The sequence below is a fragment of the Rana temporaria genome, chromosome 8 (genome assembly GCF_905171775.1).
Source record: "Rana temporaria chromosome 8, aRanTem1.1, whole genome shotgun sequence".
Classification (NCBI taxonomy): domain Eukaryota; kingdom Metazoa; phylum Chordata; class Amphibia; order Anura; family Ranidae; genus Rana; species Rana temporaria.
This window is the reverse complement of record NC_053496.1, coordinates 35,965,237-36,109,359: the sequence shown is the minus strand read 5'-3', so window position 1 is coordinate 36,109,359 and position 144,123 is coordinate 35,965,237. Positions and strand designations below refer to the sequence as shown.

The following is a 144,123-nucleotide window of genomic DNA, read 5'->3' as shown; positions in this document are numbered from 1 at the left end:
GGAATCGGCTATTTGTTTTAAAATATGATCCGTACTTACCCGTTTTCGAGATGCATCCTCTCCGTCGCTTCTGGGTATGGGTCTTCGGGAGCGGGCGTTCCTTCTTGATTGACAGTCTTCCGAGAGGCTTCCGACGGTCGCATCCATCGCGTCACTAGTAGCCGAAAGAAGCCAAACATCGGTGCGGCTCTATACTGCGCCTGCGCACCGACGTTCGGCTTCTTTTCGGAAAATCGTGACGCGATGGATGCGACCGTCGGAAGCCTCTCGGAAGACTGTCAATCAAGAAGGAACGCCCATTCCCGCAGCCCATACCCGGAAGCGGCGGAGAAGATGCATCTCGTAAACGGTAAGTACAGATCATATTTTAAAACAAATAGCCGATTCCCCTAGACAAAACGAGCAGGAATCTAAGGGGAAAATGTGTAAGGTATGGGTGAACCTCCGCTTTAACTATTGTTTTCTAAAAATTGTATTTATTTAATAATATTTTCTAACCAATATTTTTTATTTATTTTTTGCTCATTTTACTTATTATTTATTTTAGAGTCACATCAACAAAATTAGGAGAAAAAAAATTGAATGTATTTGTAAATAATGCTGCAATGCTCAGGGCTGGATTAACCACTTGCCTACTGGGCACTTTTACGCCCTTCCTTTTCAGCTTTCAGTGCTGTTGAACTTTGAATGACAATTGCGCTGTCATACAATACTGTACTAAAACAAAATTTGTATGATTTTTTCAAACAAATATAGTTTTATTTTGCTGATATTTAATCACCACTGGGTTTTCTATTTATGCTTGTTAGCATGAAACACACGAGTGTCTTCCCTGATTTTACCCAGATATGGAATATAGATATATTTTTTTTAAAGGCTGAGATTGCGGGGCAGATCCACATGTCCCTATGTACAAGGGACACAGATCGGTCTCCTCTCTCCCTGACAGGATGTGGATCTGTGTGTTTACACACACAGATCCACATCCTTGTCTCTGTAACCGCCGATCGCGGGTGCCTGGTGGACATCGCGGCCGCCAGGCACGAGCATCGGCATCTCAGTGATGCGGCGGGCACGCGCGCGCTGCCGTCAGCGGCGCTCGCGCGCCCCCAGTGGCTGGAGGCCGTTGGCCGTATATATTGACAGTCTTCCGAGAGGCTTCCGACGGTCGCATCCATCGCGTCACTAGTAGCCGAAAGAAGCCGAACATCGGTGCGGCTCTATACTGCGCCTGCGCACCGACGTTCGGCTTCTTTTCGGAAAATCGTGACGCGATGGATGCGACCGTCGGAAGCCTCTCGGAGATTAAGAACCACACTGCTGCCAGAAAAAATCGTACGGCTGTCAGGAAGTGGTTAATGTCATCATAAACTCTCCTGGAAGGTTCTTCAGGCTGAATAATCCCGGATAAAATAAGTCTTAGCTGACCCCCCGGGATCAGACTGGAGACATGCTCAGCGTATGAAGTCACTTTGTACTTTCTGCCACAAGATGTGATTGTGTTATCACCGGCTGAGCCTGGAGCTGTGACTCGGGACACCGTGATGTCACCGGAGGAGAATAGAGCAGGGATGGTGATCTCGGAATGTCACTTCCCAACTATCCGGTGACAGACAGATAATATACCATGTATACATTGTGTGCCCAAGTCTCCGGAATGCCCTATGAATTGTGAAAATCTTCGTTATTCGTCTATTTCTAGCAAATTTTTTCCTTTCTTTTTTTTGGAAAAATCATGAATTAAAAAATAACAAAACAGTAAAGTTAGCCCAATTTTTTTGTAAAATGTGAATGATGATGTTACGCTGAGTAAATAGATACCTACCGTATTTATCGCGGTATAACGCGCTCCCGCGTTTACGGCGCACCCCTAAAGTGGCCCCCAATCCTGTGGAAAAAAAGTTTTTTTGTTTTTTTGTACTTACAGTTTTGGTGTCTTGCGCGGCGTCCATCGGCGGCCTCGTCGGGTCCGGCGTCCTTCTGCGGCTTCGGGTGTCCTCTTCGGCGGGTCCGGCGTCCGTCTTCAGCGGGTCGGGTGTCCTCTTCGGCGGGTCCGGCGTCCTTGCGTCCTCCCCGCTCGTTTCCCGCCACGAGTTTGAATACTGCGGCGGCATATACCGAGCGCAGTACACTCGTGTGTCTTCGGGCAGGCTCGGCAACTGTCGCGCTGACGTCCTGTACGCTCAGGACGTCAGTGCGAGAGGCGCCGAGACTGCCCGAAGATACACGAGTGTACTGCGCTAGGTATATGGCGGCGCAGTATTCAAACTGGTGGCGGGAAAGCGGGTATCGACGTATATCGCGCACCCACGATTTTGCCCTGATTTTCAGGGCAAAATAGTGCGCGGTATACGCCGATAAATACTAACTCGTCACGCTTTAAAATTGCGCAAACTCATGGAATGGCGCCAAACGTTGGTATTTAAAAATCTCCATAGGCGACGCTTAATTTTTTTTTTTTACAGGTTACCAGTTTAGAGTTACAGAGGAGATCTAGTGCTAGAATTATTGCTCTCGCTCTAACACACGCGGAGATACCTCACATGTGTGGTTTGAATGGCGTTTACATATGTGGGCGGACTTACGTGTGCGTTCGCTTCAGAGCATGATCTACTGGGTACGGGGTGTTTTAAAAAATGTTTTATTATTTTTTTATTTAACTTAATTTTTTAATGTAAACATCCCTTGTAATAGGAATAGTGTGTGACAGGCAATGGCGTAGCGTGGGTTGTCAGCGCCTGGGGTGCGGCAAGTAATTTGCGCCCCCCTAACTCATGGACTTGCCTATTTTCAGCTAGCTCCAGTCTGGTCACATGATCTACTGTGTGAGACAGCAGTGGCTGTAGGGAAGAGGAGATTGTGCTTGACAATGACTGGTAAAGCCTGGAGTGGTGACATCATGCATATGTTCCTATGTCCCACCTCCTCTCCACACTCGTAACAGCGCCCCTCAAACTTTGCACCCCCCACGCTACGCCACTGGTGACAGGTCCTCTTTTTTGGAGAGATGTGGGGTCAATAAGACCCCACATCTCTCCTCCAGGCTGGAAAGCATGAGATTGTGAAAAAAAATTCACTGATCTCATGCTTTCTGCTGCGATTGTGGCTTTGTTTACTTCTGGGTACCCGGGCGTGACGTCATAACGTCGCAACCCGGGCCTCCGATGGTCATAGAGATGAACGGTGACCATCTGGTCCCCGGAAATCTCTATCCTCCTCATCCGGCAGCGGTCAATTTGCTCTCTGGGTCTCCGATGGCACGGGAGAGCCCGGAGAAGCACGTGGTGGCGGGGGGAGGGGGGGACGTCCCCCCTCCCGCCGCCTATAATAACGATCAAGTGGCGGAAGCACCACTATGATCATTATTATGGTGCGCAGAATCACCACCTGAAAAGAAGGATATCTGAATGATGCCTGTAGCTGCCCCCATCATTCAGATATCCCCCCTAAAGTACAGGACGTCATATGATGTCCTACGGTGGGGAAGTGGTTAATTCCTTTTTTTTAACCACTTTAGAACCGCCCCATAGCAGATAGAGTGGCCCTCCTATGCAGAATCACACAATACTGCACTTCCGCCTAGTGGGCCGATCATAAGGTGCCGGACAATGGATTGCCGATTGGTGGGCAGAGACACAGAACAGAGCTCTGCCATGTACATAAGGCAGAGCTCCGTCCTAACGGGGGGGGGGGGGGAGGGGGTAATGGATTTTCTTTCCTTGCAAAGCAGGGAATAAAATCCATTACTTCCCCTAGTAAAAGCACCTCACAGAACACAACACACAAAAACACAGGCTAGGCACGCGCCTAACCCTTTAACCGCCATAGATGTTTAACTCCATCCCTGCCAGTGTCATCAGTACAGTGACAGTGCATATTTTTATAGCACTGATCACTCTATTGGTTCCCAAAAGAGTGTGAAAGTATCAGTTAGGTGTCCAATTTGTCTGCTACAATGTCACAGTCCCACTATACTGTAAGTCACTGATCGCTGCCATTTCTAGTAAAAAAATAAAAAATATCTAAAAATTCCATAAATATATCCCACGACGCTATAACTTTTGCACAAACCAATCAATATACGTTTATTAGAATTTTTGTTTTTACCAAAAATATATAGCAGAATACATATTGGTCTAAATTGATGAAGAAATTCTATTTTTTTTCCTTTGATATGTTTTTTAGCAGAAAGTAAAAAAATATATATATTTTTTTTTTCAACATTTTTTTTTTTTGTCTATAGCGGAAAAAAAAAAAAAAACACAGAGGTGATCAAATACCACCAAAAGAAAACTCTATTTGTAGGGGGGAAAAAAGGACATAAATTGTATTTGGGTGCAGGTCCGCCCAATCAAGCAATTATCAGTTAACCACTTGGCACATAAACCCCCTTCGTGCCCAGGCGAAATTTCAGCTTCCGGCACTGCGTCGATTTAACTGACATTTGCGCGGTCGTGCGACGTGGCTCCCAAACAAAATTGACGTCGTTTTTTACCCACAAATAGAGCTTTCTTTTGGTGGTATTTGATCACCTCTGCGGTTTTTATTTTTTTGCGCTATAAACAAAAAAAGAGCGACAATTTAAAAAATATATATATTTTTTTTACTTGTTGCTATAATAAATATCCCATTTTTTTAAAAAAAAAAACGATTTTTTTTCTCAGTTAAGGCTGATACGTATTTTTCGACGTATTTTTGTAAAAAAAAAAAAAAAAAACGCAATAAGCGACTGGTTTGCACAAAAGTTTTAGCGCCTACAAAATGGGGGATAGATTTATGATTTTTTTTTTTTTTACTTGTAATGGCGGCGATTTGCGATTTTTTTTGTCAGGGCTGCGATATTGCGGCGGACGTATCGGACACTTTTGACACAATTTTGGGACCATTCACATTTATACAGCGATCAGTGCTATAAAAATGCACTAATTACTGTATAAATGTGACTGGCAGGGAAGGGGTTAACACTAGGGGGTGAGGAAGGGGTTAAATGTGTATCCTGGGTGTGTTCTAACTGTGTTGGGGGAGGGGGTGACTGGGGGAGGTGACCGATGCTGTGTCCCTATGTACAAGAGACACAGCATCGGTCTCCTCTCCTCTGACAGCACGTGGAGCTCTGTGTTTACACACAGAGCTCCACGTCCTGCTGTGTCACCGGCGATCGCGTGTACCCGGCGGACATCGCGGCTGCCAGGCACTCGCATCGGCTCCCGAACGATGCGCCGGGCACGTTGTTTCCCCGATGCGCGCCTCCAGTGGCGCGCACAGGGAACAACAACAACAGGACGTCCACCCGGCACTTGAGAGCCGCGCTGTGGACGTCTTTCGACCATATCGCGGATCTCAAGTGGTTAAAGTAACGCACTGCCATAATTATGAATTATTGGGGGGGAACCCCAAAGAACCCCACATTTTTTTTACCTATTTAACAAGGGGGCTGCCAGATCCCCCCCCCCCCCAACATGTGAATGGGTATCGGGGACATCGGTAATAACCACAAGAAACTGTTTTTGACAAGTCCTTTATTAAAACATAAAAAAATTGAAATAGCGTCCCTCAATGTAAATCCATCGTCAATCACGAAACCTGCTGGACCCGGAAAAAAGAAAATGCTCCACCTTCCCGTAAGGCCTCCCGTCATCTGCCTGCTCTGCGCTTTGACAGTTACAGTATATGGGCAAGGGGCAGGGCCACTGATCATCAGTGCCAGGAATAACAGTGCAGCCCCATCAGTGCATCATATCAATGCCCATCAGTGCAGCATGTCAGTGCCCATCAGTGGTAATTAGTGCAGCCTCATCAGTGCCCACCAGTGCAGGATATCAGTGCCTATCAGTGCAACATATCAGTTCAGCCTCATCAGTGCAGCCTAATCAGTGCCCATCAGTGCAGCCTCATCAGTGCAGTGGCAGCCTAATCAGTGCCAGTCAGTGCAGCCTCATCAGTGCAACCTAATCAGTGCCCATAAATGCAATCTCCTCAGTGCCTATCAGTGCAGCCAATCAGTGCAGCATATTAGTGCCCGTCAGTGCAGCCTCATCAGTGCCCATCAGTTCAACTTATCAGTGGGCATCAGTGGTAGGGTTGCCACCTCATCCCTTTAAACCCGAACACATATTAATTACACAGGTTCTGTGGCTGATTAAGGTGGTAATTAAACTCACTTCCTGCATTAAATTAGCCTCAGAACTTGTGTAATTCATATGTGTTCGGGTTTAAAGGGATGAGGTGGCAACCCTATTCAGTGGTGCCTCATCAGTGCCCATCAATGCAACCTCATCAGTGCCCATCAGTGCAGCCTCATCAGTGCTCTTTAATGAAGCCTATCAGTGCAGCCTCATCATTGCCAACAGTGCAGCCTCATCAGTGCCCATCAATGCAGCCTATCAGTGCACAGGGATGAATCGGGAGGAGAGCCGGCTGGATTACACAGAGAGGGGATCTCCCACTGTGACACCGCTTGGAGCTGAAACACTGGGCTGGATTCAGTTAGATTTGCGCTTTACTGCGCTGCCCTTGATTCACGGAGCAGTAGCTCCGTAAATTGCGTGGGCGCGCCGGCAAAATGCCCGGCGTAAGCGCGCGCAATTTAAATGATCCCGTAGGGGGCGGGAATCATTTAAATTAGGCGCGTTCCCGCGCCGATCGTAGAGCGCATGCTCCGTCGGGAAACATTTTTCTGACGTGCATTGCGGCAAATGACGTCGCAAGGACGTCATTTGCTTCAAAGTGAACGTGAATGGCGTCCAGCGCCATTCACGAATCACTTACGCAAACTACGTACATTTGAAATTTCGCGACGCGGGAACGACGGGTATACGTAACATTGGCTGCCCCTGCTGATAGCAGGGGCTAGCCTTACGCGAAAACCGCCGTACGGAAGCGACGTAAACTGCGTACGCAGGGCTCGCGTAATGTTGTGAATCGGCGTTAGTATGCAATTTGCATACTATACGCTGAGCACAACGGGAACGCCACCTAGCGGCCATCGCAAGAATGCAGCCTAAGATATGCGGGCGTAACGAGGTTCCTGAATCAGGAGCATTCGTTACGCCGGGGCAAGTAAGCAATTGCGCTGTGTAACTATGCTTCTTGAATCCAGCCCACTGACTGCTGTCAAAGTCCCACATCCTGGACCGGCTCCTATGATAAACAGCACACTGGTCCAATGCTGTGAAATTGAACAAGATGTGCACAGAGAAACTCATGGTTGCAGGGTCCCATTAGAAGGAGTCTAAAACTGCTGGTACTTGTAGTTCCACATCAGCAGATTGCTGCTATCTGGACACTTGGATTGCTGGGACTTTTAGTTCTGTATTGGCTGTGTGTTATCTGGACACTGGGACTTGTAGTTCTGTATTGGCTGTGTGTTATCTGGACACTTGGATTGCTGGGACTTGTAGTTCTGTATTGGCTGTGTGTTATCTGGACACTTGGATTGCTGGGACTTGTAGTTCTGTATTGGCTGTGTGCTATCTGGACACTTGGATTGCTGGGACTTGTAGTTCTGTATTGGCTGTGTGCTATCTGGACACTTGGATTGCTGGGACTTGTAGTTCTGTATTGGCTGTGTGCTATCTGGACACTTGGATTGCTGGGACTTGTAGTTCTGTATTGGCTGTGTGCTATCGGGACAATTGGATTGCTGGGACTTGTAGTTCTGTATTGGCTGTGTGCTATCGGGACAATTGGATTGCTGGGACTTGTAGTTCTGTATTGGCTGTGTGCTATCTGGACACTTGGATTGCTGGGACTTGTAGTTCTGTATTGGCTGTGTGCTATCTGGACACTTGGATTGCTGGGACTTGTAGTTCTGTATTGGCTGTGTGCTATCTGGACACTGGGACTTGTAGTTCTAGGTTTGCTGTGTACTGCTATCTGGACACTGTGGGGGAGATTGACTAAAACTGGAGCCCTCAGGATCTGGTGCAGCTGTGCATTGTAGCCAATCAGCTTCTATCTTCAGTTTGTGCAATTAAGCTTTGACAATAAAAGCTGGAAGGAAGCTGATTGGCTTCCATGTGGAGGTGCACTAGATTTTGCATGTTCCAGCTTTAGTAAATGTGCCTGCAAGACATGTAATTCTATATTGGCTGAGTGCTGCTATCTAGACACTGGGATTGCTGGGTCTTGTAGTCAAGTTGGCTGTGTGCTGTTAGTTGGGCACTGGGACTTGTACTGCAGTTTCATATTGACTGTGTGCTGCTATCTGTACACCAGGTCTTATAGTTCAGTGTTGGCTGTGTGCTGCTATCTGTACACTAGTGTTGAGCAGAATATGCCATATTCGATTTCGCGATATATCTCGAATATATATTCGAATATTCGAGATATATTCGCTAAATTCGAATATTCGTGATATTTTATCGAAATTAATTGAATGCGATTTTTCGCTATTGCGAATGCGAAAATAATTGCGATTTTTTAATAACTGCGGTAGGAGCGCTCTGATTGGCTTAGAATATTCGTGATATTTTATCGAAATATCGCAACATGCGAATGCGATATTTATTGCGCAATTTCGAGATATGCTGGAGGAGCGCTCTGATTGGCTCAGAATATTCGTGATATTTTATCGAAATATCGCAACATGCGAATGCGATATTTATTGCGCAATTTCGAGATATGCTGGAGGAGCGCTCTGATTGGCTCAGAATATTCGTGATATTTTATCGAAATATCGCAACATGCGAATGCGATATTTATTGCGCAATTTCGAGATATGCTGGAGGAGCGCTCTGATTGGCTCAGAATATTCCTGATATTTTATCGAAATATCGCAACATGCGAATGCGAAATTTATTGCAGATATTTCGAAAACTGCTGTAGCAGCACTCTGAAATCGAATATGTATGATATTTTAACCAAAATACATATTGCGATTGCGATTTTTCGATCGCGCATGCGCAATTGCGCGAACAACACGCGACCATTTCCTGGAGCCTTGCCAGTTTCCCAATATTACAGCAACATGGTGGGAAGCAATTTCTCAAAGTCTGAGGAAAAGTTGCTGATTTGTGTAAGTATTTTGACCACTGTTATTTCATCATCTTCAACTGCATTTAAGTCTAGTTTAAAAGTTAGTATATATGATCAGATATTAGTATTTAACCAAAAATGTGTCTCCTGCTTTTACAAAACTACAAGTCCCAGCATGCCTGGACAGCTGCAGACACCCTGGTTGGCAAATGTGTATTTAGGCACTTTTCCTTGTTATTTAGCATAATGAATTTAAAATTTTTTTGGACATAGGACGTATGCGAACGTCCTGACTTCAGTGTCCTCAAGGCCCAAGGACGTTCGAATACATATTGCCCTTTAGATGTTGCAGAACTACAACTTCCAGCATGCCTGGGAATGCTGGCACTTCTAGTATTGTAAGTTCTGCAGGCCCACATTTTTCAGGCCTTTATGCACGGGTCTCTAAACTGTGGCACCCTAGATGCAGCAAAAGTAAAATTCTTAGCATGCACTGAAAGACCGTGGCTGATGGGAGTAGTAGTTTTGCAACAGCTGGAGGTGGACTGGTCTTGAAACCCAGAGTTAGGTAACAAACCCGTAGTGTTTTGCAACCATTCTGCCTCCAGCTGGTTATTTTCTGTTGAAAAGCCTGTGGCGTGCAAAACACAACCCAAAAACTCCACCCGGTGCAAGGAAAAATTTGCACACACCTAAAGAGTGACATCACAAAAAACTGCGACGGTTGCATACGTCAGTGGTCCTCCGAAAAGGTCCCGTCTCTGACCCCCCGGGGCGTTAGGCTCCTGACAGGGAAAAGAGTTACTGTGGTCCATACAGCCGAAGCCATATGGACCCATCTCGGTCCAAGCAGCGCAATCAACACGCGAACAACACGCGACCATTTCCTGGACCCTTGCCAGTTTCCAACTTTATGATCGCAACGCAATCGCAGAGCAAGATGGTTGGAAGTAATTTCACTGTATCTGAGGAAAAGTTGCTGATTTGTGTAAGTATTTTGACCACTGTTATTTCATTATCTTCAACTGCATTTTAGTCTAGTTTAAAAGTTAGTATATATTCATAATTATGCAAATGATAATGGCTGCTATATTTATGTAAAAAAGGTGGCGACGGAAATGGCAGTATATAAAATCTGTCATGTTACCCCTGTCATTGATTAATAAGGCGAGAATGCTTCCAATTGTTGAATAGCATACATTTATGTCATATATCCATAAGGCTGTCAACAAAAGTATTACAATATACTTTGTTCTTCATCTTGCAGAAGTTCCTGGAAACAGGATACGATGAGCTGCGGAGGCAGCAAGAAAAACAGGGAGTTATAAGCTCCCTGATTGAGGAACTAGGCGAAGAACACACTCGCATGGCGATCCTCAAAAAGTGGTCCGACCTGAAGAGGCGCCAGATGAACCGGGTCAGGCGTATCCGGAATAAATATCATCCTGGTAAGTTATTGGTCACAGTTATGTTTTTTTTTCCCTAAAGTGTATTTTGTGCGTGTACTCGAGAGAGGAGCCGGACTGCAGGAGTTGGGAGTAGGCAGGCCTCCCCCAGAGGTAATCTGCCACCTTTCTCCATGCCCCGGGTGGCAATGGCGGGTGTGAGGGGGTCCTCCCACACAGACCGTCCTACCTGCTCCGCTTCGAAGCCCCACGGGGCAGAGGGACTCCCTATAAGGGAGTGAGAGGATTTGCCCGCTCAACCAGCCCCGTTAGTCCTTCGCCTCTCTTTTTAGAGACCGCATGGTCAGAGTGCGTGCATGTTAACCCAATTGCGAGTGCGTGTGTAAGTGTGGTGGTTTTTGTGGGAGGGAGGTGGGCATACTAAGCGCAGGCTTACCTCGCATAGCACACCCACCGGGGGCCGAGCTGAGACCACCAAACTCAATTCACATGTAGCCGAGAGCGGGATCCGAACCCCTAGCTGCAGAGGTGAATGGCTTGTCAGCGCAGTGGCAATCGCGTTGAGCCAGCCCGGGTCCCTTGGGGACAGTTATGGAAGGTCATATGTAATTAATGTAAGGTCAGATGTTGTTAACCAAGACGCCATGTTGTTGTAACATATATCACCACCAGCCAAGGTATTCATAGTACTGTTGGAAAAAAACATGGGACAGCAGACAGGAACACAGAAGTTATGTGGGAACATACTTTTCCCATTGCTTTGCATGGGACTTTAAACAAAAAGCCCGACCCTCACCAATGGGGTTAGTTAAGGGATAAATTAACGATCCTATACTTTAAGTGGACGTATAGATAACATGTGACCAAGTGTTATCGAAATATCTACAGCTGTTATGAAATAACATGTATTTCCCATAGAGTTGAATGGGACTTTAAAGAAAAACCCTGACCAAGGCAAATGGGGGTGGGTATGGGTTAAACCACCAATCCTATATTTGTGGCTGACATATAAGTAACCTGTGTGCCAAGTTTCATGTAAATATCTTTAGCCGTTTGGACGTGATGGTGGAACATACATACATACATGCACACACACGTTGAGTTTTATATATATAGATTCCCACTAAATTCCTGTGTTAGGCGTGGGGTTGTTATAGTAATCCTGTGTACTCCATCAAGTACTTTTTTTTAACATGAGATCGTCTGAACAAAACAAAGGAGACAAAAACAGCTCATTTTACCATGGTGGCAGCCCAGCTCACGCTCAGTCCCCTGTAGTGCCCACAAGACCCTTTAATATAACATTGTCCCATTGGTTAACTGTCTATATAAATTAATTTGTATTCATATACAATACAGTAGAGTACACAGAATTTGCATACGTCATTAGAAAACATTTTTATAATATATGAACATTGTGTTATTATAGGAGCTCCGCTACCAACTGTGCGCCCCAAGCGCACAAGGCGACAGGCCGCAGAGGAGGAGCAGGAGGAGGATGTGGAAGAGGAGGAGAGGGATGAGGAGGAGCAGCCAGGGCCATCCACATCACCACCCCCAGTTCCTGTGGAGGAGCAAGAGGAGGAGCTGCACCCCCCCCCCGAAACTTCTGGTGGAGTAGTGGGTGACGAGGAAGAGGAGCAGGATGAGACGGTTAATTATACCGTCAATCAGGAGGGTAAATATGTGCACATATATTAATAAAATTTCAACAATAAAATGTAGCTCTAAAAATGGACAGCATTTAAAGCAGGGCTGTGGAGTCGGTAGATAAATTTTTCGACTCCGACTCCTCAGTTTTATGTACTTCAGACTCCGACTCCCCGACTCCCCGACTCCGACTCCTCTGTATTAATATGCAAATGTATTTTATAGATTCCTTGAGGGAAAGAAACGCAAACTACCACAGGACTACTGGCTGGGAAGCCAACAGTCTACTGTATTGCACAGTTTAAGCAAAAGACAAACACAATGAAAACAATCAAGTGACTGGATAGTAGCAGCAGGCTTAAACATCAGGAACATGATCTTTAACAGTTCAAAAATACAGACCACATTATTTGGCTGTTTTAGAACCAAAACAAAGCTTATCTATAATGAACCCAAAAAAAAAAATATGAAAAACCTAGAAATGGTTTATATTAATCTTGAAATGTAGTTCTAGGCTTAGCAAATGCAAATAAATGCAATGTAGAGTTCTAAGGAAGAGAATTGCCTCTGCCAGATCCTCTTTCATAGAGTCTCTTAAGTCAGACTTTATTATTTTTATGGCTGAAAATAATCTTTCGTAACGGTCTTTGAAATCCAAATGTTTTTTTCTTATATCCTAACAGTTCTAAAAAAGCTAGAGGTGAAGCAAGCTGCCATGAAAAACCTCACGAAGAGAGTAATGGCAAATGAGCAGCAGATACTGTTTTTGATGCGCCAAAATCAACAACTGGTGCAACAACTGGCGAAAAACATGGATGAGGTGACAGAGCTTCAGAAGTTAATGTCCTAATTTTTTTTTTTTTTTTTTAATAAAAAATGTTATATTTTGCAAAGGTTTCATTTCTTATTGAAATTGTTAGTTTTTTAAACACATCTAACTTCACATCTAACTTCACATCTAACACATCAACATCAACATCAACACATCTAGCTTAATAATAACCGAAAACATTTTATACTATTACTAGCTGAATACCCGGCGTTGCCCGGTCTTCCTATCTTAACCTTTTGGGGAGGAAAATCATAGTAATATAAATATACCCATCTTTTATATAAGGGTGTTGGTAAGGGTTAATTTAACTGTTATATATTTTTATTTGGCATATAAGTAATATGTATAGCGGGTATTATTGAAATATCTCCAGGCGTACAGAAGTTATGTGGGAACATACATTTTCCATTGATTTGCATGGGACTTTAAAGGAAAACCCCGACCCTCACAAATGGGGGTAGTTAAGGGATAAATTAACTATCAGTGGTATCAGTGAACAGCAGTGGTAATAGGAGTATATATAGAGTGGGAATTAACTTTTTACATAGGTGTCTTGACAGAGCAGCAGCAGCAGCAGTAGTAGTAGTAGTAGTAGATACAGAGTCATATCACTTGGGCAGGAGGTGCCATGATGAACAGCAGTGGTAATAGGAGTATATAGAGTGGGAAATTACTTTTGACATAGTTGTCTTGACTGAGCAGCAGCAGCAGCAGCAGCAGCAGTAGTAGTATTAGCAGTAGTAGTTGATACAGAGTCATATCACTTGGGCAGGAGTTGCCATGATGAACAGCAGTAGGAATAAGAGTATATAGAGTGTGAAACAACTGCTGACATAGGTGTATTGACTGGGCGGCAGCAGCAACAGCAGAAGCAGCAGTAGTAGTATTAACAGTAGTAGTTGATACAGAGTCATATCACATGGGCAGGAGTTGCCATGATGTACAGCAGTCTTAATAAGAGTATATAGAGTGTGAAATAACTGCTGACATAGGTGTATTGACTGGGCGGCAGCAGCAGCAGAAGCATCAGTAGTAGTATTAACAGTAGTAGTTGATACAGAGTCATATCACATGGGCAGGAGTTGCCATGATGTACAGCAGTCTTAATAAGAGTATATAGAGTGTGAAATAACTGCTGACATAGGTGTATTGACTGGGCGGCAGCAGCAGCAGAAGCATCAGTAGTAGTATTAACAGTAGTAGTTGATACAGAGTCATATCACATGGGCAGGAGTTGCCATGATGTACAGCAGTCTTAATAAGAGTATATAGAGTGTGAAATAACTGCTGACATAGGTGTATTGACTGGGCGGCAGCAGCAGCAGAAGCAGCAGTAGTAGTATTAACAGTAGTAGTTGATACAGAGTCATATCACATGGGCAGGAGTTGCCATGATGTACAGCAGTCTTAATAAGAGTATATAGAGTGTGAAATAACTGCTGACATAGGTGTATTGACTGGGCGGCAGCAGCAGCAGAAGCATCAGTAGTAGTATTAACAGTAGTAGTTGATACAGAGTCATATCACATGGGCAGGAGTTGCCATGATGTACAGCAGTCTTAATAAGAGTATATAGAGTGTGAAATAACTGCTGACATAGGTGTATTGACTGGGCGGCAGCAGCAGCAGCAGAAGCAGCAGTAGTAGTATTAACAGTAGTAGTTGATACAGAGTCATATCACATGGGCAGGAGTTGCCATGATGTACAGCAGTCTTAATAAGAGTATATAGAGTGTGAAATAACTGCTGACATAGGTGTATTGACTGGGCGGCAGCAGCAGCAGAAGCAGCAGTAGTAGTATTAACAGTAGTAGTTGATACAGAGTCATATCACATGGGCAGGAGTTGCCATGATGTACAGCAGTCTTAATAAGAGTATATAGAGTGTGAAATAACTGCTGACATAGGTGTATTGACTGGGCGGCAGCAGCAGCAGAAGCATCAGTAGTAGTATTAACAGTAGTAGTTGATACAGAGTCATATCACATGGGCAGGAGTTGCCATGATGTACAGCAGTCTTAATAAGAGTATATAGGGTGTGAAATAACTGCTGACATAATTGTCTTGACTGATCCAAAGGAGTCATGGGAGAAAATCATGTGGTCAGATGAGACTATAATATAATTTTTTGATCATAATTTCACTAACCGTGTTCGGAGGAAGAATAATGATGAGTACCATGCCAAGAACGCCATCCCTAATGTGAAGCATGGGGGTGGTAGCATCATGCTTTGGTGGTGTTTTTCTGCACATGGGACAGGGTGACTGCACTGTATTAAGGAGAGGATGACCGGGGCCATGTATTGCAAGATTTTGGGCAACAACCTCCTTCCCTGAGTTAGAGCTTTGAAGATGGGTCGAGGCTGGGTCTTCCAACATGAGAATGACCCAAAGCACACAGCCAGGATAACCAAGGATTGGCTCTGTAAGGAGCATATCAAGGTTCTGGCGTGGCCTAGCCAGTCTCCAGACCTAAACCCAATAGAGAATCTTTGGAGGGAGCTCAAACTCCGTGTTTCTCAGCGATAGCCCAGAAACATGACTGATGTAGAGAAGATCTGTGTGGAGGAGTGGGCCAAAATCCCTCCTCCAGTGTGTGCAAAGCTGGTGTAAAACTACAAGAAATTTTTGACCGCTGTAATTGCAAAGAAAGCCTACTGTACCAAATATTAACATTGATTTTCTCTGATGTTGAAATAGTTATATTCAGCACTGTAAATACATCAGGTCCGGGGCTTCATCAGGGAATGCATGGCAAGGGACCCTTCAGCGCCCTGAACCGACGACGGGTGCCAGAAAGTCACCGCCGATCCAGGACTCATTCATCTTTATGAATGTGAGTCTGTCCACGGACTCTGTGGACAGACGGGTCCTCTTGTCCGTGACCACCCCACCTGCCGCGCTGAATGTCCGCTCAGATAGTACGCTGGAGGGGGGGCAAGACAATAACTCCAGCGCATACTGAGCGAGCTCGCGGCAGGTGTCCAATCTGGCAACCCAGTACTCCATGGGGTCGTCGGTGCTCATACTGTCAGAAGCACCGACGGACGCCATGTAGTCTGCCACCATGTGGGCCAGCCGCTGGTGGTGACTGCTGCTGCTGCTGCTGGTGGTGGTACTGGGTCGCTCGGTTTGGAAGAACATCCTCATCTCTTCCATTAGGTCCCCTGCTCGGCTGCAGCTGGGTGCAGCCACCTGCTGGGTGAGATGAGGGGGGACAACTGGAGGCCGGGGAGTTGCCTGCTCCAACCGTCTGACAATGGCTGCCTGCAGTTCCTCCATCCGGTGCTGCCTCCGGCTGGCTGGGATGAACTGCTCCAGTTTCCCCTTGCACCTGGGATCCAAAAGGGTGGCCATCCAGAAATCATCCCTCGTCTTGATGGTCTTAACCCGGGGGTCCCTCCTGAGGCATCTGAGCATGTGGGCAGCCATGGGGAAGAGCACAGCCCGCTGTGACTCCTCAATGCTGGCCAGGTGAATGAGGTGCGACTCTTCTTCCCTGAGGCGCTGCTGGTCAAACTCAGACATGCCCAACCCCCGGACTATCGGTGCCCCCAACACCGGCTCTCCCTCCTGACCAGGCCCTGACTCCGGGACGACACCAGCAACCACCTCCTCCTCCTCTTCATCATCATCCTCCTCCTCCTCCTCCTCCTCCTGGTCCTGGCCCTGGTCTCGGTGGAGCATTGCTGACTCCTCCTGCTCCACCAAGGCACTCTCCCCAGCCTCGAGCAGGCGATCTAGTGTCCTCTCCAGCATGAACAGTATTGGCAGCACGCTATTGAGGCCAATTTGCTCACTGCTGACCATCTTGGTCGCCTGCTCGAAGGAGGACAACACTTGGCAGACCTGGTTTATCTGCCCCCACTCCGCACAGGCGATGAAAGGGAGTTGTGGTGAAGCCCTCTGAGTGCCTAGTTCCATCAGGTACTCCCTCACCGCCCTTTGCTGCTCCCACAACCTCTTCAGCATGTGGAGGGTGGAGTTCCACCGCGTCACACTGTCCACAATCAGCCTGTGAAGGGGCAGATTGTACTTCCGCTGCAATTTGGACAGGGACGCGGTAGCGGTTGGGGAGCGCCTGAAGTGGCTGGCAATCCTACGCGCCTTTGCCACAATGTCACTCAACCCTGGATAAGTGCGCAGGAACTTCTGCACCACCAGGTTGAGGACATGTGCCAGACAGGGCACGTGCGTCAGACTGCCAGCATGGAGGGCGGCGAGTAGGTTGCTGCCGTTATCGCAGACAACCATACCTGGCTGGAGCCTTCGGGGTGTCAGCCACTTCTGGACCTGAGCTTGAAGTGCTTTCAGCACTTCTTCTGCAGTGTGTCTCCGGTCCCCTAAACTAACAAGCTGGAGCACGGCCTGACAGCGCACGTGCCCCACACTTGAGTAGCTACGGGGGCGCTTGCTGGGAGGCTCAGCAGCTGCGGAGACAGTGGCTTGAGGGAGACCAGCAGTTCTCCCCTGGACACCCCGGGGCGGCACCACAAGATCGGTTGCCGACGATCCCTCACCGACGCCTCGGAGGGAAACCCAATGGGCCGTGAAGCTGATGTAGCGTCCCTGCCCATGCCTGCTGGTCCAGCCATCCATTGTCAGATGAACCCTGTCGCTGACAGCGTGATCCAGCGACAGGGTTACATTCTGAACAATGTGCTGGTGTAGGGCAGGGACACCAGTCCTGGCAAAGAAATGGCGGCTGGGGACACGCCATTGGGGTTGGGCCTGCTCCAACATCTGCCTGAAGGGGTTGCTGTCAACTATGTTGAAGGGCAGCAGATGTTGGGCAATAACCCTTGCCAGGAGCCCATTGAGGGAACGCACACGTCGGTCTCCAGGGGGGAAGGGAGTGGTGCGGTCAAAGGCGTCTGAAATCGACGCCTGGCGCCGGACGGCAGTGCGGGACACAGACGTGGAGGGTGCTGTGGAAGTAGAGGTCTGGCTGCCGGTACCAGTACCTCTACTAGAGGGAGCGGGGGGGCATGACCTGCTGGAAACAGATGAAGATGTGGCAGGGGCTGCTGTACCCTGCTCACTTGTGGTGGTGGCGCTGCTACCACCACCACGCTTCATCTCCTCATACAACGCCCAGTGGTTTATCCTGAGGTGCTGGTTCAGGGCTGTGGTACCCACCCGAGCCAAACACTTCCCTCTCTTCACCCTCACTTTACAAATCCGGCAGATGGCCACGGTAGGGTTGTCTGCCACCAGGGTAAAGAAATTCCAGACAGGTGACTTCAGCACCGCCCTCCTGTCAGATGGGGTGACGCTTACTTGCACCTGCTGGGATTCGGTGCGCACAGGTGGAGCTGCCTGCTGCTGCTGCTGCTGCTGCTGCTCCTCCTCCTGACACCTCCTGCTGCCATCACCAGTGGAGACCCTGACGATGGTCTCCCTGGTGGTGACCTGGCGCACCGTTTCACCAGGGTGCCTACCTTCCCCGTCGTCACTGACGTAGTGAGCCGACGCGTCAGATGGCAACCATGATGGGTCACCCTCTTCGCCCCCAGAGATGTCAGACCAAGGGCTGAGATGTGTTGGTCTGAGGGAACCACGTGACATGGAGCCTCTAGCCTGGCTCCGCTGTCCCCTCACCCACGCCTGGGTCTGACTAGGTGCTGCTGTTTCCTGCACCAAAACAGCAGCACCAGTTTGAAGGGATGTCTCTGGGATACTGCCAGCAGGTATCCCATCCTCCTCATCCATCCCTTCAAAAAGGTCCTGACCATCAGGACAGAGCTGGAGGTCTGCCTGATGCATGGCCTCCCCCAAGAGATCCCTATCACTGTCGCTGTCGAACAGTAAGATGCTGGACTCTTGGGGGCTGGGGGGGGGTAGTACAGGCAACGGTGTAATGGTGGTACTACTGTGAGTCGGGACCGACGACTCAGTGGCACTGCTGTGCCCCATGTAGTCCACCACTACTTGAGCCTGAGATGGCAATATCGGGCGGCTGCCCGATGGGAAGAACTCCCGGATCAGGCGTACTCCCCTTGCACCCGATCCTCTACCACTAGTAGGGGCACGAGAGGTACCCCGTGCTGGCAGCGATCCAGCACTGGGAGTAACTCCCCTACCCCTACTGCCACGGCCACGGATGCCGCTCATAATTGCTGATATGTGTGTGGGGGGGTTAAACTTTATTGGGGGGGAAAATGTGAACAAAATGTGTTTTTGTGTTTTTTTTACAAGACAGGCACGCAGACAAAGACGTACACAGACAGCTACTAAACTATAAGAAAAGTAGTACACCAGACAAGGACTACAAAATTAAAGAAAAAAAAAAAAAGCACTAAACAAACACTAACTTTTTTTTTTTTTTTTTTTTTTAAACACAAAACACAGACACTAAACACACACTAAGCTAAGCTAGATGAAATAAATGTACACTAACAGTGTGTACACTTACTACACAAAATTTAACTAAACTGAACACAAAACTTAGCTTTTATAAAAGCTCTTTAGGGAAAACTAAACAAAATTTGAACTGAGATGCCTATCAAATATCACTGAACAGTGAACCTGCAAGATCTGACAGTAACACAAGATGAACAAAACTTAGCTTTTAGAAAAGCTCTTTTATAAAGCTCAGATCAATATGTGTTCTGAAATCTCTTGCAAATATAACTGAACAGGGAGGATTGCAGGATCAAACAGTAACACAAATGAAAAAAACAGCACAAAACAGCACAAAACGTAGCTTTGAAAAAAGCTCTTGGGTCTATTGCTTTGAAAAAAGCAGTTGATATACTGGAAAAGATCCACTGGAATCACTAAATAGCAATGCTGGTGATGATCTAAATCAATCAAGAACAAAGACACAGGAAACCAGGAAACCAGGAACACAGAAACAGCCTCCACACTCTATAGCAAGCTTCTGAATCTGCAATGAAATGGTGCTGGGAGTGAGCTTATATAATGTCCATGCAGGCAGGTTCCTATTGGTTGCTAACCTGTGACGAGTGTGGAAGGAGAACTCTGATTGGCTCTGATGCAAAAGGGCGGAGCAAATAATCGCGCAATATTCCTATTGCCGAATATTCGCATTGCGAATATTCGGCAATATAAAATGATCGCTTCAGCTACTCGGCCCAATGGCTCTAATCATACCAGCAATGCTTTCAGACGTCTATGGAGATCACTAGGATGTGATCTGTTTTAAAAATGAAACTGTAAAAATCGCTCTGATGCGGAAGATCGGGGCGAGGAAAATAATCGCGCGATATTGCGTTTGCCGAATAATCGCATTGCGATCTTTCTGGAAAATTCAATGAACGCTTCAGCTACTCGGCCCAGGGTCTCTAATGATACCAGCAATGCTTTTAGACGTCGATGGAGATATCTAGGATGTGATCTGATTCAAAAAAAAAATTGTAAAAAATCGAATATTCGGAATTGCGAATATTCACCGCGAATTTCGAAATATAGCGCGATTTCTCGAATATGCTATATTCGAGTCGAATATTCGCAATGCGAATATTCGTGAGCAACACTACTGTACACCAGGTCTTATAGTTCAGTGTTGGCTGTGTGCTGCTATCTGTACACCAGGTCTTATAGTTCCATGTTGGCTGTGTGCTGCTATCTGGACACTGGGACTTGTAGTTCCATATTGGCTGTGTGCTGCTCTCTGGACACTGGGACTTGTAGTTCCATATTGGCTGTGTGCTGCTATCTGGACACTGGGACCTGTAGTTTCATATCTGCTCTGTGTGGCTCTCTGGACACTGGGACTGCTAGAACTTGTAGTTCCATGTTGGCTGTGTGCTGCTCTCTGGATACTGGGTCTGGCAGCTCTGAATTGTCTGTGTGCTGCTATCTGGATACTGGGACTGCTGGTACTTGTAGTTCTGAATTGGCTTTGGGCTGCTATCTTTACACTGGGACTTGTAGTTCCATATTGACTATGTGCTGCTATCTGGACACTGGGACCTGGCAGTAGCTCCGTAATTTGCGTGGGCGCTCGTCAAAAATGCCCTGCGTAAGGGTGCCTAATGTAAATGATCCCGTAGGGGGCGGGAATCATTTAAATTTGGCGCGTTCCCGCGCCGAGCGTAGAGCGCATGCTCCGTCGGGAAACTTTCCCGACGTGCATTGCGGTAAATGACGTCGCAAGGACGTCATTTGCTTCAAAGTGAACGTGAATGGCGTCCAGCGCCATTCACGCTTCACTTACGCAAACGACGTAAAATTTAAACCTCGCGACGCGGGAACGACGGATATCCTTAGCATTGGCTGCCCCTGCTTTTAGCATGTGCAGCCTTACGCGAAACCCGACGTACGCAAACTGCGTTGTGAATCGGCGTTAGTATGCAATTTGCATACTATACGCTGACCACGACGGGAACGCCACCTAGCGGCCTGCGTAAGAATGCAGTCTAAGATATGAGGGCATAAGAGCCTTATGCCACGCATATCTTAGGCTGCAGTCGGCGTAACGAGCTCTCTGAATCAGGAGAAGTCGTTACGCCGGCGCAAGTAAGCAATTGCGCTCCGTAACTATGGTTACGCAGACGCAATTGCTTCTTGAATCTGGGCCCAGGAATTTTAGTTCCATGTTAGCTGTGTGCTGCTATCTGGACACCGGGACTTGTAGTTCCATGTTGGCTGTGTGCTGCTATCTGGACACCGGGACTTGTAGTTCCATGTTGGCTGTGTGCTGCTATCTGGACACCGGGACTTGTAGTTCCATATTGGCTGTGTGCTGCTATCTGGAGACTGGGACTTGTAGTTCCATGTTGGCTGTGTGCTGCTATCTGGACACTGGGACTTGTAGTTCCATGTTGGCTGTGTGCTGCTATCTGGACACCGGGACTTGTAGTTCCATATTGGCTGTATGCTGCTATCTGGACACTGGGACTTGTAGTTCCATGTTGGCTGTGTGCTGCTTGCTATCTGGACGCTGGGACTTGTAGTTCCATGTTGGCTGTGTGCTGCTATCTGGACACTGGGACTTGTAGTTCCATGTTGGCTGTGTGCTGCTATCTGGACACTGGGACTTGTAGTTCCATGTTGGCTGTGTGCTGCTATCTGGACACTGGGACTTGTAGTTCCATGTTGGCTGTGTGCTGCTATCTGGACACTGGGATTTGTAGTTCCGTGTTGGCTGTGTGCTGTTATCTGGACGCTGGGACTTGTAGTTCCATGTTGGCTGTGTGCTGCTATCTGGACACTGGGACTTGTAGTTCCATGTTGGCTGTGTGCTGCTATCTGGACACCGGGACTTGTAGTTCCATATTGGCTGTATGCTGCTATCTGGACGCTGGGACTTGTAGTTCCATGTTGGCTGTGTGCTGCTATCTGGACACTGGGACTTGTAGTTCCATGTTGGCTGTGTGCTGCTATCTGGACACCGGGACTTGTAGTTCCATATTGGCTGTATGCTGCTATCTGGACACTGGGACTTGTAGTTCCATGTTGGCTGTGTGCTGCTATCTGGACACTGGGATTTGTAGTTCCGTGTTGGCTGTGTGCTGTTATCTGGACACTGGGACTTGTAGCTGTGTGCTGCTATCTGGACACTAGTTCATGTTGTTTAATCCACTGAAAATCTTGCAGGGCTTCGCTCTGATTGGTCGCCTCTCTCCACATTCTACAATGTTTCCTCTTTGTATCATGTTTAGCACAACACAACTAAGTACTTTTTATTTATTTGCACTAACATCCACATTTCCAGGACAAGCTGTTGTCCCGCCCCTCCCTCCTTCCTCTGTAGGAGGTCTATAGACAAAGCCCGGGCTCTTCTCTGTCACAAGAGGGGGGGGGAGGGGGAGGAAGTCACAAACTCTATAAAACTTCCTACATGGGCGGAGCCTCCAAAATGAAACTTGGACAAGTGTGACAGAAAGGCGAGGAATTGGAAGCTGCGATCCGAGGGAAGGTAATACACGCAGAAATCACATCGTTATTAACCGATCTTGTCTGACGATCGAATAGCTGGAGCCTATCATTAACCCTTCCTGTGCTGTGCTTCTTCTCCCAGGACTTGCGCTAACTGCCCCGTCTTGGGTGTTTGTAGATCTGTCCTGGGGGTGGAGGGTGTGCGCTGGGGGGGTCGCCAGGTCGGTTCCTCGGGTCGGTCTATAACTAAAAGTACCTTTGTCTCAGGTTCACACTGGGCTGCGGGAATGAAGCTGTGCGAGTTCAGCGATTTTGGCCGCGATTACAGAGACATCTGTGCGGCTTTCTGTGCGTCCCGAAATCGCAAGAAAGTAGTACAGAAACTACTGCGGTGTCGCACCGATTAAGATGGTGACATTGCCGGTGATTTGCCGATATGGTTTCCCTCCCCCCCTTGACTGCGCAGGCGCAATCCAAGCCAACGGAAATCGCCGAACCTGATCAGCTGTAGCGACAGGTCCAGGGCGACGTGGAATTCGCTGAAAGTGGCCAGTCGGCAGGGCCGGCCTTAGGTGTTCAGGCGCTCTGTGCGAACGAATCTCCTGTGGCGCCCCCCATCTTCACCCCTTGCCCCCTGGTCACCTAAACTGACTTACCTTCCGGTGGACGGTGCGGCTTTGCATTTAAAAGTGGCGCCGCCCGGCGCATAGACGCCACTGCGCATGTGCCGTCTGCCCGAGAATAGCCAAGCGTTTTCTGGCTTTCCCGTGCAGCGGCGGCGCATGCGCAGTGTGCCTGTCGGGGGGCCGGTAGCAGCCATTTTTTTTCAGGTGCCGCAACCGATGCATTCCTCTTCACCCAGTCCCAGGGCAGGGGCCCCTGGCAGCGCGCAGGGAGACCTGGCAGCGCCTGCTGCTGTGACTCATAGGAGTCGGACTCCTGTGATGATCATGTGAGTAACTGACTGCGACTCACATTCTGCAAGCTGTGATGGCCGCACGGCGCCCCTGTTGCCCATGGCGCCCTGTGCGGCCGCACAACTCGCACACCCCAAAGGCCGGCCCTGCCAGTCGGCCTCTCGTGCTCGCTTCGCCCGTACAACTCGCTGCGCTCGCTCGCCCTCCTGGCTATTTTTTTAACATCCTCCAAGTCCACAGGGATGATAAGGAATGAGCGTGGATGGCGCGCATGCGCTGTGTACAGCTGATCAGGTTCGGAGATTTCCGTGGGCTTCGTCTGTCAAGCAGGGAACCATATCGATAGGGGAACTCGTTTGACAAGACACCGGCAAATGCCGCCGATGCGACATGCGATTTGACAAATCGCACCAGTGTGAACAAGGGCTAAATATACCATTTCTAATATTCAGCAAAGGAAGGGTGATCTCCAGATACGCCGTCGTATCTCTGAGTCCGGCCGGTCGTATCTATGCGCCTGATTCATAGAATCAGTTACGCATAGATTTCTATTAGATCCGACCGTCTCTTACGCCGTCGGAAAGTAACTGCATATTTACGCTGGCCGCTAGGGGCGTGTACGCTGATTTACGCGTCAAAATATGTAAATCAGCTAGATACGTAAATTCACGAACGTACGCCCGGCTGACGCAGTACAGATACGCCGTTTACGTTAGGCTTTTCCCGGCGTAAAGTTACCCCTGCTATATGGTGGCGTCATGGCGGCGTACCAATGTTAAGTATGGACGTCGTTCCCGCAACGAAATTTGAATTTTTTTTTTACGTCGTTTGCGTAACTCGTCCGTGAATGGAGCTGGACATAATTTACGTTCACGTCAAAACCAATACGTCCTTGCGGCGTATTAGGAGCTATGCACACTGGGAAATTTCCACGGACGGCGAATGCGCCGTTCGTGAAAAAAGACAATCATGTCGGGTCACAGAACATTTACATAAAACGCCCCCCTGTTAAAAATTTGAATTAGGCGGGCTTACGCCGGCCGATTTACGCTACGCCGCCGCAACTTACGGAGCAAGTGCTTTGAGAATACAGCACTTGCCCGTCTAAGTTGCGGAGGCATAACGTAAATAGGTTACGTTACGCCCGCACAAAGTTACGAGAATCTGGTCCTAAGATTCCTCTCGGTTTCCCCCATCCACACTAAATAGCTTTGAAATCGCGTGACTTGAAAACATGTCATTGCGACTTTGAGTGTGACTTGAGACATCTGTGCTGCTTCATGCACCGAAAATCGCCAAGTGTAGTGCAGGAACTACTTTCTTTTTGGCGCCGCAACGTTGGTGTTGCACCGATTTGAACCTGGGCATTGCCGGCAATAGGCTGCGACTTGACAAATCGCAGGACAAGTCGCTCCAATGTGAACGGAGGCTAAAGGATATTATTATTATACAGGATTTATATAGCGCCAACAGTTTGCGCAGCGCTTTACAACATGAGGGATATGGGGGAGGGTGCCGACTTGTTACTCAAAATTCTGATTTGTTCTGTTTAAGGCCAGAGTTTTCCTTTCCATTGTCATCAGAACCGGTGTCCCCATTGGCTGAATTCTCCTCTCTTCCTGCTACGGTGACAACTGTAACATTTTGGATTGTTTCCCCCTTATGTGGTCTCAGTGACAATAGACACAGGATGAATGGAGAGAGAAAATCACCCCAATGTGGAGACTGTGCTGGATAGGACTTGCTGTGGAACTACAGAACCCAGCCAGCCAAGCCCTGTAGCTACTAGATGTCTATCACGACCTTATGAATCAGCAGTCACTTTGCCGCTTTTTCTGTCCTTTTCTTTCTAGTAAAATAAAAGTGAAAATGATACAATGTGAAAGAATTTTTATAATGGGGGGGGGGGAGAGATCTGAAATGGCTGCAACATACCACAGTCTGCTGCATAAGTCGCCCTGCCCCACCCCCATTATTGATTAGCAATCAAATGATCTTTTAATGTAAATCCAATCACTAAAATTGCATTGAAGTTTTAACACGTTAATGTCATTTTCAAAGGTTTTACATTTACGGCTTTTAGGCTCCAATCACATCTCACAGGCAGAATCTGCCCGTGATCTTAAATCATGTGGCAATCGCAGCACAATGCCGCAGCTCCCAACTGTCCCTGATTTGGAGGGACTGTCCCTGATTTCTAAGAATGTCCCTCTTTTCTCCTCATTTTGGTCAGATTTTTATAGTTGTATATAAAATGCACTTTTTATCCTTGAAAATCTGTTTCCCGATGCTAAAAAAAAGTTCTTGTCAGTTTAACCATAGTTTTATTTTTTGTACAATTCTCCTCCTTTTAAGAGGGTGTGTCCTATGCCTACATCATTTTGCTAATAGGTGTCCCTCATTCAGGGGTCGACAAAATCCGGGCGCCAGGTCGCAATTGCGCCAAATTGTTACCTGGCGGCCAGTAACTAAGGCCGCAGCTTTGTGGCCTACAAGGCCGCAAAGCTGCGGCCTCAATTGCCGGCCACCGCGATCGCGCGGTGGGGGAGGTGGGAGCGCACGGAGGCACAAGATCCTGTGTCTCCGTGCGCCCCCATCTCCCCCGCCACACGATCGCGGGTAATTGAGGCCGTGTCTTTGCGGCCTTGTGAAGTCCCAAGCTCTTCCTTCTGTGAGCTGGCGCCATCTGGTGGTGGCACTTGGCATTACAGGTTAAACAGCAATTCTAATGTAATCTTTCAAGCGGTGGTTCCCCCTTAAAAACAACTTTTTCTTAATCCACTGCCCCCCCCCCACATTCCATCACGATTAAGGCTCTTATTATTTTTTCCTGCTGTACATACCTTAGTACAGCATATTCACCCGTGCATCCGGGTTGCGAGTCCCGCGGGAGTGGGCGTTCCTTACATGCTGTTGATTGACGGTTTGCCCAAAAACGAGCTCACCCCCCGTTGCGTAAGCCGCGTCACAATTGGCGAAAGGAGCCGAACGGCGATGCGCATGCGCAGTATAGCGCCGACTCGCCGTTCGGCTCCTTTCGCCAACCGTGACGCGGCTTACGCGACAGGGGGGAGCTCGTTTTTGGGCAAAATGTCAATCAACAGCATGTGAGGAACGCCCACTCCCGCGGGACTCGCAACCCGGATGCACGGGTGAAGATGCTGTACTAAGGTATGTACAGCAGGAAAAAAATAATAAGAGCCTTAATCGTGATGGAATGTGGGGGGGCAGTGGATTAAGAAAAAGTTGTTTTTAAGGGGGAACCACCGCTTTTACTATTTTCACTGCCATCTCCTTCCCTCTAATTGGAACCCCCAAACATTATATATATTTTTTTATTCTAACACCCTAGAGAATAAAATGGCGATCGTTGCAATACTTTCTGTCACGCGTTATTTGCGCAGCGGTCTTACAAGCACACTTTTTTTGGGGAAAAAAATACACTTTTTTTATTTAAAAAATAAGACAACAGTAAAGTTATCCCAAGTTTTTTTTATATTGTGAAAGATATTGTTACGCTGAATAAATTGATACCCAACATGCCACGCTTCAAAATGGGGGGGGTGTGAAAAAGCCCACAATGCTGCAGCTGACGGCTCTCCCATCACAGATTAGATCAGTCTGGAGAAGTACCTGCTACATAAGGAACTAGCTATTACAGCGTGCCGCAGCAGGGGGCATGATCACGGAAGGACGCCATGACACCCTCCCAGAACTGGCCAGCCGTGCTGCAAGATACTCGCCTCCACCTTCCAGTGATGCAGCAGTTACATCCCTCCTCTTCTCCAGGTGTTAGGTTTTCGGTCTCTTGATTGGCCAGTGTAGGATGACGCGATCTCGCACATGTGCATGGGAATCAAGCTGGTCATAGTTGGCCCCAAAATTTGACTGGTTCATCAGGGACTGGCTAAGTTTCGATCCATGAATGGTCTCTGTGGCAGGACAGAAGTCGCTCTACTGATTGACTTCTTCTGTTCAACCGCCCTGTTAGAAAACTGACAGGCAAGTGTGTGTGTGTGTGTGTGTGTTTTTATGTCTCTTCTGCAATTAAGAGCAGCCTGCTCATAGTTTTTTTTTTTTTTTGGTTTAGTTTCCCTTTAAAGAGGAACTTTACTCATAACAACTTGATAAAAAATAATGTTCTTTAGCAAGGAAGGAACATACAGGCCTGGATTCAGATACAATAGAGGCGGGCGTAGCGTATCTCCTATACGCTACGCCGCCGTAACTTTGAGAGGCGAGTATGGTATTCGGAAAGATTATGCGCCCGAAGTTACGGCGGCGTAGGGTATAAGGGCCGGCGTAAGCCCGCCTAATTCAAATATGGAAGATGTGGGCGTGTTTTATGTAAATTGAGTGTGACCCCACGTAAATGACGTTTCTAACTAACGGCGCATGCTCCGTCCGTGAACGTATCCCAGTGCGCATGCTCCTAATTACGCCGCAAATAGTCAATGCTTTCGACGTGAACGTAACTTACGCAAAGCCCTTTTCGCGAACGACTTACGTAAACGACGCAAAATTCGCCGCTGGCCCGACGTCCATACTTAACATTGGCTACGCCTCATATAGCAGGGGTAACTTTATGCCGGAAAAAGCCTTACGTAAACAACGTAAAAACGTAACTTACGTGAACGTGTAAACGTAACTGGACGTGAACGTAACTTACGCAAAGCCCTATTCGCGAACGACTTGCGTAAACGACGCAAAATTCGACGCTGGCCCGACGTCCATACTTAACATTGGCTACGCCTCATATAGCAGGGGTAACTTTACGCCGGAAAAAGCCTTACGTAAACGACGTAAAAAAAAATGCGCCGGGCGGACGTACGTTTCTGAATCGGCGTATCTACCTAATTTACATATTCTACGCGTAAATCTCGGGAAGCGCCACCTAACGCCCAGCATAAATATGCAACTAAGATACGACGGCGTAAGAGACTTACGTCAGTCGTATCTTAGCCAAATTTCGGCGTATCTTGCTTTCTGAATACAGAAAGAAGATACGCCGGCGCATCCTAGAGTTTACGCGGCGTATCAATAGATACGCCGACGTAAACGCTTTCTGAATCCGGGCCACAGTCTACATTTAGTAATTATGCCACCAAAATTAGTGTGTGCTGTAAATCGCCTCCAGAATTGCTCCTGTTTCTTCTTGCTGGAGGCACCGTTTTGCTGAATTTTCAGAGCCCCTGAACAGCAGTAAATCATAAAGCGGAACTAAAACTATTGATTTAACAATTTCAAAATGGTTACATTCCTGGAATGCCTGGATTACTAACTGTCACATTTGCTTGTATTCTCAACCAAACTGTCAAACCATCAAATTTTGGGAACTCGCTGCAGCCAGATGGCATGGTCCCTTAGCACCTAGCAATACGGTGCAGGCAAATGCCCTGCGTTTGGGGTGTCCTTACGACTGCACTGACACCCACTGCAGATGGCAAGGGCAGTGTGGCTTGAATGTGGGGTGGAAAAAACATGACTTTCCACACTGCATTCTAGTGTGGACCAAGGCTTATTGATGCATGGCATAAAGCAGTAGTCTCCAAACTGCGGCCCGGGGGCCAGATGCGGCCCTTTGCTTGATTTTATCCGGCCCTTGGGGTGCTTTTTTATTCATTGGCACCAATGATGGGGCAGTATTCCTCCCAATGATGGGGCAGGATACCTCCCAATGACACCAATGATGGGGCAGTATTTCTCCCAATGACCCCCAATGATGGGGCAGAATTCCTCCCAATGGCACCAATGATGGGGCAGAATTCCTCCCAATGACACCAATGATGGGGAAGTATTCCTCCCAATGATGGGGCAGAATTCCTCCCAATGGCACCAATGATGGGGCAAAATCCTCCCAATGATGGGGAAGAATTCCTCCCAATGACATCAATGATGGGGCAGAATTCCTCCCAATGACATCAATGATGGGGCAGAATTCCTCCCAATGACAACAATGATGGGGCAGAATTCCTCCCAATGACACCAATGATGGGGCAGAATTCCTCCCAATGACACCAATGATGGGGCAGTATTCCTTCCAATGATGGGGCAGAATTCCTCCCAATGGCACCAATGATGGGGCAGATTTCCTCCCAATGATGGGGCAAAATTCCTCCCAATGACACCAATGATGGGGCAGAATTCCTCCCAATGACAACAATGATAGGGCAGAATTCCTCCCAGTGATGGGGCAGAATTCCTCCCAGTGATGGGGCAGAATTCCTCCCAGTGATGGGGCAGAATTCCTCCCAATGCACCAATGATGGGGCAACATCCTCCCAATGATGGGGCAGAATTCCTCCCAATGACATCAATGATGGGGCAGAATTCCTCCCAATGACAACAATGATAGGGCAGAATTCCTCCCAATGACACCAATGATGGGGCAGAATTCCTCCCAATGATCGCGCATAATTCCTCCCAATGATCGCGCAGAATTCCTCCCAATGACAACAATGATAGGGCAGAATTCCTCCCAGTGATGGGGCAGAATTCCTCCCAGTGATGGGGCAGAATTCCTCCCAGTGATGGGGCAGAATTCCTCCCAGTGATGGGGCAGAATTTCTCCCAATGACACCAATGATGGGGTCCAATGATACCAATGATGGGGAATTTTGTACTCCTGATGGCCACAGTCCGGCCCCCTTAAAGTCTGGAGGACAGTAATCCGGCCCTTTGTTTAGAAAGTTTGGAGATCCCTGGCATAAAGCGTGCCAACCCTTGTGTACAGTGTGAATGGGCCCTGGTGTGTATATATGTACTTTCATACAGATCAGATACAATGGACAGAAGTTCACATTACACATCACTACCAGATGAAATGTGCAGGAGATGCAAACATTTGAAGCTTTGTTTACAAACAAAGAAATATTTCGCTGGATACAAAATAAGGACCTAACAAACTAAAGCAAACAAGTCCGGCTCCGTTCACATCTCGGCGTTCTAAATGACACAAGTGGAATCGCTGCGGTTCCGTCCACGATTCGAAATAGAGGCAAATCGCAGGGCGCCTGTGTATTCCCTGTCACTTCCAATGGCACCCCGATCATGGTGCCGCGATTCTTCGGGCAACAATCGCGATAAAATCATGCAAACGGAATCGTGAGACGACTGTCGCCCCAAAAGAAGTACAAGTGCTTTTTTTGGGCGACAGGAGTCCCACGATTCTGTTTGCGCAATTTTCCCGCGATTGTCGCCCGACGAATCGTGGCAAAATTGTGTCCCGTGATCGGGTTGCCATTGGAAGTGACAGGGAATGCACAGGCGTCCCACAATTTGCTGCTATTTGGAATCGTGGGCGGAATTGTGGCGATTCAGAACGCCAAGGTGTGTACAGGGTTAGCCTAGCTTCCCATTTATGCAGGTGAGGGACTGCGTGTAAATCACATCCGTTCCCTCCCTGGCAGGAAAAACGCGCCGGTGTTCAGCGACTAATTCGCCTGACAAGTCGCCCACGGTGTGAATCGAATTATGATCGAATTTCAAATGATAGATCGCTAAATGGACATACCGTAAGTTAATCCGCTTCTCATTTGTTCTTTTGCGTCTGGGTCACATATGCGTGCGCAGTACCAACAGTTCAATTTTTAACGGGCGAGAAACAAATTAACCTTTCAATTAATCATCTGTTTGGCAGAAGTTTTTCAAACTTTTTTTTTTTTGGTCTAAAAATAACAGATTTTCGATTTGTGCCCATTAAGGCCCCTTTCAGACTGGGGCGGAAGCCGCGGTGGCAGTATATCGCCGCTAAAAATAGCGGCGCTATACCGCCAGGTTTGCCGTGGGATTCGGCTGCTCCTCTCACCGCTCCAAAGACAGGAGATTTTTTTTCTCTCCCGCCAGCGCATCGCCTCAGTGTGAAAGCCCTCTGGCTTTCACATTGAGTAGGCAGTAAAGGAGTTTTTTTAGGCGGTATAGCAGCGCTATTTTTAGCGCTGTACCGCCTGAAAAACTCCTCAGTGTGAAAGGGGCCTCGATTCACACCTATGCATGTTGCTTTTGAGCGTTTTTTGCAGTGCTTGCTGCGTTTTTTGACGTGCGTTTTTACTATAAACAGGTTAAAAAAACGCAAATCACGGTAAAAACGCGTTTTTTTTGTGGGGAAAAAAGTCCCCAGATCCTTTCCAAAAACACAGAGGCACAAAAAAGCATTGATGTGAACATGTTCCATAGGAACCCATGTTAAAAATATTCCCTGCTTTTCTGCAAAATGCAAAATGCACCAAAAAACACATTAGTGTGAATGGAGCCTTACTGGATGAAAAAAAGACTGTCCAATGACAGATTTTCGAACGATTTTATCTGGGCCCTATTAGAAAACGGTGGCAACCCATGCATTGTGGGCACACGGGCGCTGCCCCCCCCCCCCCCCCAATCCCTGTCTCATCCTCCCTATTCATGCGCCCGGCCCCTTTCAGGACGCCAGACACATGGATTCCTATAGCAGGGGTGTTTTTTTTATGGAAACACCTGATTAGAGCCTGAGACTCTAATAGGCTTCAAAAAAAGGGTGGGCTCATGGCCAATCTCACCCAATTGTTTGACCATAGCAAATTAAATTTTGCTATTTTTCACTCTACAGTGCCTCCCAACCAATCAGGAGTCAGGTCGGTGAGACCTGTTTCCTGATTGGCCAAAGCGTGCCGGATCAAAATGGCCAAAGCGTCCGCGTTGGACCTCCCGTGGGGGGCGGGGTGACGTCAGTATATAACAGCAGAGACGCAAAATTTGGTGGAATGCATTTCAAGCTGGTTAATATGAGGTGATCCACAGGTCATTGTATATTACCAGGATGTGTTATGTGGGGGAGGGGTGGATTTCTCACTTTTTATACTGTGGATCACCTCATATTATGATAAACATAACATATGATAAACATGTCCAAGCTAGATATGTAAATAACCTGTCACTCAAAGTAAGGAGAGAGGCTTTCAGACTTTTAATTTAGACAGGGTTTTATCTGGAAGTCTGTTAATTTTCACTAAACAATAAAGGAGGATTGCTCAGAGCTGGATTAACTCTGTGTGGCAAGACTGGGCACAGATGATAGGAAATCGCATACTCTACATTGTGACATCACTACATCCACTTTAAAGTTTACAAGAACCTGGCCTCCTATATTAGAATGAATGACATGCGCACAAAGTATACTGAATCCTTATGGAAAATCCTCTAATGAATGGATACCAATATATTCTCCTATGTGCGCCAGTAATGTTTACACATGTGAGATAAAACGATCTCTCCCAAAACAAAGGAATGCTCACTTTACAGTAATTCTATGATTTGTTACAATATAATGAGGAAGATTACAGCCACAGAATCCCTGAAGCAATCAGGCCATCCCTGACAACTTGCTTACACGTGTATCAGTGCAGAAGTTTTAGTCTTTCCCGAAAGGAAGCTTAAATGTAAACTTCTAATTTACTGGAAAACGTATAGTTAATACAGATTCCAAATTCCTTGGGGATCCAGTAGAGAGGAATGTCGGGGTGCGCCGTAAAGAATGGTGGGTGTGGCTTATACGGTAATAAAGGTGGGGGGGCTTAAAGGGGAATTTTAAAATGAGTTTACTCACACTAGACATGTCACACATATGACTCAATGCTAGAACCCTTTCAAATATTTCTTAATTTCCATGTCACAAGTAAGAGTCTCACAGACACAAGTAAATCTGAGCACAACCATAATAAACAAAAAGCCAGCAATTGCATACGCTTTATCATACACAGAATTTAGACAGAGAGCTAACACTTTGTCTGAGCCTACCTAAGGAACTACATTAAAATTGTCATGGACTACTCGGCTCTGAGACCATATCCATGGGCCCTATACAGCTATGTGTAATGCTGGGCCCCTATACAGCTATGTTACGCTGGGCCCCTATACAGCTATGTGTAATGCTGGGCCCCTATACAGCTATGTGTAATGCTGGGCCCCTATACAGCTATGTGTAATGCTGGGCCCCTATACAGCTATGTGTAATGCTGGGCCCCTATACAGCTATGTGTAATGCTGGACCCCTATACAGCTATGTGTAATGCTGGACCCCTATACAGCTATGTGTAATGCTGGGCCCCTATACGGCTATGTGTAATGCTGGGCCCCTATACGGCTATGTGTAATGCTGGGCCCCTATACGGCTATGTGTAATGCTGGGCCCCTATACGGCTATGTGTAATGCTGGGCCCCTATACGGCTATGTGTAATGCTGGGCCCCTATACGGCTATGTGTAATGCTGGGCCCCTATACAGCTATGTGTAATGCTGGGCCCCTATACGGCTATGTGTAATGCTGGGCCCCTATACAGCTATGTGTAATGCTGGGCCCCTATACAGCTATGTGTAATGCTGGGCCCCTATACAGCTATGTGTAATGCTGGGCCCCTATACAGCTATGTGTAATGCTGGGCCCCTATACAGCTATGTGTAATGCTGGGCCCCTATACAGCTATGTGTAATGCTGGGCCCCTATACAGCTATGTGTAATGCTGGGCCCCTATACAGCTATGTGTAATGCTGGACCCCTATACAGCTATGTTACGCTGGGTCCCTTCACAGCTATGTGTAATGCTGGACCCCTATACAGCTATGTGTAATGCTGGACCCCTATACAGATATCCCCCCCCCCCCCAGCTCTTTTAGCTTCCCTCCTCGCTTGCCAGCTGCTCTGGGGGTTCTATCAAGATGGAGAGCAGGGAAGGGGCCGGTAAATGTGTCATTTACTGACCTGTTCCTTGTCTGTCTCTACTCCACTCCATCCCCCTATATGCAATGGATCGATTCATGCATAGTATGAATTTATCCATGGCCGCCGCGGCCACCCCCTTTTTATGCGTCTGGGCTTTTTTTTTTTTTTTCTAAGCACCTGATTAGAACCAGAGGCTCTAATAGGCTTCAAAATAGGGAGGGCTCGGGTCGCAGAGGATGCATCCGGAGCCCACCCCGGTGAATGAATATTCGCTGTTACAACACTGATCTTCCATCTCAGCCAATTGGGAAGTGGGTCTGTGACCCATCACCCAATCTGCTGAAAGGACATGCGATCCTATTGGACGCCTAGGAGGAGGGGAGGAGACACACAGTGAAAGCGAGGAGGAGAAGAGCAGCTTGCTGATGCCCGATCCCCGCTGCTGCTCCTCTGATGCCGATACCCACTACCTATATGGGGTAAGTGCCGGAGGACTGACCGGCAGACAGCGTAGGGGGAAGGGGGGTTCGGTTGTTTCCCTCCCCCCCCCCCGAAACAAAAAACACCAGCTGCAACTGGTCTACACTCAACCAATCCATCCACACATCAAATCTCAGCCAGGACAATCTCTGCGTGGAGTTTTTCTCTCTGTGCCTGCTTGGGTTTTCCCCGGGTACACCGGTTTCCTCCTACACACCAAAGACATGCTGGTAGGTTAATTGGCTCCTGTCTGAATTGGCCCTACTATATGCGTGTATGTCAGAGGGGGACATTGGATGGTAAACTCCCTGACTATACAATATGTAAAGTGCTGTGTAAATTGTCGGCTCTACATACAGTAACTATGTATGATGAAGACGGGAATGTCCCTAAATAGGAGGGGAGGAAGTGTATGGAGGGGCGCCTCCCGCCACGTCTCAAAGGAACGAGCAACCTGACTAACCTGTTTGATAGACCTTTCACCTCTCAATGGCTGCCGGGGAGAGATAAGTTACATTGATATAAAAATACAATATAACGACATAAAACAGTGATAAAGAGAACCTGTCACAGAACAATATATATGAAGACTCAACAATACGAATCCAGTGAGGTTGGAGAATGCACCTGTGGAGGGATTACCTGTTCCAACCTCGCCTCTCCAAGATCCCATTTACATCTACTGATCTGAATGGGATCTACTGATTATCCACTTCCATACCAGGCACTTACGCACCTTCCTGCCCAAGCCAATTTTCAGCTTTCAGCACTGTCGCAATTTGAATGACAATTGCGCTGTCATGCTACACTGTACCCAAATGACATTTTTCTCATTTTGTTCCCACAAATAGAGCTTTCTTTTGGTGGTATTTGATCACCTCTGCGATTTAATTTTTTTGCGCAACAACTAAAAAAAGACCGAAATTTTTGAAAAAAAAGATGTTTTTATATTTTTCTGTTAATTTTTTTTTTGTAAATAAGTTTTCTTCTTCAATTATGGGCACCGATGGGCATCGATGAGGTGGCACTGATAGGCGGCGCTGGTATGCGGCACTGATGGGCACTCATAGGCGGCACTGATGGTCACTACTAGGCGGCACTGGGCACTCTTTGGCGGCACTGATGGGCACTCATGGGCGGCACTGATGGGTGGCACTGATGGGTACTTATGGGTGGCACAGATGGGCACTGATATGTGGGCACAGGGAATAGATGGGCATTAAGAGGTGGCACTGATGGACACTGGGTGGCACTGATGGACACTGAGGGGTGGCACTGGCATTGCTGGGCATTACAGCCAGTGCCCATGTTGCCAGTCAGTGCCCATTTGTGGGCACTGATTGGCATCAATTGTGTGTTTTTATTTTTTTTATTTTTTTTATTGGTGTTTGTTTTTTTTTTTTTGCTCTATTGAGCACCGGGGGGCACTCCCTGGTGGTCCAGTGTTGGCATCAAGGGGGGGGCGCTGATAAACAATCGGCACGAACCCCCCCCTGTCAGGAGAGCCGCCGATCGGCTCTCCTCTACTCGCGTCTGTCAGACGCAAGTGAAGAAGAGCCGATCAACGGCTCTTCCTGTTTACATCGTGATGAGCCGTGGTTGGACACGGCTGATCACGTGGCCAGAGGCTCTTTACCAAGATCGGAGATGCAGGGTGTCAGACTGACACCCCGCATCACCGATCGCCGCGCTGCGCGCCCCCATGAAATCCTGCAGGACCTCAATAGACCTCCAGTCAGGGTTTCACAACCACTTCACGGACGATAATTGTCCATTGACCGGGCGGGAAGTGGTTAAACAGCATGTGTGTTTATTTGCCATTCATTTTTAATGGCGCCAAAACCTGGTGTGGCTTTACCGCAATTATGACAAGAAGGTTGTCGCCCCAAAAAGGAGCAGGAGTTACTTTTGGGGCGACCAGCTTCACATGATGTGGTTTTCTGCTATTGCGGCGCAATAGGTCATGTGACAATCATGGCAAAACCGTGCTGCGTTTTGATGCCATTAAAGATGAATGGAACACGAACGCGCAAATAGAAGAAAATTGAAATGTAATGTTTACATGAAAATCGCAGCCCCCAATGAGTAGCTGCTATACGGTTCTGCTGTTATTAATGATATTTAAGTGTCTTTTAGCGCAGTTTCTTTTCTCCATTTTCCACACGAACGCGCATACCATGTTTTGCTAGCGTTGCAGTGCGCTTTGATATCACAGGAAGAATCGTGGCGATTCCACCCACGATCCTAAAATGCTAGATGTGGGCGGGGCCTAAGGCCTCATTCACACAGGTGGCAACGGGGCATTATAAATAGGCAGCTGATCTGAATTACACTTGGTTGCAGGGTGGTTGTGGAGTATGATCATTACCTTGAATGGTTTGCATGGGCATACAAAAGTTTGCGTTCTGTCCAGAGGATAGAGAAAGAGGTCTAAGCCTGGGAGCCAGGGGAGTACTGCTACAAAGTGACAGCCAGGAGGGTGAAGTTGTTGCATCCTTGGAAGTGCTACACTATAACTAATTCCCTACACCATACAACAGCAATGTCATGTCTCCTTCATCCTTTGTCTGTCCTTCATAGATGGAAGGAATTGATGAGGACAATCTGGTTCCTGAGTCCGAAATCAGAGAGAAAGAGGAAGAGGAAGAGGAAGCGGATGCTGCTGATGATGTGGATGCAAAACCCGACCGGAGCCAACGGTTCCCTTTTTCCTTCAGGTCAGTCATGTAATCAGATGCAGGACACCAGACAATTGGATTTCTCTTTCCTGGAAGTTATTTCAGTCCTGCTGAAAAACCTCAACTATCAAATATTCTGTATTTTAGTTAAAAGTCCATTTCATTCCATTCTTGGACGCTGTCTGTAGATACGCATTCTTAAGCACATGGCCAAGGGATTACATTATACCCGAACCCAAGATCAAAAATGTAATAGATTGCAGCTTTGAAGTCTGTGAACTACAGAACACTTCCATCCTATGTTGTGGAGATGAGACATGGAGGAGGTGGTGGTAGTCCAAACCAGGAGGAGGTGGTGGTAGTCCAAACCAGGAGGAGGTGGTGGTAGTCCAAACCAGGAGGAGGAGGTGGTGGTAGTCCAAACCAGGAGGAGGAGGTGGTGGTAGTCCAAACCAGGAGGAGGAGGTGGTGGTAGTCCAAACCAGGAGGAGGTGGTGGTAGTCCAAACCAGGAGGAGGTGGTGGTAGTCAAAACCAGGAGGAGGAGGTGGTGGTAGTCCAAACCAGGAGGAGGAGGTGGTGGTAGTCCAAACCAGGAGGAGGAGGTGGTGGTAGTCCAAACCAGGAGGAGGTGGTGGTAGTCCAAACCAGGAGGAGGGGGAGGTGGTAGTCCAAACCAGGAGGAGGAGGTGGTGGTAGTCCAAACCAGGAGGAGGAGGTGGTGGTAGTCCAAACCAGGAGGAGGAGGTGGTGGTAGTCCAAACCAGGAGGAGGAGGTGGTGGTAGTCCAAACCAGGAGGAGGAGGTGGTGGTAGTCCAAACCAGGAGGAGGAGGAGGAGGTGGTGGTAGTCCAAACCAGGAGGAGGAGGTGGTGGTAGTCCAAACCAGGAGGAGGAGGTGGTGGTAGTCCAAACCAGGAGGAGGGGGAGGTGGTAGTCCAAACCAGGAGGAGGAGGTGGTGGTAGTCCAAACCAGGAGGAGGAGGTGGTGGTAGTCCAAACCAGGAGGAGGAGGTGGTGGTAGTCCAAACCAGGAGGAGGAGGTGGTGGTAGTCCAAACCAGGAGGAGGAGGAGGAGGTGGTGGTAGTCCAAACCAGGAGGAGGTGGTGGTAGTCCAAACCAGGAGGAGGAGGTGGTAGTCCAAACCAGGAGGAGGAGGTGGTGGTAGTCCAAACCAGGAGGAGGTGGTGGTAGTCCAAACCAGGAGGAGGGGCTGGTGGTAGTCCAAACCAGGAGGAGGAGGTGGTGGTAGTCCAAACCAGGAGGAGGAGGTGGTGGTAGTCCAAACCAGGAGGAGGAGGTGGTGGTAGTCCAAACCAGGAGGAGGAGGTGGTGGTAGTCCAAACCAGGAGGAGGAGGAGGAGGTGGTGGTAGTCCAAACCAGGAGGAGGTGGTGGTAGTCCAAACCAGGAGGAGGAGGTGGTAGTCCAAACCAGGAGGAGGAGGTGGTGGTAGTCCAAACCAGGAGGAGGTGGTGGTAGTCCAAACCAGGAGGAGGAGGTGGTGGTAGACCAAACCAGGAGGAGGTGGTGGTAGTCCAAACCAGGAGGAGGGGCTGGTGGTAGTCCAAACCAGGAGAAGGGGGTGGTGGTAGTCCAAACCAGGAGGAGGAGGTGGTGGTAGTCCAAACCATGAGAATAGCCGAGGGTGACAAGACTGTCCCTCCCTCCAAATATACAGTACGGTAAGTTAGTTGTCACCATAGGACAGGAAGTGTGTTACTAGCAAATCAGCAGGTAAAGGAAAAATATATACAGTGGAACCTTGGTTTATGAGTAACGCGGTTAACGAGTGTTTTTAAAATCCTGACTGGGTTTGTGAGTGTTGTCTCACAAAATGAGCAGAATTCAAGCTAATGGGGTGAGCAGTACCGCATTTGGCCAGAAGTGCGGGGGCCCCGGTGACACTCGGAACGGTTCGTAGCCGTTCGGAAATACTCGGAATCACTCGGATATACTCAGAAATACTCTGTTCCCGAGTGTTTCCAAGGGTTTCCGAGATCAGCCGAGCTGTTCCAGAGTATCTCTGAGGCTCTCCGGCGCCCCCCACCTCTGGCCACTATTGACTTCTATGGGGAAACTCGCTTTGATATGCGAGTGCTTTGAATTACACGCATTCTCCTGGAACTAATTATGCGCGTAATCCAAGATTCCACTGTAAAATGAAAACAGAAAACGGATGAAGCTGCAACATATTACATTTATGTTGGATTGGATTTACATATGCATTTAATCTGTGTTTCATCAAAGAACTAGGAACCTGCATAGGTGACGGCACTGACAGTTCTTAATTAACAGGAGTGTTCCCAATCATGGGGACCTTCCAAGGCAATTACACTGTTCACTTTGCAAGGGAAGATTTTGAATGTTGCTGAGTTTAGTGAATGAGGTGAAACTTCCATAGTGCAATCATGTGCATGTTTTTTTTTTATCTCTTATTTATTTTTATTTTCCTTGCACCTGTTTCTATTCTTTGCGATGTGAAATTTTATCAAATTCACAAAGTACATCCTCTTTGTAAATTTAATCCTAGTATGCTATATTTTTATTATGAAAACAATGGCTGTGCTATGATTTATCACCAATAGATGGCGATAAAATTCCATAATACAAGTTCTAAGAATCCTTACTGATAACACTCTGGGCCAGATTCACATAGGTTAGCGGATCTTTAGATCTGCGTAACCTATGTGATTTAAGATCCGCCGCCGCAAGTTTTTGAGGCAAGTGGGTAATTCACAAAACACTCACCTCTAAACTTGCGGCGGCGTATCGTAAATCCCCCGGCGAAATTCAAATTCCGCGGCTAGGGGGAGTGTACTACTCAAATCAGGCGCGTTCCCGCGCCGATCGAATAGCGCATGTGCCATCCGGAAATGTTCCCAGCGTGCATTGCTCCAAATGACGTCGCAAGGACGTCATTGGTTTCGACGTTTACGTAAATTGCGTCCATCCGTATGCGCGAACGACTTACGCAAACGACGTAAAAAATTAAAATTTTGTCGCGGGAACGACGCCCATACTTAACATTGGCTGCGCCTCATAGAAGCAGGGGTAACTATACGCCGGGAAAAGCCGAACACAAACGACGTAAAAAAAAAAAACGCCGGGCAGTCGTTCGTTTTGGAATCGGCGTATCTCCTCATTTGCATAATCGTTGCGTAAATAAAGCGAAACGCCACCTAGCGGCCGGCCTGGAATTGCAGCCTAAGATCCGATGGTGTAACACAGTTACACCTGTCGGATCTTAGGCCTAGTACACACGAGAGGATTTATCCGCGGATACGGTCCACCGGACCGTTTCCGCGGATAAATCCTCTCGAGGATTTCCGCGGATTTGGATCCGATGGAGTGTACTCACCATCGGATCGAAATCCGTGCTGAAATCCCATTGCGATGACGTGTCGCGCCGCTGTCATATAAGGAATTCCACGCATGCGTCGAATCATTACGACGCATGCGGGGGATCCATTCGGACGGATTGATCCGGTGAGTCTGTACAGACCAGCGGATCAATCCGTTGGGATGGATTCAAGCGGATAGATTTTAAAGCATGTCTTCAAATTTTTATCCGCTTGAAATCCATCCCAGGGGATAAATATCCGCGGAAACAGATCCGCTGGATTGTACACACCATAGGATCTATCCGCTGGAGCCGGTCCGCGGATCAATTCCAGCGGATGGATCCTCTCGTGTGTATGGGGCCTAAGGCATATCAATGCGTAACTGATTCTATGAATCAGTCGCGTAGATACGACCGGCAGAACTCAGAGATACGACGGAGTATCAGTAGATACACCGTCGTATCTCTGTGAATCCGGCCCTCTGAGTCCATGGGTTTGAATCACTGAAGGCAAATAGTGTTCACTTTGCAAAATAAGTTGTACTTTGCAGGGGAATTTTGCCCAGAGCTTAGTGAATATATTGAAGCTCTGTTGACTTTCATCTTCCAGCCATATGCAAGCAAAAAAACTTTTTTTTTTATTATTTTATAATACAGGATTTATATAGCGCCAAGAGTTTGAGCAGTATATAAAGGGAGATTGTACATTCACAATACAATAAAACACAAGAGGATTAACAGGGCCCTGCTCATAAGCGCTCATTTTCTTCTATATAAGACTTGTTGATTGGATATTCTTTCACCACATTTACTAAGCACTGGAGAAAATTCCCTTGCAATGTGTAACGTCCCTTGCAAAGTGAAAAACCTCTTTGCCTTTAGTAAGTCAAAACTAGTAGGACCATATTTTTATCATGAAAACAATGCTTGTGTAATGAATTATCACCACTAGATGGCAATGAAGTGCCATAGTATAAGTTATAGGATTTCACAATAAGCCAATGGGCAAGCAAAAATGCTGTTTTTTTTCTTGTTATTTCTTTCCCCTTGCACCTGGTTGGGTATTCTTTGAAGAGTGAAATGTCACTGCATTCACCAAGCGCAGCCTCTTTATCTCTGCCACTAAGTACTCTAAGACTGTTTGTAAAACCATCCAAGTATGTCATCTTTTTATTATGAAAACAATGTATGTGTTATGATTGATCACCACTAGATGGTGATGAAACACTGTTGAACTTTGCAGTTTTTGAATTATTTTTATAATACAGGATTGATACCAGCAGTGCTTTAAATATAAAGGGAGAAAGTACAGTTACAATACTACTATACCATAGGTGTCACACACAAGGCCGAATCCGGCCCGCCAGGCCTTGCTAAGTGGCCTCCGGCCAACACCTGTTCGTTTCTCCCTGTACCCTGCACTCTTTACATAGCGCACCCCTGTACCCTGCACTCTTTACATAGCGCACCCCTGTAGCCTGCACTCTTTACGTAGCGCACCCCTGTAGCCTGCACTCTGTACGTAGCGCACCCCTGTAGCCTGCACTCTGTACGTAGCGCACCCCTGTAGCCTGCACTCTGTACGTAGCGCACCCCTGTAGCCTGCACTCTGTACGTAGCGCACCCCTGTAGCCTGCACTCTGTACGTAGCGCACCCCTGTAGCCTGCACTCTGTACGTAGCGCACCCCTGTAGCCTGCACTCTGTACGTAGCGCACCCCTGTAGCCTGCATTCTGTACGTAGCGCACCCCTGTAGCCTGCATTCTGTACGTAGCGCACCCCTGTAGCCTGCATTCTGTACGTAGCGCACCCCTGTAGCCTGCATTCTGTACGTAGCGCACCCCTGTAGCCTGCATTCTGTACGTAGCGCACCCCTGTAGCCTGCATTCTGTATGTAGCGCACCCCTGTAGCCTGCATTCTGTACTTAGCGTACCCCTCTATCCTGCATTCTGTACTTAGCGCACCCTTGTAGCCTGCATTCTGTATGTAGCGCACCCTTGTAGCCTGCACTCTGTACGTAGCGCACCCCTGTAGCCTGCACTCTGTACGTAGCGCACCCCTGTAGCCTGCACTCTGTATGTAGCGCACCCCTGTAGCCTGCACTCTGTACGTAGCGCACCCCTGTAGCCTGCACTCTGTACGTAGCGCACCCCTGTAGCCTGCACTCTGTACGTAGCGCACCCCTGTAGCCTGCACTCTGTACGTAGCACACCCCCTGTACATAGCACACCCTGTACGTAGCGCACCCCCTGTACATGGCACTCTGTACGTAGCGCACCCCTGTACCTTGAACTCTGTACGTAGCGCACCCACTGTACATAGTGCCCACCCTGTACATAGCGCACCCCTGTACATAGCGCACCCATGTACCCTGCACTCTGTACGTAGCACACCCGTAGAGTGGATTCATAGTCCTACAGATACAACCCGCCCTTTGAGGGCAACCATACAGCTAATGTGGCCCCCGATGAATTTGAGTTTGACACCCCTGCTCATGAGAGCTTACAATCTAATAGGGTTTTTTTTTTCTTTGCACATGTTTTGGTATTTTTTCACCAAAGTGAATTTGCTAAATGCTGGAGAAATTTCCCTTGTAATGTGTAACTTTCCTTGCAAAGTAAACAGCCCCCTTTCCTTTAGTAAATAAATCCCAGTATGCTCGTGTTATGAATTCTCACCACTAGATGGCAGTGAAATGCCATAGTACAAGTTATAGGACTCAATTATAAGCCATATGTCAAATATGTAAAAAGATATTTATTGTCAGTTGAAGTGTATTAAAGCCAAAACCTTTGTGTTTCTTACTTTTGAATAGTGCTGGGAAGGTTTACAACCCCTATAAGGTTTTTATTGCTGTATTTGTCCCTGCTGGGGAGATGTACCCTCTATTATGACCTGGTGACCATTGTCACTGGGACAGGAAGTGATGTCAAATTTTGGGTTTCACATATGTTACCAGAACTGGAGGTGTGGTGTAGGGTGACCAGACATCCCCGGTTTCAGGGGACATTCCCCGGATTGGGGACGCTGTCCCCGGACCAAGTCTCTGGTTTTGTCCCCGAATTGGATTTGAACAGGGGCTGGGGCAATTTCAAACACGGTCAGTGCAGAATTTAGCTTAGGGGGTGTATTTTTTTCCATTATCTGTGCCCCTTTCTGATGATCATGTGCTGGTCGGAGCGGAGGGAATAGTTCTTTAGTTTTGGGCGCACGCCCATTCACCTCCACTCACGTTCTTCTGCCTTGGCTCAAGTCCCGGGCCAGCCGCCTGCCTGCTTATCTCCTTGCCTTCCCTGGCGGAGTGATCTTCCTCCGCTCCCCACCCAGTAGGAGCCAGGGGGGCCCGCAGAGTTGGGCCCTGTACACACGGTCGGACCAAACCGATGAGACCGGACCGTTTTCATCGGTTCACCTCTGAAGTGGCCGTACGGCCTGATATGCGTACACACCATCAGTCCAAAATCCGATCGGGTCACAACGCGGTGACGTCAAACGCACGACGTGCTGAATAAAACTAAGTTCAATGCTTCCAAGCATGCGTCGACTTGATTCTGAGCATGCGCAGGTTTTGTATAAGGATGCCGGCGCCTGCACCCGGAGCCGATGGATGGGTTTGCTTCGGGTGCCGACATTGCGGGCTCCCAGGACAGGTAAGTGGCCTTATACTAAAAGTCAGCAGCTACAGTATTTGTATTTTCTTCACCCAGGTGGAACTCTGCTTTAACCACTAGGGGCCCACGCTATAGTCGAATGACGGCTACAGCGCGGACCCCAATTGCCGGGAGGTCTTTGCACGCACCCCCTGCAGGGCGTGCGCGGCGCGCGCTGTGATCACGGAGTCACTGAGACTCGGGTGATCACGGATCCGAGTAAGGGGGCGGTCCTGGCCCCTTACCACGTGATCAGCTGTCAGCCAATGACAGCTGATCACGTGATCTAAACAAAGCTCGGTAATTGTTTTTTTTTTTCTACTCGCGCAGACAGCGTGAGGAGAAAAAAAAAGCCAATCACCGGCTGCTATGTAAGGGAAAGAGGCAATTCTGCCTCATTAGTGCCCACAGTGACCACCAGTGCCACCTGTCAGTGCCAATCAGTACCACCTATCAATGCCCAAAACTGCCACCTATCAATGCCCACCAGTAATGCCAGTCAGTGCCTCATCCATGCCATCTAGCAGCACTGCTATCAATGTCACCTACCAGTGCTGATCAGTGGCCATCACTGCCACCTATCAATGCCACCTACTAGTGCCAATTCTTAGTGCCCACCAGTGCCACCTATCAATGCCCATTAGTGTCACCTCTGTGTCACCTCTCAGTGCCCACCAATGCCACCTCTAAGTGCCTATCAGTGCAGCCTATCGGTGCCCATCAGTGCCGCCTCATTAGCTTGCATCAATGAAGGAGAAAAATTTGCCGTCTGCCAAATTTTATAACAAAATATAAAACCCTTTTGATAATATAGTATATTTGTGGATTGCACACAGTATTTTGGTTGTCTAACACTTTATGTGTGAACTCCGAGATGTGTTTTATACACACACCTGGTGGATTTATGATTGTCTTTAGTTTTCACTGTGTGCATTTGTTGGTAATATTTACAGTTTTTTTTCACCATTTATTTTTATATCATTTGATTTATTAAAGAGGAACTGCCGTCTGCTCACATCATTTGTAATAAAAACATCTTTGCCATTCTGAAGCTTCCCTCCAACCACTTTGCATATTATTCTATATATACTGGGATTCTGTACTTGCCAAATAGGCTGCAGAAATCTCTCTCCACGGCGTCTGGCTGCAGCCATGTTAACTGTGGGCAGCTGAAGCTGCTGCCTGTTCACTTCCTGGATGTCAACTTCCAGCTCTGCAGCTCTCATTGGCCCTCTTAGGACTGATCGCCCTCCCTTCCTGGCAAACTCTCACGTGAGAGAGTGAGCGCTGTGTGTGATGTCATAAGCCTAGGCTAATGACCAGACAAACAGGAAGTGGGCTGTATAAGGTATTTACTGGCAGAAAAAAAAATGTTTTACTATCCAAAGTAAAACAAAAAAAAAAAACAAGGGCAGAAGATTTAATAGATGGAAAGGTGAAAAAAAAGTAAAGATTTAAGGGTGTTTTTTTGTTTTTTGTTTTTTTTTTTCAGTTAATTAATATTAGTGAGGGCAGCACTTCACTACATATGTTGTTATTGATACAAAATGTGTAGTAATTGTATCAGTTTTTGTCACATTTCAGAAGTCTTCTCTAACCTTGGGCAGTCTATTCGTGGTTTGCAACATGGCAAGATGTCTCTCTCCTGAGTCTTGCAAACAGTTTTTAACAATCTCTTGTAACATGGAAGCGATGTCCCTGACCGTCTCCAGTATTTATTGGGGAATTCAGCTCCATTGAATTCAGCTCTACTTAGAAAACCAATCAGCTTCCAGGTTATTTTGTCAAAGCTTAATTGAACAAGCTGAAGTTAGAAGCTGATTGGCTACCATGCACCAGATTTTGCACTCTCCAGATTTAGTAAATCAACCCCATAGACTCCTTAGCACCTTGCCGACCACTGCAGGACTATATACGTTGGCAGAATGGCACTGCTGGGCATATGGACGTATGGGTACATCCCCTTTTAAGACTGGGCCCTGTGGGCGCGCAATGTCCTCCGGGAGATCCCGCGATCGTCTCGCGAAGAGGAAGAACGGGGAAATGCTGATGTAAACAAGTCATTTCCCCATTCTGCCTAGTGACAGGACACTGATCACAGCTCCCTGTGATCGGAAGCAGCGATCTGTGTCGTGTCACACATAGCCCATCCCCACCACAGTTAGAACACATCCCTAGGATACACTTAAAGGGGAGTTCCAGACAATATTTATGTTTATTAAAAGTCAGCAGCTACAAAAAGTGTAGCTGCTGGCTTTTAATAAACAGACACTTAACTGCTCCACGGTTCCAGCGACGCGCCGGCCGGGGCTCCGCTCCTCTCCCCCCCTCACCGGCCGGCGTCTTCATTGTCACTGTGGGCACCCGGCCGTGACAGCTTTCGGCTTCACGGCCGGACACCCACTGCGCATGCGCGAGCGGCACTGCGCATGCGCAAGTGGCGCGGCGCTGTCCGATTGGACAGGCGCTTGCCTACAGGGAGGGGCTGTGAAAAGGCGATTAAGCTAATCGCCTTTCCAGCCCCTCGGTGGAAGGAGGAAGTGGGACAGGAAGTCCCCTTCTCCTGAAGCCCCCATTTCCCCCCCCCCCCAAAAAAAATTACATGCCAAATGTGGCATGTAAGGGGGTGAGTGGGATAAGCGGAAGTTCCATTTTTGGGTGGAACTCCGCTTTAACTCCTTCAGCTCCCCTTACTGGTTAACCCCTTCACTGCCAGTCATATTTACACAGTAATCAGTGCATTTTTATAGCACTGTTCGCTGTATAAATGTGAATGGTCCCAAAATAGCGCCAAAAGTGTCCGATGTGTCCGCCATAATGTCACAATAAAAATCGCTGATTACTGCCATTGCTAGTAAAATAAAATGCAAAATTAATAAAAATGCCATAAAACTATCCTCCATTTTGTAGACGCTATAACTTTTGCGCAAACCAATAAATTTTTTTTTTTTTTACCAAAAATATGTAGAAGAATACTTATCGGCCTAAACTGAGGAAATTTTTTTTTATATATTTTTGGGGATATTTATTATAGCAAAAAGTTTTTTCAAAAATGTTGCTCTTTTTTTTTTGTTTATTGCGCAAAAAATAAAAACCACAGAGGTGATCAAATACCACCAAAAGAAAGCTGTATTTGTGGGGAAAAAAGGACCTCAATTTTGTTTGGGAGCCGTATCGCACGACCGCACAATTGTCAGTTAAAGTGACGCAGTGCCGAATCGCAAAAAAAGCTCTGGTCTTTGGGCAGCCAAATGGTCCGGGGCTGAAGTGGTTAGTTGGCCGCTATGTTAATCAGTGGTTCATGCATTGGTTTTACTCTGGATTAAGCCCTGTACATACCATCCGAAAATCGGACAACAGATCGTTGTTTTTTTTTTTTTTTTTCATGCTACTCGTAGATCGAACCTGAAGAGTTTACTAAAGTAACGAAAATTCTCGTACGACAAAATAAAAATATCGGAAGTGATGTCATTGGTTGTGGTGTATTTCTGTTGTATTTTTAGATGTCAACTGTACTGATTAAACGATCTGGAGAAATTTTTTGCGTTTGTCCGATCGGATGAACTATCGTGATCGGCTCTCGAAAGCTCTGACTAACGATCCGTTTATGGTAATTATCGCATCAAAAGCAGCATTTTTTTTGTTTGTTTTTCGTGTATACGGGCCATTTGTCATGTTTGCTGGGGAGTGGAGCGGCACGAGGAACCAAGGAAGGTGAACCCGTTATTTCCCAGAAAACCTTGAAGTTGTGTGTCTGCAAAACCCTCGTTCTTGTATCTCAGAGGTCATCTCTGAACTTGTTTCTTCCTTGAGAAATAACGAGAACCATGCGGTGCATACAATATCTGTGTGTACATGGCTGAGGTTACTTCAGCTGTTCGCATTGCATGCCACCCGCAGGCACCAAACATAACTGGTTTCCCGAAAGCTTAGAGGAACTAAACCTGCTTAACCCTTAGAGTCCAACGCTGCTTTGCTTGAAGCACAAGTACTCTTTGCTGCTCTTCTCCAATGCCTCCATCTTTAGGCTCCATGCACACTGCCTTAAAAAAAATCACTGCTTCTGGAGGGGTTTAGCGTTTGGCCTGTAGAAGCAGCTCAGTGTTATCCTATGCAGGGCCGATCCTAGGCAGGGTGCGCAGGGTGCTTTGTACCCAGGCGCCTGCAGAGGTGGGGGCGCCGATGTGTATACACACACGAAAGTGCCTTAAAGAAGCTACTTGCAGGACATTTTTGGACGTCCTGCAAGCGCACTGCTCCAGTGTGAAAGCACCCGGGCTCTCACACTGGGATTGCAGATGAGGCTTTTTTTCAGGCGCTATTTTTAACGCTAAAGCGCCTGAAAAACCCATCCAGTGTGAAAGGGGTCTAATGGACCATCTTCTATACCAGGGGTGCCCAACCTTTTGAAGAGCAAGGGCCACTTAAGCAACTTGGTAACTGGTCACGGGCCACAATCAGCAGAGCGGGTGGACGGGATGTTCGTGTCCACTCTGCATATGCAGAGCGGACATGGACACAGCCCACTATACTCCTTCTTCCTTTTTTTTTTTTAAACGTATTACGGATTGGAGGTAGAACAGAAGTTGGTTTATGTCTGCCACTCCTTAGAGGTGCATGGAGGGTCAAATTGGGTCTGCCTGACCGTGTGAAAAGGGCTCAAGGCTGCTTTCACACTGATGTGCTGCGTATTCTTCTGCAGGCAAAAAAAAAAAATATATATATATATATATATACCGTATTTATCGCGGTATAACGCGCTCCCGCGTATACCGCGCACCCCTAAAGTGGCCCCCAATCCTGTGGAAAAAAAGTTTTTTTGTACTTACAGTTTTGGTGTCTTGCGCGGCGTCCATCGGCGGCCTCGTCGGGTCCGGCGTCCTTCTGCGACTTCGGGTGTCCTCTTCGGTGGGTCCGGCGTCCGTCTTCGTCGGGTGTCCTCCTCGGCGGGTCGGGGGTCCTCTTCGGCGGGTGCGGCGTCCTCCCCGCTCGTTTCCCGCCACGAGTTTGAATACTGCGCTGGCATATACCGAGCGCAGTACACTCGTGAATCTTCGGGCAGGCTCGGCAACTGTCACGCTGTCGTCCTGTACGCTCAGGACGTCAGTGCGAGAGGCGCCGAGACTGCCCGAAGATTCACGAGTGTACTGCGCTCGGTATATGCCGGCGCAGTATTCAAACTCGTGGCGGGTATCGGCGTATATCGCGCACCCACGATTTTGCCCTGATTTTCAGGGCAAAATAGTGCGTGGTGTGTATATATATAATATATATATATATGTGTGTGTGTGTGTGTGTGTGTGTGTGTGTGTGTATATATATATATATATATATATATATATATATATAATATTATTATTTAATTTAAAATGTTGTGAGTGTCTGTCTTCCTTGAGGTGTATCTGACCTAAAAAAACAAAAATGTAATATATTGCAACTCACTGGTTCTTATGTGGCTACAATATTAGTAATATATTCTTTTTACTTTTGAAATATTTTTAATATTTTGCTTTTCAGTTGTTGTGGTGGAGGAGGGGGTCTTTTGTTTTCTTTTTCTTTTTTTTTCGTCTTTCTTGAGATGTATCTGACCTAAAAAAAATGTAATATGTTGCAACACATTAGTTATTGTGCAGTTGCATTATTATTATTATTATTATTACAGTGGAACCAGTGATCCTGTCAATGACTTCCTCTCCTAGGGTGACCACGCTCACTTACCCTCCTTTCAGGACAGCCAACAGAACCGGACTACAGAACACCTCCTTCTCTAATGTTCACATGAGGAGGGGTGTTCTGTAGTCCTCAGAGTAAGCTGGGAACAATGTAACTGATAAGAGTGCCGAGCTGCATACAGCGGTTTTAGGCTTTTTGGCTATCATCAGTGCAGTGTATGGAAACAATGGCTTGAAGTTTGGCTTGGCACCCAACAGACAATATGAGCATTCAGGATATAAGAAGGAACCAAAAAATTGTCAAAACTAATCGGTGCATTAGGTTGTAAAAACAATGAATTATATGCACTGAAATGGAGAGGAGGAGGCTGGTGACCTGCAATCTGTGTGTTCGGCGTGAGTTTATTTTGCGCTCGGTGTTGACACAGGGCGATGAACCGTAGTACGATTTCACATCTCCTCCCTGATTTGCATGAGATGGTAAAATCCCAGAAAAATGTCAAATGTTTGTCCGGTGGACCTTCCTTGTTCCTGTGCTGTGCACAGCTGGAGGAGAACCTGTCTATGGGCGACCTATATCAAATTGCAGTAGAAGCGGGCGCTGGTGGGAAATGTGGCCATAGTATACCATACATCCCAACCTTTTCAGATGGGAACGAGGGACACCTATTAGCGAAAGTATGTAGGCATAGGACACACCCCCTTAAAGGCGAATTCTGTATAAAAATAATTGAAACATTAAATAGTGTGTTTTATATACAACTATATGGATCAGACCAAAATGAGAGATCAATAAGGAGGAAAGAGGGACAGAGGGACATTGTTCCAAATCAGGGACAGTCCCTTGAAATCAGGGACAGTTGGGAGCTATGGTATACTATAAGCTAACATCCAGGGACCGGTCACCTATAGGGGGAGATTTACCAAAACTGGTTCACTCAGTATTTGGTGTAGCTGTGCGATGTAGCCAATCCGCTTCTGACTTAAGCTTGTTCAATTAGGTTTGGACAATAAAACCTGGAAGCTGATTGGTTACTAATGCACGGCTGCACCAGATTCTGTGTGTATTAGAGATTCACACCTATGCAGTTCTAGTGCTTTTTGCAAAGCTACAAAATGCAAAAAGCACAAAAAAATGCATCGGTGTGAATCCAGCCTTAGAGTGTATACCAATCTGCACACTGTGTATATTTCTGCATTTCAGAGGGGAACTCCTGCTAAATATTAACATCATATTTTTTTTTAATAATCCCTTTTTTTTTTTTTTGTTTCTTCTTTTTATTAAAGGGTTTGTAAAGGACATTTTTTTTTTTTTTTTTTTAAATAACAAACATGTCATTCTCACCTCCACTGTGCAGTTCGTTTTGCACAGAGTGGCCCCGATCCTCGTCTTCTGGGGTCCCTCGGCGGCTGTCACTGGTCCTCCCCGCAATTAGTCACCACAGTCATGCGAGAGCTCGCATGGTGGTCACTAATTGCGGGCGCGCTCCTGTGATACAGCGAGCGGCCATAGCCGCTCGCTGTATCACTCGGCCCAGCCCCTTGGCGCGCCTCACTGGATGTGATGGACAGCATCGCCAGCCAATGGCTGCGCTGCTCTCAATCCATCCGCGCTAGCCAACCAGCGGCCAGGCCGCTGGACTTTCAAGGGGTCAGGTAAGTATAACGGGGTTCGGGGGGGGGCGGCAACATCAGATGTTTTTTCACCTTAATGCATAGGTTGCATTAAAGTGAAAAAGCATTTTCCTTTACAACTCCTTTAAGACAAATTCCAACATACAGCATAAAAATGCACACTACACAAAATATCTATACAAATCCCTTCCCCCTTCTCTCCACTACACTTTCCAGGGGGGAGAACGAAGGCGGAAAAAAAAAAACTTCCCCTCACCAGACGCATCCCACAGGCTATCTGATCCAAAACGCAGCACTACCCCCTGTCACCACCAGCTATTGCCGCCATCACCTCCTACCACCACCAGCTTCTTCTGCCACCACCAGCTCCTCTTACCCCCACCACCAGCTCCTACTGCCACCACCACCAGCTCCTCCTGCAACCTACTGATGCCACCAGCTCCTCCTGCCACCACCTGCTCCTGCCACCACCACCAGCTCCTCCTGCCACCTCCGGATACCACCAGCTCCTCTTGCCGCCAGGTCCTGCCACCTCCTGCCCCCGCCAGCTCCTGCCACCTTCTGCCCCCGCCAGCTCCTGCCACCTTCTGCCCCCACCAGGCACCAGCTCCTCTTGCCACCATCACCTCCTTACCTTAGAGCAAAGAAATCTAAGAATGCAGGCTTGCCCTGAGCTGGTCCATTGTGCTGTGTGTGGATGCCTGGGCAGCTGCTGGGCTGTCACTGAATTGCCTGGGCAGACCACGGCTACCGCCGGCACCACAAAGGCAAAACTGCTCCATTCGGCCTGCCCAGCTCGGAGCTTCTGGTGACTACAATATTTTTAACGCCTGGCGCACCTGGCTGAATGCGCCATGACATCACTCGCATCGCCGGTGCGCAAACCAGTAGCACGCCACACAGTGAGCCAGCCTCTGTTAAATCCGCCCCCTGGGCCCGGGCGGAATGCAGGATCAGAATTGGATCCATTCAGCGCCTATTTTTTGTGTGCACTTTTGTCCTATAACGGACAATTACGTACAGGAAAAAAGTGCCTTTTTTTTATGGATTGTCCGTAAAAAAACATACGGTTGGCAACACTGGGTTTAATCATTCTTCGTTGCATAAGTGTTCTATGTGATAAATCTGGAAACAAAGCTATTTGCACCCTCAAAGTCAACCGTAGATTAATTGCGTACTGCTTTTCATAATGGCTTCTTTTACTGGATATCTGTGCATTTTACAAATTGCATCTCTTGTTCTCTCTGCATTTTGGGGGATTGGGAGAAGGGCACAGTGCACTCTGTCTATTTCAATCTTCTTCGGTGCAAATGTCCTTCGAATGAACTGGAATAGACTGGTCGCTTTTGGAAGCAGTTCAGTATGTTGTTTTATTTCAGGCAAACCCCTTATATGTATATTCTGCCTCTATATTTTCATGATTATCCATTTTTTTTTTTTTTTGGGGTGAACCCCCGCTTTAAGACAGAGAGCTGACTTGGAGGCAACTTCCATTGAAATCTATGGGTACAAGTTGCCTTGAAGTAGTACAGGAACCTTTTCTGAAGTCGGAGCGACTTCAGTAGTGTACATTAAGACGGCTCCCATTCGCTTCAATGGAATTTCTTATGTCCAGCGACTTGGGGCAACTTGAGGTCTGACAAGTTGGATCCCAAGTCGCTGTAGTGTGAACCGGCACTTAGGGGTTAATTTATTGTTACATAGTATTTATTTATCATTATTTTTATTTATTTGTGTATTTATTTTACATTCATGTAGTATTAGTAGTCTCCCCTAACCTAGCCTTAACTCTAATCCCTTACCGTAAATTAATATTAATAAAAGCTGATGAAAAACCAAGCAACAGATGATAGTTTTCTCTATTGGCTAATAAAAAAAGCTCAAAAACTCTGTATAAAAATGCAACAAAATCGTGTATGAAAATACACGAAAAAACGCTACACTCAAGTGTGATTGCAGCCTTACAGTGGATCTGAACCGCATTGTATGCCGGTGTCTGCATTGCCTTGGAATGGAATGTTTGCTCCTTTGATCAGATTGCCCCAGCTTACATCATACAGTTTACCTTTGCATTCCTTAACATTAATAACCTTTAATGGCCTCTGTCTGTTTTTGGCTTCCAGGGGATTTTTGGTGCTCTATAAAAAATAAAAAAAATTAATTAATATAAAAAAATTGATTGTGACCTTCATACATGAGCCCCTCCATGGGAGATGTTTATCAGCCCCGCCCACATGGCTGTCATACATCGAATGAGATGGATTTACTATAGGAAGAGTTCAATATATATTTTACACTGGACTCTTCATCTTGGAGTCTGTGCGCTTTGCATTATCAAAAACTGCAGTGAACTTCCAGCAAGTTATACATTTACAGTATGTTGGATCTTTGCATTGACTAAGGGGAGCCTTCAAGGCCTCAGAATTGTGTGTTTTGGAAATCATGAAGGTTAACTATAACGGTACTTGCATGTATGAACATTTAAATAAATTTACTATTGCGTTTTTTCACTGAGTTTCGGTTCCGGACCAGAAGTGATGTCACCCAGCTTTGACTGACGCGTTTCGTCACTTTTAACGTGTCTTCTTCAGGTGAATGCTTTCAGTAAGCTATGTACAGCCCCCTGTGGGCAGAAGATTCCTGCATAAAAAGGATGGACTATATAGTAAATGTAAGTTGCTTAAAAATTCTTCTAGCTTTTGCTTAGGGTGTGTCTTGCACGCTTATGTGCGTATTTGAGTAAAAAAAAATGTCCAGAAATGCAGATTAAAATCGTGCAATTAGTTTCGGTCTAAAAATAAATTTGGACACATTTTTGGATATTCGAAGATTCAGATGTACCGGAATCTCCGAATTGAAAAGTAACAAATTGTATTCTGTGTGAAGAATAGCTGGTTGTTGAGAACTGATGACTCATCAGCTGTGAGTGGGCTTCCCCGCTGAAACATGAATGTAAACAGAATTGCCAGCAAATAAAAATTCAAAAAAGAAAACCGCATGGGATCACACCCACAGTCCATACCAGGCCACCAAAATCCATAGCGGGGGAAGCCCGCTGACAGCTGATGAGTCATCGGTTGCAAGGATGTGACAGCCGACTCCCCAGCCCGCTCCTTAACCCACTGTTCTTCACACAAAGAATTTTGAATCTGATAATTTTTCAACCCGAATTCAAGTTGTTCGGAAAATTTAGAATTCGTTAGATACTAATGAACATAAAGAAACAAAATAAATTTAATCAAAAATGTGTTACTATTTAATTCAAAGATAAGGGTCTGGTATGGATTTTGGGGGGACCCCAACGCATTTAAAACAAAAAGTTTGGCGTGGGTTGTTTTGGCGTGGGAGTTTATTTAAAAAACAGAATTTGTTTTGTTTACATTCTGCTGTTAGTGAGGAATCCCGCTGACAGCCGATGAGTCGTTAAGAACAGCAGATTTTATGGGGATCCCCCCCAAAGCCCCTTGTCCCCATGCTGATGAGGACAATGGCCTCTTCCCCACAACCATGGCACGGGGTGTGACTTATCGGCATTAGGAAGCCCCCTTGTGAATGAGTATGGGGTACATAGTACACCTATTCATTCCTGCTGTCTGACTGCTCAGCCCCCTGACAGTTCTTAAATAACTAAGGGGTGGGACCAGCTGATGATGTCACCCAGTGACGTTATCAGGTGGCTCCACCCCTTAGTTATTTAAGAACTGTCAGGGGGCGGAGCTGTTAAAAGGTAGGAACCCTCGTCGGGTGCAGAGCTCTTTTATTTTTCTTGGGTCGGCGTTAGTGGCGGTGGTGGGCATCGCGATTGACGTTGGATCTACTATGGGGGGACATTTATTTTTGGGGATTTTTGTTTTTTAATAAAGGAAACTGGTGTTGTGTTTTTATTAACTTACACTTTTTTTTGGTAAATGAGTAGGGGTATGTGCCCCTACTCATTAATATTGGGGGGGGGGGCATGATCTGGGGGGCCCCTTTGTTAAAGGATCTTCAAGAATCTGATAAGTCACCCCCCCTGCACCCTCACAACCACCATGGCTATGTTCATTCTCCATTGCCCCACTGTATGTAGGAACCACATGGATGCCACTCTCTCTTGCTCGTTCCCAAGATGGACTATAGGCTATGGGACGTGTACTGTACATAAAGCAGTGCACATGACTGCAACTAACATTCAGTGCTCATTCCAAACGGAGGAAAAGGAGCTCACAGAAGACATTGCAAGTAGACAGAAAACACATTACGTGCTAGGAGGGCTGATTTGATTTTTTTTTTTTGGGGGGGGGGGGGCATGAGGGGGAAACTATTTGTGGGATTTCAGCAGTGGTGTGGGTTTCTACTGGAAGGATGCGAATATTATGCTTAAGGGGTAAGCATTCAGATTAGTGCTCGGGTTTACTTCTTTTTTTAGGGGGGGGGGGGGGGGGGGTGACACATAATGCTCATACATCTTGGAGAGGGGAGGAGGTGCAGACTAGTTGACCTTGTCCCGGCATTGCCATGCACTTGGGCACGGCGTGCTTTTTCGAAAAGTGTCTACTTTCTGGATTTCTTCAAATAAAATGGGCTGCCCTACACGCGGCACGCAGGAAACACGCACACGCTCGGTCGCCCCTGTAGGTGTGAACCTGTCCCAAGTTGCAGGTGTTGCAAATCCTTTTGCATGTGAGATCAGTGGGATTTTCCACGTTGAGTTTTTCCTTTTGTTCTCTATAAGCTTCCATTCATCTGGTATGTAAGGAATAGTTTCTGGAAAGCATGGCAGATGGTGCCCTGGCTAGGCGTGCGTCCTGTAGGATATTCTCATGTCGCTGGGTGAATTGTGTGTCCTGTGTATGTGGGTTTGTGTACAGCTCATGTGTGAAGTGCACTGTGTGTCCTTTTCTGCTCGGCTCTGTAAATGGCTTTTTTTTACTCTGGTCAGCAGTGAGGGCAGAGCTGTCAATAGAGGTTAACACGGCGGTGTCACAGAGGTGGGGGGGGGGGGGGGGGGGGTTTCAATGGCCCCCATAGAAAAGTCCAGTCTCTCCCTGCTGACTCAGGCACAAGCGAAGGGCCTGCTATACCCTGCAGGCCGCACAGTTCAGTCTCTGCAGCAGCTTCGAGCATGGTGGCCTTCCCGACAGACCTGGGGACGACAAATCACGCTGCCGAGACGCCGCAGGAACAACTTTTCCGATGCAGAGTGGAGTGCTGCCTAATGAGGAGCCCAGGTAGTGGCGGCTGGGGGGGGGGGGGGTTGGGGGTGCTTGAGTGTCGTCTTTAGCGTTGTCCAGCCAAAACTTTAATTATGTTTTTTAGATGGAACCTTTGTTGGAATTTACTGCAATCCGGGCCCCATTCACATAAGCGTGAGCATCTTCAATTTAGATGCGTGTTTTTTTTGGGGGGTGCTCTGACTAAAGCTTATTGAGCCCCAACAGGTGACTCAACGCTTAACAGTTGGGTCCCTTTCACACTTGTGCGACCTGGCCACGATTTTTCCACGACTTTTACGTGATATGAAGCAATGCCTGTGTAATCTTGAGGTCTTTTGAAGTCGCTGCAACTTGAAGTTGCACAGATATGAATGGTACTCCTTGAAAATAATGGGGTACCACTTGTCATGTGATTTTTTTTTTTTTTTTCCCAGTCCCAAGTCGCAGGACAAGTCTCACAAGTGTGAAAGGGACCTAAACAGGCTTTTTAGGAATAATGAGATTCATTCATCTTGAGCATTGTCATGCTCTCGCAATCACTCAAAAAGAACACTCATGCCACGTACACACGATCATTTTTCGGGTTGTAAAAAACAAAGGGCCAGATCCACAAAAACGGGCATATATTTAGGCGGGCGTAGCGCATCTTGTATGCGCTACGCCGCCGTAAATCAGAGTGGCTCCTAGGGTATCCACAAAGAACTTGCTCCCATATGCGGGCCGGCGTAACGTAAATCTGCCGGCGTAAGCCCACGTAATTCAAAGTAGGCTTGGAGTGGGCGTGTTGCATGGTAATCTGGTTTGACTCCACGTAATTGACGCTTTTTACGAATGGCGCATGCGACGTCCGTGGACGTATCCCAGTGCGCATGCGCGAAATCGCTTTGCAAATAGTCAATGCTTTCGACGTGAACGTAACTTGCGCAAAGCCCTATTCGCGAACGATTTACGCAAACGACGGAAAATTCTACGCTGTCCCGACGTCCATACCTAACATTGCGTACACCTCAGAGGCAGGGGTAACGTTGCGCCGAAAAAAGCCTTACATAAACGACATAAAAAAATGCCCCGGGTGGACGTACGTTTGAGAATCAGCATATCTAGCTAATTTGCATACTCTACACGGAAATCAACAGAAGCGCCACCTAACGGCCAGCGTAAATATGCATCTATGATCCGACGGCGTACTAAGACGTACGTCAGTCGGATCTAGCCCACATTCAGTCGTATCTTTGTTTTGTGGATACAAAACAAAGATACGACGGCGCATCGTAGAACTTACGTGGCGTATCAATAGATACGCCGCCGTAAGTTCTTTGTGGATCTGGCCCAAAGTTTTTCAGGCTCTAGAAAAAACGTTTTTTTTCAACTTGATCATTAAAACGGCCATGCATACACACAATCGTGAAAAAAAAATGCTCTAGCAAAGCGCGGTGATGTATAACACGTACGACGGCACTATAAAGGGGAAGTTTTATTCGGATAATGTCACCCTTTAGCTGATTTTGTGTTAGTAAAAGACGATTCACGCTTTTCTGTCTGTTACAGCGTGATGAATGTGCTTACTCCATTACGAAAGGTAGTTTTACCAGAACGAGCGCTCCCGTCTCATAACTTTCTTCTGAGCATGCGCGGATTTTTCACGTCGTTAAAACCCACACACAACTATTTTTTACAACCCGAAAAAAGGACAACGTTAAAAACGTTGTGAAAAAATAGAGCATGTTCGAAAAAAAATTTGGCCATTTTATAGAACCCGAAAAATCCTCTCAAGCTCACACACGATCGTTTTTAATGACGGTAAAAAAAAAAACGTAATTTTTTAGAACCCGAAAAACGGTTGTGTGTATGCAGCATCAGGTGTTAATGGGGGCTGATGGCTGGTTCACACTGCGTGTTTTGGCACTGGATAAATGCAGGTCACCACTAGGGCACATAGAAAACAATTGTATTCTACGTGGCCCATTCACACTACAACACTGGAGTGATGTGCATTGCAGTGCGCACGAATCAGAGTGGATACAAATTAATGATTTAAAAAATAAAAAAAAATCTGATTTTTTTTTATTTTATTTTAAATCAGAGTTTTTTGATTTATATACATTTTTAATAAAATAGATTTTTACTCCAAAAAGTATCTAAAGGTAGTTTTCTATTTAACCACTTGCTTACTGGGCACATATACCCTTTTCCTGCCCAGGCAAAATTTTGGCTTTCAGCACTGTCACGCTTTTATTGACAATTGCGCGTGTGACGTGGCTCCCAAACAAAATTGACGTCCTTTTTTTTTTCTTTTTTTTTTTTTTAACAAATAGAGCTTTCTTTTGGTGGTATTTGATCATCTCTGTGTTTTTTTTTTTTTTTGCACTATAAACAAAAAAGGAGCGACAATTTTGAAAAAAACACAATGGGCCAGATTCTCAAAAGAGATACGACGGCGTATCTCCAGATACCCTGTTGTATCTCTGAGTCTGGGCGGTCGTATCTATGCGCCTGATTCTTAGAATCAGTTACGCATAGATTTCTATTTAGATTCGACCGGCGTAAGTCTGTTGCACTGTTGGATCTTAACTGCATATTTACGCTGGCTGCTAGGGGCGTGTACGCTGATTTACGCCTAGAAATATGTAAATCAGCTATATACGCAAATTCACGAACGTACGCCCGGCCGACGCAGTACAGATACGCCGTTTACGTTAGGCTTTTCCTGGCGTAAAGTTACCCCTGCTATATGGTGGCGTACATGCGGCGTACCAATGTTAAGTATGGACGTCGTTCCTGCGTCGAATTTTGAATATTTTACGTCGTTTGCGTAAGTCGTCCGTGAATGGGGCTGGATGTCATTTACGCTCACGTTGAAACCAATACGTCCTTGCGGCGTACTTTGGAGCAATGCACACTGGGATATTCCACGAACGGCGCATGCGTCAATCACGTCGGGTCACAAGTTATTAACAGAAACACGCCCCCCATTCCAAATTTGAATTTGGCGGGCTTACGCCGGCCTATTTAAGCTACGCCCCAGCAACTTACGGAGCAAGTGCTTTGAGAATACAGCACTTGCCTGTCTAAGTTGCGGAGGCGTAACGTAAATCGGATACGTTACGCCGATCTACGAGAATCTGGCCCAATATCTTTTACTTTTTGCTATAATGAATATCCCATTGAAAAAAAAAAAATTCTCAGTTTAGGCCGATACATATTCTTCTACATATTTTTGGTAAAAAACATTCACATTTATACAGCGAACAATGCTATAAATATGCACTGATTACTGTGTAAATGTGATTGGCAGGGAAGGGGTTAACACTAGGGGGGCGATCAAGGGGTTAAATGTGTGCCCTGCTAGGTGATTCTTACTGTGGGGGGAGGGGACTGACTGGGGGAGGTGACCGATCGGTGTCCCTATGTACAAGGGACACACTGTCGGTCTCCTCTCCCTGACAGGACGTGGATCTCTGTGTTTACACACAGAGATCCACATCCCTGGCTCTGTAACTGCCGATCGCAGGCACCTGGTGGACTTCGCGGCCGCCAGGCACGTGCATCGACACCTGAGTGATGCAGCCTCCCGGCATTGTAGAGCCACCTTGTGGCTGTCATTTTGCAATGGCCGAGATCCCAAGTGGTTAAAGTTGAGTTCCACCCAAAAATGGAACCTCCACTTTCCCCCCCCCCCCTCCAGTGTCACATTTGGCACCTTTCAGTATGCATCACATACTAGCTCATTATGTGGCACTTACCCGATATCGAAGCCCCTAAAGTCCTCCTCGTTCCCTGCCACCGCCATGTCCCCTCACAGATACTTCCTGTTTTCGCCGCTCCGGCGCTGTGATTGGCCGGAGCAGGGATGACGTCACTCCCGCACATGCGCACGGGACCGGTAGATCCCTGCGCATGAGCGGAAATACGGAATTAACCCTGGTTATGCCATTAAGAAAAGCGAAACTTTCAGTGCGCCGTAGACGGCGCCTGTAATTACTGTAAATAGCTCCTGCAGGTTTAGGAGATATTTCTTGCACCTACAGTTAAGCCTTAATCTAGGCTTAATCTAGGCGCAAGATGTGTGGTTGGGTTTACAACCACTTTAAGTGGTAAAACTTCCCTCACTTACAGACCAAAGTTCATTCCTTTGATCTAAAGAACAAAACGTTACAATGTTTATAGTTAGCTCAGCAACTGAGCAATGTTGTGAAACTTGGCAGACTGCCTGTTTTTTTTTTTTTTTAAAGGGGAGTTCCAGTCATATTTTTTATGTTTATTAAAAGTCAGCAGCTACAAAAAGTGTAGCTGCTGGCTTTTAATAAACATGCACTCACCTGCTCCACGTTCCAGCGACGTGCCGGCCGGGGCTCCGCTCCTCTCCCCCCCTCCCCGGCCGGCGTCTTCATTCCAAGTGTGGGCACCCGGCCGTGACAGCTTTCGGCTTCACGGCCAGGCACCCACTGCGCATGCGCGAGCGGCGCTGCGCCATTCAATTGGACAGACGATCGCCTGGAACCTGTCACGTGTCCCAGGCGATCGCCTACAGGGAGGGGCTGCAGAAAGGCGATTAGACTATTCGCCTTAGCAGCCTCTCAGCGGAAGGAGGAAGTGGGACAGGAGGTCCCATTCCTCCTGAAGCCCCCACTCCCCCCCCAAAAAAATGTACATGCCAATTGTGGCATGTCAGGGGGCGAGGAGTGGATTAAGCAGGAGGTTCCACTTTTGGGTGGAACTCCGCTTTAAAAATATATTTGGTTCCCGTTTTATTCGTTAAATAATGTAAATCATTTTGTTTCGTCATATTTGTTATGTTCGAATGACTTGTTTCCGGAATTAGTTTTGTATATTCGGATTTCTTTTCGTATATTTGTTCCGAATCGATTTGTATTTTCGGAAGTTCAGTTATTCTTTTGTTATTTGGGAAGATTGTGGGTTTGGACTAGCATGGACATGGCCAAAGAGAAATGGCATGAGCTTATTGGACGATATCAACTGGAGTCGCATGAATCCGAAAGTAACAAATAAAACTAAACACATTTTGGATTAATTTGTTATGTTATGATTGGGAGATTCTGATGGGTCCAACGCCATCCAACCCAAACACAATAAGTAGGAATCATCTTATTTCATTTTTATACCTTACTGTATTTATTGTAATATGTTTCCATTTCATATGTAGTGCATTTTTTTAATGATTAAAGGGGTTGTAAATGTACAATTTTTTTTTTCTAAATAGCTTCCTTTCCCTTAGTGCAGTCCTTCTTCACTTACCTCATCCTTCCATTTTGCTTTTAAATGTCCTTATTTCTTCTGAGAAATCCTCACTTCCTGTTCTTCTGTCTGTAACTCCACACAGTAATGCAAGGCTTTCTCCCTGGTGTGGAGTGTCGTGCTCGCCCCCTCCCTTGGACTACAGGAGAGTCAGGATGCTCCCTACGTTGCAGATGGAAAAAGGAGCTGTGTGTTGGTGGGCGTCCTGTCTCTCCGTAGTCCTCACTCGACGGCGGCACTCGGGGCTAATAACAGAATTGTGCATGCCCAAGACTCGGGGCTTTTTGGGGACCCACTTGGGGCTCCAGCCCCCACCCAACGCCACTGTCCCCTAATCCATACCAGGCCCTTTGGATTTGGTATGTTTTTAAGGGGAACCCCATGCCAAAATAAAAAAACAGACCCTTACCTGAGCATGCAGCCTGGCAGGTCAGGAAAGGGGGGGGGGGGTGTCACCGACCGGTACATGCAGTGTCGGTGGCATCACAAGGGGTCTGTGTTTGCACAGTACATACCCAAGAGTCTATCTGCAACGTCTCCAGGGGTTAAGCCAGCAAAACAATCACAATTTGGCACAGAAAAGTATCCACTTTTTAGCAAATAAAATCCAATATTTTATGATAGTATGGAACACACACTGTGAATCACAACATTGAACATATAAAAAAAAAAATAAAAAAAATCTATAAGCCAGTTTGCTCGATTCAAAAGAAACTTGGTTTGTAGTTTAGAACTGGGGCGACATGCTCTGGGCACTGAAGCAGTTAAAAGACAGAGGCCTACACTTTTGAGGAGGGAGGAGTCTCGGAATGGCGCGGTCGGAGCGGAGGAGCAGCTAGACGGGAGCCCTCGCTCCCCAACCCCGCTCAGCTAGAAGAGATGCGAACTGAAGCGCCCGGACCGCTCCCCCCTCTCGCTTGATTGCCTCCTTGCTTACCTCCCCTCCTGACCCGGAGACGTCTCCCCTGTGCTGCCGTGTCTTCGCTCCGTCTTCTCCGTCGGGGCTGCCTGGGACCGTGCGGCGTCCACACGGCGTCCGCGGCTCCTGCTCCTTAGCGGTGGTGGAGGCGTGGCGGGGGCGGCTATCGGGGGACCCGGACGTACGGAGCGGGAGGGCTTGCGAGGAGGTGAGCCGGGGCCTGAGCCCTCCGTGACAGCGGAGAGGTGCGCGGCGCCTGGCGGCCCCCCCCCCCTCGCTCTGTGGAATGCACGGGCGGCTGCACTGGGCTGCAGCGGACCGAGGTACGAGGATGTCGGCACTGCCCACACAAGGGGAGCAGAGGCTGAAGTGAGCGAGCCCCCCCCCCCCCCTCACGAACTCTAGCTAACCAAAAGAGCTAGAAGAGAGTGTAAGTCACTGGCCCCACGTGCACCACCAACAGGACGGTAAGAAATGAAAAGGGGGGAAAAAATAGTTCCCTCTTGGTCATATGAGTATCAACAGACTGGTGAGTGTACTGTATGCAGCAGAGCGGTGAGTGCAACGATTTTCCGTTGAATTAACATTAACGAGACATTTTAAGAGGAGTTAATAATTCTTATGTGATCGGAACGCAGATAAGAGATAAGTGACATGTTTTCATAAAGACTACTTCCAGGGCGCATAATCCTATTGTCATTGGCCGCTCCCCCCCTGTTTTTCCAGTACTGATAAATTGCCCATTTTGGACAATTGGACAACTCAACGTCCTCCTACGAACCAAAGAACTAAGGGGAAAAAAAAAAAAAAAAAAGCATATATATATATATACACATTTCAATGGGACATTCTTCAAAGGAACTGGTAACTGGACGGGACTGACTTGAAGACAGGCAAAGATATAAGGGATATGAGTTCAGCACTGTCATTTCCTGTGTTTGTAAAGACGTGTTTGTAACGAGGCTGATAATTTTATAGCTTTTTTGGCGGCTCCCTCTTGACATTTCCCCCTTTTTTTTTTTTTTTCTATTGGGAGAAATTAAAATATAGGGAGAATTTCCTTTTTTTCTTTCCCTATCTCCTTTCTTTTAACAGCATATATGCAACATATCTCGAACTCTTTCCATATTATATTTCAGTACCTATAGTATACAGTATACAGATGAGTTGGCAGAGAACGGGACTAAAAACTGGCGGATAGAATGGTAAAAGCACAGCATATAGTATAATTAATTATACTATAAAGCCCTGAAAACCTGTAAAAGGAGGTCATTAAGTCAGCCGCGCACTGGAGACTGACAGAAGAGGGGGGTTAGCATACGCGTTTGGTGCTCCGAATATCTTCAAGCCAAAGCCACAGAGTAGAAATACTAACTCAACTGATAAACTGTGATATAAGAAACACCAAAGGGTATTGTCCTGTGCAGTATACACCTCCCATAAGTGCAAAGCGGTCTCTTTATAAAATTCGCTGTAAAGCGTCGCAGTTTCAATTCAGGCGCGGCAAGAAATACGGGTAAGCAAACAAGACTACTGTAGGACCGAGAGGGGTGAAGGATGACCACAAGGGGAAAAGGAGTGAAAGGTGGGGCAATCCCAAAGGTCCCCCGCTTAAGCCAAAGCCCAGGCCCGATGTGCAAATTTGTGACCCATGGGACAAATGGAGATACCCAGCATATAGAAAAACCATCAACTACCAGAGGAGGCCAGGCAGAAAAGGAAAAAAAAAAAGATAAGAAAAAAGGGGCGGCTAATATCTTGACGGACTCAGAAACATTCTCAGAGTCACTATCAGAGAATAGAACAGATCAAGATAGAGAAACAGACAAAGAAATAGACCTTGAACAGGGAAACAAGGAAGAAGCGCAGGACATGACACTCTTGCCAACAAAAAGGGAAATGGAAGGAATGTTTGCTGCCTTAGAAAGATCACTTAAATCGCAAATGGAAAAAATGGAGAGAAACATGGGGCATATATTGGAAAGAGTGGAAGAAGTCGAGAAAAAAGTCGATTACAACGTAACCTCAGTTAAAAAATTAGAAGATGAAATAAAAGCATTAAAAATAAACCAACGAGAACAGGCGTATAAATTAGAAGATCAAGAGAACAGAGATAGAAGAAAGAATATAAGAATACGCGGAGTTCCAGAAACGACACAGGCTGAGGACCTCCCAGAAATAATAATAAAAATCTGTAATCCAATATTAGAGAGAGAAACAACTTCCCCGCTCAGAATAGAACGAGCACATAGGATAAGACGCCCTAGGGAGAGAGCACGTGATTACCCAAGGGATATTATTGTGCGTTTTGAAAGTTGGGAAGAGAAAAACCAGCTATGGAGACAACTGAGAGGAAAGTCGCCGTTAGAATATGATCAACATAATATTCAAATTTATCAAGATCTGTCACAAGAGACGTTAAAACGAAGAAGAAGCTTAAAACCACTGCTAGGTGTTCTGCAGGAGCATGATATTCAGTATAATTGGGGATTTCCAGCGTGCCTAATAGGCAGGAAAAATGGTGTTTCGGCAAGACTGAGGTTTATGGAAGAAACACCAGAATTTTGTCATAGTCTAGGCATCCCAATACCAAAAAATTATTAGTGTTGACCGGCCGGGGAGGGGGGGAATGGTGGGGGGGGGGTTGTGGGCGGGAGGGAAATGGGGAGGGTCAATATAGTAAGCTATCGGAGCGGGACCAGGGAGAGGGGAGACCCAGACAGTGCTTCTTCACCAGTTCCCCAGTATAGGGGGACAGGAGACCGGGCTAAAATAGAACTCCACCTCAGCCTGAGGAGCAAAAGAGCGCCAGGAGCGCCAAATAGAAAAAGCTCTAAAAATGACCAGAAGGTCGGGGATCGATTGGGGGGGAGGGAGAGGGGAGGAGAAAGCCCCAAATGAAGAACAAGGGGGCAAGGTACAAATGGAGGGGAGGGGGGGGGAGGGAGAAGGAAGGGAGAGGAGGAGTCTGGGTGGGAAGGGACAGGGGAAGATTAGAGAGGGGGGGGAAAGGGACTCAGATCTGTGTGTCATGCAGCAGGAAAGAACATATATACCCAAGGAAGATGGAAAAAAAAAAAAAAAAAAAAAAATATGACAAACATAAATTTCTTAACATATAATGTAAGAGGTCTCAGTTGCCCTGAAAAAAGGCATATGGTACTAAGAGAAGTTGAAAGGTATTCCGCTGAAATAGTTTTCCTGCAAGAGACACACATAACGTTGGATTCTAATGTTAGATTGTATTCTCGGGCAGTTCCCATTTGGTACTATGGGGACTCCCCAAAGAAGAGAGCAAAAGGGGTCGCCATAGGAATAGGGAAGAATATCTCTTTTTTAGTAGAAGATAGGAAAGTAGACCCGGAAGGTCGTTATTTGTTCCTAAAAGGAGTACTCCAAGGGAAAAAATACACGTTAGCAAACATATACTGCCCAAACAGTCAACCACATAAATATCTGAGGGGGATTTTGAACGCCTTAATGGACTTTAAATCAGGACATGTAATACTAGCAGGAGACTTCAATCTTCCAATGGACTATCAATTGGATAGTACATCCGGGGCTCAGAGGCGAAATATTAAACAGCTTGGAATATTAAGAAAAAAAATGCATAGCTACTGTTTAATAGATCCTTGGAGGATCACATATCCAAATAAAAGAGACTATACCTACTATTCCTCCGTGCACGGAACATACTCAAGACTGGACTATATAATGGTTGACCACGAGTTATTGGAAGAGGTAGTTAAAACTTCAATAGGGGTATCTACAATCTCAGATCACGCTCCTGTAATAGTGGAAATTAGATTCAAAGAAATAGAGCAAAGAAAAGGATCATGGAACTTAAATGAAGAACTTATAGAGGATATAGAGGTAAACAACACAGTGAGAACAGATTTGGAACAATATTTTACCCTCAATAATACACCTGAAGTAAGGGTAGCTACCGTTTGGGAGGCTCATAAGGCGTACATCAGAGGGAAACTAATCTCAATAGGAGCAGGGAAAAAAAAGATAAGGAAATTAAACATGAAAAAATTAACAACTGATCTATTTGAACTGGAGCAAATGCATAAAGAGAGAGGAGAAAATGAAATATATCATGAAATTATTGTAAAGAGGACCCAGCTTAGAGATCTGATGAAGGTTGAAACAAGAGACATATTCAAAAATGTTAGAAAGGAGAGGTACAAATGGGGGAACAAACCAGGGAAACATTTAGCCAGAATATCTAGGGAAAAAAAAAAAAAAAACTACATCGAAAAAATAAAAAGTCAAGACGGTCTTATGAAATATAAGACGTTTGAAATAGCGGAATCCTTTCGGACTTTTTATAGTTCATTGTATTCAATAAGAACCAAGGAAACCCAAGAGCAAGAAAAGATGAGAAAAAGGAAAATCAGGGAATACTTAGAAGAAGTGAAATTACCTAAAATTTCTCAAAACGACATTGAATCCTTAGAGGCCCCAATAACTCAAGAAGAGGTATATAGAGCCATTCGGGAAACACCGTGTGGGAAAAGTCCAGGCCCCGACGGCTTGCCGATTAAATATTACAAAACATTTAGAGAACTCCTGGTCCCAGAGATGTGTAACTATTTTAACAAAATAGGAGAGGAAGAAGAAATAAGAAAAGAATCTCTTTTGGCAAATATTTCTATTATCCCTAAAACGGGAAAAGATGGAACGTTGTGTTCCAGCTATCGTCCAATAGCACTGCTAAACGCAGACCTGAAAGTATACGCGAAAATATTAGCAACCAGGATAAAAAGTTTAATGCCGCAACTAATAAACTCAGATCAGGCGGGCTTTGTAGTAGGCAGAGAAGGAAGAGACAATAGTATAAGGACCCTGTTACTGCTACAACAAGATCCAAAAAAGAAACCCCCAGTCGTACTCATGTCCTTAGATGCCGAAAAAGCATTTGACAGAGTCGACTGGGGGTTTATGATGGAAACTTTACAAAATATAGGCCTGGGTCCAAGGTTCATGAAATGGGTAAAGAACCTGTATAGCCACCCGACGGCAAGGGTGAAGGTCAATGGGAGTGTGTCATCTGTGTTCAACATGGAAAACGGAACCAGACAGGGGTGCCCGCTCTCACCTCTCCTATATGTAATAGCTCTGGAACCGTTGTTAGCAAAAATCCGGGAAAACCCGGGGATAGGAGGGGTGAGAGTGGGAGATGAAGAACACAAGGTGGCGGCGTATGCGGATGACATACTCCTATATCTGACCAAACCTAGAGTCTCTCTCCCTAATGTCATAAAGGAAATAAAAAGATACGGTGAACTTTCAAATTTTAAAATAAACCCGATAAAAACAGTAATCTTGAATCTGGGGATAGAAAAAAAAGAAGCAGAAGAACTACAGAAAGAGTTTCCATTTACATGGGAAAAAGAAGCTATAACGTACTTGGGTATAAAAATTACACCTAAAGTTGAAAAACTTTACTCGGCCAACTTTGTCCCCTTAATTAACGACATTAACCAAGACCTGAAAAACCTAGCAAAAAAACACATCTCCTGGATAGGTAAGATTAATGCGTTTAAAATGATGATTTTACCGAAGATAACATACAAACTTCAAATGCTCCCAATAAAAATACCGCAAAGCTTCTTTAAAGTAATTAAAACAATAATTTTGAAATATATATGGGCAGGTAAAAAGGCTAGATTAAGCTATTCATTGTTGAGCATGAAAAAAAAAGGAGGGGGGTTGGGGCTCCCCGATATAAAACGATATTATTTTGCTGTAAACTTAGCCAGGCTGGTAGAATGGACAAATCCACACACACAAAAAAAATGGGTACGTATGGAAGAAATATTAAGTAGGACACTATTAAATAGAAATGTATGGATACCACCGAAAAAGAGGGAATTGAGCACGAACACACACAACATAACAAGGAACGTATTTAGGATATGGGATACAATATTTAGACGGGAAAAATGGGAGTATAACTCCCCATTAATCCCATTAGCAGGCACACATTTTTTTCCACCAGGTAATGGAACACGTTTTGGAAAGCACTTAGGGGAGAAAAAATTAAAAGATATTGTTACACGGGGAAAAATTAAACTTAGACAAGAGATAAAAATAGGGGAAGGGGAACAAAGCATGAGCGAATGGGAGTATATGCAGTTAAAACATTTTGTGAGCACACTACCACAACCAATTAGGGAAGATAAGATACTATACCCAATAGAGAAAATATGCAGCATGGACAAGCCCCTGACACACGGTATATCAAAGGTATACGGGATACTAACAGAACTCGAGACCCAGGAAGCATTGCCTTTTTTAGAAAAATGGGAAAGCGATATTGGTAAAAAAATTGATAAAACACAAATGATAGGTGCAGTATATAATCATGCCGCGGACATTACCACCATAGAAGCAAACTATAAATGTATGGTGCGATGGCACATGACTCCATCAAGAATGAGTAAGATTCACCCAAGAAATTCAGAGCTATGTTGGAGAAATTGTAAACAAAAAGGAACAACGCTACATATATGGTGGGACTGCCCGAGAATGCAGGAATTTTGGAAAGAAATCTTGAAATATATTGTAGAAATAACAGGGGAGACGATTCTATGTAGCCCGCTAACCTGTTTGTTTCACGGAACTGAAAAAACAAAAAAACAATATGGATCAACTCTGGTCCCGGTGTTGCTAAATGCAGCCAAGGCTCTGATCCCCAAAAATTGGCTACACCCAAAGAGGCCATCAATAAAAGAGTGGATAGAAAGGGTGGAATATATAGAAGAGATGGAATATCTTGCCTGCAGAGAGACAGGAGAAGAGGACAAAAACAGAAGGGTTTGGGAAAAGTGGAAAGTGTTTAAATCCACAGAAAAGTTCGCCCAGGGAATGACAGAAGCAGAAAGCTGAGAAACCATAAAGAAGATTGCATGGCACACAGATCCGGGGGGGGGGAGGGGGGGGGGAAGGAAAAGGGGGGAAAAAAAAAAAAAAAAAGGGGGGGGGATTAATTATGTTATGCTACCAAGGAATGCAGTTAGATTTGTTAAGTGGGAAAAGATTAACCTAATAGTTTAAAAATGTTAAATCCGTAACGTCAAAAAAAAAAAAAAAAAAAAAAAAAAAAAAAAAAGCTTTAACATATGAAAAGAAAAAATAAAAAAAAAATCCACGAATGATGCGAAGCCGCAAGAGAGACGCTAAGGGCGGGCGAACCATGAGCTAGCCTCTCGGCTATATGTGAGCAGAGTCTGACGTGAAAAAAAAAAAAAAAAAAAAGAACTGGGGCGACATATTGTGAAATCCGGTTCTTCCAGATAAACAAGGAAGCTTTACAAGCCAAGAGAAAAAACCCCAAACCAGCTCAAATGCTCAACACTTTTGTATTGCCAGTAAGGGACACAGACCAAACACATAGGGGAGAAGGACATTCTTACCGGAAAAATGCTGATATAACCACTGTCCATAGGTAATCTCGGATTGTATTGTTCATCATTTGACCTGCGTTCCCCTGTACAGCGGAGCCTTGGATTACGAGCATAATCCGTTCCAGGAGAATGCTTGTAATCCAAAGCACTCGCATATCAAAGCGAGTTTTCCCCGTAGAAGTCAATGGAAACTAAAATAATTTATTTCACATTAACTTCTATGGCATGCAATACCACATGTGGCCAGAGGTGGGGGGCGCCGGAAAAACTCGGAGATTGTTCGGCTGCCCTCAAACGCCCGTAAAGGCTCGGGAACGGAGTAGTTACAAGTATTTCCAAACGGCTCCGGTGCCACCCGCACCTCTGGCCAAATGTGGTACTGCACACAGCAGAGGCTTCAATCCTGCTCATTTTGCGAGACAACACCCGCAAACCGAGTCAGGACTTCAAAAAAAAAATTGCTCATAACCGCGTTACTCGCAATCTGAGGTTCCACTGTATTATAAATAACCCCAGGAGTTTATTCAGAATCTTTATTTAGACACCATTTACACTGAGGCAGTTTTCAGACATTTGAGCGCTAGAAATGGTGCCTGTAAAGGCCCATACACACGATCTGACTTTTTGACAACGAACCTCTGAGGGACCTGTTTGATCGGACAATCCAACTGCGTGTACGCTCCATCAGACAAACTTTTCTGCGTTTTTTTCATTGGACAAATTTTCGCTGTGAGAACAGACAAACTTTCCGGCAACAAATGTCCGATAAAGCAAATCCGATCGTGTGTGCTAAAGTCCAAAGTACAAACACGCATGCTCAGAGCCAATGCTAAAGATCAGACAATAGCAGAAGTTGCTCAAAGGGTGGCGGTAAAGAGCAGAAAAACCACATGATTTGGTGAAAGTAGGCTAAAAAATTCCTGCCGTGTGTGTGTGTGTGTGCATACCAAGTTCACGGACAACGCCCTTTGGAGCAAAATCCACGGAAAAGTCAGTTGGAAGTTCAAACGTGTGTATGAGGCTTAAAGCGCCTGAAAACTGATTGCCGTGCCGCCCGAAGGTGAAAGCCCGAGTGCTTTCACACTGGGGCGGTGCGCTTGCGGGACGTTGGAAAAAGTTCTGCAAGCAGCATCTTTGGGGTGGTCTGAGAGCGGTGTATACAGCGCTCCCAAAAATGCCCCTGTCCATTGCAATGAATGGGCAACGCTTCCAAAGCACTTGAAAAGCGCTTTGGAAGAGCCACAAAGCGGGCATTTTTAACCTCTTTTTTGGGGTTAAAAGTGCCCCTCTAGCAGCCGAAAAGCACTGATTAAACAGCACGAACGGTCTGCTAAAACGCACAGCGCTTAAGCTCTAACGCACGGGCGGCCCCAGTGTGAAAGGGGTCTGAAAGCTTTTACAGTTGCATTGGTACATTCTTAAGAACACAAACTGGGACTCCCAACATTGAAGATATGAACCAGTTTGTTGGCCTCCTTTGGCTTTGGTGAAACTGTTGATTCTGAAGATATTCAGTTTTTAGTTTAGACCTGTACAATCTGGTTCATTCCGAAAAACAAGAAAATGTGACAAGCCAAAGGCAACACAAAACTGTCTGAACTGCTCAACAATTTTATATCGCTAGTGCGGAACATTGTGTTACAGTATGTTAAAGTTGAAGTTTAGGTGTGAAATTTTTTCCATAGTTACATTGGACCAATTTCCCGTGGAAGCTGGAAATCCCGAAGTGTAGTAGGCATTGCTACTGCAGGGACCTCCACCAGTAGAGATGAGCTTCGAGTTCGAGTCGAAATCATGTTCGACTCGAACATTGCCTGTTCGCCGAACAGCGAGCAATTTGGGGTGTCCGCGGCAAATTCGAAAAGCCACGGAACACCCTGTAAAAGTCTATGGGAGAAATCTAAAGTGCTAATTTTAAAGGCTTATATGCAAGTTATTGTCATAAAAGGTGTTTGGGGACATGTATCAATGCAAAAAAAAGTTTTAAAACTACCGTTTTTCAGGAGCAGTGATTTTAATAATGCTTAAAGTGAAACAATAAAAGTGAAATATTCCTTTAAATTTCGTACCTAGGGGGTGTGTAAAGTATGCCTGTAAAGCAGCGCTTGTTTCCCGTGCTTAGAACTGTCCCTGCACAAAGTGTCATTTCTGAAGGAAAAAAAAGTAATTTAAAACCACTCGCGGCTATAATGAATTGTCGGCTCCCAGCAATACAGAGAAAAGGCATTGAAAGTCATTGAGAATAAAAAATGCGTGGGGGTCCCCCCAAATTCAATTACCAGGACCTTCAGATCTGGTATGGTCATTTATCAATGACTTTTCTCTGTATTGCCGGGACCCGACAATTCATTATAGCTGCGAGTGATTTTAAATGACTTTTTTTCCTTCAGAAATGACACTTTGTGCAGGGACAGTTATAAGTACGGGAAACAAGTGCTACTTCCCAGGCATACTATACACCCCCCTAGGTACAAAATTTAAAGGAATGTTTCACTTTTATTGTTTCACTTTAATCACTGCTCCCGAAAAAACGTCAGTTTTATAACTTTTTTTGCATTGATACATGTTTTAGGACAATAACTTGCATATTAGCCTTTAAAATTAGCACTTTAGATTTCAAATGTTCGAGTCCCATAGACTTCAATGGGGTTCCAAAGTTCAAACTTTTGGTCTGTTCGCAGGTTCTGGTGCGAACCGAACAGGGGGGTGTTCGGCTCATCCCTATCCACCAGCCTCCCGGTCCTGTGAACACAAGATGTTGCTGTCTCTCCATTTTGTCCAATCAAATAATGGGTTGCATTAATTGAGAGAATGCAAAGTGTTCTCTAAACCAGTAGTCGCTCACTTCTCTGATCTCACAAAACACTAACCTCACAATTTTACATGCCTTATACACACAATGCTCGGACTCTCGGCCCCCCTCCCCCTGGATCACACTGCTGCGTTACACACAATGCTCTGGCTCTCGGCTGCCCTCCCCCTGGATCACACTGCTGCGCTACACACAATGCTCTGGCTCTCTGCCCCCCCTCCCCCTGGATCACACTGCTGCGTTACACACAATGCTCTGGCTCTCTGCCCCCCCCTCCCCCTGGATCACACTGCTGCCTTATACACAAAATGCTCTGGCTCTCTGTCCCCCTCTGCCTGGATTGCACTGCTACCTTATACACGCAATGCTCCAGCTCTCTGCCCCCTCCCCCTGGATCACACTGCTGCCTTGTATACACAATGCTCCAGCTCTCTGCCCCCTCCCCCTGGATCACACTGCTGCCTTATACACGCAATGCTCCAGCTCTCCGCCCCCTCCCCTGGATTGCACTGCTGCCTTATACACACAAAGCTCTGGCTTTCTGCCCCCCTCCTCTGCATTGCACTGCTGCCTTATACACACAACGCTCTGGCTCTCTGCCCCCCTCCCCTGATTTGCATTGCTGCCTTATACACACACACACAATGCTTCAGTGCTCTGCCCCCCTAACCCTGAATTACACTGCTGCCTTATACACACACACACACAATGCTTCAGTGCTCTGCCCCCGTAACCCTGAATTACACTGCTGCCTTATACACACAATTCTCTGGCCCTCTGCAGTCCTCTTCCCCCTCCCTCCACACTCTGCATCACCCTGCTGCCTTACACAGACTCATCATTGGATCTAACCTCCTTATCCAGCCATGTGCTTGAGCTTTGTGCTCCCTCTCACAGTCTGTGATCAGCTATGCCATTGGATTTCACCTTCTTCTTCACCTCCTGCTCTCTGCACTACTCCCAGCACCTCCCTCTGAGTTCAGGGGAGCTGGAACTACAGAGGAGGCATCGGGTATCAATGTGCGCTGACAGTATGGACGGTCAGTGTGCATTGAGCGCACTGAAACAATTTGCGGTCGAACCCCTGGGGACCACCAGAATTTTCTCGTGGACCATCAGTGGTCCTCTGGTTGGCGATCGCTGCTCTAAACTATGCCTATGCCTGGCTCCTGTTCAATAAGCATGGAGGCTGCTCGTTATTGGACCTTCACTGTAGTAGCAGTGCCTTGTACAACTTGGACATTGTTCCAAGTTGCACTAATATGAAACACAATATATTTATATATGAAGGTGGTGGAATCCCATATTATAATATATATATTTTTTTTTTAAGGGCACCATACCAAGAAAAATACAGAAGGTATTAGGCCTACATCATGCTTAAAGAACTTCAAACGCCTGGTAGAATGAAGTATACTTTCTCTTGCTTCATTTCCCCTTCCTGTAGTCTTCTACTATCTTTACTTTACTCTTTATTGTTGTTATTAAGGTAGTAGTACCACTTTCTCTACTTTCCCCCACAAATAGCTTTCTTTTGGTTGTATTTGATCACCAAAAACTTTTTTTTTTATATATATATATATATATATATATATATATATATATATATATATATATATATATATATATATATTTTGTTATAAAATTTTGCAAACGGGAAATTTTTCTCCTTCATTGATGTACGCTGATGAGGTGGTACTGGTGGGCACCGACAAGGTGGCACTGGTGGGCACTGAGAGGTGGCACTAAAAGGTGGCATTGATAGGTGGCACTGATAGCTGTCAGTGATGGGCATTGATGGGTGGCAGTAATGGGCACTGGGTGGCAGTAATGGGCACTGATGGGCAGCACTGCTAGGTGGCACTAGTGGCCATTGATAGGTGGCACTTGTGGGCACTTGCAGGTGGTACTGGCAGGGGTTACTGCTGGCACACGAGGCAGATGTGCCTCCTTCCTCTTGGGACTGATGTCCCTTTCACACAAGCCGATGAAAAAAAAACCTGATTAACGTCTTTTGGTAACATCACGTGATCAGCTGTCATTGGCTGACAGCTGATCACGTGGTAAGGGGTTGGGACTGGCCCCTTACTCGGATCCGTGATCACCCGAGTCTCAGTGACTCAGTGATCACAGCGCGCGAAGGGAAGGACGTCTATTGACGTCCTCCCGGCATGTCTCCAGTATCTCCAGATACGCCGTCGTATCTCTGAGTCTGGGCCGTCGTATCTATGCGCCTAATTCTTAGAATCAGTTACGCATAGATTTGTATTAGATCCGACCGGCGTAAGTCTCTTACGCGGTCGGATCTTAACTGCATAATTACGCTGGCCGCTAGGGGCGTTGTGACGGTATTAGAATGATATCCCCGTCAAATATTCCCTTCTTCCATAAAGAGCATCACCCAATATTCCACGAGGAGGAACATTCCTGGAATCGCCCCAATGAGCCACACATGGGTCAGCGCTTACTGCTGGAACAAGACAGATTTTAATGGTATAACACAGAGCTTATATGTAATTTACCAACTGTTAAAATGACAAATCTCTGCCCCCTCACACAGTGGGGGCTCCCATACAGATGATTAGGCAGACACGACGGAGCCTACCCTGACGACATTTCTTTAGATAATGACATCAGTGACGTTAATTACTAGTTCAAACAGAATACATTATCTAGACAGCTTGGCCCCCGTGGATAGAAGGGATAATTACCACAATGAAGCAATCAGAATAATTAACATGAGCCCCTTCTAATCACAGTAAACAGTAACCACAGGGCTTCTTCACACACACAATAGATCAATTAACCCTTTGAAATAGGGAGCTGGCTGAAGAAGGGTCATTAACATATCAATAGTCTGTTAGAGGAGAGAGTCACACCTGAAATCACCTTCTAACACAGCATTAACCAAGCAGGGAGAATTTAAACTGAAGCATCCTTCACAGGCGTGTACGCTGATTTACGCCTAGAAATATGTAAATCAGCTAGATACGCGAATTCACGAACGTACGCCCGGCCGACGCAGTACAGATACACCATTTACATTAGGCTTTTCCCGGTGTAAAGTTACCCCTGCTATATGAGGTGTACCAATGTTAAGTATGGACGTCGTTCCTGCGTCGAATTTTGAAAATTTTACGTTGTTTGCGTAAGTCATTCGCGAATAGGGCTGGGCGTCATTTACGTTCACGTTGAAAGCATTGGCTTCTTGCGGGTTAATTTGGAGCATGCGCACTGGGATACTTTCACGGACGGCGCATGTGCCGTTCGTAAAAAGCGTCATTTACGTGGGGTCACATAAAATTAACATAACACACGCCCACATCTACCACATTTGAATTAGGCAGGCTTACGCCGGCCTATTTACGCTACGCCGCCGCAACTTTCGTTTGAGAATACAGCACTTGCCTGTAAAAGTTACGGAGGCGTAACGTAAATAGGATACGTTACGCCCGCACAAAGATACGCCATTCTACGTGAATCTGGGCCTATAACTTTTGTGCAAACCAATCAATATACGCTTATTGCGTTTTTTTATTATTTTTTTTACCAAAAATATGTAGAAGAATACGTATCGGCCTAAACTGAGAAAGAAATGTGTTTTTTATATATATTTTTGGGGGATTTTTATTATAGCAAAAAGTAAAAAAATAATGCTTTTTTTTTTTTTTCAAAATTGTCGCTCTTTTTGGTTTATAGCGCGAAAAATAAAAAACGCAGAGATGATCAAATACCACCAAAAGAAAGCTCTATTTGTGGGAAAAAAGGACATCATTTTTGTTTGGGTACAGCGTTGCATGACCATGCCATTTTCAGTTAAAGTAACGCATTGCCGTATTGCAAAACATTTCCTGGTAAACCTGGTTAGATTACAATAAAACACAGGAGTGGCCATGTGGCCGAAGTGCAGATGGTCTGAAATAACATTTGCGTATACAGTGACTTCGACATAAAAAAATATCAAATTTTAAAAAGCAAGTTTGTCCTTTTTTTTTAAATAATTCTCAGCAGGAAATGGAGAATGAACATTTTTTTTCCTCCGATATCTGAACATTTCTGCCGAATGTTCTAAAGCTGAGATCTCTCCCAGCTGATTTGATTTTTTTATCTAATGTTTTTTTTGTTTTTCAACCTTTTCTAGAAAGAAAAAAAATGAACCAGAAAAGCCAGCTAACCAGAACATCCGCATTATTACCCCGGAATTTCAGTATGCGATGAATTACCAGAAGCTCGGCAAGTGTATCATTATAAACAACAAGAACTTTGATGCCAGGACAGGTGATGAATGATGTTTCCTTTGGAAACTTTTACTGTGAATTCTGCTTTTGTGTTGTACAGTATTTGTGTCTGTTATATAACAAAGTTCTAATCTTACACTGTCCTATAAGCATTAAAGTGGAACTTTACTCATAACAAATAATACAAATAAATGTTTTACATTAATAATTGTGCAATCAAATTGTGTGCTGTAAATTGCCTCCAGCATTGTTCCTGTTTCTTCTTGCCGGAGGCTGCCGTTTTGTTGAAGCCCAGAGCCCTGAGCAGCAGTTAAAGTGGAGTTCCACCCATTTAAAAGTCAGCAGCTACAAATAGTGTGGCTGCTGACTTTTAACAAACACATTCACCTTACCCACGAACCAGCAATGCGGCTGCCCGAAGCCTCGCACCTCTCCCCTTCCTCTCCACGGCGTTGGCATTGCACGTGTGGACGCCCAGCTGTGACAGCTTGCGTCTTCACAATTGGACGTGCACTGTGCATGCACAAGCCACGTCAAGGGGTCACCAATACTTAAAGCGGGAGTTCACCCATAAAAAAATTGTTACCCTTAGATTGAGGCTCATTTTGTCTAGGGGAATCGGCTTGTTTTTTTTAAATCGAAGCTGTACTTACCGTTTTAGAGATGCATCTTCTCCGCCGCTTCCGGGTATGGGCTGCGGGACTGGGTGTTCCTATTTTGATTGACAGTCTTCCGTCAGGCTTCCGACGGTCCATTCCATCGCGTCACGAGTAGCCGAAAGAAGTCGAACGTCGGTGCGGCTCTATACTGCGCCTGCGCACCGACGTTCGGGTACTTTCGGAAAATCGTGACGCGATGGATGCGACCGCCGGAAGCCTGTCGGAAGACTGTCAATCAAAATAGGAACGCCCAGTCCCGCAGCCCATACCCGGAAGCAGCGGAGAAGATGCATCTCTAAAACGGTAAGTACTGCTTCGATTTAAAAAAAACTAGCCGATTCCCCTAGACAAAATGAGCAGGAATCTAAGGGTAAAATTTTTTATTTCCGGGTGAACCTCCACTTTAAAGCCGATGTTCCATTTTTGCGTGGAACTCCGCTTTAACCATGCTATACCCAAAAGATGGCTACAGTGCGGTCGTCAAGTTCTGGAAGGTTGCCTATTGATGTCCTCCCAGAACCCCGGCATGCATTGGGCGTGTTATGTGATTACTGTGTCCTTCGGACACAGTTGATCACAGATGGAGGTAAAGGGCCAATTACATTGGCCCTTTGCCATGTGATCAGCTGTGTCCATTCAATGTAAACAAATGGTGTGAACCGGCCCTAAGAGCTACTTTGATAAAAGACACTCAAACATTTTAATATTGCTGTTCATAAGAAGCATCAGCTGATGTGACCCATGCCTCCATAAAAATTAGTTTTTTGAAGACATGCAATCAAGAGTAGTTGATCTGCAAAGGCTGGAAAGATATATAAAGCAACCTCAAAGTGTCTAGGCATCCATCAGTTAAAAACATTTGTAAATGGAGATGGTTTAGTCCTGTGGCTACTCTTCCTAGAAGTGGGTGCCCAGCCAAGATGACTCCCGAGGCAGAATCCTCTTTGAGGTAAAGAAGAACCCACAAGTAACTGCTAAAGGCTTAAAAACATGACCTGGAACTAGCAAACATCCCTGTTCTTGAGTTTACAATAGGCAAATCTTTGATCTGTATATACACATATTACTGCGCTGATTGTGTGAACAAATATATAATGCAATACACCTACAGCTCTTATAAATAAATAAATTAATCAATAATAAGTGAATAAATAAATAACCAATGTGTTCAAACAATGTGATCCAGCCCATAAACGGTATTGTATCAATCAATGCTGCTCTACCCAATATGGTACTTAAAATAAAAAGCCTTATATGGTGTAGTATGTCCAAAAAGTTGCAGGTTTATTCAAAAAACATATAAAATTTACACTCACATGTGTCTGTGCCTTTCTGACCAACACCAGTCTGTCCAGCGTAACTGCTCTGTTTACCCACCAGCGTGCGTTCCACGCCTCGGTGGTTGAGCTGTTTGGCAAGCGGAGGTGTCGCAGGGGTAGCGTGTGCCGTGATGTGGATTACCCAGAAGCCTCTACGCGTTTCGCATACGTGAATGCGTCATCAGGAAGCTCAATTCACGTATGCGAAACGAGTAGAGGCTTCTGGGTGATCCAAATCACGTCACTCGCTACCCCTGCGACACCTCCGCGCGCCAAACCGCTCAACCACCGAGGCGTGGAACGCACGCCGGTGGGTAAACAGAGCAGTTACGCTGGACAGACTAGTGTTGGTCAGAAAGGCACAGACACATGTGAGTGTACATTTTATGTTTTTTTTAATAAACCTGCAACAAACATCGTTTTGCTCGTCGAGTTCCTTGTGAAGCCGCCGAGGATCTTGGAGAGCCAACTTTTCCTATTGACTAATGAGGAAATAGAGAACATGTTCTCTTTTTGGCCCGACGAGATCCTCATCGGTTTTCTCGGCGAAAAGTGTACACACGACCGGTTTTCTGGCTGAATTCTGCCGAGAAACTGGGTCGTGTGTACGGGGCCTTAGAGGTGTTCACTGAAACTTCAGCAGTTCACTATTTTAAAATTATAGATGAGCGCCGGTGACACAATTGTACACACAGGCAAATCTTTGAGCAGCCTCGTTGCCTGTCCATAGAGGAACACCACGGAGAAAGTTGCTGCTCTCCAAAAAAAAAAAAATCTGCAGGTCTGAAGTTTTCCAGTGAGCACTTTGGCAAACCACAACACTATTGGGAAAATGTTTTGTGGACTGATGAAACAAAAGTTGAATTGTTCGGGAATAATACGCAACAAATATGGCACAAAAAGGTGAAGTGTGGTGGAGGGAACATCATGATTTCGGCTTGCTTCTCTGCCTTGGGCCTGGGCTACTTTCCATCATCAAGGGGAAAATCAATCCCCAAGTTTGTCAAAATATATCGGGATGGCTGCCCACCAGCTGAAGCTTAATATAAGTTGGGTGACGCAGCAGGACAATGACCCTAAGCATCAAAGTAAATCCGCCACAGACTGGCTTCAAGAAAAAAAATTCACCTTTTTGGAGTGGCCCATTTAGAGCCCAGACATTAATCCCATAGAGATGCTGTGGAATCCTACAAATGTGCCTGAGCTGAAGCGGTTTTTGTAAAGAGAAATTTGCTAAAAATTACTCCTGAATGTTGTGCAGGTCTGATCCAGAGTTAAGGAGGTTCAACCAGCTATTAAAAGGGTTGTAAAGGTTTGTTTTTTATTTTCTAAATAGGTTCCTTTTAAGTTAGTGCATTGTTGGTTCACTTACCCTTTCCTTCGATTTCCTTTCTAAATGTTTTTTTCTTTGTTTTCTTTGTCTGAATTTCTCACTTCCAGTTCCACCTCAGTTAGCTGTTCAGGCTGATTAACCCCCAGTCAGATGATGGGGGCAAGCTTACTGAGGAGGAACAGGAGGTGAGAAATTCAGACAAAAGAAAAAAAACATTTAGAAGGGAAATCGAAGGAAAAGGTAAGTGAACCCAACAATGCACTAGCTTAAAGGAACCTATTTAGAAAAAAAAAACCAAACCTTTAACTCCTAGGGTTCACTTATTTTTTTCCTCCATATCTCTGAATGTTTAATGGGTGTGTTTCATGAAGGTGCAATACATTTTAATTGTGTGTTCAGTTTAAGCATATTGGCCCGGATTCTCAGTGGAGATACGCTGTCGTATCTCTGCGTTGTGCCGTCGTATCTATGCGCCTGATTCTTAGAATCAGTTACGCATAGATATCTATTAGATCCGTTAGGCGTAAGTCTCTTACACCGTCGGATCGTAACTGCATTTTTACGCTGACTGCTAGGGGCGTGTATGCTGATTTACGCCTAGAAATATGTAAATCAGCAAAATACGCGAATTCACGAACGTACGCCCGGTCGACGCAGTACATTTACGCCGTTTACGTTAGGCTTTTTCTGGCGTATAGTTACCCCTGCTATATGGTGGCGTAAGTGCGGCGTACCAATGTTAAGTATGGCCGTCGTTCCCGCGACAAAATTTGAAAATTTTGCGTAACTCGTCCGTTAATGGGGCTGGACGTAATTTACGTCCACGTCAAAACCAATACGTCCTTGTGGCGTATTAGGAGCAATGCACACTGGGAGATTTCCACGGACGGCGCATGCGCCGTTCGTGAAAAACGTCAATCACGTCGGGTCACAGAAGATTAACATAAAACACGCCCCCCTGTCCTACATTTGAATTAGGCAGGCTTACGCCGGCCGATTTATGCTACGCCGCCGCAACTTACGGAGCAAGTGCTTTGAGAATACAGCACTTGCCCGTCTAAGTTGGAGGCGTAACGTAAATCGGATACGTTACGCCGCCGTAAAGATACGCCGCTGGACGAGAATCTGGCCCATTGTGTGTGTCTATTGTTGACCTAGATGAGGATCAGATTAAATTTTATGGCAAATCAATTCCAAGGGGTTCACCTACTTTTTCCTGCCACTTTATATGGGCACCCACTTTGTGGACCCCCTCCACTTGATTTCTTGTATTTCCAGCAGGATAGGCTACTGTGAATGCTACATGATACATTTTAAACAATTGCGATCTTCCATCTTTTTGGTAACCCCTTTTTATTCCACCATGACTGTTCCCCTGTATATAAAGCCAAAGACATGGGTTGACCAGTTTGGTTTGGAGGAACTGTAATGGCCTGCACAAAGCCCTAACCTCAACCCTACTGAACACCTTTTTAAGATGAATTTAAATGCCAATTGTGAGACAGATTTTCCCATCCAAAGTCAGAACTTGACGTCACAAATGGGCAAAAATTCCAACTGACACCCTCCTAAAATGTGTGAAAAGCCATGGAAAAAGAATGGAGGATGGTATAGCCATAAAGGAGGGTAACTCCATATAACTGGCCAAGGTTCTGGAATGGGATGTCCAAAAAACTCATATAGATGAAATGGTCAGTTGTCTACAACCTTTTGGCCATATAGTGTATGGATTGTCTCTTCCCATAGTTTTTAAAGGTCATTACAATGACTTGGTCTTGGGCACCATTTAATTTGATTTACTACTTTCCCGCTTTTTTTTGTGTCATCAATTATGTTTGTCCTTCCTATAGCACTGGAAATTTCTATAGTTTTCTACACCATAGGGGCCCGTGGTCCCCGCCTGTAAAGGGCACCTGTTTAGGCCTGGCTGAGCCAGTGTCGGGCCTACCAAATCAGTGCTAGCTAGTCTGGAGGGTGCAAGCAAGGAAGGGATGTGCTGGAGGAGTGTGGAGTGATGAACAGCAAGTAAGGAAGTGCAGGAGGAGAAGTGGAGTTTGTATATACTGTGATGTGTATATAGTAGGCCCAAATTTAACTGTTAATTACTTGGGTATCTCATAAGTTTCCCATCCCTATCCAAGTTTAATTCCCCTCAATAAAAACATAAAAACAAGTGCAAGGACTGCTTTCATGTCTCTGAGCGAGTGAAAAGTGTGTGGGCAGGGTGACAGACGGCATACTACACTCAGCAGCCCCTATGGGGGTACCGCTATATATATATATATATATATATATATATATATATATATATATATATAGGGTTTTTTTTCAGGGGGAACTCGGTTCCACCAACTCTGGCTCAGACCCTTTGGTGCCTGCTTGCCACAATCACTTGCAAACACAGAAGTCTGGTTTCTGTGTTTACAAGTCACAGCTCTGTACCCTGTGTGTAACCCCCCTGAACTCTGCACTCTGTATGTAATGTAATCCTGGTATTTAATGCCCCTTTAAGACCCTTCTACTGTTTGTGAAATCTGAACAGGGTCGTGGTTGAGTTCCTGCACCTATTTTCTGCGAAAAAAAGCTATATATATATATAATTTTACACACTGTATAATATAGTTCCATATAATGTATCTCCCACGTGTTACATCCAGGCATAGCTGGGTATCTGCTTTATTGTTCTCATTGCTCCCATCAGGGATGTGTATTCGGAATGGGACAGATAAGGACGCCGGGGATCTGTGCAAATGTTTCCGAAGTCTGGGATTCGACGTGAAGGTCGTGAATGATCAGAGCTGTGAGATGATGGAACTGTTGCTGCAGAGTGGTGAGTACAGAATTCTTGGTGCTTATAATATAGAGTGTTGGTTTTGTTTTTCGTACAGATGACCCTAGTATGGAGGATTTTTAATGCTGAAAAAACTTTACCCATAACCTGAAATCGGTAATTTTCTGAAATTGGATCTGGGGCTGGTAGTGTTTTTTTGATTCAGGATCTGGAGATTTAAGACCTACAGTTCAGCATTAGCTTTGAGGTGGTGTTGGCAGCAGTTTGCGTGTTACAGTAGTTTGGTTTTATGTTAAATTTCAGGGCTTAGAGCAGGGAGGGTTAGATCCCAACTCCAGTCACTTTTTTCTTTTCATGGGATAGAATAGGGAAGGGTTTTAATAAAGAGCTGACACCTTGGTCTGGAAGGGATTTTTGTCACAATGTCCCCAAAAAGCATCTGGTGAAGAAATGTCCCATGCTTTTTTTTTTTCTGCTCTTTTTTTTTGGGGGGAGATTTGTCTCTTTATTTCCTGCTACAGGAAGTACGAGCCACAGAAATTGGATAGAGAAAGCACAATAAGGAATGATTAGGAGGTCTACAGGGCCGTCTTTAATATGGTTTGGGCCCTGGGCAAACATTTTTTTTGGCCCCCCCAATGCAATTTTGCTCTTTACCCCCATGCCATGCCATGTGTAAAATAGAAGAACTTTTTAAAACACTGACCAGACCTGCACCTGCAATGCATGCCATGTCACATGGCATGCATTGAAGGTCTGGTCAGTGTTTTAAAAAGTTCTTCTAATTTACGCATGGCATGGGGATAGGGAGCGGGAGCCAGGGGAGGAGAAAGACGACCTTACCTTGTCCTGTCTTGGCAAGCTCAGCTCCAGCCTCCGATCAATTCTCCACCGTCCACAGTGACAGTCTGACACACACTGCTAGTGCTAGTCTAGTAGTTTCACTTGACTAAGCATAACAAGCAGGAACCACCAGGCAGCTGCACTCCACTCTGCGGTCTCACTCTGATCTCTCACTCCTCCTCCCCCGCTCCTCCAACCAGGTCCACTGGTCACTGCGCACGCTGCACGCATAGCAAGGGGCAGGGCCAGAGCGTCAGTGAACTCAAGGCCCCGCCCACCTGCGGCCCGGCCCACTCCGACTCCTCGATCTAAAAAAAATGCAGCATTGACACTGGCTGCGCGCCGCTGATGACAGTGACAGACACTGTCTGTCTGTTTGGGGATTTTCAGCGCCGATTTGCGGGCAGCACACGGGCTTTACTTTGGGCCCCTAACAGTGACAGGGCCCTGGGCTCAGATACAGTGTAGTTCCACTTTAATAAGTGAGCATATAGGAAATATATTGTAGTTTACTTCAATACACATGGGGGTTGGTTTACAAAAGTGCAAAATCTGGTGCAGCCGTGCATGGTAGCCAATCGGCTTCCAGTTTTTTTGTTTTTTTTGTCAAAGCTGAATTGAACAATTAAAAGCTGATTGGCTACCATGCACAGCTGCACCAGATTTTGCACTCTCCGGTTTTAGTAAATCTAAGTACCCCTTTATTGGTGACCATAAAACAACCCCATGGTGACAACATTCAGGTCCAGCAACGATATAAGAAATAACAGAATTAATCTTTCCTTCCTGTTAGTGGCAAAGAACGATCACAGTGACAGCGCATGCTTCGCCTGCATCCTCCTGAGCCATGGGGAGGAGGGTCAGATCTACGGCACGGATGGGGTAATGGCCATAAAAACTCTAACAACACTTTTCCGAGGAGATAAATGTCAAAGTCTAGTCGGGAAGCCAAAACTCTTCTTCATCCAGGTAAGGCATATGCTGAAATCATCTATAAATAGTATGATTTATACATAAAGGAAAAAACATAGCCATATGTAGGGGGCGGGGTTATTAATCGGTTGTTCCCATAGGCATTTTAATATATTACAAGAATATATGTAAGTTCTTTTTCAAATGTATAAAAAATAAAACTTACTACATACAAAATAGCATATCAACAGGGTAAGGGCAGAGATAGGTCCACATATATAAAGACACAGATACAGTAACACATGTCATACAGAAACTGCCAACATGTTTCGTGGTGCACGCCGCTTCTTCAGGGTTTCGTTGTCCGTATCTGATTATCTGTAATGATGACAATGTCATCATTAATTCACAATTCGGTGGCACTACATCTTAGATACTGATGGTCTATATAGATCCTGGGCAACATCTCTAGTCCCATTTCAGATAATCTGAGCATGGTCTTTTCCCTATACAGATACTATAACTGATGCTGGACCTTTGTGTCTGTACATGACACCTGCGGTGTGTAATGTCATAAACAATCTCCCCTTAGCTTGAACACATTCAATACATGTTTTTAAGATCCTTTGACTCAGATCCGGAAAACAAAGCCTCGAAGAAGCAGCCTTCACCACAAAACATGTTGTCAGTTTCAGTATGACATGTGTTACAGTATCTGTTTTTATATACGTGGGCCTATCTCTGCCCTTACCTTGTTGAAATACTATTTTGTATGTAGTAATAACATTTTTTTTCAAAATAATACACAGCCATTAATGTCTAAACCGCTGGCAACAAAAGTGAGTACACCCCTAAGGGAAAATGTCCAAATTGGGCCAAAAGTGTCAATATTTTGTGTAGCATCCATTATTTTCAAGCACTGCCTTAACCCTCTTGGGCATGGAGTTCACCAGAGCTTCACAGGTTGCCACTGGAGTCCTCTTCCACTCCTCCATGATGACATCACAGAGCTGGGGGATGTTAGAGACCTTACGCTCCTCCACTTTCCATTTGAGGATGCCCCACAGATGCTCAATAAGGTTTAAGTCTGGAGTCATGCTTGTCCAGTCCATCACGTTTACCCTCAGATTCTTTAGCAAGGCAGTGGTCATCATGGAGGTGTGTTTGGGGTCGTAATCATGTTGGAATACTGCCCTGTGGCCCAGTCTCCAAAAGCAGGGAATCATGCTCTGCTTCAGTATGTCACAGTACATGGCATTTGTTGGCATTCATGGTTCCCTCAATGAACTGTAGCTCCCCAGTGCCAGCAGCACTCATGCAGCCCCGGACCATGACATTCCCACCACCATGCTTGACTGTAGGCAAGACACACTTGTCTTTGTACTCCTCACCTGGTTGCCGCCACACACACTTGACACTATCTGAACCAAATAAGTTTATCTTGGTCTCATCAGAACACAGGACTTCCGGTAATCCATGTCTTTAGTCTGCTTGTCTTCAGCAAACAGTTTGTGGACTTTCTTGTGTATCATCTTTAGAAGATGCTTCCTTCTGGGACGACAGCCATGCAGACCAATTTGATACAGGGTGCGGTGTATGGTCTGAGCACTGACAGGCTGGCCCCCCCACCCCTTCAATCTCTGCAGCAATGCTGGCAGCTCTCATATGTCTATTTCCCAAAGACAACCTCTGGATATGATGCTGAGCATGTGTACTCCGCTTCTTTGGTCGACCATGGCGAGGCCTGTTCTGAGTGGAACCTGTCCTGTTAAACTGCTGTATGGTCTTGGCCACCGTGCTGCAGCTCAGTTTCAGGGTCTTGGCAATCTTCTTATAGCCTAGGCCATCTTTATGTAGAGCAACAGTTCTTTTTTTCAGATCCTCTGAGAGTTCTTTGCCATGAGGTGCCATGTTGAACTTCCAGTGACCAGTTTGAGAGAGTGAGAGTGATAACACCAATTTAACACACATGCTCCCCATTCACACCTGAGACCTAGCAACACAAATGAGTAACATGACACCGGGAAGGGAAAATGGATAATTGGGCCCAATTTTTACATTTTCACTTGGGGTGTACTCACTTTTGTTGCCAGCGGTTTAGACATTAATGGCTGTGTGTTGAGTTATTTTGAGGGGACAGAAAATTTACACGGTTGTACAAGCTGTACAATCACTACTTACATTGTAGCAAAGTGTCATTTCTTCAGTGTTGTCACATGAAAAGGTATAATAAAATATAAAAAAAATGTGAGGGGTGTACTCACTTTTGTGAGATACTGTATGTTAAAGGAGAAGTACAGTCTTTTGCCTGTATTTCTCCTGTGGATCACAGAAGTGCAATTCCTTCTGCACTCCTGTGACCCGTTTTTAGGACACAGCGGGCCGAAGCCCACTTTTGGCTGACATCACAGAGCCAGTCCAGGCTGGGATAAGTTCACGACAATAAGGTCGGCATTCGCCTACAGCTCACCCTCTCTGCGAGCCGATGAGAGCCTGTGCCAGCCTTTTCCACCCCCTCCACAGCCTAGCTCTCCTCTGTGTATGTAGAGCAGAGAGCCGGTGACTGAGAGCAGAGCAGTCAGCGGTCTATAAACAATTGGTTGTCAGTCTTATGCCGTGTACACACGATCGGTCAAACCGATCAGAACGGTCTGATGGACCGTTTTCATCGGACCAAACCGATCGTGTGTGGGCCCCATCGGTTATTTATCCATAGGTTAAAAAAAAGCAATCTTGTTTTAAATTTAACCGATGGGTACCTAACCGATAGAAAAAAAAATGATCGTTTGTAGGCACGTCCATCGGTTAAAAATCCACGCATGCTCAGAATCAAGTCGACGCATGCTTGGAAGCATTGAAATTCATTTTTTTCAGCACGTAGTTGTTTTTTTTACGTCACCGCGTTCTGACACGATCGTTTTTTCCATCAGACCGTTCGCATCGGTTTGATCGATCGTGTGTACGCAGCATTAGAGCTGGCAGCGGACAGAGGGAACATCAGACCGATGCAGTATCCACCCTACGCAAGAATGATTCTACATTTATTTTTTTTAAAGACATTTTCTTTTAAGCTGCAACTTTTTGATTTATAATGAACCCCCTGTCAAGTTTTTGGAGTTTTTTTTTTTTGTTTTTGTTTTCTTGCTGTTTGGGTCCCACTGGAGAGGTTTCCATTTACTTTTTGTCCAAGAGACAGAACAGGAAGTGAGAGTAAATCTTTTCAAAGTAAGGAGAACAGTTGGAACAGGAAGTGAGAGTAAATCTTTTCAAAGTAAGGCGAACAGTTGGAACTGGCGTCTCATTAGAAGATTGCCCAGAGGTTTCCATTTACTTCCTGTCCCAAAGTAAGGAGAGCCATTGGAACCAGTGTCCCATTAGATTTCAACTCTAGGGCCCTCTCCATCCAAAACCAAAAATATTTGGGCTGTGGCTATGCTCTATTTATCCTACAATAAGCTTTCCCTTTTGAAGAAACTTTCCCCGGGACACTGTGCCCGTGTAGATGCAGGTTGGCAATAGAAAGTATTTTTGGACTTGGTATTGCTTTTGTTTGTTACCAGCCCGGGACTTTCCCAGTCTATTGACTTTTTCTCCTGCCAAAATTCTCGGCCTTCCAAGACATGTTACGCATTGTATCCCGGCAAAGTGAAATGTCAATAATCAAATGTCTATACTGCAGGCTTGCCGAGGCTCAGATTTTGACGAGGGGATTCAGACGGATTCCGGGCCAACCAACGACTCCATGGAGACAGACGCCAATCCCAGATACAAGATCCCGGTTGAGGCAGACTTCCTCATTGCCTACTCCACTGTACCAGGTAGTTTGATCTAGTATGAAAAAGAAAAAAAAAATACTTATTTATACACCTATTATTAAAAAATGTCTCTTCTACTTAAAGTGGAGGTTCACCCAAAAAATTTTTTTTTAACATTAGATTGAGGCTATTTAAGGGGAGCAGAACGGGTATTTTTTTAAAAATCAATGCCGTACTTGCCGTTTTCGAGATAGATGTTCTCCCGCCGCTTCCGGGTATGGGCTGTGGGACTGGGCGTTCCTATTTGATTGACAGCCTTCCGACCGTCGCATACAGCGCGTCACGAGTTTCCGAAAGTAGCCGAACATCGGTGCGCAGGCGCCGTATAGAGCCGCACAGACGTTCGGCTTCTTTCGGCAACTGGTGACGCGCTGTATGCGACCGTCGGAAGGCTGTCAATCAAATAGGAACGCCCAGTCCCGAAGATCATACCCGGAAGCGGCGGGAGAACATCTATCTCGAAAACGGTAAGTACAGCATTGATTTTAAACAAAAATACCCGTTTCTGCTTCCCGAATAGCCTTAATCTAATGTTAAAAATTTTTTTGGGTGAACTCCCGCTTTAATGCATATGGAGGGATAGGTCAGTAGAAATCACAGCAGTTACAACATTTCATTATGGTCGAACATAGGACTTGTGTGCCAACACCTAGGGGGTTCTGGCCCTATCTGTAGTTCTGGGAGCCATCTGAAAAATATGGGGGGGGGGGGGGGGAATAGTGAAAAGCTTTTCTTACAAGGGGCAGCTCTTTGGCTTAGGACCCAGAAGATAGCAGTGATCGTTTTAGTAGAACAAACTACTACAGTGATTGTGAGCGTCCACAGTTTTAAAATGCTTACTTCACCCAAACCAAAATAGTTTGACCAGCTTATATCTTAACATGAAATGTATTGTAATAAGCTCTTGTGTCTCCCTCCACAGGCTACTATTCTTGGAGGAATCCAGGGAGGGGTTCCTGGTTCGTTCAGGCCCTCTGCAGCGTTCTTAACCAATACGGGAAGCAGCTGGAGCTTATGCAGATCCTGACCCGGGTCAACTACCTGGTGGCCACCAACTTCGAGTCTTGGTCGGACGATCCGCGTTTCAGCGAGAAGAAACAGATTCCCTGTGTGGTCTCTATGCTAACCAAGGAACTGTATTTCTAGACATTTTACACTGTGGACCCTCTATGGTCCGACATTATCAGGGAGCAACGAGGCAAGCTGATCTCTTTTTAAAGTAGCAAAATAGGATTTATTAAACAAGGCAATGCAAAGAACACTGATGATGTGCTAGGTGAAGTCACCCCTACTGCAAAGGTCTAGTCACCCATACAAAAGTTTAGTAACCCTTGCAGAGGTGAAGGTACTCATAGAGCTATAGCAACCCATACAGAGGCACAGGCATGATTACAGGGGTAATGTAGATGTAATAGTCCATACAGAGGTATGGTTGCCCAAATAGAGTAATTGTAGCCCATTTCTATGTAGTCACTTAAATTCAGGTGTAGCCACTCATATCATATGTCCCCCTTGTGTTCATTACTTTAAAAAAAATGAGTGTACCCTTTAGCCTACTAGAGTGGAATGTGTATTTATGGATGTTTCCATCTCCTCCGCCCTGGTGATACCCCTAATGTAGGAGATGATCCAGTCCGCCAAATAAAACAAAATAGCTTAAGTTAACGAGTTCTACCGCACCAATCTTTACTTAAAGCGGAAGTAAACCCATCCATTTACCAGTTTCAAAAAAGTTACATTTCCATCATGTGCTGGAAATGTAACACTCTCATTGGTTGTGCTCTCAACCAAACTGTCAAACCATCCAATGGCTGGTGTCCTAATTAATCACATGTGCAGCATCATGGCAGTTGTAGATTAAATAGAGGCAAAGATGGCAGCTTACTTGGCTGAAAACGATAGGGGGGTTTACTTACACTTTAATGAAATAGTCCATACAAAAGTGTAGTTGTCCAAATGGAGACAGAGTAGCCCAAAGAGGGATGTAATAGTCCATAGGTAGAGGTTTGCTTGTCAAACAGAGTAACTCATACAGGGATACTAGCCCATTTCTACATGTAGTCACATATACTCAGGTGTTTACAACCCCTTTAAGTTAATGCAAAACTTTAATATCTTGTAGGTAGGTGGCTCTTGCCATAATGTCCAAATATGCACAGTAGGCTTGCAGTCTCTGCTCCTGACAGACACCACTGGCATATTCTCCAGCACTTCTTCAGGGTCCAGTACCTTCTCTTTGACCAGTGGGTAGCTGCTCCTGTGCATACTCTCTGGAGTTACATCTTCCTGGAACTGCGCTACATTCTTGCCATCTTACAAATGCCAGGATTGAGCCAACAATGCAAACTGTACTGTTAATTGTATGGCTCCATTGCCAGTGTATACAAAATAGAAAATTGCTAGGAGCAAAAAGGAAAGATTCTTGGCATAAGAGACATTGCATGTCTGTACCATGCGTTCATTTTTATATTTACAGACACTTTGTTCCTTTGCTAGAAATCTTCCATGATAATGCCTCGGGTAATATATAGCTTGGAGCTATTTTTGCACCCACTACTCATTGCATAAATAAAAATTTATAAATATACTGCGCTCTTCCAATGTGTAGTATCTATGGTGGCTGCCAACACAACAAAAGGAAAAATTGTGTAAAATGTGAAAATAAAGTGTAGCGCCTGGAATAAGAAGCACTTTCCATATGCTGGCAAAGGCTATGAAGGTAAAAATACAGATTGTCCAATCACACAACCAACATGCGTGATTAAAAAACTAGCATAGGTGTGAAGTCCACAGTGGTAACTAGTGTTAGTGACCGTGAAGACAGAGGAAGCAGTGATCCATTATACCACGACCAGGATTCGAGTCAGTTTGGATCGTACTACCGTGGAGAATCGCAGTCCAGGACCATCGAGCGGCGCTGCTCCACAGTGAATTGGGTTGATTATGCGCATTTGACCCATCACCGTATGGTGTTCCTGGGTCCATCACAGCCGGTAAGGGTATTCAACCTCTTCTTACTTTGATGATTGGCAAGATCTCTGAATTGGATTCCAGACACGATGACATTGGGAAGAAGCAGGCTCCATCTCCTGTATAGGCATGGGCCCTATGGAGCATCCGCTCCATAGGGCAAGGGGGGGCAATTGACCCCCCCTGGAAAATCGAGAAGGTATTGAAGAGTTTTGCGGGTGCCGGCTGTCTGAGCGGTCCCGGGCCAGATGTCACACAGGCACAGTGAGCAGAATGAAGCCACCTCCCCCGCCAGTGTTTATGTGTACACAGGGGGAGGGAACCTGCTGTGCCTGTGCCACACTGATGGCTGCTCTGAGGTACTGAATGGGGAGGAGGGTCCATCTGTGCTGAAGGGGGGGTCTGTACATTCTCTAGGCTATATTTATATGGGCATGGAGTGAAGATGAATTATCTCAAGCTATTTTAAACTGCCAACTGGCCGCGCTATCGGTAAAGCGCCGCTAAAAAGTGGCGCTTTACCATCGTTTTAGCTGCGCTATTCGGCCGCTAGTAGGGCACGTTTAACCCCCGCTAGCTTTTGAAGAAAGGGTTAAATGCGACTGTGTATCGCCACTGCCGAAGCGCCCCTCCCTGAAAAAATTTCAGCGGACGCTGACAGGCCCTGACAGTTTCACTGTATTTGGATGGACATTATTTATGCACATTGAATTGTGTCTTCGCGGTCACTAACACTAGTTACCACTGTGGACTTTACACCTATGCTAGTTTTTTAATCACGCATGTTGGTTGTGTGATTGGACAATCTGTATTTTTACCTTCATAGCCTTTGCCAGCATATGGAAAGTGCTTCTTATTCCAGGCGCTGCACTTTATTTTCTCATTGCATAAATACACTGAGATGTGATAGGAAATATATTTTTAATGCATTTTCAGTTTCATTAGGCAGGCTCAAGGTTAAGGGTGTTTATCATGGAGGATTCCTGGAAAATGAATTGCCTCAAAGTTTAATTTGATGTACAACACAGAACATCCTCATCTCTCACTTTTCCATATTGAGCTCATTTTCATAATCGCGCTCTCCCTGCCCAGAACAATAGCAAGTACGATACCTATAATGATAAACATGCATTGTCCTTTTGCCTTCCTTGCCACTGCAACCCTTTTCGTTGCACCCCATGAGGTTCTAATTTTAAGATTTTGGAATAAATTATAATTTTTTACTTCTACTTGAATCTCAGTAGAGCAAATAAGACTAGAGAAGGAGAGGTAAAGGAAATCGTGCCCATTGTGCCCTGAAGGATATAGAATTTTTTCACTGCTGAACAGAAGGGGGGCGCAGAAAAATTGGGCCCAGGAACAGTTATACATCCCTGCACCCCTCAGTTATATCTTAGAACAGGGGTCTCCAAACGTTCTAACCAAAGGGCCAGTTTATTGTTCTTCAGGCCTTAGAGGGGCCAGACTGCGGACAACGAGATTGTACGTTTTCCTGGCATTAGTGGGAGTAAACATCACCACATTTGGAATCAGGGGGAGCAATAGTGCCCCTTCATTGGTGTCAGGGAGGAACAGTTCCCCCATCATTGGTGTCAGTGGGAAGAATAGTGCCCCACCATTGGGAAGAATAGTTCCCCCATAATTGGTGTCATTGGGAGGAATAATTCCCCCATCATTGGTGTCAGTTGGAAGAATAGTGCCCCATCATTGGGAGGAATAGTTCTCCCATCTGTATCAGTGGGAGGAATAGTGCCCCCCCCCCCACCATTGGTGTCAGTGGGAAGAATAGTACCCCATCATTGGGAGGAATAGTGTCCCATCATCAGGAGGCATAGTACCCCATCATTGGTATAATTGGAAGTAATGGCGCCCCATCATTGGGAGGAATAGAGACCTATTATTGGTGTCAGTGGGAAGAATAGTGCCCCATCATTGGGAGGAATAATGCTCTGTCATTGGGAAAAATAGTGCCCCATCATTGGGAGGAATGGTGCCCCATCATTGGTGGCAGGGGAAGGAATAGTGCCCCATCATTGGCATCATTGGAAGGAATAAAACCCCAATCATTGGTGTCAGTTGGCAGAATAGGGTCTCATGTCAGTGGGAGGGATCGTACCCCAAGGGTTGGATTAAGGCAAGCAAAGGGCTGCAGTTTTTCTAGACCACTGTCTTAGAACATTTGATAACAATCTTTTTCCTTGTACTAATAACAGATAAAATGTGAAAGCCGGTTACACTAGGATTATCTTCATTGCTCATTGCCCTGCCTTAGTGAATAAGCTTGTCTGTTGGAAGCCTATAGACCGAAACAATATACTGTTCTATGTTTATGGAAGAAGAGGTAATACTGCCAAACCACACTTTAATGTCAAACCACCACATTTCCTATGACTGGTGTGTTAAATCTTGTCTCTAAACATGTTGGATTATTTAAAGGGTTAGTCCACCTGAAACTGGTTTCAGCTAAAGACAGCGTTGTGTGAGTCACGCAGTGGCTTCTTATATCTCTTGGCACTCCAGTGATAGGATTTCTCCGGCTTGGTTTCACCATTTTGGTGGTTTGGGTAACGTAAGATGTCCTGGTACATTGTTTGAATTATATAAAAAAAATCCAGCCAGAGGGTGGGACTGCCAGGGAATGGCTGAGGCAGGTGGGCGGAGCCAGGAACTCAGATGAGCGTTTTAAAAGTTAAAGTGTATTTCCACTTTTGCAGCCAAATTTGATTATCATTTACTTTGTATTTGTTGCATAGCATATTTAAAAATTGCTGGTTACCTTTTTTAGGTGCTTTTTACTTGCCTAAAAATCTGTCAGATTTCTGATGAAAGTAATCCAGCACCTGTACAATCACCCAGTGGCGGCTGGTGCCCAAAACTTTTGGGGGGCGCAAACAAAATGAAAAAAAAAAAACATCAAGCGCAGCCACTGTACCCATCAAACGCAGCCACTTTATTCATAATTTGCTGCCACTGTGCCATGAAATGCAGCTACCGTGCCCATCAATTGTCGCCAGTGTCCCCCCCCCCCCCCATCAATTGTCGACAGTGTCCCCCCCATCAATTGTCGACAGTGTCCCCCCATCAATTGTCGACAGTGTCCCCCCATCAATTGTCGACAGTGTCCCCCCCATCAATTGTCGACAGTGTCCCCCCCATCAATTGTCGACAGTGTCCCCCCCATCATTGTCGACAGTGTCCCCCCCATCAATTGTCGACAGTGTCCCCCCATCAATTGTCGACAGTGTCCCCCCATCAATTGTCGACAGTGTCCCCCCATCAATTGTCACCAGTGTACCCCCATCAATTTCCTCTGCTGTGCCCCATCAAATGCTGCCATTCTGCCCCCCCGCCCGCCACCTACCTATCTCAGCACTGTCCTCCACGCTCCGAGTCCTCCATGTCTTCTCCCGTCCTCTTCCCGTCATCTCTGCTATTATTGGACGCCTGATAGATGTCCAATCACAGTACCTGTCGCTTCAGCCAATCAGGTGACAGGGTAACCAGACCCAAGCACCTGATTGGCTGAGAGGTGGGTCAGTGTTAAAGCGATTTATTCACTTTCCTAACACAACACAGTGAAAACACAGCATTGCGCCCCGCTGTTTACCAATTTGAAAGCCTGTTAGGGCCCACTTCCAAAAAAAAAACATTGCTGTAATTCAGATGCCCGGCGCCCGACCAAGGGGGCGAACATCTGAATTTGGGGCGGCAGCGGTGACAATAGATAGATTTGTGCATGATTATATCTATTGGTGATAGAGCGGTGCAGGAGAGAGGGGGCGCACCGCCACTGCAGCCACCTGATCACTTTCTGTGTCCTCAGCCCCCCTGCCATGCTTCCTTGGCTCCGCTGTCCCACCTGCAGGCCCAAGACTCACGTGGTGGGTACCGCTGGGTGGATGGGAGGGAGACCAGCGAACATCCATTTACTAATCTCCCCAGCTGCAAAGAAGCCAGAACTGAAATGTATAACATCAATTCGGTTTCTGGTGTCCCTGTCCCTGTACTCTGCAGATGGCGAAGAAGCTAATGAAGCACTATCTGAACTCCATTAGCATCAATGCAAGACAGGTGAGACATCAGGGGTCTCTCTTTAATGCCACATTCATAAAGTTTATATTACATGGGGGACTTTTTGTCCTCTATGTGATATAAATAAAGATTAAAAAAAAAAAATTAAAAATTAATTTACACGCACTTAAATCCCCCCCCCCCCAAAAAAAAACAATAAATAAATAAATGTTTAACCTGCCCTGCCCCATGTGTGTGCACAATTTTAAAGCTTGACATCTTGGGTATCTAATTACTCAGCACAACTTCATGTTCTACATTTTACCAACAATTGGATAATATATTGCATGTGAGTGAAAATTTACTTTAGTGAATTTTTTACTGTAAATTTTTATGCTTGATAAATCATTGTGCAAATGGTCTGAGATAAAAAAAAAATGGCCACTTTTCATTCTCCAAAATCTCTGCTTTTAGAAAATAATGTTTGGGAGTTTTAACTAATCTTCCGGCCTAAAATGATTTATTAAAGCTGCCCCTCAGGATAAGCAAGGGCCTACATATCATTCTAGAGATCATTTGATTTATTTGGTGACAAGAGTTGGTTCTATGCTGTGTGGAGCCCATATATGTCCTTTGGTGAAGTCGGAAGTACTAATGTTATATACAGTCCCAATTGTGAATATTTTTACATGTTTCGTCTCGGGGGTTATGCAGCAAGTCCAGTGCTGAGGATTGTTATGTTTGTGTGTAATATGTGGCCTATGTTAAGGCTGTCATATACTGTGTGTTTTTTTGTATCTGTGTTGAAATTCTTAATAAACAGAATTTTACAAAAAAAAAACAAATCGGCAGCAAATGCCAATTCGCTGGACAATGGCAATCATTTTGGGTGGACTAATCCCTTAAAACGAACCAGGCAGTTTCAATGGCCGCCAGCTTTGTTACATCCTTGCAGCCAATCTGTGCTTTTGTCAGCGTTTCCATCCTAAATATATGGTGGTGTCACATTGTGAAAGACTCTGTTTCCTGAGCCCGCTGGTACTTGTCTATGCAGTGCAGGGTCGGACTGACCATTGGGACTCTCGGGCACTGCCCGAGGGCCCCATGCCACTAGGGGGCCCCATCAGGGTTGCCAGGCTCAATAAAACCAGGGACAGTGTGTAAAAATCTGTTTTTTTTTACATCTCTCACTGATATGTCTAAAACCGACATGCTTTTGATGTGAAAATCCTGGGATTTTAGCTGCCCTGCCTATACAATGCCTCCTGGCGTGGTGGCCATCTGTAAGCCCGGGGGGCCCCATAATCTTCTATTGCCCGGGGGCCCCATGAGTTGTCAGTCCACCCCTGATGCAGTGTCATCTCTACCCTGTCGCAGCATGGTCAAATTCTGTATCCTGCCTAAATAACTTCAGTGGTGGCTGAAACACGATACTGCTAGAGCTGCATAGAAATGGCAGCTGAGAACTGGCATTCTGGATCCACTTTTATTTCAGCAGGTAGTGCAGGCACTATCACTGTAAGCCAGGTCTTAAATCTCAGCTGTTGTGTGGTGAATTATGGGAATGAAAATATAAAGACAATGGGCAAGATCCACGTAGCGCAGCGCTTCTTTACGTCCGGCGTAGTGTATCTCAGATACACTACGCCGCCGTAACTTACAGCGTATTTCCCGTATCTACAAAGAATTTGAGCCGTAAGTTACGGCGGCGTAGTGTAACTGTGTCGGCGTAAGGGCGCGCAATTCAAATGGATGAGATGGGGCGTGTTTTATGTTAATACGTCTTGACCCAACGTAAATGACGTTTTTTCTGAACGGCGCATGCGCCGTCCGTGGGTGTATCCCAGTGCGCATGCTCCAAATAAACCCGCAACAAGCCAATGCTTTCGACGTGAACGTCCTTCTACACAAAGCCCTATTCGCGAACGTTTTACACAAATGACGTACAGGATGAAAAATTTGACGCTGGCCCGACGTCTATACTTAACATTGGCTACGCCTCACATAGCAGGGGTAACGTTGCGCTGAAAAAAGCCTTACGGAAACTACGCAAAAAAATGCAACGGACGGACGTACGTTTGTGGATTCGCGTATATAGCTAATTTGCATACTCAACGCGGAAATCGACGGAAGCGCCACCTAGCGGCCAGCGTAAATATGCACCTTAGATCCGACGGCGTACTAAGACGTACGAATGAAAAAGTATATATAACGTGTTTAAACCAATAAACCAAAAATTATATATAAAACAGCGCTCAAGTGTGTGTGATCCACACTGTGATGAATAATAAATAATAATAATCCAAATATAAATGCAAATGAGTCAAAAGCCGGAAGAGCGAAAAGGAAAAACACTTCTTTCTCTCCTTCAAGGTGTAAAATCTTCAAAACATATTCAAAGAAATCTTCCACCACACCCGATGTGAAAAAATAGTGAATCCTCCACCAATAGAAATGGCCACTCACCGGAACTATATGCCTAGCACTCTCGTGTTTTGGCACAGTAGCTTTGTTATAGTTAGTATACATCAGCAGGCGAGCTTCCGTTCCCAGACAGGTGGACAAGTAAGATCCTCATAAATGAAGATGCAACGGTCTCGGCGGACCCAGAAAATAAAACCCAGGCAACTCACACCACTCGATCCCCACACTGTGTTGGAAGTGAAATTGAAGCTGGCGTGAACGAAAAACCGAACGCCGGTCACTGGCGAACAAACACGCAACTGGCCTATCTTCTCACGTTAGCAATTGGTCACTGATCAGATGATAACCAAGCTTCCGACATGTTTCGTCGTAAAATTTGACTTATTCATTTTCTGGGTCCGCCGAGACCGTTGCATTTCAGCCGCACAATACAGAGGAATCTTTGCTGTGTATTTATCACGCTTTTTAATTTTGGCATTGTGTGAGTGCATCTTTTGAAGATTTTGCTTGTGGTTTGTGATTAAATTACTTTTACGGTTTTACACTATGTCACACTTTCTTCATTTATGAGGATCTTACTTGTCCACCTGTCTGGGAACGGAAGCTCGCCTGCTGATGTATACTAACTATAACAAAGCTACTGTGCCAAAACACGAGAGTGCTAGGCATATAGTTCCGGTGAGTGGCCATTTCTATTGGTGGAGGATTCACTATTTTTTCACATCGGGTGTGGTGGAAGATTTCTTAGAATATGTTTTGAAGATTTTACACCTTGAAGGAGAGAAAGAAGTGTTTTTCCTTTTCGCTCTTCCATGAACTTTGTTTTTCTATGAACACTTTTATCACGGGCTTTTGACTCATTTGCATTTATATTTGGATTATTATTATTTATTATTCATCACAGTGTGGATCACACACACTTGAGCGCTGTTTTATATATAATTTTTGGTTTATTGGTTTAAACACGTTATATATACTTTTTCATATTGACACTTTTAGAACAGCAGCTGTGATTTCTACTATTGTTGTTGTCCTGAGCGCAGAGGTGTGAATCAATAGGGCGCCATTGTTTGATCACATTTTTTTCTGTACTAAGACGTACGCCAGTCGGATCTAGCCCAGCTTCAGGCGTATCTTGTTTTGTGGATACAAAACAAAGATACGCCGGAGCAACCTAGCAGTTACGCGGCGTATCTATAGATACGCTAGCGTAACTGCTTCGTGGATCTGGCACAATAGGGGATTATACATGGCGGGGAATAGACTGTGTGTGTGAAAATATACAAGGGGTCTTCAAAAAGTTTCTGCACTTTTTTATATTTAATTTAATTTTAAAAAGTGCAGAAACTTTTTTGAAGAACCCTTTGGACCCTTGGATTTTAATATTTCCTACTCTTTATTTCTCTTTCATGTTAATACGAGGGAGGACACCCAATTTCATTCTGCTGGCTGCTCTGAGTTTCTATAACTGCTAAAACAAAATTCAGATTTCTCTTCCTTGTTAGCAGGGTATCACGATACCAGTTTTAAACACAATTTTTCCATAGAATCCTCATCCCCCTGCTCCTGCAACCTGGGCCATCTATAATATTGATTGGGCCCTCCTGAATCCACTTGTCAACTATTTTCAGCGAGTGTAGGCTCAAGGGGAAGCTGCTTTGGGCCCCACAACAATGACTGGGCTTGGGGCAGCTGCCCCTTTTGCCCGGCCTGCAACTCCCAGCACAAATTATAGGCAGTCCAGAATGTCCTTGGGTCAAAGCTGGACATGCACTGGTATATTTTCAAATGAACGTTGGTAAAAAAAAAAAATCTCGTCAGTACATTCGACAATGCCAACAGAGACTTGTCCAAATAAACATTTACAATGCTGTGAAGGTAAATGAGCAATATCCCTTTACACAGAGGAGATCTCCTCTGTGATGAATGAAGCCGGAAGCAACAAGGATTTTGTCACTTTTGGCTTTAGAGCTGTCATTCCCTGGCTGTTGTAGCTAATCGAGCACAATATGTGCTTAATTGGCTGCTTTGGAAGGCAGGGAACACATCAGGGGCCCTAATAGACCCCTGATGTCTCCATAAAGAAATGTCACTGCCCAAAGTTATCATAAGGGGTCTTGTTATCCCCATTGTAATCGTAAAAAAAAGTAATGAAGAAAGTGTAAAAAAATGTATTAATCCAAAATGAATAAAAATATTAATAAAAAAAAAAATGAAAGCACACATGCAAGCAAAATTAGCGTCCATTTTTCCTGAAAGTTTACATTTGATAAACAGCTGCGCAAATATTATATATATATTTTACATTTTTTCTAACACTGAAGTTTTCTTATTGGGCCCTTTTACATTTTTGTGGCACGTTAATACGCCCATATGGAATGAATAGGCTGGTGTGGCAGGGTCGGTGGTCAGTAGGAGGATGGGCAGTGCCCATCATTGTGATTGGTGTTAGTGAGAGTGCCTCATATCATTTGGATTGGAAGAATAGTTCCCCAAGGGCCAGATTAATGGCTAGCAAAGGGCCACATCCAGCCCTCAGGCCACAGTTTGGAGACCCCTGTCCTATGCCAATCAGACCAGCCCTTTTCTGATTGGTGGGGGGAAAAAATCCTAATAAGAAGACATTGATACTTAAGGTCTTTAATGTCTACTTCAACTTATTCTGTGCTGTGGCTATGTAGCTGTCTTCCTTCAATGTACAAATATTCAACAATGGTGACAATAAAGAACTGTTTTGTTGTATTTGCTGTCATGTATTTCTGTTTGCTCGTTCCAAAGCTCACAGGCGCCATACATACGGGAGAGGAAATCTGGTACATGGTCAGCATTCCATTCACTGAATACCAGCGCCCCCTGCAGGCAGTGCATGGACAAGGTTCTTTAGCACCCAAGGCCAAAGTGCATCCCCCTTCCACAAAAGCTGTGAACTACTTTAGGTTGCAGGTGTTGCCCTTCCTGCTGAAGACCCCAAAGCAGCTTCCCCTTTTGCCCACACCTCGGTCCATTCCACCCCATAATCCCTGGCTCTCTGGATTTGTTTGCCATGGATTGGCTGTAAGTCCCTGTTTTATCGAAGTGATCCACCCATCACTTCAGATGTTCTTTAGTACAACTCCCTCTTTTATACCATACTATTTCAAGCAGTTATATTTATAAACTTCAAGTGGACTTGTCAGTATCCCAACAAGTTTTTTGTAACCAAATTCTAGTGGTGCACCAAAATGAAAATTCAAGTACCAAAACTGAAATCGAAAATTTAGGATGCATTTGGTCGAAAACCGGACAGTTTAAAAAATAATAAAATTAAATTTGATTAACCACTTCCAGACCACCCACCGCACATTTACTGCGGCAGGGCGGCTCTGCTGAGCGAAAAAACATACCTGTTCCTTGTTGTTTTTTCCAGGTCTGGTTCCCCCCTCTCTTCACATCAACATGCCAATGAAATGTTAAAATGGTGCTCTGCCGCGTACACACGATCATTTTTCGGCATGGAAAAAAAACAACGTTTTTCAGCATGTAGAAAAAACGTAGTTTTTCCAACTTCATCATTAAACGACGTTGCCCACACACCATCATTTTAAAAAAATGCTCTAGCAAAGCGCGGTGACGTACAACGGCACTATAACGGGGAAGTTCCATGCGGATGACGCCACCCTTGGGGCTGCTTTAGCTGATTCCGTGTTGGTAAAAGACGATTTGTGCTTTTCTGTCTGTTACAGCGTGATGAATGTGCTTACTCCATTACGAACGGTAGTTTTACCAGAACGAGCGCTCCCGTCTCATAACTTGCTTTTGAGCATGCGCAGGTTTTTAACGTCGTTTTAGCCCACACACGATCATTTTTTACAACCCAAAAAACGATAGTTTAAAACATTGTTAAAAAATGCAGCATGTTCGAAAAAAAAAAATTGTCGTTTTTCAAAACCCGAAAAATGATGTGAAGCCCACACATGATCATTTTAAATTACATTTTTTTTAAAACGATGCTTTTTACATGCCGAAAAATGATCGTGTGTACGCGGCATGAGGGCCTGAGGACACAGAGAAATCGGTGAGAGGGAGGAGGAGGTGAAGTGAGACCTGAAGACAGGGAGAAGGAAGCAGCCCGATACTGAGCAGAAGGCTATGCTCATCTAACATCATTAGCAACACTTGAAAACCCGAAGGCTGCCATTTGGGCATCATGAATTTAGAGTATTCTTGGTGGTCTGTCATCTCTTATTACTGACCTTGATTATGTTATTTTACCATCATAAAGGAAAACTATAGTGTATTTTCAGAGTAGACCTCTGCAGGGTCTTTCCCCCCTCGCACCCCTGTGATGGGTGACAGGAGCGGTATACCTTAGGCCTCGTACACACGACCGAACATGTCCGCTGAAACTGGTCCGTCGGACCAGTTTCTGCGGACATGTCCGACCGTGTGTAGGGCCGACAGGACAGTTTTCCGGCCTAGCAGACAGGTTTCCAGCGGACAAATGTTTCTTAGCATACCTAGAAACATGTCCGTTGGAAGCCTGTCCGTCGGACATGTCCGATGGTCAGTACGACTCATCGGACATGTCCGCTGGCCCAAGAACCCGCGCATGGCGTCTAAGTGATTCGACGCATGCGTGGAAACATTGAACTGCCAGGTTCGCGCACGTCGCCACGTCACCGCGTCGTCTGTCCGTGGGGAATTTGGTCTGATGGTGTGTACAGCCATCAGACCAAATGATCCCAGCGGACATGTCCGATGAAAACGGTCCACGGTCATCGTCCGCTCTTCTGTACGAGGCCTAAAGCCCGTGGTTCCTAACTAATGTCCTCAGGACCCATAAGGGAACTATATTTAATAATATAAAAATTTCTGTGAGGCCAGGTTTTCAAGAAAACTGAAATTTTTATATTATTAAATTCTCCGATGGTATTACACTATAGTCCCTTAATTTTTTCTCAGGTACTTACTGTATTTATTGGCGTATAACTCACTTTTTTACCTTGAAAATAGAGTGTAAACTGTGCCTGCGTGTTATACACAGGGGGATGTGTAAAGTTTTTTTCCTGAAACCTCCCTCTTAAAGTTAGGGTGCGTGTTATACGCCAATAAATACGGTACCTAACTTACGAGTCCCACGGAGCTTTGGTTTACCAGCAAAGATTTTGCATCCATCTATCCACCTATTAGCACGCAGTTGAAGTTGAAGGTTTTGTATGTGTATGTAACCAATGCCTACAGCGGCTTCAATCTGGTAAGGGGATATCCTATATGGTTGCCGTTCACATTGTGGTGGGTTTGGGTGCCGTCATTCATCACTTGCTTAAGGCTTATATTATCTGTTGTCTGGTAAGGAGACTCTTTGTGCGGTGGTGGTTCACCTGTGTATATTAATACCACTGGGTGCAGTTATCCACTTTTCCATAGTCCATAGCATTTGGTCCTGTCACAGGGTCATCATTTCTGGTAGGATTAGGCTATGTTTTATCATCTTTTTTTCTTTTTGGGTTAATCATCCACCTATGTTGTGGAGTAAATTTTCCATCTGCTGGAACTTGCCATCATTGAAGAAGTTAGTGCTATTGTACTAACCAAAGGCCTGGGCCGGGCTATAGCTACCTGCAATATTGTCTTACTATCTGGTAAGCATGTCTTTTATTAAAACGGGAGTTCACCCAAAAAAAATGTTTTAACCTTAGATTGATGCTCATTTTCTCAAGGGGAATCGGGTAGTTTTTTTAAAATCGAAGCTGTACTTACCGCTTTAGAGAGCGATCTTCTCCGCCGCTTCCGGGTATGATCTTCGGGACTGGGCATTCCTATTTGATTGACAGGCTTCCGACGGTCGCATACATCGCGTCACAAGTAGCCGAAAGAAGCCGAACGTCGGTGCGGCTCTATACGGCGCCTGCGCACCGACGTTCGGCTACTTTTGGAAAACCGTGATGCGATAGATGCGACCGGTAAGAAGCCTGTCAATCAAATAGGAAGGCCCAGTCCCGAAGACCATACCCGGAAGCGGCGGAGAAGATCGCTCTCTAAAACGGTAAGTACTGCTTCGATTTTAAAAAAACTACCCGATTCCCCTTGACAAAATGAGCATCAATCTAATGTTAAAAATTAACTTTTCGGGTGAACCTCCACTTTAAGATTGATTCAGTATTCTATGAAATCTATTTGCCTCTTCATACCAGCCTTACCAATTGGACTTATTATTCTAGCATAATTAAAATTTTGGACTTATTTAGCACAATTTTTCTTTTTAAACTTACTGTGTTTTATTCCACATATATTGCTGCTCTAGAGTGGTTCAGTTACAATATCTATTTAATTTTTTATGTATTTGATTATAGCAAGCGCAGTTTTTTACCTTTTTTATTTTTTTTAATCATATGCTGTAACCTCTGGCAACCAATCGCAATCACTGTCTGATCTGATACAGTAAACTGATTTTAAGTCTAGCTGATATGTATTGTATGTCTCAGAGCAGGTGGAGAGCAAAATTGCATGGGGGGGCGGGTCCCTAGAATTTTTTTGCCCAGGGTCCAATCAACATTTAAGACAGCCCTGATGGGGCACATAGGATAGGACAACATCAGGGGACCAAGAGTACTGAAATGGTAGCATGAAACCTTTCTTCCATTCTCTGACCTATGAATAAAGGCCAGTCAAATCCAACCTAAAGTAATAGAGTATGTCCATTATAGGTAGGTGATGAGCCGAACACCCCCCCCATTCGGTTCGCACCAGAACCTGCGAACAGACCATAAGTTTGTGTGAACTTTAGAGCCCTGTTTAAATCTATGGGACTCGACCGTTTGAAATCTAAAGTGCTAATTTTAAAGGCTAATATGCAAGTTATTGTCCTAAAAAGTGTTTGGGAACCTGGGTCCTGCCCCAGGGGACATGTATCAATGCAAAAAAAGTTTTAAAAATTGCTGTTTTTTTGGGAGCAGTGATTTTAATAATGCTTAAAGTGAAACAATAAAAGTGAAATATTCCTTTAAATTTGTACCTAGTGGGGGGGGGGGGTATATATTATGCTTGTGAAGTAGCGCTCGTTTCCCCTGCTTAGAACTGTCCCTGCACAAAATGTAATTTCTGAAGGAAAATAAGTTATTTAAAACCATGTTGATGGGGACAAGGGCCTCATCCCCACAACCCTTGCCCGGTGGTTGTGGGGTCTGCGGGCGGGGGGCTTATCGGAATCTGGAAGACCCCTTTAACAAAGTGGACCCCCAGATCCCGCCCACCCCATGTCAATTGGTAATGGGGTACTCTACTATTTCACAAAGAAAGTTTAACAAATCGTAAAAATAAAACACACAGACATCGTTGGAAAAGTCCTTTATTAAAAATAAAAAAATAAAAATCAAAAAAATATTCCAGCGGTGGTAATCCACTCTCAGGCTCCACTCCAACGCTGTCGGTATCCTGCGATGGGTGATCTCCTCTCCGGGGTCCAGCGATGAGATGATCGCCTCTTCATCCAGGTCCAGGATCTAGCGATGAGATGTTCAGCGCAGCGCATCACCTGTCTCCACCAGAGACACCTCGGGAATGATGCGGCGGGAGCCAGTGACGGCTCTTATGTAGGTGAGGACAGGGCCCCCCGTCACGTGACCCCATCCCCCTCAAACGCAAGGGGAAACCCAGGCTTTCCCAGTGACGTGCGGGAGACCCCACCACCCTCTGATGTTACCCGCACGTCACTGGGAAAGCCTGTGTTTTCCCTTGCGTCAGAGGGGGACGGGGTCACGTGACGGGTGGCCCCGCCCTCACCTACATAAGAGCTGTCACTGGCTCCCGCTGCATCATTCCCGGGGTGTCTCCGGTGGAGACAGGTGATGCGATACGGACATCTCATCGTTGGATACTGGACCTGGATGAAGAGGAGATCATCTCATCGCTGGACCCCAGAGAGAAGATCACCCATCGCAGGATACCGACAGCGTTGGAGCAGAGACCGAGAGTGGATTACCACCCCTAGAATCTTTTTTTTATTTTTAATAAAGGACTTTCCCAACAGTGTCTGTGTTTTTTTTTTTTTTACAATTTGTTACACTTTCTTTGTGAAATGGTAGGGGTACAATGTACCCCATTACCAATTCACATGGGGGGTCCAGGATCTGGGGGTCCCCTTTGTTAAAGGGGTCTTCCATATTCCGATAAGCCCCCCGCCCGCAGACCCCCACAACCACCGGGCAAGGGTTGTGAGGATGAGGCCCTTGTCCCCATCAACATGGGGACATGGTGCTTTGAGGGGTCACAGACCCCCCAAAGCATTCGCCCCATGTTGAGGGCATGTGGCCTGGTACGGTTCAGGAGGGGGGGCACTCTCTCGCCCCCCCTCTTTTCCTGCAGCCTGCCAGGTTGCGTGCTCGGATAAGGGGTCTGGTATGGATTTTTGCGCGGAACTCCATGCCATTTTTTTTTATTTGGGGTGGAGTTCCTCTTAAAATCCATACCAGACCTGAAGGGCCTGGTAATTGAAATTGGTGGGACCCCCCACACATTTTTTTGAAGCTCAGTGGACTGAGTCAGCCCTTGGCATCTAATATGTCTTCCCATATGTCTCCCACCTGAGGGTCTTGGGTGTCTCAGCCCACCTGTATGTTCCAACTATATCTGCTACACTCTCCATAATATTAAATAAAGAATCAGTAGGGATAGTGGGAATCCTCACAATAGGCACATTAGGCATGCAGACCTGGGAACTCCTAACAAGGATGGTGGGAGCCTTTCAAAATGGACCCAGGGGATGTGCATACCCAAAAACTCAGCACAAGGATGGTGGGAGTCCCTCATAATAAGCACAGCAGGTGTGCCAATCTGTAAACTCAAAGCAGGGATGGCAGGATGTCCTCATGTTGGGTACAGCAGGTGGACAGACCTGGGAACTCGCTAATCGAGTCCCCCACTGGACTGAGTTAGCTTATGGCTTCTAATGTGCCTCCCACCTTTTGTGTGCTCCATCTTTTCCTGTTGATTTCTCCATAATCTCAAATGAATATCCAGCAAGGATGGTGGGAGACCTTATAATGGGCACTGCAGATGAGCAGACTTGGGAACTCAGTGCAGGTATGGTGAGAACCCCCCGTAATGCACACAACAGGTGTACAGACCTGGGAATTCAGCATAAAGATGGTGGGAACTCCTCATGATGGGCACAGCAGATGAGCAGACCTGGGAACTCATATAGGTATCTCACCAATAGAATCCCCCAGTGGACTGAGTCAGTCCTTGACTTCTATTACTGTATGTCTTCCACTTTTTTGTATTTTAACTTTTCTTTTTAAATTTTTCATAATATCAAATAAATAAATATCCCACGGTGATCATGGAAGACCTTATTATAGGCACAGCTGGTGTGCATAGCTGGCAACTTGGCACAGGGATGGTTGGAATCCCTCATAATGAACACAGCAAGGGCGCAGACCTGGAATCTCACCAATAGAGTCCCTAAAGCCGCATACAGACATGATCGGACTTCCATCAGACAAATCCGTGGATTTTTGTCAAAAGAACGTTGGCCGTGAACTTGTTCTGCATACAGACGGCACCCTTTGGGCAACTACTGCTAATGTTGTCTGATGGTTAGCATTGATTGGGAGCATGCGTGTTTGTACTTTGGATTTTAGTCCGATGGACACGCGATCGGATAATCTGACGGAACACATTTGTTGTTGAACAATCTGAGAGCATGACTATCCAACCTTTGTTGTGGGAATTCCAAAAACAATTGTCCTATGGAGCATACAGACGGTCCGATTATCCGACAAAACACGTCCATCGGTCAATTGTTGTCGGAATATCCGATCGTGTGTACGGGCCTTAAGAGATAACAGACACTGTTATTTGGTTTAACTCTGCATTGAGTGACCCTTTAAAGACATTCAAGCCATAATGATATCATTGACATAATATACAATTTCTCATTTCACCGTACAGGACCCCGTTACTGAACTTTTGTTTGGGTCCTCTGTAGGGGGAAGACATTACTGATGTTAATTCTGAGTTGCATACATGTTGTTGTGACATTATTTATTCCATCCAATGGGTCCGTCCTCCTCATTCATTTTGGTTCACTATCTTTATTTCCTGCTGATCTCAATCATTACCTGCATTCCTGCACATTACTTAGTAACTATAAAAAGAAATCCAACAACGGGCCAAGTAATTATTACACAGTCATCCCATATCAGTGTAAGATAATGTTGGCGTGGACTAATATAAGATATGAGAGTGCTACAGGTGTAAAAAATAGACTTAAAAAAAGAAAGTAAATATATACCAAACAGCTTGCAATAGTTTGTGCATTCTCCTCTGACCAGTATCAGGATTTAACCACTGAGTTGTAAAGTTGTAAATATAATGATTTAAAAAAAAATACATGAATACATATTGTGATGTACCTGGACTATTTGACGCCCAGAGCAAATAACATTTTTTTTGCAGTGATAATCATGAAATGAAACAAAAATAATAGAGGCCAGAAATAAAAAACAGACAGAAAAAATGGTGGTACCTCTTAACATTGGTGGTCAGGTGGAAAGACACCTTGTTGCATTGGATGTCAGTGTAGTGGTTCTGTGCATTGGTGGAAGGGAGACAAGGAACCCCTTATATTGTTGGTCAGTGGAAAAAGCTGTGTTTATTTTGGCGGTCAGTGGAAAAGTGACTTCTTACATTGGTGGTCAATATAGATGTCCCTTAGATTGATTGCCAGTGGAAGAAGAATCCCTTTATATTATTTTATATTGGTGGTCAGTGGAAATTTGGCTTTTTGAAATGCTGGTCAGTGCAAGGAGCCTCCTACTTTGGTGGTTAGTGGCAAAAGGACCCCCTTACATTGGTGGTCGGTAGGAACCCCCCCCCCCCCCTTACATTGGTGGTCAGTGGAAAAGTGCCTTCTTAAATTAGTGCTTAGTGTAGTAGGTCTGTACATTGATGGTAGTGGAAAAGTGACATTGATGGTCAGTGTAGCTGTCCATTAGATTGGTTGCCAGTGGGAAAATAATTGCTTTATAACCGTTTATTTTAGTGGTCAGTGGAAAAATTGCTTTTTGCAATGGTGGTCAATGTCAGGGTTTCCTACATTAGTGGATATTGTGGGGGAAGGACCCCTTTACATTGTGGGTCAGTGTAGTGGCCCCTTAAGTTGGTGATTGGTAGGGAAGGGCCCCCTTACATTGGTGGTCAGTGAAAAATTGCTTTCTTACCTTGGTGGTTAGTATACTGGTATCTTACATTGGTTTCGGTGGACCCATTTATATTGGTGGGTAGTAGAAAGGGGGCCCTTATGCTGGTGGTCATTTTAAAAGTGACTTCATACATTGGTCATCAGTGTAGTTGCCTCCTAGATTGGTGGTCAGTGGAAGAAGAAACCCTTTATATTGATTGTCAACACAGTAGTCCTGTACCCTGGTGGTAGGGGGAAGGACCTTTTTTTCTTTAGTGGTCAGTGCTGTCATCTGTTACATTGTAGTCAATGGGAAAACCCCTTTATATTGGTGGTCATTGGAAAAGTGACATTGGTGGTCAATGTAGTTGTTCCCTAGATTGGTGCTTAGTGGAAGAATAATCTCCTCATATTGGTGGTGAGTAAAGTGGTCCTGTACTTTAGTGGTAGTGGCAATAGGACCATTTTACATTGGTGGTCAGTGTAGGGGGTATCCTACATTGGTGGTTAGAAAGAGAAGGACCCCCTTACACTTGTGGTCAGTATCCCTTAGATTGTTGATCAGTGGGAAAAGAATCACTGTATGTTGGTGGTCAGTGGAATAATTGCATCTTGCATTGGTGGACAGTGTAGTGATCCCTTACACTGTAGTGTGAAAAGGCTCCTCTAACATTGTCAGTCAGAGGAAAAGTGCTTTCTTACATTGGGTGTCAATATATTGTAGCGTTGGTGGCCAGTATGAAAAGTGGCTTTTTGCATTGATGGTCAGTTTAGGGGTCCCCTAAATTGGTGATCAGTGTAGAGGCCCCTTACATTGCGGGTCAGTAAGAAAAGGGCCCCCTTATATTGATGGTCAGTGGAAAAGTGCCTTTTACCTTGTTGGTCAGTATAGTGGTCCCTTGCATTGGTAGTGGTGGATGTGGAACCCCTTTAAATTGGTGGCTAGTTGGAAAAGAGCCCCCTTATATTTGTGTACATTGGAAAAGTGAGTTCTTGCATTGGTGGTCAGTGTAGTTGTCCCCTAGATTGGTGGTCAGTGTAGTGGTCCTGTACTATGGTGGTAGTGGGAAAAGAACCCTTTTACATAGGCGGTCAATGTAGTGGTCCCTTACACTGTAGTCAGTGGGAGAAGTACCCCCTCACATTAGTGGTCAGTAGAAAAGTGCCTTCTTACATTGATGGTCAGTGTAGTGGCCTCTTAAATTGTAGTCAATGGGAAAAAGACTCCATCACATTGGTGGTCAGTGGCAAAGCACCTTCTTACATTGATGGTCAGCCTAGTGGTCCCCTATATTGGTTGTGGTGGGAGACAGACCCCTTTAAAATGGTGGTTAGTATAAAAATTACTCTTTTATATTGGCGTCATTGGAAAAGTCACTTCTTACCTTGGTGGTCAGTGTAGTTGTCCTTTACATTGTAGTCAGTGGGAGAAGCACCCCCTTACATTGGTGGTCAGTGGAAAAGCACCTTCTTACATTGGTGGTCAGTATAGTGATCCCCTATATTAGTTGTCATGGCAGAAGGATCCCTTTACATTGGTAGTCAGTGGAAAAAATGGCTTGAAACGGGTGGGGGTTCTAAGCATCCCCTTTTTCCATCGCATGCATTATGCGAAGTGGGTGTATGGGGCAATCCCAACTCACTGGAATTTTGATTTTTTACATTTTTTTTTAGTTAGTATAGTTGTCCGTTATTTCACGCAGAATGCGCAGTGCTAGATTACCCTGCAGAAGAAAGTCCTCCCTCTCAAGGTGGTGGTACACGATATTCTGGGTGAGATTGGGAAGATATGTGGCCTCGAGAAGGGCAGGGGGCCTCAGTCTGTATGGATAAGGGCATGGAGGAATATCAGACCTGCCTTTGGTGAACTGTCCATCTCTGGATGTGGTTCTTTTCACTCCCTTCGTTTTTATTCGTTAGTATCTCATTTTTGAAGAAGAGCTGCATGCATAATGGGTGCAGGTTTGTTTATTGACCTTACAGGTTAATGTCTGGTGTAATGGTGGGATCCTTACTAAGATTTATTTTCCCCAGTTCATTTATGAGAGTTCTGCTTTTGCTGTAAAGCCATCCTTTTTTTGAGAGCAGAATTTGTTATTTTTTCTTATTTTTTTTTGTGTAAATAAGTATATACTTATTAAGGCAGGCCATACATGGGTCGAACTCGGAACAAATTTTCTTTTCAAAATCAGAATTTTTGGGGGAATTTTGTAATCGAATATTCAAAATTCGACCAACTAAACTTTTAATTTCACCTCATGTTGCTATGGAAAATAATTTGTGTCTGGGAATCTTCTTTTCTTTCAGGGAATTTTCTTTTCTTGCACTCATGAGCATTCCTTTTTTGATTATATTTCTCACACGATTCTCCCATCATTGATTAGAAAATCGTTAGTTTTTCAAAAAAAAATCAACATGCCCGATCACTCAAATTCGATAGCCACACGAAAATCAGCCGTTGCGAAATTCGACTGATAATTCTTTGAAAAGATTGTCTAAAGAAAATTATTTCGGCATTTGAACCATCTCTGGCTGGCCTTATGTATATTCTATATATGGATGTTATGTTTATTGATTGCAATAATTTTAATAAAGAAAAATTGTCTTCTTGAATATATGGTCAATTTAAGGGTCTTCTACATTGGTGGTTAATGGGAGAAAGACTCTCTTACATTAGTGTTTAATGTAGTGGTCCCTTAGATTGTTGGCCAGTCGGAGAAGAATCTCTTTACATTGATGGTGGTCAGTGGAAAAATGGCTTCTTGCATTGTTGGACAGTGTAGGGGACTCCTACATTGGCAGCTAGTGGGAGATGGACCGCCTTACATTATTGGTGAGTGCAGTGGCCCTTTACTTTGGGGATCAGTAGGGAAATTGACCCCTTACAATGGTTAAAGCGGGAGTTCACCCATAAAACAATTTTTTCAAACAATCCCCTTAGATGGATGCTCATTTTGTCTAGGGGAATCGGCTAGTTGTTTTAAAATATGAGCTGTACTTACCCGTTTTCGAGATGCATCTTCTCCGTCGCTTCCGGGTATGGGTCTTCGGGAGCGGGCGTTCCTTCTAGATTGACAGTCTTCCGAGAGGCTTCCGACGGTCGCATCCATCGCGTCACTAGTAGCCGAAAGAAGCCGAACGTCGGTGCGGCTCTATATTGCGCCTGCGCACCGACGTTCGGCTTCTTTCGGAAAATAGTGACGCGATGGATGCGACCGTCAAAAGCCTCTCGGAAGACTGTCAATTAAAATAGGAACACCCAGTCCCGCAGGCCATACCCGGAAGCGGCGGAGAAGATGCATCTCGTAAACGGTAAGTACGGCTCATATTTTAAAACAACTAGCCGATTCCCCTAGACAAAATGAGCATGAAGCTAAGGGTAAAAAGTGTTATGTACGGGTGAACCCCCGCTTTAATGAAAAAGTACCTTCCTACATTGGTGGTCAATGTAATGGTCCCTTACATTGGTGGCCAGTGGGACCAAGACTCTTTGCAATGTCGACTGCTCATTGCTCAAGGAACCCCTAGCAACCCCTGGAGAAATTTTAGGGTTCCATCTAAGCCTGGTTGAGAGAAGCTGTTCTAGAATGTAGTTTGTTACAATCCAAATAGGTCAACAGTTTCTGAAATGCTACAACCAGCATGTCTGCCACCATCAATCATTCTAGAAGTTACACATTGCCCCTGTCCTAATAGTGGGTGACCAACAGCTGAATCTCTTGATCATGTTTGCATGTTTTACAATACAGGTTTGCAGTTATGTGATTCTCTGTTTGGCTAGTTCTAATAATGTACAATTGTACCTAATAAAATGCACAGACTGCACAAATGGTAGAGGTTGGATATATGGGGTTACGGATAGAGGGTTATGGTTCAAGGGTTAGGATTAGAGTTCCCCAAAGCAGCATGGAAGAGGATATTCTAGGTGAATTTTGTAAATCCTCTGACACTGTATTCCTTTACAGCAGTGGCGGCACGTAATGCAGGGCGCAGGGATACTGCCCCCTATTTATGTGTCCAGCCCCCTAATCTACATGCAGGGCGCCAGACGCATGGATTCCAATGTTTTTTCCATTTTTTTTTAAATGTGTAATTAGAGCTAGAGGCTCCAATTGGCTTAAAAAAAGGGTGAACAAATGAATATTCGCTATTGCCACACTGATTCTTCTCCCAGCCAATAAGGAAGTGTGTCTTGAACCATTTCCTGATTGGCCGAAAGGAGAATCGATCCTTTTGGCCTAGGTGGAGTAGGAAGGAGAAGCATGGCCGCGGTGATGCAGAGGAGGAGACGCAGGGGAATCTGTCACCCGGAGGGAAGCACTGCATGCGCCATAAATAAGTGCGGGGCTGGTAACCGACCGACGTGGGTGGGGGGGGGGGGTGCGGGTGACCTGACCGACCGAGGGGGGGTGGCTGTGGTGCACTGCTTTACAATGAATAACATCATTTCTTTAAAGTTTTAAATCAATTTTATGGAGTAGTGAAAGGTTAAAACTACTGTAATTTTTTTTTTTTGTTTGGGCATACAGTACCTTGAAAAAGTATTCACGCCCCTTGAAATCTTCTGTATTTTGTCATATTACAGCTAAAAATGTAAAAGTATTTTATTGGGATTTTATGTGATAGACAATTGTGAAGTGGAAGGAAAATAAATAGTTTTCAAATCATGAAAAGTGTAGCGTGCGTTTGTATTCAGCCAATCTCACAGGGGGGGGGGCATGTGTGAAAAGTCACCAAGGGCCAAATTCTCAAAAAGTCTGCCTAACTTAAATTTCAGCAGTTAAGTTACACTGACTTAAAATTTCTACCTAAGTGCCCGATCATCAAAGCACTTACCTAGAAATTTCAGGCCGTGTAACTTAAGTGCCGCCGACGTAAGGCGGTCCTCCTCTCCTGGGGGCGTTTAAAATTTAAATGAGGCGCGCTCCCGCGCCGGCCGTACTGCGCATGCGTGTGACGTCATTTTCCCGACGTGCAGCGCGCGAACATAATTAACGCCGGGCGGCTTTGAGAATTTCGACGGGACACAAAAGTTGCGACGGATGAAAAAAAAAAGACGCGCCGGGAAAACAAATAATTATAAAAAAAAATGACAGCGTCGCTCAGCATGCATTCCTGAGAGGGAGAACTCCATGCCAATTTTCAAAGAAAAAACCGGCATGGGTTCCCCCCCCAGGAGCATACCAGGCCCTTAGGTCTGGTATGGGTTGTAAGGAGACCCCCCCACGCCGAAAAATTGACGTAGGGGGTCCCCCTACAATCCATACCAGACCCGTATCCAAAGCACGCTACCCGGCCGGTCAGGAAGGGAGTGGGGACGAGCGAGCGCCCCCCCCCTCCTGAGCCGTGCCAGGCCGCATGCCCTCAACATGGGGGGGTTGGGTGCTCTGGGGCAGGGGGGCGCACTGCGGGCCCCCCCACCCCAGAGCACCCTGTCCCCATGTTGATGAGGACAGGACCTCTTCCCGACAACCCTTGCCGTTGGTTGTCGGGGTTTGCGGGCGGGGGCTTATCGGAATCTGGGAGTCCCCTTTAATAAGGGGGCCCCCAGATACCGGCCCCCCACCCTAAGTGAATGGATATGGGGTACATCGTACCCCTACCCATTCACCTGGAGGCAAAAAGTAAAAGTTAGTAAACACACAACACAAGGCTTTTTAAAATAATGTATTATTCTGCTCCGGATGCCCCCCCTGTCTTCTTTATTAGCTCTATTTCCAGGGGGGTCTTCTTCTTCCACTCTCCGGGGGTCTTCTTCCACTCTCCGGGGGGGTTTCTTCTTCCGCTCTCCGGGGGGGGGGGGCTTCTCAGCTCTCCGGGGGGCTTCTTCCATCTTCTCCCCTCTTCCGCTGTTGACTCGGCGAACCCCGGTTCTTCTGCAGATGTCCGGTGCCTTCTTCTTCAGCGCCGGCTGCCTGCTATGTTTGTGTGTTAGCTCAATTAGTAACAGGCAGCCGGCGCGGTCTTCTTTGACGTCAGGGTCTTCTCCTCTCTTCCGATGTTGCCTCGTCGCCTGTTGTCGCTGTAATGATGGAAGCGCGCCTTGCATCCCATTTATATAGGCATCACCGTCCCATCATGCTCCGGTAGGTACCCACGTGGTGGGTGCACGTGGGTAGGCACCCACCACGTGGGTACCTGCCGGAGCATGATGGGACGGTGATGCCTATATAAATGGGATGCAAGGCGCGCTTCCATCATTACAGCGACAACAGGCGACGAGTCAACATCGGAAGAGGGGAGAAGAACAGAAGACCCTGACGTCACAGAAGACCGCGCCGGCTGCCTGTTACTAATTGAGGGGACCCCCTACGTCAATTTTTCGGCGTGGGGGGGTCTCCTTACAACCCATACCAGACCTAAGGGCCTGGTATGCTCCTGGGGGGGGAACCCATGCCGGTTTTGAATTTTAAAATTGCCGTGGAGTTCTCCCTCGGGAATGCATACCAAATGCCGTCGCTGGAATGGGCCTTTACAATGTGTGACTAACTTTCCACATTATAAAACCAGCCCTAGTTTTGCGCAGGCAAATTCGGAACTTACGCAGAAATCACAGTGATGAAATGCTTTGAAAATCTGCTTAAGTCCTCATTTGCATACGCAAAGCTGCATTTTAATGAGAAATGCCCCCAGTGGCGGATGCGGTACTGCATCCTAAAATCTGACCGTGTAAGTGTCTTACACATGTCAGGCCTCGTACACACGACAGAGTTTCTCGGCAGAATTCACCGAGAAACTCGGTCAAAACCCGGATTCTGCCGAGAAACTCTGTCGTCTGTACAGTTTTGGCTCGATGGAGCCGCCGAGGAACTCGACGAGAAAATAGAGAACATGTTCTCTATTTTCTCGTTGTCCGCGTTGTTCTATGGGAGAAGGCGGCCCGCCGAGCTCCTCGGCGGCTTCATCCCAAAACTCGACGAGGAACTCGACGTGCCAAGCACGTCGAGTTCCTCTGTCGTGTGTACGGGGCCTCAGATTTTCTGCCTAACTTTGGAAAAAGCCTTTTGAGAATCGTTTCCAAAGTTAGGCACAGGGATACGCAGGCTGAACAGCAGTTAAGTCTGCGTATCTCTTTTGAGAATCAGGCCCCAAGAGTATAATTCTGAGACTCTATCACAAGTCACTGAGGAATTTTCTTTGGAAGCACTATATATAGATCGATCATTCAATGATTGAATATATTTTTTTACCGCATTTGTTCACATTGATTTATTGCACTGGAATATTTATACACATATTTTAAATACAGTGGCCCAGATTCTCATACAATTACGTTGCTCCTGGGCAGCGTAACGTATGTGATTTACGTTACACCGCCGCAGGTTTACAGCGTTAGTGCCTGATTCTCAGAACACTTACCTGTAAACTTGCGGCGGTGTATCGTAAAAGCGCTCGGCGCGAGCCCGCCCAATTCAAATGTGGCGGGCACCATTTAAATTAGGCGCGCTCCCGCGCCGAGCGTACTGTGCATGCTCCGTCGGGTAAATTACCCAACGTGCATTGCGCTAAATGACGTCGCCCCGACGTCATTTGCTTAGACGTTAACGTAAATGGCGTCCAGCGCCATTCACGGACGTCTTACGCAAACAACGTAATTTTTTTAAATTTTGACGCGGGAACGACGGCCATACTTAACATTGGTTGCCCCTCATAATAGCAGGAGCAACTTTACGCGTCGCTTAAGCTACGGAAACGTCGTAAATTCTCAGCGTCGACCGCGCGTATGTTCGGGAATCTCGCGTAATTACCTAATTTCCATTGACGACGGGGAAAACGACGGTGCGACACCTAGCGGCGGGAAAAAAAATTGCATTTAAGATCTGACAGCGTAAGAGCCTTACGCCTGTCAGATCTAATGGGTATCTATGCGTAACTAATTCTAAGAATCAGTCGCATAGATACCCGGGGCCAGATTAGGACTTACGACGGCGCAAATGGTGTTGCGCCGTCGTAACGCCATTGAGAATCTGGGCCATTCTATTCACAAGTCACTGAGGATTTTTCTTTGAAAGCACTATATATAGATTGATCGATCATTTAACTATAGTATTTTTTTTATTATTATTTTTTTTGTGTACAATTTGTTCACATTGATTTATTACACTGGAATATTTATAGCACATATTTAAACATTCAATTGTTTATATATTCTTTTGTATTTGCACTATATGAATTGGTATTGTTATATTCATTGTGCTACATCAATTTTTTATTTTTTTGCACTTTATGGATTGATAGCATGTTTGAATATTTAGTTTGCAGTATTATGTAGAGATATTTACACAGTGGGGCACAATATTTATAGAGAATTACCATTCTTGTTTTGCTTGATCTTTTATTATGATTAAAGGTTAAATAGTCTGGCCTGGGTTTCGATTTAGAAGTATTGCCAGGATTAATGCTTAACTTTTGCTTATCCTTTTATAGGTAATGTTCAAGAGGTATTCCATGGTACATAGGTGTATATAATATTTTGTTATTGCCAAACTGCCTGAACTTGTATTATTTTAGAGGAATTCTTCTGCTGAGATAGGACTGTTATCCAAAGCTTAGTTGATCTATTACCTCCTCTGCGTAACAAGATCTTCTCTAAAAGTACTCCCGTAAACGTTAATAGAACATAAAACGCACTGATTTGTTTGACTTATTATTTCAAGGTGGTGCAAAGATGTCTGAACCCAGAGTGTCAGGTGGGTTGGAATGTTTACAGGGTCATGGTGATGCAGATGCGCAGGTAAATCCAAGCAGTCCTCAAGGGGGTCATGCTACACATGCAAACTCCTTCACTACCAGGGCCTTCCGTCACCTTTGCTAAGTCACACCACTTCCCGACTTTCTGGCTGCGTATGCATTCAAGGCTAGTACTGTAATCATTAGCAACAGCAATATAGCCTCCTCCAAGTAGCTTCACTGCATACATATCTACTGCATCTTTTCAAACACGTCTTGTCCCCTAATAATCCCGGTTCTTGTTTTAAACCATGTATGCATGCACCCCTTTAACCACTTAAGGACCAAGCCTCTTTCTGAGATTTGGTATTTACAAGTTAAAAACATTTTTTATTTTTTTTGCTAGAAACTTACTTAGAACCCCCAAACATTATATATATATTTTTTCTAACACCCTAGAGAATAAAAATGTTGGTCGTTGCAATACATTTTGTCATACTGTATTTGCGCATTTGTCCCTTTTTTTTAAAAAAAAAAAATCAAATTTTTTAATTAAGAAAAATCACATTTTTTTTATTTAAAAAAATCAAATTTTTTAATAAAAAAAAGACAACAGTAAAGTTAGCCCATTTTTTTTATATTGTGAAAGATAAATGTTACGCCGAGTAAATTGATACCCAACATGTCACGCTTCAAAGTCGTGCCCGCTCGTGAAATGTCGACAAACTTTTACCCTTAAAAATCTCCATAGGCGACGTATAATTTTTTTTACAGGTTGGATGTTTTGCGTTAGGCTGCTTTCACATTGGGCAGCGGAGGTGCGATGACGGTATAGCCGCGCTATTTTTAGCGCCGCTATACCGTCGTATTTACTGCGATATTCGGGCGCTAGCGGTGAGGTTTTAACCCCCGCTAGTGGCCGAAAAAGAGTTAATACCACCCGCATTGCGGGCGGTATTACCGCGGTTTCCCATTGATTTCAATGGGAAGGCGCGGTATAGGAGCGGTAAACACCCCGCTCCTATACCGCTCCAAAGATGCGGCTAGCAGCCTTCGGGCTTTCACATTGAAGCCTGCAGGGCATGATTTTTTCATGCGGTATAGCAGCGCTATTTTTAGCGCTGTACTGCATGAAACACGCCTCAATGTGAAAGGGGTCTAAAAGAGGAGGTCTAGAGCTAGAATTTTTGCTCTCGCTCTACCGATCGTGGCGATATCTCACATGTGTAGTTTGAACATCGTTTTCATATGCGGGCGCTGCTCATGTATGCGTTCGCTTCTGCGTGCAAGCTCGTCGGGACAGGCGCTTTTTATTATTTATTTAACTTTTATTTTTTTATTTTGACACTGTTTGGGTCATATTTGGGTCACTTTTATTCCTATTAATAGCGGACGTCTCAAAGCCGGTCCAGACTCAGAAAAGATTGTGACCATATGGTTGGGATCTGCCCACATGCCTGGACTAGCACCTGGCTCAGCCTCTCAGAAAGCTGCTGAGAGCCTGAGCCAGCCGCTCCCACCCCCCTCCACAGCCCAGAGCTTCAGTGAGTGCAGGGAGGGTCAGAGAAGAGAGGCCGTGACTGACAGTCACCAGCTCTTTGCTCAGGGAGCTCTGAGAACCAATCGATCAGCGGTGTTTATTGCTCAGTTCTCAGCCTTAGAGCTGGCGGGGACAGATGCTGCATCAGACCGATACTGCATCCACCTAGGTAAGTAGGATTTAAAAAAATCTTACACTTCTCTTTTAAGATTGTCCTCAAGTAACTTCAGACCATACCAAGATAAATAACAATAAAAGTTATTTTTACATTAAAAGTATGGAAAAAAGCGGCTATTTAAAGTCCAAAAAGTCAAAGACTAAATAGAACACATAGATATTAAAAGTATCAAACTAGAACTGAAAGTCCAAATGATAAACAGCGCTGATTAAAGTTGGTTAAATGCCCAACTGCATAAAGGCATTCATGTGATGACGATGTAACAGGAATTTCATACAGTGATGGGTGCTTCTATATGTAAGTTTGTGATGGATCCTACACCTGCTCCCAATCTTCACCACAAGTGAGGCACACTTCCCTTCGGGGTAAAAACTCACCAGAGGGCCAATATAAAATGGGCCTTAAAGCGGAGTTCCACCCAAATTTGGAACTTCCGCTTATCCCACTCCTTACCCCCTTACATGCCACATTTGGCATGTAATTTTTTTTGGGGGGGGAGTGGGGGCTTCAGGAGGAGTGGGACTTCCTGTCCCACTTCCTCCTTCTGGGTAGACGATTAAGCCTAATCGCCTAGGCGATTAAGCTTAATCACCTGCAGGAAGGGGTTGCTGTAGGCGATCGCCCAGGACACGTGACAGGTCCTCGGCGATCGCCTGTCCAATCAGACGGCGCCTCGCCGGGCCGCGCCGCTCGCGCATGCGCAGTGCCGCTCGCGCATGCGCAGTGGGTGCCCGGCCGTGAAGCCGAAAGCTGTCACGGCCGGGTGCCCACACTGAGCATGAAGACGCCGGCCGGCGAGGGGGGGCGAGGAGCGGAGCCCCGTTCGGCGCGTCGCTGGAGCCGTGGAGCAGGTAAGTGTCGGTTTATTAAAAGCCAGCAGATACACTTTTTGTAGCTGCTGACTTTTAATAAACTTACAAAATGGGTGGAAAACCCCTTTAAGCGGTATCTTTCACTGGAACATCCGTCAACAATACTGGGGTCAGCATCGGTTAATACTCCATGTAAATATATAAAGACAAGAAGGCACCAACATGTGTGTAATCCCGCTTTTAATAGTAAAAAAAGTACCCCTTTTGACACAAGTGATAAAACCCCCGCTCCAAATGCACGTACCATCAGTATACAGGTGATGAGCATAAAGAAAGAGTGACTTCTGTTGAAGTCGATTGGACGACGAAACCGGTCAGGGCGGGACTATTACGGCGATCCGGAAACCGGAAGTGACGAGTGCGCTTCACTGGTGGTTCACACAAACCAGGAAGGAAGACTAGCGCTGTGACAACCACACGCATACCTCTGGGGCCTCAGACACCATTCAGAAGTCACTCTTTCTTTATGCTCATCACCTGTATACTGACGGTACGTGCATTTGGAGCGGGGGTTTTATCACCTGTGTCAAAAGGGGTACTTTTTTTACTATTAAAAGCGGGATTACACTATGTTGGTGCCTTCTTGTCTTTATTTTGTCTTACCATTAGAAGCACCTATCACTGTATGAAATTCCTGTTACATCGTCATCACATGAATGCCTTTATGCAGTTGGGCATTTAACCAACTGTTTATCATTTGGACTTTCAGTTCTAGTTTGATACTTTTAATATCTATGTGTTCTATTTAGTCTTTGACCTTTTGGACTTTAAATAGCCGCTTTTTTCCATATCCTTGTAAAGAGTGTTAATGGTTATTTTATTCTACTGTTAAATTAATCTTTTCAGAGACACTTTAGTTTTGTGGCGCCGAGTCGTGTATCTAGGCCTGGTGTTGCACTTTTTTGTTTGCCATAATAAAAAAAATAATAAAGAAAAGTTTAACAAACAATACACATTCCTGTACACAATCTTCCAAGTGCTCCTTACTTAATCCACTGGTGCCCCTTCGTCCCCATGAAAAAAAAGGGGGGTTTTGGGACTTTACGTGAGACACATGTTGCCATGCATCTCCATCCCTATATCTGGTACATAGAGAGCGGTTTTAGGACTTTGAATGAGGTGTGTACGATGGGACTCAGCAAGTGAAACAAAGTAATATGGATGTGTTTATTGTCTAAAACACACAGCAATACCATGCAGCAGTGGATACATGGAATATAGTAAACACATGAACAACATATTGCAAACCATAAACATATAAATGTCAATCTGTACATATCATTGTTAAAAAAGTATTCCTCCATGAAAAGAATCCTAAAACACAAGGTATGGTCCTATGAGTAAACATGATGCATCAATTTAAGTCTGACGCGTTTCATGGAAATATTGCCACTCTTCAGGGACGGATGCATGGTAAAATTAGATCTACAAGGAGAAAGACATAAGCATATCAAACAAGAATTCTAACCGTGCAACCCAGCGGGAAAGGGAAGCAATGACGTTGAGTAGAGAAGGTTAAAATATCCATCTCCTGGACTACTTACATGTTGGCAGCATGTGATCACTTGGTTCTCAGAGCTCTCTGAGCAGAGAGCTGGTGCCTGTCAGTCACTGGCTCTCTGCTCTGCCCGCCGTGCTCACTGGAGTGCTGAGCTGTGAAGGGGGCGGGAGTGGATGGCTTAGGCTCTCAGAGGCTCACTGAGAGGTTGAGCCAGGTGCCATTCCAGGCATGTGGGGGGAACTCAACCATATGATCACGATCTTTCTGGAGCCTGGACCGGCTGTGTGATGTCAGCCAACAGCGGGCTTAAGCCTTCTGTCTACTGAAAACGAATTGCACTCCTGTGATCCACAGGAGAAGTACAGCCAAACGAGCTTTGGCTGTACTTCTTTAAGTAGGGTGACCAGACATCCCCGGTTTCCGGGGACAGTCCCTGGATTGAGGACACTGTCCCCGGACCAAGTTTGTCCCCAGTTTTGTCCCCGGATTGGAGTTGAACAAGGGCTGGGGCAATTTCAAGGACAGTCAGTGCATAATTAATAAAAAAAAAAACGAAATCTGTATTGCACCCTCCTCCCACCCCCCCCCCCTGCTCCTATTAGCTTAGGGGGTGTATTTTTTTTCCATTATCTGTGCCCCTGATGATCATGTGCTGGTCGAAGCGGAGGGACTATTTCTTCAGTTTCGGGTGCATGCCCATTCATCTCTGCTCGCATGTTCTTCTTCCTTGCCTCAAGTCCCGGCCAGCCGCCTGCCTGCTTATCTCCTTGCCTTCCCTGGTGGAGTGATCTTCCTCCGCTCCCCACCCAGTAGTAGCCGGGGGCCGGAGAGTAAGACTTGACAGGCTGTGAAGCGGGCGGCGGGCAGAGAGTCGCTAATTGCCGCCAATACAAGTAAAAAAAATATATGTCCCCGGATTTCATTTAAAAAATCTGGTCACCTTATCTTAAAGTCATTACAATGTTACAATTATTTTTCAGCAGTGACAGAAAGAGACATAATGATTACCACGGTCTAATGCAATCTAAAAGACTAAACATAGGGAGATGTGAGGAGAATTGAAGGCCTCCTGACAAAAGCACAGCGCAGGTGGCAGCGGAATTGTTCCTTTATTGAAACCTTGGACCGGGCAGATTCAGAAGAGCAAACACTGCAAAGCAAACTGTTTGCATTCCATTTAATCTGCTTTACTTCCTCATTACTCTATCCAGCTAGAAGTTGGGTTGCAGCCCAGGCTATTGACATACACAATTCAAGAGAAATTGGTAATGCTGTGGCGGACAGTACAAAACAAGTGAGGTCAGCAAAAGCACCTGTAGCGATGGAAGCGATTTTGAGGTGTTCTCATCGGAAAGTATTTGTCATGCACCACATCGGGCCACTACAGTGCAGACAGCCCAGGCATGCTGAATTTTGGGAAGTAGACAAAAACTACCCTTGTAGTGCATAGCCTCTATCATAGGGGGACAATAAGGGCTACTCAATGATATATAATTCCAATTCAAATTAACCTCTTGACCACTGGGCACTTAAACCCCCTTCCTAACCAGATACATTTTCAGTTTTCGGTGCTCTCACATTTTGAATGACAATTACTCAGTCATACAACATTGTACCCATCTGAAATGTTTGTCCTTTTTTTTCACACAAATAGAGCTTTCTTTGAGTGGTATTTGATCACCTCTGCGGTTTTTATTTTTTACGCTATAACAGAAAAAATACTGAAAATTCTGTAAAAAAAAAAAAAATTCTAGTTTCTGTCAAATTAGCAGGTTATTTCTCACACACAGCATATGCATACTACAAATTACACCCCAAAACACATTATGCTATTCCTCCTGAGTATGGCAATGCCACATGTGTGAGACTTTTACACAGCGTGGCCACATAGAGAGGCCCAACATGCAGGGAGCGCCATCAGGCGTTCTGGAGCACCCAAGACAATTCTGACATTTCTCTCCTACATGGAAAAATCATCATTTATTTGCAAAAAAATACATAGAAACCCAAAACATTATATATGCTTTTTTTTTTTTCAAAGACCCTAGAGAATACAATGACGGTTGTTGCAACTTTTTATCTTGCACGGTATTTTCGCAGCAATTTTTTGAACGCGTGTTTTTAAAAAAAAACTGTTTTGTGCTTAAAAAAAAACAAAAAAAAAAACAGTACAGTTAGCCCAATGTCTTGGAAAATATGAAAGATGAAGTTACGCCGAGTAAATAGATACCTAACATGTCACCCTTCAAAATTGCACACGCTCGTGGAATTGCGCCAAACTTTGCTACTTAAAAATCCCCATAGGCGACGTATTGCAAGGTATTGGAGTATTGGGGTATTGTGAAGTATGGAGGGTATTGCAGAGTATGGACGGTATTGCAGAGTATGGAGGGTATTGCAGAGTATGTGGGGTATTGCAGAGTATGGGGGGTATTGCAGAGTATGGGGGGTATTGCAGAGTATGGGGGGTATTGCAGAGTATGGAGCGTATTGCGGAGTATGGGGGGTATTGCAGAGTATGGGGGGTATTGCAGAGTATGGGGTGATTCCGGGAGCGCGCCCCAGGGGGCACGCGAGAGGAGGATTCTGGGGGGACGTCCTCCCAGAACAACTCCACCGTGCTGTAGACGTATTTTCTCTATAGCACGGTGGGAAAGTGGTTAAAGCTGGTTTGGCTGGACTTCTCCTATGGATCACAGGAGTGCAATTAGTTTTGTATTTATTTATTTTTAAATCAGACTTTTTTTGTTTAAAAAAAACAAAAAAAAACGCAGAGGTGATCAAAAGAAAGCTCTATTTGTGGGAAAGAAAATTATAAAAATTTCATTTGGGCACAGTGTTGTATGACCGCGCAATTGTCATTCAAAGTGCATCAGCGCTAAATGCTGAAAATTGGTCTGGGCAGGAAGGGGGTTTAAGTGCCCAGTAAGCAAGTGGTAAATATATGTTTTGTAATAAATCATTCCTTTCTACTGATTTGCTTTTGAGTATATTTTACTAGGGTGATAACCTTTAGGTACAAGGTTGGATTAACCATTACCAACTCTCCAGGGTGCCTCTCCCACACATTTTACCATTTGTACTAGAAAGAAAACATAAATCTGATGACAGGTCCTCTTTAAATAGTAATTAAAACTTGGTGCAGAGTGAAATTTCTAGTGTCAAAGATTTTACTCATTGAAATGTACCTAGTAAATTCCTATCTCTAGTTTTCACCGTAACCCTCCAGCAATTAAAAAAAAAAATCCATCATCCATTATTTGCATAAATTCTAGGTCTTGTGTATTGTCTTCTGGGCTATGTACCAATGCGCAGTTGTTTGAAGTCATGACCTAAAGATATATTGATGATGTACAGGCACCTAGAATATGATAGGAATCTAGGTGAGAAAAAATAAAGGGGAAACTAGATTTGAGAGGTAGTTTTTGATGTGGTACTGAAAGGCGGCACTGATAATGCAGCACTGATATTTGGCACTGATGAGGTGGCACTGGTGGGCACTAATCAGGAGGCACTGATGTGGCGGCACGATGGGCACTGATAATGCAGCACTGATAGGTGGCACTGATGAGGTGGCACTAATCAGGAGGCATTGATTGGAAGCATTGATGGGCACTGCTAGATGGCACTGGTGGGCACTGATCAGCAATATTGATGGGCACTGATAGATGGCACTGGTGGGCACTGCTTAGCAGCACTCGTTGGCACTTGGGGGACCGATGTCCCTCTAATAGAAGCCGGTTACTGGCTATATTCTTTTCTTCATGCTGACAGCGTAAGGAAACAAAAAAGCCGGTATTTGGCCTCTGTTTACTCCTGTGATCATCTGTCATTGGCTAATAGCTGATCATGTGTTTAAGGGCCCACTGTGATTGGTCCTTTACCCTGATCTGTGATCAGCCGAGTCGGAAGAACTCGGTGATCACAGAGAGTGCGGGCAGCACGAGAACAGGGGGACGTACATGGAGGCCCTCCCGGAATTTGAGGTCCGCGCTGTAGCGTCTGTAGCGTCTTTCGGCTATAGCGCAGACGTCAAGTTGTTAACATTTATTAGTATTATTTTTTTTGGGGGGGGGGGGGGGACAGGTTCATTGTAATCTATGTCGCTGTCATGGATAAATTATAAAATAACTAAGTATCAATATCACTCCCATCAGCCAGGTGTTCAGAAATAAAACGACATGCTTTTTTACACGTTAAACATTCACATACATTCATAGACCCAGTCTGTCCAGACAGTATGGTTACCTGCTGACTTGGCACAATCCACAGGCAGCTTAACTCTTATAAGGCACAGAGTTTGAATCCAACGCAATTTTACTTCAGCTACTTGCAGTACAGAGGATGTTTTTCCAGTCTTTTAAAGTTTAAGAAGCCAAAATTTGGTGTACTTACTAAAGGCAAATAGACTGTGCACTTTGCATGTGCAGTTGCACTAATTTCCCCCAGAGCTTAGTAAATGTGGTGAAGCTCTGCTGATTTCAATTACTTGCACCTGATTGAGTTGTCCAAAGTAATGTTTCCCCACACTCTTTAGGCCTCATGCACACTGGACGTTATGAAAACGCCAGTAGCGTTCGCTGTAGAAAACTGTAGCTGTAGAATGAGTTTTACTGCGTTTTTCAGCGTATTTTAGCATTTTTTTTTGTAAATCTATACTCCCGCAAGAGCTTATAGCCCAGAATAGCTGTGTTTTTCACAGTTTTTGAACTTTTTCCAAAATTAGAGCTTCCTGCCAGAAAACACCCAGCCAAAAAATTCTGATAAAAACCTATGTGTGCATGGATACATAGGATAACATGCTGGGGAGTTTACTGGCTGCTGGGAAAAAAAAACCTCTGAAGTCAAAAACAGCAGCTGGAAAAACTTCCAGTGTGCATGAGGTCTAAGCTCTGTGGAAAATAAAGTAAATCAGACTTTCCTATGTCCTGATGATTAAGCACCAATTTATAGTGCGAAACGCGTCAGCTGTTTTACTCCCGTGTTGTGTGCTGTGACTTGTAGTGTATTTTTTCTTTTTTAAATAAAGACAACCATCAAGGTTTTTTGGAGTGCGGCTGTCCATATTTTCTTTTTCCATATGTCCTGTCTCTGCAAACAACTAACACTGACTAAGGCTAGGTTCACACTAGAACGTGGTTCGAGAAACTTGCGATCCGTGCGCTTTTTCCGCTCTGCATTCAAAGTGCGCGTGAGTAGCGCCCACATATGAAAACGGTGTTCAAACCACACGTGAGGTATCGCTGTGATCGTTAGAGCGAGAACAATAATTCTAGTCCTAGTGAGTCGGCAGCACTGAGAGCCCACCTGTGGAAGTAGCATTGTGGATGGTGTCATGGTGAGCCCAGCTGTCCAGCACTTGGAATGCCCGGAGGGATGTTCCCTCCTCTGCCCCTCCTTCTGCCTGCTTGATTGGTATAGGTGAGTGCAGTGCTGGAGGTGTGCACATCAGGGGGGATATCTGGTGTGTAGAGGGGTCAGAGTGCTGGGGGGGATATCTGGGGTGTAGAGGGGTCAGAGTGCTGGGGGAATATATGGGATGTAGAGTGGTCAGAGTGCTGGGGGGATATCTGGGGTGTAGAGGGGTCAGAGTGCTGGGGGGATATCTGGGGTGTAGAGGGATCAGAGTGCTGTGGGGATATCTGGGGCAGGGATGGACTGGCCATTGGGACCACAGGGAGTTTCCCGGTGGGCCGATGGCTCAGTGGGTCGGCTTCAGTGACAGCGGACTGCTGCCCCCCTCTGCCCCTCTGTCTCTCCATCCCCGCAGCGCTCACCTGGGGGTAACAAAGAAGCAGGGGGAGGACCAGAGGAGCAGGGGGGAACAACAGAGGAGCATGGGGGGAGGGGACAGACAGCTGACTCAACAGCTATGGCCTGGGAGTTTCTCACTTCTGCCTAATCTTGTCCCATAAGGGGGGCACCGAACTGATTCGGGTGAAATAATGTCTGACTTCCCCACTGGTACTGCCTATAAGAGTACCAGTACCAGCCGTTCTACTCTAATAAAGTAGAATGGCTAGTGAAGGGGGAGAGGGGGCTTGGGAGTTGTCCGGCCGCCATGGGAGAGACCTGTCAAAGTGGGCCAGTCTAGATGAAGTCCAGGGCCAAATTTCTGTCCCAGTCCATCCCTGATCTGGGGTGTAGAGGAGTCAGAGTGCTGGGGGAATATCTGGTGTGTAGAGGGGTCAGAGTGCTGGGGGATATCTGGGGTGTAGAGGGATCAGAGTGCTGTGGGGATATGGGGTGTAGAGGAGTCAGAGTGCTGGGGGAATATCTGGGGTGTAGAGGGGTCAGAGTGCTGGGGAGGCATCAATCTAGCAGATATATTGTATGCACAGGACAGCTTTGCTACTTTATGTCTGTAGTATTTTCCCTCTGTTTCTTTGCTGTACAGAATGATTGTTCATGTAGTTAATGCGAAACTCCACCCAAAGAGAAAAGCTCCGCTTGTCTGCCTCCTACCTACTTGTACCTCCATTGTAGGGGCCCCAGAGCATCACTTTGCCCAGAGGCCCATAATGCTATTAAGACGGCCCTGTCTGCTTGGTGCCCAACGAGTAAAAGTAAAAGCATGGAGGACGTGACAAACAACCACACTACTGCCCCACCTGCCCACAGACGTATTAACACAGCATTTATCTTAAAGAAATCATTGTGTGAAATTTTTACAAGCTAGCTTCTAAAAAACTATGTATACAAACCGACTCTTTAAAACTTTAAAACGTTGTGTAAAAAGTGTCTACTGTACATTAAGTTGTTCTCTATCCATTTGCTTGAAGTTTTTATAGGTACAATGCACTACATAGGAAAGAGGAGTTATCGGTCATTAGTCTGTTGACACAACAGTGTGCAAACTATAGTGTTGAACACACAATGGTACAAGTAGGACAAAATAGTAACTTCTGGGAAAGTAGAAAAAATATGACACCAATAGCCTTTTATGATGAGTACAAGGACAGTAGACAGTTCGAGAGAAAATTTGAGAAAAAGTTTAACACTGGTCTGTTTTCTGCATGAGAGCCATCCATCCTGTTCATGGAAAATGAAGACGAGTGTCTTGGATGATATAGAGCAGAGGTGGGCAAACTACGGCCCGCGGGCCGTATACGGCCCGGCGGACCTTTTAATCCGGCCCCCGGGCGGATCGCTAGAAATCTGAATTTGAAGTCTGAATTTGCAGCCGAAAGAATTGCGGGTGTTAGCTGCACCTCTTCCCGCCCCCCCGCTGGTGCAGCCGAAGAAACCCGTGGGTGTTAGCCGCGCCTCCTTTCCCACCCCCTGCTGATTCAGCCGAAGAAGCCATTGGAGCTGGCCACGCTTCCTTTCCCGCCCCCCGCTGACGGCATTCCCAGCCGCCCGTCACCACGTGGAGTGAGTGTCCCCGAATTCAAAAAAGTCCCCCAATTCCCGCCAAGTAATGACCCGGTCCCGACTCCTCACCTCACACTGTGCACACTGCACAGGCTGCTGTAGGAGACCCGAGACGGCTGAGGACTGCAGGCAGCAAAACACTGACAGGACAGAGATTTCATCATCATCATCATCAGGTACTTGCTTGTGGGGATGCTGGCAGCAATTGATGGCACACTGGCAGCAATTGATGGCACACTGGCAGCAATTGATGGCACACTGGTGGCACATTGACAGAAATTGATGGCACACTGGCAGCAATTGATGGCACACTGGTGGCACACTGGCAGCAATTGATGGCACACTGGCAGCAATTGATGGCACACTGGCAGCAATTGATGGCACACTGGCAGCAATTGATGGCACACTGGTGGCACACTGGCAGCAATTGATGGCACACTGGCAGAAATTGATGGCACACTGGTGGCACACTGGCAGCAATTGGTGGCACACTGGCAGCAATTGATGGCACACTGGCAGCAATTGATGGCACACTGGCAGCAATTGATGGCACACTGGTGGCACACTGGCAGCAATTGATGGCACACTGGCAGAAATTGATGGCACACTGGTGGCACACTGGCAGCAATTGGTGGCACACTGGCAGCAATTGGTGGCACACTGGCAGCAATTGATGGCACACTGGCAGCAATTGATGGCACACTGGCAGCAATTGATGGCACACTGGCAGCAATTGATGGCACACTGGTGGCACACTGGCAGCAATTGATGGCACACTGGCAGCAATTGATGGCACACTGGCAGCAATTGATGGCACACTGGTTTATGTATGTCTTAGTGATTGATTAACATCACAACTTCATTGATTTGAAATTGATACCCTTATTTTTTGTATGATTTTTGCTTTTGCTCATCACTGCCACACACATGCAGCCATGCATTGCACGTGTGTGGCAGTAATGAGCAAAACTAAAAATCATACAAAAAAAAAGCTATCAATGAAGTTGTGATGTGAATCAATCACTAAGACAATACGACATACATAAACCATAATTTATGACACGGCATACATTGTCGTTTGGCAGGACTTTATGGGGACAATGTCTGCAGTCTCTGATCCTCTCTGGTGTCATGTGCGCAGTCTCTGATCCTCTCTGGTATCATGTCTGCAGTCTCTGATCCTCTCTGGTATCATGTCTGCAGCCTCTGATCCTCTCTGGTATCATGTGCGCAGTCTCTGATCCTCTCTGGTATCATGTGCGCAGTCTCTGATCCTCTCTGGAAATTTTCACTAATATGAGTCACAAATAGTGAAAAATGTTCATTGTTTTGGGAAATTTTGTTTAATAAATTAATTTTTTTTTCTTGTAAGGCAACCTCACTTTTTCATTGTTTAACTATAACAAGTACTCGTACCAGTTGTCCAACAATGATATTTACTGCTTTTTATAAAGAAATACAATTGATTTTATGCAGTATTGAGTTTAGCCTTTTGGCCCGGCCCTCCAAAATATTTGTAGTTTCTCATGTGGCCCCATCGAAAAAATAATTGCCCACCCCTGATATAGAGAATTCTCTACATAAGTAACAAGTACGGTAGTACATTCAGTGTAGTATTTGGTTAAATATATAGGATCCATGGCCAGCTTGAGGCGATTACCTATTGGATTGCTCCAATTAAGGTGTAGATCAGCCTTTTTCAACAAGGGCGCCTTGGAACCTGAGGGATCCTCCAGAGGTTGCTAGGGGTTCCTTGAGCAATGAACAGTTTCTGCTCCTCAGATATGTAACCATTGGCGCCAGTGATCTTTTTCTTCCCACTGACCATAAAATGCAAGAAGCATTCTTCCCACTGACCATAAATGTAAGAAACATTCTTGCCAATGACCACCAATGTAAGGAACATTCTTGCCAATGACCACCAATGTAAGGAACGTTCTTCTCTTTGATCACAAATGTAAAAAGCATTCTCCCTACTGACAACCAGGCTAACATACTGCTGGTTGTAGATATCATAATTCTCTGTAGCGGTTCCGGAAGGTCTGAAGTTTTTCCAGGTGGTTCTTCCATTTTAAAAAAGATTAGAAGGCTGGCATAGATGCATGTCTTATATGTGTTAGTAAATACAGGGTTAGAGGCAAATTTTAAGCAGCTTTGGAGGGTGGTGTAAACTGTGGAAACATTTATAAGGGGGTAAAAGTATTCCATGGTTAGGGTAATGGAATTGAAGACCAAGTGAAATGGCAGTGGCTGCAATTTGAGGTGGAGCCTCTTGCCTGCACTCGTTGCTAACGCCTGGGCCGCTTGGCATCTAGCAAAGAGTGACATCACAGAGTCACGTCGGACTCGAGTCTCAGAGCCGAGTCCGACGTGATGGTGACAAGAGCTGGACAGTGGACTGGAGCCTCAAATGGGGGGGGGGGGGGGGGGAACAGTTGCAGTGAGTGTAGTCTCGCCTCTGTATATGTTAATCAGATCCATTAGATCTTTCTGACTCCAGCAGCGTCCACAGTCAGTGGCGGCAGAGCGCCAGCATTCTTCCTTCCCTGCCCCTGACTGTGTTGGCCCCACCCACGGCACCTCCTCCCTCCATCTTGTCCACACTGACTGACTGCAAGCCTCCGCCCCTGAGTGTTTGTTGGGTCCACCCACCTCCTCCATCTTCTCCACCTTGTGCAGTCTGCAGAGCAGCGCCGTGAATACAGGAAGAAAAGTACTTATTGAGAAGATTACTGGATCCATCTGATCCATCTATCTCCACTCCATTGCTCCTGCATGGGAGCCCCTCACCAGAGCGCCAAATAAATAATTGTCTAAAAGTGAGTAAAAGAATGACTGAATGTCATGTGTCAAATCGCATAATATATGTAATGCCCTTTTAGTCTTGACTTGTTAAACCCTCTTAACCCCTTCAGCTCCGAAAAGTTTTAGCCCCCTTATGACCAGGCCATTTTTTGCGATACTGCGCTGCGTTACTTTAACTGGCTGACAATAGTGCGGTCGTGCGACGTTGTACCCAAATAAAATTGATGTCCCTTTTTCCCCACAAATAGAGCTTTCAGGTGATGTGGCAAGTGACAATCCGCAACTTGTGGCAGGCAAGTGACAATCCGCAACTTGTGGCAGGCAAGTGACATTCCGCAACTCGTGGCAAGTGACAATCCGCAACATGTTGCAGTGATCATGGTGCCGTTATCATTGAAGCGCCAACACCAGTCATTTCCCTGATAAATTGCCCCCCAAAAAATTCAATTCTGGTAGTGCCCCTCCCGAGACTAGACTCTGGATCCGCCCTGTATCTATATGGCCTCTCAGAAGTAAAAAAGAATGGGAAAAGGCAATGGGTTTCGGGTTGGACATTTATTTGACTTATTCACTGTGTGTAAATCGGAGTTTGAGCACTGGTAGTTTTCAGAAAGAATTCAAGACATTACATTTTCAGGGGGGCCGCTTAGGCACAATTAAAGTGGTTCTAAAAGGTACACGTTTTTTTACCTTAAAGGGGTAAAGGATTGTTTTTTTTTTTACCTATGCGTTAAGGTGAAAAAAAACTGGCAATGACGGCCCCCCCAGCTCCCCGTTTTACTTACCTAAGCCCTGAATCTGCTGTGCGCGTCCCCCGGCATCCTCTTCTCCTCAGAGTCTGCCCGTTGATTGGCTAGATTTGCTAGATTGCGCCGGGGCGGGGCCGTGTGATACAGTCGGCAGCTATGGCCACCGGCTGTATCACTGGAGCACGCCTGCAAGCTAACCCCCTTGGGAGAGAGCTTCCCATGAAGGGGGTTAGCTGATGCGGGGAGGAGCCGAGACAGCCGCCGAGGGACCCCAGAAGACCAGGATCGGGGGCACTGTGTGCAAAATGAGCTGCACAGTGGAGGTAAGTATAACATGTTTGTTTTTTGTTTTGTTTTTTTAAACGGGAACCTTTAGTGTCCCTTTATTGCATACCATGCATTACGGTAAAAAAAAAAAACTCCTGCAAGCAGCCCCCCCCCCCCCAGCACCACTATAACTTACCTGAGCCCAATCTCAATCCAGCAATGTGCACGAGAGCAGAAGCTCTCCCAGCTCTTTCTCCTCATCGGACAAAGAGGCAGCAGCAGGAGCCATTGGTTCCTGCCGCTGTCAATCACAGCCATTAAGGAGGGGCGTGGGGTGGGGGCCAGACCTTTCTATGTGTGTAAATGGACACACAGAGCCAGCTCAGGAGCAAGCATGTATAAATGAACCCATAGCAAGTGGCTTGCTATGGGGCACTAGTTGGGGGAGGGGGGGGCAGGAGCGACAGAGGGGGACACGAGAAGAGAAGGATTGGGCAGCTCTGTGCAAAGCCATTGAATTTTACCTTTAGAATCACTTTACTATTACTAGATGTTCCCTACAACAGAGCAAATCTTCACTTTTTAAGTATAGTTCCACCTTAAAAAATGTCATCCTACTGATTGCCAATAAATTGACCTAAAAAGCACCCAATTACACAGCTAGACTTCTAAATAAATATCTGATGAAATCGTATAACCGGCTTCACGGCAAACAGGCCTGAGGATAAAACTGTGCCAGTAAGTTTCAACATTGAAGAATCAGAACATTTTTCTTCTCCTCCTATTTAAGACTTTGCAGCAATGCCAAAAATGCTTTAAAAAGGATATACAGTATAGTCTCTATGTATTTATAGATTTAACCCTTTCACGCCGAGCGAACGCATATATGCTGCAGGCATCATCCCGGTACCGTTGTTTAGAGCCGGCGATCGGCTATCCAAACATAACAACCGATGCGGCTAAAAGCCGCTCGGTTGTTATGCCGGAGGAGCGGGAGGGGACATCCCCCCCCCCTCTCGCCGCTCTGGCCGGGCCTTCCGTCCCACGGGGAGACCCGATCCTCCATCCGCCGCCTTCTGTGTCCAGGCGGAGACTGACACTAAGCCGTAAACGGCTTTGATTCCGTCTCCGCATTGAAAACACGGAAGCGACGTCATGACGTCATTTCCAGGTTTCTCAGCTGCCAATGGCTCCGGATGTAAAAAAGTACACAGTATTCAGAATCGGCGTTTTCGGTTATCTGAATACTTTGAAGTGTAAAGGAGGGATTGGGGGTCTTTTAGACCCCGATCCCTCCATAAAGAGTACCTGTCACCACCTATTACTGTCACAAGGGATGTTTACAAAATGTAAAAAAAAACAAAAAAAACACAATTTAATATTATAAAAATAAATAAAATAAATAAGATTTTTTTTTTTTAAAGCGCCCCCCTCCCCGTGAGCTTGCGCAAAAAAGAAAATGCATACGGAAGTCGCGCCCGCATATGAAAACGTGTTCAAATTACACAGGTATCGCCGCGATCGTCAGAGCAAGAGCAATAATTCCTCCTCTGTAACTCTAATCTGGTAACCGTAAAAAAAGTTTAAAGCGTCGCCTATGGAGATTTTTAGGTACCGTAGTTTAATTGTCACCATTCCACGAGTGCGTGCAATTATAAAGCGTGACATGCTTGGTATCTATTTACTCGGCGTAACATTATCTTTCACATTATGCAAAAAAATTGGGCTAACTTTACTTTTTCATTTTTTTTTAATTCATGAAAATACATTTTCCCAAAATGTTGCGTTTAAAAACACCGCCGCACAAATACCGTGTGACATAAAATATTGCAACAATCGCCATTTTATTCACTAGATTCTCTGCTAAAAATATATATATATATATTAGGGCTGTGCGTTAAACGCGATATTAACGGCGTTAACGCAAACCCATGTTAACGCCGTCAATATTTTTATCGCGCGATTAACGCAGGAGCCCTCGGGGTGGACATGCAGAGTGTGCAGCGGCGCGGCGCGGCTTACCTTCTCGCTGGATTCACAGGCAAGTTACTCACCTTGTCCCTGGATCCAGCGATGCCACCCCGCTGTGTGATCGAGCGGGTCCTCCTTGCTTGGCGGGTCCTCCTTGCTTGGCGGGTCCTCCTCGCTCGGCGGGTCCTCCTCGCTCGATTCACAGTGCCTGTGTGCCGCCGAGCTCCGTTCCCTGCGACGTTACGACGCACGGGAGCAGAGAACGGCGCCAAATTTAAAAAAGTAAACAAACACAATACACACAGTATACTGTAATCTTATAGATTACAGTACTGTATGTAAAAAATACACACCCCCCTTGTCCCTAGTGGTCTGCCCAGTGCCCTACATGTTCTTTTATAGAATAAAAACTGTTCTTTCTGCCTGAAAACTGTAGATTGTCCAAAAGTGTCCCTTTATGTCAAAAATGGTTTTAGATCAGCTAGAAAACAGCGATCATAAATTATAATCACTTGCAGAATTGTGCGATATTTGTGGGGAAATTCGTCATAAATTAGAGCGATTAATCGTGAGTTAACTATGACATTAATGCGATTAATCGCGATTAAAAATTTTAATCGTTTGACAGCACTAATATATATATATATATATATATATATATATATATATATATATATATATATATATATATATATATATATATAATGTTTGGGGGTTCTAAGTAAGTTTATAGCCAAAAATTTGGATTTTAACTTGTATACACCAAATGTCATAAATAGGCTTAGGCATGAAAGGGATAAACATTACATTGATCAGCCTTGAGTAACATTTTGGAGTGTTTATTTTTTAAATGCCTTGTATCTATATATGATTGCCATTATTTACAGTATGTACTGTACATTGGGGCAGCCATGTTTGCTCATTACATATGTGTGTTTTACTTCATATCATGTAGAAAAAGAAGGGAAGGGGTTTTTGGGACTTTAACCGCTTGCCGACCGCCCACCGCAGTTTTACTGCGGCAGGTTGGCTCGGCTGCGCAAAATCACGCAATATAACGTGATGTTGCTCTGTGGCCACTAGGGGTGCGCGCACGCGCCCCCTGCTCGCCCAGTGCGATGCGAGTGCCCGGCGGGCGCGATCACCACCGGGCACCCGCAATCGCTCGTGACAAAGCGAGAACCGGGAGCTGTGTGTGTAAACACACAACTCCCAGTTCTTTCAGGGGGAAAAATGACTGATCGTATGTTCATACAAAGTATGAACATCAATCTGTTATTCCCCCTAGTCAGTCCCACCCCCCCCTTCAGTTAGAACACACTTTAGGAAACATAATTAACCCCTTGATCGCCCCTTAGTGTTAACCCCTACCCTGCCAGTGACATTTTTACAGTAATCAATGCATTTTTATAGCACTGTTCGCTGTAAAAATGCCAATGGTCCCAAAAATGTGTCAAAAGTGTCTGATGTGTTCGCCATAAGGTCGCAGTACCGATAAAAATCGTTGATCGCCGCCATTACTAGTAAAAAAAAATTATTAATAAAAATGCCATAAAACTATCCCCTATTTTGTAGACGCTATAACATTTGCGCAAACCAATCAATAAACGTTTATTGCGATTTTTTTTTTACCAAATATATGTAGAAGAATACGTATCGGCCTAAACTGAGGAAAAAAAAATGTTTTTTTATATATTTTTGGGGATATTTATTATAGCAAAAAATATTGCATTTTTTTCAAAATTGTCGCTCTATTTTTGTTTATAGCACCAAAAATAAAAACCGCAGAGGTGATCAAATACCACCAAAAGAAAGCTCTATTTGAAGGGAAAAAAAAGGACGTCAATTTTGTTTGGGAGCCACGTCGCACGACCGCGCAATTGTCAGTTAAAGCGACGCAGTGGCGATTTGCAAAAAGTGGCCTGGTCTTTGGCCAGCCAAATGGTCCCGGGCTGAAGTGGTTAAATGAGGCGTGTGTATGAAAATTATAAAGTGAGGGGTATCTAATTAAAAGTAGGCTACATGTCCTAATTCCCATAAGGGAGGGCATGCAACCATAATAAATTAATAATAAGTTTAAATTAATAACCCCAATGAATTGAATACATTTGATAGATACAGTATACAACATGATATGTGATGTATCATAATATATAAACGATATATGATACATGATGTAAACAGAGGAAAAACATAATCATGTAGCGGTACCCCCGAAGGAGCTGCTGATTAGTTTTGGGTCTACTCTCTGACCTATCCACCCCTCTAACAGGCTCGAACCCTCCCGTGGCACACCAGTCAAATGCAATTGTATTGCGAGTCCCTTGCTTGGCTGGGACCGCAATAACACATGTGAAACATAAAATGACTATGCAATAATGTCGTTACCTTATTCAACTTGCGGCTCTCAGGAGTAAACACATCTCACACAATCAGTATAGTAAACCAAGGGTAACTTTACTTGGCATGTAATAAGAGAGATAAAGTGATTGAACAACAGATTAAACACACACAAATGTATGTACCGTATTTATCACGGTATAACGCGCTCCCGCGTATACCACGCACCCCTAAAGTTGCCCCGAATCCTGTGGAAAAAAAGTTTTTTTCGTACTTACAGTTTTGGTGTCTTGCGCGGCGTCCAAAAAAGTGTGCGGTATACGCCGATAAATACAGTATATGGTTGACCAAACTAAAATGTTAATACTAATAAGTGGTAGGTAGTACATAGGTAGTCTATGCTCGCGAGCTCCCCCTAGTGGGCAATTCTGTTAAAAACACAGTTGCGGGTAATCTTGGCCAGGCCTGGCCCAGGCAACTCCGGAATGTTCCTCAATGGTGAAGTCTATTGTGAATACGTTGGTGCACTTTTAACTTATTTGTAATCCAAAAGGGTATTCAGACCTAGTCAAAGGGGTATGATCAACACAGATGCTTGCGAACCAATCTTCAAGTCAGCAGCGGTCAACTTGGATAGCGCGACTTTCAGATGTTAGGCCTCCGAGTTAGAACATTGAACAATACGTTGCTCTGGTATGTGAAGCACTACAAGTCACAAGGCTGAGGTAATATTGAAACTTGGGCAAATGCCCTCTCACCCGAGCAGGCCCAGTCAGCCTGAGTCCCTCACGAAAGATGCGCTGATCCGTGATCGCTCTGCAACGCACAGTCTCCGGTATCCTGCTCTCCACTGTCACCGCCGCCAGCTGGTGAGTTCGCCGGTATCTTGGAAGCACGAGCTGGAGACACTTGATCTTGCCTCTCTCTCTGGATGGTAGATCTTTCGTTGGATCCCGCCTCAGGCTTCAGGCCTAGCTGCTTGGCTGTAGTGCTCTCCCTCGTTCCTCAGAGGGGAGAGCGCCGATCCCAAGAGAGCAAATTCAGCTCCTCCTCGCCTTTAAGTAACCTCCCCCATAAAGCTGTGCGGGGTTGCAATGTTCTCTGGCAAACCAATGCATTGTGGGTACCGTAGTCTATTCCTACTAATGTCAATGGAGTCCTTTTCTCCTAATACTTCAATCCCACAATGCATCGCTTTAGAAAAAAAAGTAAACACGTATATACAACGTAATTGGAACTCCCGGGGTATTTAGGTATGCATGACTATCAAATAGTCCGACAGTATGACCCCGCTACAATCATATTAACATATTTAATAATAATTGATAGACATAATTCATACAAACATTCATAAATTAATTAGATACATGTACAAACCCAATAGATGTAAACAAACAGTGAAATTAATAAAATGTATAATTTCATGTAAGCTAGGCTTGGCATCCTTGAAGACTCGACGCATTTCATGGCGCTTACAGCCAATCATCAGGAGTAGGATGCATACATTATGGCTAGAAAGTAAGATAGATAGATGAATAAATCAGATCTTAAAGGGTGTACCATATTCTCCAACAGAAGGAACTGGAGTCTTATACGTTACCTGTGGTATAGCCCATATATATATAAAACCCAGCGGTTTCCCACGGTGGAACTTCCTATCAGTTCCCCTTTTTTTCACACATGATAAAATCTTTATTTTGGCTATGACTTCAAATCACCAGAGCTTAAAGCGGAGTTCCGCCGAAAAATAAATAAAATTAAAAGTCAGCAGCTACAAATACTGCAGCTACTTACAGGTAAATAAGGACATTTACCTGTCCAGGGAGCCTATGATGTCCTCACCCGAAGCCGACCTGTCCCTCGTCTCCAGGTGGAGACGCCGCCATCTTCAGTAAGGGAATCAGGAAGTGAAGCCTTGCAGGTTCACAGCCTGGTTCCCTACTGCGCATGCGTGAGTCGCTTTGCGCGTTCTGAGTGGTCCCTGCTGTCTTCTGGGACATGTGTGTCTCCCAGAAGACAGCAGGGGACTGGAAGGAGGAGGGGCTGGGCATGGCATAGATCACCGTGGATTCTGTGTCGGTCTTTCACCCGTAGTGGGAGCAAATACCTGGATTAGACAGGTATCTGCTCCCCCTGAAAGGTGCCAAATGTGACACCGGAGGGGGGGGGGGGGGACTCTGAAAATCAGAAGTTCAATTTTTGGATGAAACTCTGCTTTAAAGTGGTTGTAAAGGCAGATGTTTTTTTTTTTATCTTAATGCATTCTATGCATTAAGATAAAAAACCTTCTGTGTGCAGCAGCCGCCCTAGTACCCCCTAATACTTACCTGAGCCCCTTCTCTAACCAACAATGTCCACGAGTTCCTCGGCCGTCCGGAACTCTCCTCCTGAATGGAGGAGACACAGCAGAGGCACCATTGGCTCCCGCTGCTGTCCATCAAGGTCAGGTAGCCAATCAGGAGAGAGAGGGGGCAGAGCCAAATCAGCACTCCGTGTCTGAATGGACACAGGGAGCTGTGACTCGGCTCGGGTGCCCCTATAGCAAGCTGCTTGCTGTGGGGGCACTCAGCAGGAGGGAGGGGCCAGGAGAGCCAAAGAGGGGCCTGAGAAGAGGAGGATCTGGGCTGCTCTGTGCAAAACCATTACACAGAGGAGGAAGGTATAACACGTTTGTTATTTTTAGAGAAAAAAAACAACGAGACTTTACAATCACTTTAATATATTTTCTGAAAGCAGAGGCCTTTTAGAATAAAAAGATGGTTGTTGCAATTTTTTTATTCGCACAATATTTGCGCAACTATTTATCAAGTGCATTTTTAAGGAAAAAAAATACACTAAAAGAAATTTTAGCGTAAACACAATTGAATACCCAATGTTTACAACACTCCGATGTTCACAACAATACATCACATGTGATGCAATTGTAGTCTGCATATACGCCTTTGCATTTGGGTGTGTGCAGGGCAACAAGGTTATGCTTAATTGTTTTAATTTTATTATAATTTTCTTTGTTTTTTTATTTTACTTTATTACATGTCCCCCATGTTATTGTATTGAATAGGTGACAGCTACTTTTTTATGGAGACACCATCCTGGCAGGGCCGGCCCTACCATGGGACCCGATGGCACCATTGTACCAGGCAGCACTTTCAGGGGGGCAGCAAATTTCCTGCCTGCACGCCATCCCATTCCGCCAGCTCCACTCTCCATTCCACTGTGGGGCGAATTGCTGCCCGACCGCTCCTCCCGTTCCGCTCTCCGCTCCACTGTGGGGTTAATTGCATGAATAGAGCCATAACAGGTCCTTTTTATACTCCTATATACATGTATAGAGCCATGATAGGTCCACTTTAGTTATCATGATATAAAATAATGGATGTGGGGGCATTTTGGTGGGCGTAATTTTTTTTGGGGGGGGCAGCATTTCATTCTTGGTACCAGGCAGCACAATGTCTTGGGCCGGCACTGCATCCTGGGACCATTTATTGTGGTCCTGGACTCCCAGGATAAGCAGAAGAGCCTGGGGACCATCTTTCTCTTCCTCTTTCGCTCTCATTTTCACTCTCTCTATTTATCTCTATTTCTTTCTGTGTCTCTCTAACACAGTCCCTCTCCTTCTCTCTCTTTCTTTATCACTCTCTCTTTCCTTCTCTCTCCCCTTCTCGATATATGTCTTTCTTTTCTTTTCTGTCTTTCTTTCTTTCTTTATCACTCTCTCTTTCCTTCTCTCTCCTTATCGATATTTCTTTCTCCTTATCAATATTTCTTTCTCTCTCCTTATCGATATTTCTTTCTCTCTCCTTATTGATATTTCTTTCTCTCTCCTTATCGATATTTCTTTCTCTCTCCTTATCGATATCTCTTTCTCTCTCCTTATCGATATCTCTTTCTCTCTCCTTATCGATATCTCTTTCTCTCTCCTTATCGATATCTCTTTCTCTCTCCTTATCGATATCTCTTTCTCTCTCCTTATCGATATCTCTTTCTCTCTCCTTATCGATATCTCTTTCTCTCTCCTTATCGATATCTCTTTCTCTCTCCTTATCGATATCTCTTTCTCTCTCCTTATCGATATCTCTTTCTCTCTCCTTATCGATATCTCTTTCTCTCTCCTTATCGATATTTCTCTCTCCTTATCGATTCGATATCTCTTTCTCTCTCCTTATCGATATCTCTTTCTCTCTCCTTATCGATATCTCTCTCTCTCTCCTTATCGATATTTCTCTCTCTCTCTCCTTATCGATATTTCTCTCTCTCTCTCCTTATCGATATCTCTTTCTCTCTCCTTATCGATATCTCTTTCTCTCTCCTTATCGATATCTCTTTCTCTCTCCTTATCGATATCTCTTTCTCTCTCCTTATCGATACCTCTTTCTCTCTCCTTATCGATATCTCTTTCTCTCTCCTTATCGATATCTCTTTCTCTCTCCTTATCGATATCTCTTTCTCTCTTTCTTTCTCTCTCTTGTTCTCTCTTTCTCTCTTGTTCTCTCTTTCTCTCTTGTTCTCTATCTCTTTGGGCCATTTCACACGCTCTGCCTGTCAGTTTTTCAGGCGGACCAGATCAGACCCTCCAGTCTCCTGTATGGAGCAGTGGGTCTCAACGACCATGTGTGCGTTGACAGCTGCCGACATCCGATCTGATCCACTAAAAACAGACGCATGGGGATTGTCCTCCATCTGTCTGGTGAATCGGATGGCAGTCAGGTGTAAACGGGCAGGCGGTCCGTTTATATCTGACCACTCATATAGGAGAATGGGCTGTGTCTGTGTCTGCATAAGTGGAGCAGACACAGACCAGCCATCCATGGACCAGCAGTCAGATTTCCCAATGAGCAGGTGGACTCCAATGGAGCCTGCCCCATGTGGAAGGGGCATTTCTCGATCGCTCTGTCCCTTTTCCTCTGTTCAGATAAGCTTTATTGGTAGGACCAAATAGAATTTAGCATTGCCAAAGCAATTGAGTTTGCATGTTCTGGGATGGGAAGAAGAGGATATCTCTAGGGCAGTTTTGGGGGTCTCCCTTTTTGTCTCAGACACACACACACACCACACACTGTCACTTCTGTACACCTCTACTGTTTTCTCAGTGAATCATCATAGTTCATCGTCATCATAATCATCATCATCATCATCATCATGCGTTTCTCCTTTCTTTGTTTTTTCACCAGCATTCTATGTTTATGAATCAGCTACCTAGATGTTATAACACCCACCACTCCTTTCGCTTTTTATGAAAGTTGACGTAACAAATTATTCCAGCTGTGTGAATGTCAGTAGCACAGGAGGCTGCATTATATATATTAAAAGAGAGCAAGAAGGAGGTGGGGACTTTATATGAGGCACACGGGAGCAAATCAATAGGTTGGATGTATAGAAAAATAAATATTTTTATTGGTTAATAAAGATATATATATTACACATCTAAATGACTTTTACACATTCTTTTACACATTCTTTTATATTATTAGTCTTTACATTACATTTGAAATGAATATTGCATACTAGTTGACAGTCCAATAATAATTCATACCTTTACAAACACATAGGGAATAGTGGATACATATATACATATTATACACCTATTGCAGTTGATACCCATGCAGCCTGTTGATCTAGATCATTTTTTATGAATTGCAATAAAAAAAGATGAGATGTATTAGAGAACCTCCACAAACATGTATGGAGTCATAAAGAAGTCTCATTGGTTCAAAATTAGTACTGGAGTCGGTAGTTGTTAGCTCAACGTGTGGCTCCAGATGGTCACCAGTCATCTCTATGACCGTTGGAGGCCCGGGCGCGATGTAATCACGTCACGCCCGGGTACCCGGAAGTAAACAAAGCCACGATTGCGGCTAGTAAGAAATACTAATCATGAGATCGATGACATTTTTTTCACAATCTCATGCTTTCCAGCCTGGAGGAGAGATGCGGGGTCTTTCTGACCCCACATCCCTCCATAAAGAGCACCTGTCACACACATTTCCTATTACAAGGGATGTTTA

The 144,123-nt window shown here is 45.4% G+C and overlaps 1 protein-coding gene across 1 annotated transcript; it reads left to right on the top strand.

The window, feature by feature from the left end:
- The first annotated feature begins 22,641 nt into the window (after positions 1 to 22,641).
- CASP7 (caspase 7) lies at positions 22,642 to 90,950 on the top strand. The gene is made up of 7 exons (XM_040361580.1): positions 22,642 to 22,750; positions 37,381 to 37,517; positions 77,517 to 77,653; positions 83,626 to 83,754; positions 85,352 to 85,527; positions 89,150 to 89,288; positions 90,208 to 90,950. Exons 2-7 carry the CDS (start codon positions 37,381 to 37,383, stop codon positions 90,429 to 90,431), a joined length of 942 nt encoding a protein of 313 aa, XP_040217514.1. The 5' UTR covers positions 22,642 to 22,750; the 3' UTR covers positions 90,432 to 90,950.
- Positions 90,951 to 144,123: the final 53,173 nt, after the last annotated feature.

Coding starts and splice junctions, on each gene's coding strand:
- CASP7 (XM_040361580.1), top strand. CDS start 37,381: ATGGAAGGAATTGATGAGGACAATCTGGTTCCTGAGTCCGAAATCAGA. Junction 37,518..77,516: donor CGGTTCCCTTTTTCCTTCAG/GTCAGTCATGTA, acceptor AACCTTTTCTAG/AAAGAAAAAAAATGAACCAG. Junction 77,654..83,625: donor GAACTTTGATGCCAGGACAG/GTGATGAATGAT, acceptor TGCTCCCATCAG/GGATGTGTATTCGGAATGGG.